At 40.2% G+C, this 117,217-nt stretch overlaps 1 protein-coding gene across 4 annotated transcripts; it reads right to left on the bottom strand.

Moving 5' to 3' along the window:
* Positions 1 to 2,547: 2,547 nt before the first annotated feature.
* Positions 2,548 to 110,893, bottom strand: AGO2 (argonaute RISC catalytic component 2). 4 transcript variants are annotated; one of them, XM_077809751.1, is made up of 19 exons: positions 110,737 to 110,893; positions 78,063 to 78,258; positions 74,240 to 74,360; positions 64,047 to 64,231; positions 48,502 to 48,638; positions 48,212 to 48,346; positions 43,708 to 43,795; positions 41,512 to 41,659; positions 41,208 to 41,327; positions 40,651 to 40,773; positions 38,518 to 38,651; positions 35,248 to 35,432; positions 33,961 to 34,120; positions 28,064 to 28,154; positions 26,732 to 26,926; positions 25,747 to 25,881; positions 19,375 to 19,476; positions 17,133 to 17,332; positions 2,548 to 16,549 (listed from the first exon to the last, which is right to left on the bottom strand). In XM_077809751.1, the coding sequence occupies exons 1-19, from the start codon at positions 110,774 to 110,776 to the stop codon at positions 16,441 to 16,443; spliced, it is 2,604 nt and encodes an 867-aa protein (XP_077665877.1). In that variant the 5' UTR covers positions 110,777 to 110,893; the 3' UTR covers positions 2,548 to 16,440. The 4 variants fall into 4 exon arrangements, with proteins under 4 accessions (XP_077665877.1, XP_077665878.1, XP_077665879.1 ...); XM_077809752.1 differs by having other exon boundaries at positions 64,047 to 64,228; XM_077809753.1 differs by lacking the exon at positions 110,737 to 110,893 and adding an exon at positions 77,488 to 77,551 and having other exon boundaries at positions 78,063 to 78,167.
* Positions 110,894 to 117,217: the final 6,324 nt, after the last annotated feature.

Here is a 117,217-nt window from a genome sequence, read left to right as displayed (position 1 = left end):
CTTTGCCTATCTATTTCTAGTTTTCTCATCCAGCCGTTTCCCCCCCATTTCTTTCCTTTCTTCACAGAATGTCACCCTGGCCTGCACTTCACTTTCCTTCATCCTTCAAAGGAGGTCTCTAGCCACTTCACCCTCCCTTTTCTTCACTTTTAAAAAAACTCTCTCTCCTTTCCTTTCTTTTCTCCTTGCTCTGTTTTGCTCCCTCCCTTCCCTGGATTACCCTCCTACCCGCTTTCCTAAGTTTCCTTTCTATGCCTCTTTCCTGTTGTGACCATACATGCCTAGAGCTGGGTACTTGGGGCCTGATTCTCTGTCACTGGAATCAAGTAACTAGGTGACCATTAATTGTGAATTAAATCCCAGTCCCAAGGTTTTACTAAAGTTCAGACAGGGTCCCCATCTGCCCGGTTAAAGAAAAAATGTCATGCGGAAGGAGAAGCAGGTGGAGAAGAGATCCTGCTCAGCCGGCTCAAGAGGGATAGGAGGCAAGCCAACAGTTAAGAGTGTTGAGGAGGGAACAAACAGTTAATGGTGGCACAATATTGTAGCACAGGCATGCGATTTTGGTATTCTTCTGGAGTGTGTTATCCTGAACAGCTGACTTCTCATACCGTACCTAGAGCTGACACTGGCTTTTAAGTTCTTTTTTCCAACAGGACCACTGCCTCATTCAGTGCATAAGATGGTCAGTGCTCATTTAATAAGCAGCTAGTCAGTATTTGATTTTATATTTTTATTATGCTTTATTTACTGCACAACATTCAGACTCTGACCATTATTAATCTCATGGGCTTTTCTATGGCATTTATCACTATAATATACCCCTGTGAGATGCAGGCTTATTATCCTCATTTTACAGATTGGGAACTGAGGCACAGAGCGATGAAAGTAAAAAGCATACAGTTATTTTGAGTGACCAATTTTAGATGTCTAGGACTTGATTTTTCAGAGTACTTAGCAATATATAGTGCTTTACATGTCAAAGCACAGCTCCCATGGAATGTGTCTAACTATAAGTACCCAAAGCCAGGGAAAAAGAGCTAAAGGCATGACTGTGGTGGGAACAGGAGCCAGGAGGAGAAAAGGAAAACCTAGCAAATCAGCACTGGGCTCCTGCCCCTGAGAGTAGCAGTTTAAGGTGATTACCTCCATCTGGACATAGTCCTCAAAACTGCCTTTTCTTCCTCCCACTAGGAGGAGATATGGAGAGATTAGGGCTATGTACACACTACAGTTTATGTCAGTATAAGTTATGTTGCTCAGGGATGTGAATAAGCCCCCCCAGGGAACGTAAATTACACCGACCTAAGCGCCAGCGTGGACAGCGCTATGGCGGTGGGGGAGTTTCTCCTACCAACATAGCTACCGCTGCTTGCGGGAGCTGCTATAATGAAGTCAAGAGGAGAGCGCTCTCCTGTCAGCTTAGCGCGTTTGCACGAGCAGCGGTCCAGCTGAGCTGCTGTAAGCTCGGTAGTGTAGCCATGGCCGGTGCTGTTCAGAAATAGCCTACAGCTCAGATCTGCGCCTGCATCTGCCAGAAGTTGCCTGGAGAGGGCACCTGGTGATTATGGGTACAGGGTCCATGACAGAAGCCAGCATAGTTTTGTTAGTGACTGGTTCCCCTCCCCAGCTTCTTTTCTATGATGCTGTACATGAAGACAAGTCTACAATGCACTAAAGCTGACATCTCAGAGAGACAAGGTGGCCTAATGGTAAAGCACAGGAATGGGCTGTCAATTATTCTGGGTTCAATTCTGAACTCTGACAATGAGAATAATATAGTACCTGTCCCACAAGATAACATGGTTTAAGGTTTAATTAATTGGTATTTGTAAAGCACTTTGATTCCTTGATTGGATTTAATGACAAAGTATATTTTTGTAAGAAGGCAATCATAAGAACGGCCATACTGGGTCAGACCAAAGGTTCGGTTAGCCCAATATCCTGTCATCTGACAGTGGCCAATGCCAGGTGCTTCAGGGAGAATGAACCAAACAGGTAGTCACCCATTCCCATCTTCTGGCAAACAGAGGCGAGGGACACCATCCTTACCCATCCTGGCTAATAGTCTTTGATGGATCTATCCTCCATGAATTTATCTAGTTCTTTTTTGAAACTTGTTATAGTCTTGGCCTTCATAACACCATCTGGCAAAGACTTCCACAGATTGACACTGCATTGTGTGAAGAAATACTTCCTTTTGTTTGTTTTAAACCTGCTGCCTATTAATTTCATTGGGTGAACCCCCCACTTCTTGTGTTATGAGGCGTAAATAACACTTCCATATTTACTTTCTCCACACCAGTCATGATTTTATAGACCTCAATCATATCCCTCCTTACTCGTCTCTTTTCCAAGCTGAAAAGTCCCACTATTATTCATCTCTCATAAACTGAAACTCAAAACCCGAACCTCCTATTATGCTAATAAAGTGCAACAAATGTGTTTGTATTAAAAAAGACTCTGAACAGACAATTGTAGAGCTGAGGAATTTTATGTTTTTTTTTTTTTTTTTTTTTTGCTGACATACTATGAGGCAAAACAAAATTGACACCATACAAAATAACTTTATAAAATATCATTCACATCATATTTTGTTAAGATTTACAGCATTTTGCGCTTGTTACAAGTCTTATGGAGGTGAAAAACACTATACTAAGTCTTTAGTATTAGTTTATATATACACAGTAAGAAACCAAAACAGAAAATAACGGTTAGTTTTTCATGAGTTTATTGCAAAAGTAGTGCAAACTATTTTACCTAGCAAGCTACAAAACAAACTTGAGAAAGGACCCACCTAAACTTAAAACATGACAATAAATGCTCAATTTCACAGCGTTAGAAGCTTCCTTCAACAGTTTCTTTTCTCAACAAAGATAATTCCCATCTGTGCACATTTTATATTTTAATTTACTTGGAAAAAGAACTAGAAAACTCATTAATCTGAATAACCAGACAGCCTACAATTTCAAGTCAGGATACATTTTGCTTTGAGTCACATGGGTGCAATTCCCTCTGAGATTTGCATTTGTGTGACAGAGTACAATTTGGCCCAGCCTTATTAATTAGGTAATACTGTTTATTCATTGGCCTGTATTTAAAGACCAAAAGGGCAGGGTTTTTTCCCCACTTAACAAGCTGCCCATCCTCTCATTCATGTTTGAGAAAAGAGTCAAGAAAGCAGCACGAGCAAAAAAAAAAACCAAAAAATAAAAACATTAAAAAAAAGGATTAAGAACATATATTGTCTGTTTTAGAAATGTAATATCTTTCCCCCGAAATCTACTATGTAAAGCCTACTTCCCCACACCCTCTATTGTTGAATGCAGGGGAAACCTTACATCAAGTACTGCATTTGAATCAAGAAAGGATACTACATCCTACAAAATGAATACAGACCAACTTTCTAAACTCTATTGGGGTCCCAAAAAGCAAAACAGGTAGCTAGTAATAATATACAAAACAAATAATAAAAAGCAAACAAAATACTACATGAAAAAAGTTAAAGGAACAAAATGCAGCATATTCAGGCTTTTTTTTTTCTTGAGGTACCTATATAAATCTTACCTTCTGCCCAAAGTACTACTGTTTTGTTAAAAAACTGAAGTCTTTATCATGAGCCAATTGCAGGGCATACATTATTACTGAGAAAGTGCAACAATTCTGATAATTTATATGCAGCATATTAAAGGATGATTACGCTTCATAAAATATAGCTTAAGTGTAGACCTGACGGAGCAATTTTATAAAAACATTTAACAGAGGCATTTTCCCATTGTTTGAGTCTCTCTGCAGCAAAAAGCCTTAGGAAACAGTTATGAAGTCCTGCCACTAAGGAATGTTGGTACTCTTACAACTTCCACATAGAACTTTTTTTTTTTCCCCCCCAATATTAAAACTAAATACAATTTACAGTAAAGATTCCCACTCTGTATTGGTTACTGGTATTAAAGTTTAATTCTTCAAACTTCAAAAATGATCGTATCACAACTTAAAATTTCTCCAAAAAGGATTTTTCTTAAGTAAAAAAGGTTTACTAATAGAAAAAATGTGTACATAATTGTAAACTGTTAAGATACAAAACTGCGCGGAAAACTCACTTTGACATTTTATTCCCTTACCTATCATACACACACACACACACACACACACACACACACCCCCTTTCATTTTCTATATATATATTCACACACAGATATACACACACAGAATCTTGTGCACAGTATGTACATACATATATAGATGGAGATGGATGCATAGAAGAGAGTTTGGGATGTATATATTTTGAAAAACATCAAGTTATTGGATTTTTATTTCTGTTCACATTACAAGAATTCTGCTGTGACACTGTACATTTTATGATTTGATACACTGAAAAATATATTTTCACTTTTTAAAAACTCTTTTCCATTTTTTTTTAATTTGCTGTTAAAATTATTTAATTTGCTATTTTTAGTTAGCAGTCTGATGTTTGATTGTTATGCATTGGGACTCAACACAAAAAGGCACAAAGAATAAAATCCAAATATTTGTTGTTTCTAAACAATAAACCACAAAGATTTGGTTTGCAGAGTACTGCCTCTTAAGAGGTTTGTCATCACTTAATGTTTGGTCACTTTTTACCCAATCTCATCGACAATTTGAGTAAATAGCACCCAACTGTTTAAATGAGGTAGATCCAAATTGTAAAGAAAGCTGGGTCCCCAACAGTTTTTTTTGCCTCTAATTAAAAATGTTGTAAGGATTAAATGTCAGTCATAAGAAGTAAAAATGATGGCATGCTCTGAAGAAACCACAGAACTTGAGAGCAGGTTTATAAACATAAATTTAAATATTGAATAATAATCCTCTTTCCGACATAAATAAATTTCAAATTGGGAAAAAAGATTATGGTCATATGAATCTCAGAAACAAAAAAGCCAAGATTTTAGGATACTTGCTTTCTGTATACTGCCATAGAAATGCACAATAACCCAGTTTCTGTAGCGCAACAGTGACAGCCAGTGCCTTGAAAGGTCAGTCACGGTATATATCAATCACTATAAGATTCCCTTTATTTCTTAGGTGAGAAACCTTTTTCTTCTTTACCATCTCCTTTACAGAACAACCTATCCTGTTAAATTAATGTTTTTGCATACTCGGACAATCAACGAATTTAACAACTTGTTAAGGCTTAAAGTGGCATCACCACATAGCATCATGCAAGCATTTAATTAAGTATTCAAGATACATACAGTGTATTTAAACTAAACAATATCTACATGAAGCCTCAATTTATATATGAATGTGTAGAATGAAGTTTACATCAGTGTTGTAAATGGAAATTATACAATGCATCTAATGTGTATAAATACGTTTTTACAAGAAGTGCCAATTTTAACAAAACAGCACCAGATGGTTTATATATATTGCAAGCACAAGACTTCTTCACACAGATGCAATACACAGGTATAAACTGGTTAATATACATTTAGTACCGCTTGAAACGAGGCCCTTAACTGCTCAACTTCTTAAAAAAATAGTAAACTTTAAATGGTCATAAAAACATTTTGATTCAAAATGTCAATTTTTTTTATAATCAAGAAATAAAAAGGGAGCATGTACAATCAAACTTTTGAGTTCTTTTTTGGTTCTTTTTCAGTTATTTTACAAAAATAAGAAAAAAACGGTTTAAAATTAAGGGTTAAAACCCTCAGTAGGTGTCAGTTAAATCTGAAGTGTACCAAAGGTAGGAAATATCTGGATTTAAACAATACATTCTCTTTTCCATACCACCTCCCTCATGATCAGTTAACCACTTTGTTGCACAGAAATTTGCAACTGGTCTCAGTTTGTGAACTTGACTTACTGTAAATTCTAAAGGCCAAATATTCTGCTTGTGTCAACTGATAAAACTCCACTGAAGTCAATAGAGCTGTGTCTATTTGCCCCAGCAGAAAATTTGTTCCTAAATCTCTTATATGGAGGCAGCCCCTTCTTTTAACCAAAAACAAACCAACAAAAACCTCAAACAAAAAAAAAGTATATTTGGATCAGAATAAGATAGCAATTTGTCCAATATGAATGGTAACATTTTTCAGAACAGAACACAGGAGAAAGTTGCCAGCTATAGTGCTTCATTATAACTAGTCTACATTTTAACAATAAAGGCCCTGATTTAGTAAAGGAAAAATATTTATTACAGATTCTTTTTAAAATGAGTTAAATATTTTCTTGCCTGTATAAGTGTACACTATCTTCCCTACAACAACTAGTTTAAAACATGGAATCAGTATCTAAAAAAGCAAAAATCAAACATACATAAACTATTTGAAGTTGCCCAAGTTCTATCACACAAAAAGAAATGCAGAAGTTGGGCTAATTTAACTGAATCTGATTTTAATAGAGGCATTCCTGGGGTTAAACATTCCTGACAAGACAATGTATGTTAGTTGGATCTATCAAAAGACTTAAGTTCGTCAGGTGGTTTAGCGACATGTTATTTTACTTTATTGCAAATAAAAACAAAATAATAAAATATACCAAAAGGGCAAAAAAAAAAAAAAAAAAAAGAGCCCAATCTTTCAATGTACATGAGTAGTCCTAAATAGTTTAATGATTGTTTGAATGTAAATATGGGGTCTCAAAAATAGGGCCAATGTTTGCTTAAAAAAAACCCAACAAAGTATTAAGGGCTTGACCCTGTGACAACTGAAGTAAATGTGAATATTGTCAACTTCAATGGGAGCTGGACATGTTAAGAATATCTTTATTGTGTGGTATATTCTCACACTAGGGGCTTCATCCTGCCATTTTTGCACACCCCAAAACTCCCACTAAGTAAATGGGAATTTTGGGTGCACAAGAAGTGTAGGAACAGACCCTCTGTAGTTAGACCTACTCACAAGTTATTAAGCCACTATAAGCCAGAATGAATGGAGAAGACGACATGGCAGCCTTAAAAAAAATAATAAAATAAAATAAAAAAAGTCCCAGACCAATGATATTCAGACATGACCAGCATTAATGTGCAATTTTACACACAGCTGCAAGATTTAGGGACAGTGGGGGCGCCAGGCCAAAGTACTGTATAATATTTCAACTTTTAACTTTGGGAGAGGAAAAGTTGGTAGGCACAGAACGAACCAAGTCCAAGTAAACATTACATACACTTTTTGAGTGGCAGCATAGCCTAATGGAACAGATATGGGCCTGGGAACCAGGATCTCCTAACTTCCTAATCTTACTCTGTGCCTCAAATCCTTCCTCTGTGTACCGAGCTGGGCTTTTGGGATGTTTAAGTAGTTAAAGCTTCAAAGCTCTCAGAAAAAATAAAGTGTGAGGTAAGTAACGGGGAAAACTGTGGTAAGGAAAATCAAATGTTTTTAAACAAACAGACTTTCTTTTAAAACGTAAGCGTACAAAGAATGCCACTTTGTTTTAATATGTCTAATTTAATTAGGCAAAACAAAAATTTAAAATACCTTTTTTAAAAAAAATGACATATAGCCATTCAATTTAAGGTCCATCAATACAATAAGCGGTCCAATTAAAGAGTAATCCCTCCTTTGAAGATATTAAGATGTGTCCTGGGAACAGATATTAACAAAAGTCTGCATCTTGTGTCATGGATCCATTTTTTGGGGGAGGGGGGTGGTAGGATTCTTGTATCCTTATAAATCTTCAAGTCCAGTTCTCCCCAAATCCCTATACTTAAGCCAGTGCCCATGCCAATGACCTTGCAATAGCAGCCATCCCAAGCCAATCAGAATAGTCTTTGGCAGTCTGGGAGGAAGCCAGATGGATAAAATTCTGACATTCTTGTGGAGTTGCCTGCCAAGCCTCCCCTTCTTGTGAAATTCATAGGGTCGATAACTCAGTAATCTGTGCCAGCAGGAGCAGTTTGAATGTTGATTTTTGCTTCCAGACTGATTTATTGCCCACCTACCCCAAGTGCTGTGTTGCTTTTGGGTTGGCACCTTGTAGCTGGTCAATAGAAGCCACAAAGGGAACCTAAAGGGAGCAATGTTAATTCTCATTTGAATAAAGGCAGGATAAGCAGCGCTCTGGAGAACAGTCTCCACAGCCAGTCTCCGCACCTATCGTCCTTGGCGAATGGGGCAGATAATGCAATAGAGGTTGCATACGCTCTCTCACACAGATCAGTCTGTAAAAGGCTCCCTCTTTTCACAGATTCCCAGGAGGATCTGGGCATGGGTTTGGGAACGACAGCCAATTATCCAAAAGGTAACACATAATGCTATTGTTGTGTTATGAAGATGGGCTCATGGTGTGTTATGCTTAATAAATCTACACGGTGGACGCTCAGTGGCACTTCTTCTAGAACCAGTATGGCATAGAGATGGCACAAAAATCCATAACACCAGATGTAGTGAACTGTCTTCTAAAAAGTAGCTATTGTACATGGGGCCAAATCCTGTGCTCCACACTCACTGGGCATTTTGCCTGAGTAAGGGCAGAGTAAAAACTGAGCAGTCTCAAGGATTCTGCCCATGAATAGCTGCTACTTGGTAAGCCTTCTTTTTGGGATGTGAATCTATGAGCAGTCAGTCAGTCTATAATTTACTAGACTATTTTTAATTTGTAGACAAATTTGTTAATTATAGGAACATCAATGAGTCTAGCTCTCCCATTCATACACATAATTTACACTAGTGTCCATGGGTGCCATGCCCAAGCATTTCAGTGAGAAGAAACAGCAAAAAAAATATAATTATTACTTCTCACTCACCAACTTCTGTGGCTTAAAGAACCAAATGATTTTTAAGCATTAAATTTAGAAAATTCCTATAATACCGAGCTAATGTACTGTGCATAAGTTGATAAAATTTCTGACAACAAAGTGGTTAAATACAAAATAAGGAAGCTTGTCTGGATTCATTGTAAACAAAATATGATGTATTAACAGAGTTTTCTACAGTTCAGTTTCAGATCATTCAAAGCACCTTTTGTGTATGTGCACTTATTTTAAGATCAGAGGTGTGGCCAAGGCCTTGCACGTTATTGAGAGAACATATTCACAATACAAACATATTCAAGACATTTTCTGTGTTTAAAATTTATATCCTTATCACTTGGAATATAGTATCTTCAAGGTTACAATCTCAAAATTACCTAAAAGGTATTTTAAAAAAATATTCTAATACATAATTTTTGTCTCAGCTTCAAAATATGTTTCAAGCACCTTCAAATGTCACCTTCAATTAAAACATGATATATTTTTCAGCAAATCATAGAGCTAATACATGAAAACAATTTTTGCTGGAAACAGCAGCGTGAAAACTACTACAAGAGCGGACTATTTTAAGGTGGTATCCCTATTAACAAAGGTAAACATGAATGAAAATGAACATGCCAGACTTGTGAAATCAGTTGCCTCACTATTTCCAAAACTTTGACAGACAGCATTCCATTAACACCATCCCAACCTGCCCTACATAAAAATAATAAGTGGCAAGCAGATATCAAGAATCACAGTATGGCACATAAGTTCTCAAGCCAGAACAAAACAATTCAGCTCATTTGGGAATATTCTGGCTGTTTACAACGAACGACAGTTGCATTTCAAAAGCAAATATTAATCTGTGGAACAGTATAGGAGGTAGCTTTTAACTGCACCTGGTTGCGAACTAAAAAATGATAGGAAATCACCTTCTGTAGTGATTTGGCCAAGCCATTACATTTACTTTAACATTTCAGACAAAGAAACATGGGGAAAAAACAGCTGAAGAACTTTAAATGTTATATTATGGATTACACTTTACACCATTAAACACAAACTTTTGGATTAAAAATGACTCACTTTGAGACTTTCCAAGGTGCTATACACTACAGCCATTAAGCCTTAGAGCTGAGAGGAGAGATTTACCAACGTACTGTGTATAAAACAGTAGCAGTGCTGTAGTTTTGGTCTCTCCAGCCTCTAAGAAGCAAACAATCAATTAATGCAAATCACTAGACTGGTGGCTTTCTAATGTGGGTGACCAAGAAGGCAACTTGGTAGCCCTGTTTCCTAAGTCACAGCTCTAAAAAATACTATGGGGAACAATTCTGCATCAGCAGAGGAATAGCCTAGATGCTACATTAGGCTTTTCCATCTCTAATTTCTATGATTCTATTAACACTGCCTCACAGACTAGTCCTTTAGAATCTGATGCCAGAATCAAGTGCTGGAAGGAGCTATGGTTATTAGCACAGATATTAGCGCTATTAATTATCTACCAGTGATATTAAAGAGAGGCATTTAAATGCTTTACAATCTGAATTTTGGTAACTTCAAAATGTTTTTACATTTTGTGCAGTGTGGTGCGGAAAACATGGGTTGAAGGGAGACGGTTAGGGAAGAATTGCTATGTAAATAAAGACGAAAAAACCTGACTCCATATTACAGAAACCAAATGAGAAACTGTACCCTTTGTGGATGTATCTACCACATGCAAAATGAGAGTGTAATAAAGTTAAAAAAAAAATATACAGCTCATATCTTAATACTGTAAAGTGGGCAGTATCTCTAAAAATGCAAGTACAACAATGAATGGTATGTAGAACATTTCAATGTTTTGCTATTCATACTACTATTTACAGTATTTTCAACCAGCTACAGCAGATGCAAAAAAGTCTGTTACAGTAAAAGGGAAGTTTTAAAAAAATCAGTGCAATTATTTTCTGTTTAAATTGAAATTTTCCTTAGAAAAGATTGTAGGTATGCATTTAGAAGCAAGTTACTAAATAGAATATAAAAATCAAAAATATACTGTCCTGTGTTAGAAACTGAGAAAGTCACACTGGGTCCAACAACCACAGTGACGATTAAAGCAAAGGAGATGTTACTTTTGGAGAAATTTTCAAAATAGAAAAAACAATTAAGAAGACTATTTATAATCTGATTACAACTGGCTTTGAGTGTGAAAACCTGGAGAGAGAACTTATTTACATTCCTTTTCTCATGTGTAAGAAATCTCATACATTATAAAAAGTCTTATGGCTTATCTATGCCACCAGAAGTGTTCTCTGGATTACATCAAATGCACCAACATTTCCATCTACATCCCCCAGTAAAGGTCCCAATTCTGCATTTATAATTTGTGCAGAACTGATGGACTTTAGTGTGAGCTTTGCATGAGTAAAAGCTGCAGGACTGGCCTATTCTAGTCTTAAAACGTCAGCATTCTTAGTCGGAAAGAAGGTAATCCATTAAACACGCACTGTAACCTACAGCATCTAACTGAAATTTTCAAGACAAAAAGGCAGATTCTAATGAAGGGCCTTTTCCTGCTCGCACGCTCATTGCGGTCAATGAGATGTTTGCTAATGACTTACTGTGAGAAGAATCGGGTCTCCAATAATGTAAGTCTGCATGCTGCAATCCATAAGTAATGCTGCAATCCATAAGTGCAAAAGAAAATCTGAGTTATCCAGCAAAGTGCAATGCACTTGTGATTACAATTTGATCCTGAGTGCACATACAAACCAGACAAAATCTGGATAAAATTTTCAAAAAAACCGGAATGTCGTCAGAGCTTAAGTTACATTTTCAAAAATGATGTAGGCACTTTGGAGCCTAACTGACTAGGTTCCTGATGTTTAAAGATATTTAGATGTTGTTGTGCTCAGCATCACAATGCCTAAATACCTTTAAAAATATGGGTTCCAGTACCATTTTCAAAAGTGATTTAAATCTTTTTGAAAATTTCACCTTTAATCTTAATAATAAAAAAGTGATTTACTAAAATATATAATTTTTTATCAAGTCTTGTTTGATAATTGTTTGTTAAATTTACTCATTTAAATCTACACAAAGGCCACAACATTTACTGAAATAAGTTAATCAAACGTAAAAACTAAACATATGTTAGACAAATTTTGGGTTAAATAATTGTGAAAGATATGTTTGAGAGTACAAGAAAGAGGGGAATGGGGTCAAGAACACCTACCACACACTTACACAATGGAAATTTCTTTCAGCATAATTACCTGTAAAATTTGCAAGCAGACTCTAGCAGATTATCACACAACACCTCCTTGTGACTTGGGCAATTGACAAAAGCCACCTGAAGGTTTTTCTCATGACAGTTCTAGAAATATGCAAGTCAATATGAAAAGATTTTGGAAAATAGATTACCAACTATTCCAATGACCTATGCAATAGTCAATAAAATATTTAATTACAGGCGTGAAAGTATTTTAGTCTGAATCAAGTCAAAATTATGCATACTAATGCGAACTGACAAATATGCACCTACACATGGGCTAGGGCAAAGCAGGAGGGGAAGGGAAGGTGCAAGGACTGCAAGGGCTACCTCAAACAGTTAACCCAAATAGGGCAGAGGGGAGAACACAGAAGCATAACTCCATCCCTCACCAGCAACTGCTAGCAGAGCACAACCTCTTAAAGGGTGATTCAACAGTTTTTCCAGGTGCTCCAGAAGGCTTTGTGACTCTGAGCAATCCCATTGGGTCAGTGTAACCCTCCATCAGCCCAAACACCAGAAGTACCTAAAAAGGCACAACAGAGCCCAATAGTAGTTTTGTATCTAACTTTTTTAAAAAATGGCTTCCATTGAATATTTTATCTTTGCTGGTTTTGTTTTGCACCTTTGAATAGCAGCATTTCTATTAGCCTCTGAAGTCTCTCTATATTTCAGTAGTGTTAATATTTAGTACAAATAAGGCAGGAAATTCAAAGTTATAGCTGACACTTAACTCATAATTGTTTAACCCTTCATCTTCCAGCACACACACACACCCCCATAATGTAAAGCCTCACATACCTATTTCTAACGTGTCCATCACTTATCAGCCTTTGTCATAAGGATCATTTTTATATAAATATAATGCTAATAAAGGATCTGAGATTGACAGTTGTAGAGCCTGGATCCCGTTTTTCCACAAAACGGTACATTGTGAACGCACAATTGTTCCATTGTTCAATCCTGACCTGGTTTTGCTAACAAGAAGGCCAATTTGCACCAATCATGAGACCAAGATACTGCAATTGGTGCAAATGTAGCTCAGAGCAGAACCACTGTAACAGAAGAGGGTCTGCTTCATGGTTCTCTAGCAACTGGAGTTAGATATCTTTTTGCACAGGCCAACGAATTGCAGATAGTAAGTACTTTTGGTTAGTGCTGACCTGAGTTGAATTTGAACCAGTGACTTAATGGTTAAAACTATCAGCCTTACGTATGAATTCAATAGCATCTGTGGGCATGTGTCACAATCCTAAACTTCGTATACACGATATTTTGCAACCACTTTTCCTTAGTTCTTAGAGAGAATATTTTGTGGGTAAATTTATACACGTTTACCCGAGATATTGCTGTCCTTGCAGGCTGGAGTAAACTGAAAAGGATAAAGGTGTATTGTTTATTTGATTGGAGCTGTTTTGGTCTATGCATGTTGTTTATATTAATCTTTACAAAAAGCAGTTATTATGCACACAGAGTGCCTACTTTTCAAAGTGCATTGCCCATTAAAAAACTTTTCCTAAAAATATTTAAATCAATTAAATTATATGATGGACTAATTCACTGTATATTTCATTAGGAAAAAATCAAAGCCATTTTAAAAATTAGAGTACTCTAGCTAATATATATATCTACAAACTGTAAACTCCCCAGTCCCACCATACTGACAATCATTCCTCAGGGGTTTGCATCCTTCATTACATTTGAGGGAACTACACACAATTCCCATTCGTGCTAACAGGACATAGGGGCAACAGACACTTTGGTGGAGTGTCTGCAGAGCCCCCACAGCAATCCTCTGCACCCATGCCTTTTGGATATCTTGGCTGCATGTTAGGGGTCTTTGGAGTGGGGGCTTCTGGATCTTTGCACAGAGCCAGTAGACCGGAACTCCCACATTGGAGAAGCACCTGGTATTCTAGCCCATAGACTAGAACAAAAGCCACAGGAGGAGGCACCATAGCCCTTTGATCTACCTTGAATTCAGGATGTGGGATTGAGGTGGATCCTTGCTGTATCTGGTTGCCCATATAAAGTAATTTACTCCAGGTTTGTGCAGCAGAGAAAGAGGAGAAGAAGATGAATATCATCCTGAGCACCTAACCATAACAAATAGCAAGAACCACCAACGGAATTTTAAAAATGGCTGACTAATTATTTTAACTTCTTAAAGAATAACTCATACACTTGTCTGATAATGTGCCAAAATTAAAGCCAGCAATGAATTTCTACACTGCTCAAAATACTGTAGAGAAAAGTGCAACACACTCATCATGGAAAAGCGCAACACACTCATCATAGAAAAGCTACTGCAAATCAGCTAAATTTGTTTTAGTGGTGGCTTTTATAACCTGCTTAGTAATTACAAAGGGCTGAATTCTATTTTCAGTTACCAGTGTAATCAGGAGTAACTGTATTTACACAACTATAACTGACAACAGATTCTGGCCCACTGATTTCAACAGCAAGACAGGAATAATAAACTAGCATGACATACATATGACTGACTCATCCATTAACAGAATTTACTTTGTTGCTTCAGCCAAACAACACGAGCAACAGCATGCTGTGCGACAAGGTGCAGACCTGAACTTGTACACAAAATTATGCACCTAAACCTTTTAGGCAGCAAAGATGGGCATTTTCTGGCTTACTCAACAGCAAACAGTTCTAGTCTATACAAAATATGGCATTGACACTAATTCTGGATGAGGCTGTTTGCCCACCTTGATGGCTAGAGGTAAATATGCTTGTCGGGGGAAGGGAAAGAGAGAACGCGCGCTGAATGAAACAAAGGAAGAGAATGCAACTTTAAAAAAATCTCCATGCTTAATATGTACTTGATTTAGCATACGAGAACATTAAACAAAATCAAGTCAGCATAAACAACTTTTGTTCCCCCCCCCCCCCCCGATCCTCTTCTAAAATTGTTTATGGTGTCACAATTAGTGCAATGGTTTATACATGTATTATGATGTATATGAACCCAGTGTGCAAACTAACAGAAGCATATATGTCTAATAATTATCAGTTTCAATTAATGCTTCTCCTAAGAGAATGGCAAAAATCTCACTCATACTATTGACCTTATGTATAACAAAGAGTTTCATTTTCTTCCACAAGTAAACTTCAAAAGTTTCCTAAGAGTTATTTTTACTGCATAGATTCTATTAAATTTGGCTAGCTAAACTATAAAGAGTGAACCATTCTCCTCAATTTGAACTGCTGCTTCACCAATAATCAACAAATAAATAAAGTAGAATTGTTTTGTGCTTGAATGGATGGAGAATGTTGGTCTCACGGTGTCTCTCTCTGAATGCACAGGTGAAACCTGCCATGTTGTATGCATGCTGAAAAAGTCTTTCCAGAAATTACAAGCTATACAATACACACTGTATGCATCTCTGACCTCTGTCATATCCAACTCAATTGCATATTCCTGCATTTGAATAATAATGTCTCCATGATACGGTTTTAATGTCTAAAATCCAAAGCTTTCTTGATATGTTAACAGAAATATGATGAGCACTCTTTAGTAAATAAAATAAATAATAGCAACTAGTCTATCACATTAATACTGTGAAACATATAAAATTTACAAAAATTCAAACATAACAGTGAAGGATTGTACTGTATTTATCACCACAGACCCGTATTCTTTTAGAAACTTTGGAAAGTAAATGTCAGAGTCCTATAGGACAAATTCTATGATTAGCTGTCAGTATGATTTTAAAAAAAGTTTAAAAAAATTTAAATGGCACATTTTCTTTTTGCCAATCTCACTGGACTTATTAAAGGTTCAGATACAAGTTAATTTTTTTCTGAAATTATTTCATAAGTCTATGAAAAAAATCTTTAAATGCAGCACAATAAAAGACATTCAAGAACAAATTTCAGAAAATACATTTGCTCTTAGACATACAGAATGATCCTGTAAGACAGTGGAGGACCAGAATTATTATCTGTTTGCACTTTGAAAATAAAACTTTTGTAAATGCATACAGAATGATCAAGGCTTCATAAATACTGAAGTAGTGCTTTTCCTTTTCTTTCTTTGTTTTAAAAGCAAGCTCACAGCATCTGAGCCCATCAAATTTGACGTGAATAAGGTATTTCCAAATTATTAACACACAAATAAATTGAATAGCAAACTACATGAAAAAGTTTTGTTTTGTTTTTAGCCCTGAGATCACAGCTTTTGATTTAACTACAAAATATGGGTTTGTTTTCTGACAAGCAGCTTAGAGATTTTGGCAAACCACATTTCCAACAACTGTGGGGTTTTGTACGGGTCTGCAGTTCATAATCAAGTCTGAAATTCCGGACGGAAGGCTTTCTTGCAAATGGAAAAACTAATAAAATAAAGATGCATCACTCATTGCTGGCTGTCACTGTAGCGTGGGCAACTGTTGGTCTAAGTGCAGCTGGTCTCACGTGAATCCAACTCTACTAAATCGCTAAACATTAAAACATGTCAAGCAAAGTACATGGTACGTAACGTGTCCTGATGAACTTGAACTGCTTTAGCAAGTGCTTGATGATCTCTGCCATTACTTTGACCAGAAGTGTGGCTTCCTTCAGCACTAAGACATGGAAAAGAAAAGAGAAGTCCTATTTAATCTACCTCTCCTAAAATACATTTTATTTTCAAATAAAGCAACTCTTCTGAACATCGCCTCGTCCTCTAAGCACCACAGATGGATCATTTGAGGAGCAAAATTGACTAGGAACTTGAAAAGGGGAATACAGTTTTGCTTTCCCTGATGGAGGTAAGGTGCTGCTGTTCAGAGCCACTGAGTAAGAGGACCAATGTAAGGACCACTTTTGCAGCATTCCAGAGTTTAGGGTCAAAGAGAATCCACCACCAAAGGGGTACAAGATTCCTTCATTCCAGAAGTTAACAACCCTTAAAGCATATTTTAATTTTTGAAAGTACATACAGGTAACACTAAAAAAGGGAAAAAAAAGGAAAAAAGAAGCAGCATCTTCCTTCTATCTCACAGAGTTTTATTATAAACCTTATTCTTCTTCTTCAGATGCTGTTATTCAGCAGAAACCAAATTTACCCATGAACTGCTCAGAGAGAATGCCACAGAACCCAGATTTAAAAAGCCGCATACCTTCTTCCTGTTAAATTTTGTAGCACCTCATAACACTGTAACTCACCTATCATGTTCTTTATCCACCAGATGATACCTGGCTCTGAAGGCAACCAGGTGTGCATAGTATGCTGGTGCGGGGATTGAGACGGAACGAGTACAGCGTACATATGTATGACACAGCTGGTAGGTAAGAATTTGCAGTTCATCTGACGAGAAACGATTGTCATCCCAGAGGACATGGTAATGAGAAGGTCTGCTTGTTCCCTAAGGGCAGATCACAGAAGTCATTAAAAAGGCTTTTCAGAAGTTCTCAGTTTCCACATCTAGTAGAAAAAGAAAATGAAAACACTATATTTTAAGTATGTTACCTCTACTAAACCACATGCTATCAATCAAACTTGATTCTCTTACCCAACATCCTCCTGCTGGATGGACAGAGGACTATGCCCCACAGTCCAAGTTCTGGGGGGCAGGTTCAAAATATAAATTAAGGACACTTAGGGGACTAAGCTATCCCTCCTGACATGTTTCATTTAGGTGTTATTCCCTTTAATGGAACATAAATCTGATGTATTTGCGTATGCATGCCCACCTGATAATGATAACGGTAATATGAAGTGCGAACTCTGTTCTGTCACACGCTGAACACATGCATTTTTTGACAGGTGTAGAGAATGTGTGAAAGGTTGGCATGTGGCTGTTTGCATCTCCAACATTCACTGTGTGTTGCCACTCTCCCTTAAACGAAGGTTCTGGAGCACAGTAGTACCTATTTAATATCTTGCATTGGAAGAATCGCAAGGATAAAGAATTTGAAGGATCTTTCGCATTAAGCCAGATATCCCTCCAGGTTTCTCTTGTGATAGGAAGGCTAAATTCTTTTCCCCATTTTCTTTGAGAATGACATTGAGAGGGTAATGCAAAGCATTAAGCCACCTATAAATAATTCCTACCAAGTGACTTTTGTTTCCATATTTCTTAATACGTTGTTCTAGAGGTGAGAGAGTAGAAAAAGACCAATTGTCGCCTATCCTGCATGAAACCTTGAGCATAGCTGCTGAAAGAAAGAACTGTGAGACAGTGGTAGCCGATATTTGTTACACACGTAATTAAAAGAAGCCAGTCTATTATTCTGTATTATATCATTAATTTTTGTTAATCCTTTTTCTATGCAAATTGTCTTAAGCATGGAGTTAACCTGTGCCTCAGGATCAAGGCAATCTCACTGTGGCATGAGAAGACAATTAGTAAAATTGCATACTGTAATCATCTTAACGTGTTGGAGGATGCCCCATGCAGATGCAAAGACTGGATTTTTCTTAAGTGCATGGGTAGCTCTTAAGGTATTTAAAAGGAAAGAGGGAACCAAATGGCATAGCTAAGCTTTTTTCAATTTCAAACCAGGCCGGTGTATATACAGAACTACTGGACAGGAACCACCTTACAATAGGATGCATTTGGAATGCTAGATAATATAGATACAAATCTGGCAACCCCCTACCTCCCATTGCCCAGGATTTTTAAAGTATCTTGTGTGACAAGCAAGGCTGTTTTTATCCCACATAAATTGCATGATAAGCCTATTTATTCAAGCAAGGAGCAACAGAGAGATCTTGAAAGGCAACAGGCTAATGATACAAGTCATTCTTCGGCAGATATTCATTCAGTCACCCACTACCTTGACTTAACTCCACCTCTGAGAGAGCTGTTGTACTTGGGCAACAGGGTTCCAGCTGTCAGTGCCCCACAATGCCTCACACAGTGGGGTCAGTGGAAGTGCTCCTGGTGAGGATGTGAACTACCGACAGAGTCTAGTGTGGAGATGAAACACCACTGTGATGGCTGGACATCGACTTAAGTAAACCTAATTTTGTAATGTAGACATGCCCCTAGTTTGTGTGTGCGCGCGCGTGTGTGTAAGTAAGAGGATCTACAAAACTGTGGCTTTGATAAAAAAAATCACTCTGTCTGCTACATCTTGCAAGTGAATTCAACGCAAGAGAAATTTTTTCCCTTAAAATGTTTATTTGTACAGGTGTAAAAGTGAGATGCTTTTCAGACAAATAAGAGAACAAGGTACCTGCCCCCCAAAATTAACAATCTAAACAGATAACAAAAACGTATGAAGCACAATAAGTACATGACCTTTGAAATATAATATATGCCTTATTGGTCCCATTGAATTTAGGGGTCGGCGTGATTTGTTTTTTGGAGCTAATTTATTAAGATTCTTCAGAGAAATGGAAAGGCATAATAGATAGCACCGACAAGAGTGAAAGGACATGATTAACACAATAAAAGCATACCTGAATACCAGCATGACTACAAAGGTAAAAGTCAAACTCTGATGGATGGGTGATTTTTGTGTCCACTGTAGTACCTGCTGGAATGTTTCCACTTTTTCCAACCTATGTAAACAAAATAAATCATAAAATACCATAAGGTATATGACAGTTTACTTAATTTTTTTCCTTCCGTTGGACAATAAAAAGTATATTCAAGGAAACAAACACCAGAACTATAATATATACAAGAATCCCAAAATATAAGTTTTTTTAAAAAAAAAACAAAAAAACAAAAAAACCCCAAAAACCCCAAACACTAGGGACTAGAAAAAGTGACAATTTATTCAACCAGGAATCCTGAAGTGGGGCTGCAGCAATTCAGATACACCAGTAAAAAACAGGAGTTACTCATTCCTTTCTTCGATCAGTCAAACTTCAATACTAATTGATAAAATTTAGAGAAAATTTCCTGCCACTGGCTGATCACCTCCCATTCTCATTTTAACATTCCAAGAGGGATTATTCCACTGTTGCCTCTCTTGATGGAGCCTGAAGAAGAGAGAAAAGGAGTATTTGTGGCACCTTAGAGACTAACAAATTTATTTGAGCATAAGCTTTTGTGAGCTAAGTGAGCTGTAGCTCACAAAAGCTTATGCTCAAATAAATCTGTTAGTCTCTAAGGTGCCACAAGTCCTCCTTTTCTTTTTGCAGATACAGACTAACACGGCTGCTACTCTGAAACTTGAAGGAGAGAGGAAGATTGGAGGCAGGCCCCTTCCCTAAACTCAAGGTGTAATATTCAGATTCGTATGCAAACAACCCTTAATTTTTTGTCAATTCCTTAACTGGGATTGTGTCATCTATCAAGAAGTACACATATATATTAGTTCTGGGAGTCATTAATCTGAACCCACTACAGACTTCAAAGCAATGTAGTTCCAATAATACATAAAAAGAGGCTGATATTAAGACATAGAGACGACTGATTTGGAGGCCTGAGTATGGGTTTAGGAGCCAGGAAGTCCTAATTTCTAATACTGACTCCCTCTGTGACCTTGGGGAAATTTTGTTCTAATTTCTTCACTCTGAAAAGGACAACACAAGTTCTTACACAGAAATGAACTTTTATACGTATCTAATAGGGGTGTAGACAGGGTTAGTTAAGATTTATAAAATATTTTGAAGAGAAGAGATATTAACATGAACGCTGTGACGCTTTGAGTACGTGTAAATGAAATTCCAGGTCTGTCATGTATAGACTTAAAAGAGGTGTCATTTCTCTGATGACAGTGGACTACAAAGGGAAATTTAGCTTATTACATGCAGACAACTACTTTGCTCTAGAAGCTCTATTTCGGCCTCCAAGCAATTTAAAGAAAAACACTAAGAAGTGATGAAAATAGCCATATTTAGGTTTTAAGCTAACACAAAGCTTGAAGGTAAGCTGCAAAGGTATTTTGAGCGTAGGGACTTTGGCTACATCTATACTACCACTTATGTCGGTATAACTTATGTCGCTCATGGGTGTGAAAAAACACCCCCCCCCAGCTACATAAATTACACCGACAGCGCTATTTTGGCAGCAAAGCTTCTCCCGTTGATGTAGCTACGGATGCTCGTTGGAGGTGGATTAGTTATGTCGATGGGAGAGGTATTTCCTGTTGGCATTGAGGGGCTACACTAGAGATTTTACAGTGGCGCAGCTGCATGGGTACAGCTGCACTGCTATAAGCTCTCTAGTACAGACATAACCTTTACAAAGATGTGTAGACACATGGTTAATGGACACTTACCACTGCAGTTTAATTTTTTTTCCAAAAACCTCACACTTTTTTTTTTTTAAAATAAAAACAGAAATGAAGGTTTCCTTCTGAAGAAAAAGCCTGAGTGAGAGCCACTACCATCCCTCTGTGCCAAAACATGGACGTGAACAACAGGGAGATCAGGAGAGGGAAAAGAACCATCGCCAATGCCAGCACAACTAGAAACTAGGGCTATCGATTAATTGCAGTTAACTCAAAAATTTAACTGCGATTAAAAAAAATGAACTGTGATTAATTGCAGTGTTAAACAACGGAATACCAACTGAAATTTATTAACTACTTTTGGATGACAGGTTTCAGAGTAGCTGCCGTGCATTCATCCGATGAAGTGAGCTGTAGCTCACGAAAGCTCATGCTCAAATAAATTGGTTAGTCTCTAAGGTGCCACAAGTACTCCTTTTCTTTTTGGATGTTTTCCTACTTTTTCAAATATATTGATTTCTATTACAACATAGAATACAAAGTGTACAGTGCTGACTTTATATTATTTCTGATTGCAAATATTTGCACTGTAAAAATGATAAACAAAAGAAATAATATTTTTCAATTCACTTCATAAAAGTACTGTGGTGCAATCTTTTTATTGTGAAAGTGTAACTTACAAATGTAGATTTTTTTTGTTACATAACTGCACTCAAAAACTAAACAATGTAAAACTTTAGCGCTTACAAGTCCACTCAGTCCTACTTCTTGTTCAGCCAATTGCTAAGACAAACAAGTTTGCTTACATTTATGGGAGATACTGCTAACTGCTTCTTATTTACAATGTCACCTGAAAGTGAGAACAGGTGTTCGCATGGCACTTTTGTAGCTAGCGTTGCACGGTATTTACGTGCCAGCTATGCAAAACATTCGTATGCCCCTTCATACTTCAGGACATGCTTCCATGCTGATGATGCTTGTTAAAAAAAATGCGTTAATTAAATTTGTGACTGAACTCCTTGGGGGAGAATTGTATGGCTCCTGTTCTGTTTTACCCACATTCTGCCATGTATTTCATGTTTTAACAATCTCTGATGACGACCCAGAACATGTTCGTTTTAAGAACATTTTCACAGCAGATTTGACAAAACTCAAATAAGGTACCAATGTCAGATTTCTAAGGATAGATACAGCACTCGATCCAAGGTTTAAGAATCTGAAGTGCCTTCCAAAATCTCAGAAGGATGAGATGTGGAGAATGCTTTCAGATGTCTTAGAAGAGCAACACCGATGCGGAAACTACAGAACCTGAACCACCAAAAAAGAAAATCAACCTTCTGCTGGTGGGATCTGACTCAGATGATGAAAATGAACATGCATCGGTCCGCTCTGCTTTTGATCATTATTGAGCAGAACCTGTCAGCAGCATGGACACATCTTCTGGAATGGTGGTTGAAACATGAAGAGACATATGACTCTGACATGTGCATCTGGCACGTAAATATCTTGCGATGCTGGCTACAACAGTGCCATGCAAATGCCTGTTCTCACTTTCAGGTGAGATTGTAAACAAGAAGCGGGTAGCATTAGCTCCTGCAAATTGTAACCAAACTAGTTTGTCTGAGCGATTGGCTGAAGTAGGACTGAGTGGACTTGTAGGTTCTAAAGTTTTACATTGCATTCAAAAATAAAACAGTTATTTTTTGTACATAATTCTACATTTGTAAGTTCAACTTTCATGATAAAGAGATTGCATTACAGTACTTGTATTAGGTTGTAATAAAAATTAATATAAAATGAGCACTGTACTTTGTATTCTGCGTTTTAACTGAAATCAGTATATTTGAAAATGTAGAAAACACCCAAAAATATTCAAATAAATGGTATTCTATTATTTTTTAAATATGCAATTAATCTTTTTAATCGTGCAATTAATTGCTTGACAGCCCTACTAGAAACAGATAGTAAAAGACCAACACAAGCAAAGAAACAAAATATACAACTCAGTACGTTCCCAGCAACTGCAGTGTGATGGATAGGGCACGGAATTGGAACATGGGAAACCTGGGTTCTACTCTCTGATCTGCCACTGACGTGCTGTGAGATTGTGGACAACTTACTTCTCTTGTAACTGTTTCTCCTCCCATCCTTTGTCTGTCTTCACTATTTCGACTGTAAGGTTTATGGGGAGGGACTGTCTCTTTCTAGGTGTTTATACAGTGACTTGTACAACAGGGCATCAGTCTTGTTAGAGCCTCTAGGTACTACTGTAATATAAATAATAATAGGCATTTTTCTTTCCAATATGCCTGGTTCAACAACTTATAAAATTTTCAATGGGATGCATGTCTATCCTGGTGCTGAATTTGCTGGTTTAGGGAGAAATGGTATATTCTATTGAGATGTTATGGGGGCCAATCCTGGGGTGACTGGATATTGGCGCTCCACAGCACTTGTTATATTACATGAGCCCCACAGGCTTCTGACAATCTGAGGGAAGCTCAACCATGTTGATAGCGGACAGTGGTAAGGCAACAGCTGGGAATGACAGTGACTGGGTTAGTTCCATGCTAAGATTTTGTTTACCTGAGCACACCCTCAACATGTCTCTCATCTCCTCTCTTCACAGAATAAATGAGGAGACTCAGCAAGCTGCTGAGGGTAAAACCACTGTTTTTTCCTCTGGCACAACAGAGGCTCAGATTCCCAGCTTTAGGGTATTGGAAGGGGGGGGGGGGGTGTCTCTGTACCCTTTTCCTGAGAGCCCAAAAGAAGAAGTTGTGATCAAAAGGTGGCTCTAGCTAGGATGGTTTTCTACTTTTCTACCTTCTTTTATCCTCTAGTACCACTCCAAGAGGCAGGGAAGGAAGTTAAGGAAACTGCACTGGACAGCAGAAGCTCAGATTGCAGTTTAGGTAGGTGTATATACTAGTGACATTACTTTACCTTGCAAATGAAGGCTCCCAAGGAATTGAGCATAAAAGGCATGTCAGAAGTGTAAGTTTCAAGGGGCAGTCAAACAATTTAAAAAGAAATATCAGGAGGACAACAACACAGATGTTGCATTTGAAGGCTGTAATGAGAACTGTTTTTCTTTAAGTGACAAAGCCAAATAAAGGAAACACTGACCTCAGTCCAATTCAAGGGACAGATAAAACTTTAGCACAGCAGCCTACAGACTGACATAGAAAGCTTTTCCCACCTTTACATATTTTTATGCAATTAATTGCTTGACAGCCCTACTAGAAACAGATAGTAGAAGACCAACACAAACAAAGAAACAAAATATACAACTCAGTACATTCCCAGCAACTGCAGTGTGATGGATAGGGCACGGAACTGGAACGTGGGAAACCTGGGTTCTATTACCTGATCTGCCATAGGGCCACTACCAATAGTGCTGTGCTACTGCCAAGCCCAGAAACGACAGCTTGGAACACAAAGTAGCTATTTCGTCTTCCCTCCATGCTGGTAAAACAGCCTCAAGAAAGAGTTGAAAAAGAAAAATTTTACTAAGGGACTGGCCTTTTCACTGTTAAAAATTCATTGTTTGAAGAATAAAAATCACCATCAGATCTCAATGGAGGAAAATGGAATAAGTAATGAGAAGTTCTTAAACACCAAAACCTATGTTTTAACACTTAAAACCTATGTTCCATGTTGGTGGCTCAGAACAGATTGTCTTTAAAAGGCTGCTGTTAGTATTTAAGAGCCCTTTACAGTGCTCCTTATGCAGAAAGGATTCCCACCAATATCAAATGGGAGTTTTGCCTCAGAAAGGAGTGCTGAATTGAGCCCAGAATAGTAAATTAGGACCAGATCTTGAAAACCCTTTCTGATATGAACAATTCTGATTAATACTGGTAATCTCACTGCAATGAATTAGGACTATTTGTGTAATGGTTGCTCACTTGGGTAGGATTATGACCTTAATGCAGACCTCCCCCATTACAATGATCCCAAGTTTTACAAGAGGTAAGGTACATGTATAATCTAGGAATTTTGGAGGAGCTGCACAACTAGGAATAGTGAAATTAAAGAAGAAAAAAAAAACGGAGTTGAGTATTAGGGAATCTTGACAATGATCTACTAGGCTGTAGAACAGTCTCCTAAGGAAAGATCATTGAGTGGGACATTTGAAACTGAGCTGGACAAAGCACCAGAAAAAAATGCATCAAAGGGAACAATTCTGCACTGATTGGGAAAGGAACTGACAGTTAACGCAACTCTCTTCCATCTCTAATTCCATAATACTGAAATGTATTTATATATACACAGTTGGAATAATGATTTTTCAGTATGCCACACAAAATGTCTTTGAAATGTATTTGACAGTCCTTTCAACTGTGTTCCAATCTAAGAAAAAACTCCTTGCATTCTAATTTGTGTGTGTCAGGAATACATTGAGATGGGAATATCCATTGATGTTGGGCAAAAATGAGTTTGCTGCTCTCCTCACCCCTAATATGCATCCCAAAGCAGATCAACTGTTAGACAAATGCAAATTTCTTCAAACACAAATATAATTTACTCATTAATCCATAGATATTTTCAAAATTACCAATACTCAAATAGAAGGCAGTTTTGATACAGTTGTGTGGGGTATTCAGGCAATATGCCAAAACTTGAGTGAATATTTAGAACATACCCGTTCATTTTTGTCTGTACAGAAGAGCCTGGTGTGATGCCTTTTCTGCACAACAATAAATGTAATTCCAGGCTGGTAGTCCTTTTCTAGTTTAATGCATGCTTCTCTGATAGCCAGCAGTTCATGGTGGAGAACCTAAGTCAGAAAGAAACACAACCGACAGAAAAATGTGATAAATAGGGTGCATACAAAGTTAATAACATCCAGCAGATTATAAAAATAATTATACTGCTACTCATTAGCTATTTAGGGCTTGTGGAGAAAGACATGGAAGTTCATACAAAGTTGAGTATTAGAAAGAGGATTTGGCATATATACAAAGACTGGGGAAAGAATGGGGTAAAGTCTAAGAACTGATTCAAATGAAGACAGCAAGCATGGAGCTTACCAAATTTTATGAACTTTTTAACGCAATAAAGTGTGAAATTATTTTAAAAATACTCAGTAAATATTTTTAAAAAATTAAAGCAGAAAAACTATGTATATATCTGAAAAAATATACTAAAATACTTCATTAAAACATGAGGCTTCTGAGAAAGAAAAATAAATACAAAAAGATGTTTGCCAATTTTGTGTGGGGCAAGTGGAAAGAGGTAATGTATCAAAGTAGGATTTAGAAAAATGGGAGAAAATCAGAAATCTTACATACTTTTTTTTTATTTTTTAAAAATCATTGTTATTAGACTGTGCACTCAAACTTCAACGGTAAACCCTTGATTTGGTCCCAGATATCAAATACACACCCAATTTTCAAAACTGAATGACATTAAAACATTTTCTTTTGTTGTGAAAGAATGTGCAATCCTTTTGTAAAAGGAGAAGTAGTAAGATCCTGAAAGCTGTGATGATACTTTTCCTACACTGCTTGGCCACTGCCTGAGACCTTTACAGAGGGGAAACCAGGTTTACTTCTTTTCATAATTCTAATTTTGCATACTGCATGACTTTTGATTATACAACAACTCATAAGTGTGAAGAATCTAACCTGTTGAAATTGCCCCTCAGAAACACCATCTCTGTAGAAAATAATGCGAGTTGGTTTAAATCTGGTTGATTTGTAGAACTGAATAAGCAGCTCCCTGACCATGGCAGCCAAGTCTTGGATGATTTCTTGACGATGCTGCTGGACACGCACAGTGGCGCAGTATCGATTAGGGTGAGCATCCATGCTTCCTACAACCTGTTTAAAACAAACACACGCACACACACACACACACACGACCCATGCTTAATACCAAGCCAATACAAAGGATCTTCTTTAAGGTTATTTTTTGAAAGAACACATTTAAAAACAAAGACTAATGATTCATTACCTCACTAAAAATGCTATAATCTATACAGTTCATAAAGAAAAGAGAAAATGCAGTCAAAATTATCGTGTGCATGGGAAAAGTTTTCAGTATTGAGCTCTGGGCTACCTGTGACTATATATAATGCTAAAACTGAAGAATTAATATTTTATTTGTGAAACAAATCTATGAACTTGTGTTCTGAAAAACTGAAGGAATTTTTAAAGCACAATCTTAACACAGACTTTAACTAGAAAAATATGTTTTCACAACTGGTTCAAAACATAGGGGTGCCCTGGATTCCCAACTGATCCTAGAGTCCCTGGTGGCCTTTGTGGCAAGGAATGCTGCCACCCCACCCCATCTGCACTTAGCTGACCAATAACAATCATTCCTCTTGGATACAGACTTCACTGTTATCCACGTCTTTGTCACTTATAAACTGGATTAATCCAGTATATTAACTCTCCATAAAACCACTTGCAAGGTTCAGATAGCACTTAATGCAGCAGCTTGTCTGAGTGCATCAGAATGATCGAGAGCTCACTACACCAACATTCTATAGACTTTATTCAGCATGGGACTACCAGTGCATTTCTGGGGATTACTGCATAGTTTGTGTTCATTATAAGACAATTCACCACAGCCTCGTAACGAACCACAAAAAGTACAAGGTCTCCAAAATACACTGTGTAGAGTGTCTCAGTACTATTATAATATACGTATTTATAATATATGTATTATATTATGTAGATATGGGGGGTTGCTACCCATGTTTTATGACATTACAGTCAAAACTCCATTTTTGTGCAATGTTTGAGTTATTGTATAAATTAGTGTTCCCTCACAAATATCTGAGTAATTATTACCACAATAAACTCTCCAAAAGAAGTTTCATTAGACTATGTAGTAAAATACTATTTAATACCATAGTGTAGGATAACAGTATCCTTCACAACCTCTGTAAAAAAAAACAAACAACTAAATTTAAACAGTAACCTCAGCAACGATTACCACTGTTTACTCACTGCAGCAATGGAAGGCTTTTTTCCGTCTCCAGCTGGTGGATGAGTTACATCTGCACCCAGGAATATGACAGGCTGCTGAAATACCGGAGGCCTAATGAAAACAAAGTGAAAGTGATAGCTAGCATTTATAGAATGCTTTTCCAATATTAACTAATTAATCCTCAATACACCTGTGACATAGACAAGTACTATCCTCTTTCACACCTAATTGTGAAGTATTTGTATTGCAGCAGCATCAAAGGTCCTGATCAGAGTTCCATTGTCCTAGGTGAGGAACACACATACTGACAGGTTTCAGAGTAACAGCTGTGTTAGTCTGTATTTGCAAAAAGAAAAGGAGTACTTGTGGCACCTTAGAGACTAACCAATTTATTTGAGTATAAGATTTCGTGAGCTACAGCTCACTTCACCGGATGCATACTGTGGAAAATACAGAAGATGTTTTTTATATATAAGCTATTACCAGCAGGAGAGTGGGGTGGGGGGAGAGAAAACCTTTTGTAGTGATAAACACCCATTTTTTCATGGTTTGTGTGTATAAAAAACATCTTCTGTATTTTCCACAGTATGCATCCGGTGAAGTGAGCTGTAGCTCACGAAAACTTATGCTCAAATAAATTGGTTAGTCTCTAGGGTGCCACAAGTACTCCTTTTCTTTTTATACATACTGAGGAAGACACAAAGAGCTTGCAATCTGCTTTAATGGGGAAACACAGAAAGTTGTAAATTGTATTTCTCACAATGTATAGCATCTGAAAAAAACGTGTCCAATTCCACAATGCATACCTTAAGTATACCAAAATATTTTTTTTAAAAAAATCTGAGTTTTCTGTCTGTTTTATAAAAAGACAACAAAGTCCCAGAGCTTTAGCTATTTCTCAGGGATGCTTCAAAGTAACTTTTATTGAAGTACCTCTCCATCAATTGTGTTGTGAGTTTTTGGCTAAATCTGGTCAGTCTGAAAGCTGACATTCTAAGAAGCGACAGAGGAAGTACACTGAAACACCAGGCTAGATGTTGTAAATTTCAACTCCCCTCTCCCAACAAGACACTTTATTTTAAAGGGAGTTTTTGTTTTTTTATCAAAAGGGTGGTGGGCGGGGGAGGGGGCGCAGAGGAGAGTCACTATGTAGACTCGGCAGCTAATTTTAAAAATTAAGTTTCTCAGTATTTCAAAGGCGAAGAGCACTTTGTGTCCATCTTTCAGAAGAAATGCTTGGACAATGTCATTTTAAAACTAATATTTCAGAATAATTTTTTCTTTTCCTGGCTGAAAGAGTAAATTACAATCAATTAAAACAATTCTATGATCAACAAAAAAATCCACTTGTTTAGAATGTCAATATCCAACACCAGTCATGTTTTGGTGTGAATGGTGTTTTGTCTGTCTACTTAGTTCTATTTTCACGAGAGAACAGTTTATGGAATGAAAAGTAGGAATCATATCTCTCTGAATGTCAGTGTTTCAAGTTGGTGGGTTTGGATGCGAGGAAAGAGCATGTCACTTAGCGAAGTTAAAATGTTGCCAGTGCTAAAGCCCAACTTTTGAGGAGAAAACTGTTACTAATCCACTGTTGTACTTTGCACATGTCCATTGCACTTCAGGTGTGCGTGCGCCCACTACACTAGTGTCAGAGATTTTTCTGTCAGCTGTACCCATTGGGATGGCATGCACATGTACTCTCTGCCACATGTACTGCTGCATGATGGCATAAAAGAGTGTAACCGCCCCAGTCCCCTGCAGTTCCTTCTGATCAGAGAGACTTTGATATAGAGGGGAGGGAGGGTGGATTGTGGACTGGATATGTGCCACACATCTCAAAGAACTACCATTACAGAATGGGTTAACAACTGTTTCTTCTTTGAATGAGTGCAAATGTCCCTTCCACTTCGGGTGACTCACAGGCAGTTCAGTCCAGGGGTGGGACTGGAGGCAGGTAAATAATGGTTCAAAGACCACATGTCCAAATCTGGCATCATCTCTAGACTTCAGGAGATGGCACAGAGAAAAGCTTAAGTACGTACTCAAGACCAGCTGCTGCTCTACAAAAGTTCAGTATAGGCACCCAAGCCAGAAAGGCTGCATGTGATCTTGCTGAATGTGCTGATCGGTGGAGTTTACAGGAGGAAATCCATAACGAGATTCCTTTCATCCTGTCTGCAACTGCCACGAACAGTTGGAAGGATGACCTAAATGGTTTCGTCCCATCCATTCTAGCGTCCATTGTGTGAAACCTCTCCTCATCTTTATGAGTATGAGGCTTAGGGCAGGACTACACTACAGCTGGGATCAGTGCTCTGAGATCAATCCACCAGCAGTCGATTTAGCGGGTCTAGTGAAGACAACAAACCTCTCTCCAGTCGACCCCTGTACTCTACCCCCAATGAGAAGAGCAAGGTAAGTCAATGGGAGAGTTTCTCCTGTTGACTACCAGCAGTAACTCAACCTAAGATATATTGACTCCAGCTACGTTATTCAGAACTGGACATAATACTCCAGTTGAGGCCTAATCAGCATGGAGTAAAGTGGAAGAATTACTTCACATGTCTTGCTAGCAACACTCCTGCTAATACAGCCAAGAATGTTTGCTTTTTTTTGGTGACAGTGTTACACTGTTGACTCATATTTAGCTTGTGATCCACTATGACCACCAGATCCCTTTCTCCAATACTCCTTCCTAGACAGTCATTTCCCATTTGTATGTGTGCAACCAATTGTTCCTTCCTAAGTGGAGCACATTGCATTTGTCCTTATTAAATTTCATCCTATTTTCTTCAGACCATTTTTCCAGTTTGTCGAGATCATTTTGAATTTTAATCCTATCCTCCAAAGCACTTGAAACCCTCCCAGCTTGGTATTGTCTGCACACTTTATAAATGTACTCTCTATGCCATTACCTAAATCACTGATGAAGATACTGAACAGAACCAGACCTGATTCCTGCGGGACCCCACTCGACATGCCCTTCCAGCTTGATTGTGAACCACTGAGAGCTACTCTCTGGGAACAGTTTTCCAACCAGTTATGCACCCACCTTATGGTAGCTCTATCTAGCCTTACTAAAGTTAAGATATACCACATATACCACTTCCCCCCATCCACAAGGCTTGTTACCCTGTCAAAGAACGCTATTAGGTTGGTTTGAAATGATTTGTTCTAGACAAATCCATGCTGACTGCTACTTACCACCTTATTATCTTCTAGGTGTTTGCAAATTGACTGCTTAATTATTTGTGTCATTATCTTTTTGGGTACTGAAGTTAAACTAGCTAGTCTGTAGGATGCATTTCATCAGGCCCTGGTCCCTTGAAGACATCTAACTTGTCTAAGTAATTTTTAATTTGTTCTTTTCCTATTTTAGTCTCAGATCCTACCCCATTTTCACTGGCATTCACTTGTTAGATGTCCAATCGCTACTAACCTTTTTGACGAAAACAAACAAAAAAGTCATTTAGCACTACTGCCATTTCCACATTTTCTGCAAACCCCGATGTAGGAGGTGGACTGAGATTACAGCCCATTCCCAACTCCGGGGCTGGAGTAGCAGCCAAGAAGAAATTGCAATGTGAATTCCTCTCCCACAAATATCCCACCTGTCATTGAGTAACGGGCGTACTCTGTTCTAGCTCTTCCCTTCCCTTCTAGATTGGTCCTGGTGTCAAGTCATAAAAAGAATGATAACAGTGGTACTGCAGTGGACAGAACTGCTTCGTCTTTGGGAGAGGAGAGTAAACATCCAACGACTAGAATCTTCAGGCTATGACATTGGTCATTAGTCTGCTGTGAAAAAACATGTCGGTCCCTCAAAAGGAAGATCTTAAATGCTGTGCTGGATCTCGAGGATGCCCTGATGACTGGAACCATGAACATCTATGTATTGCAATGGATAATGCTGTGGCTCTGGCAGCATCCAGTGCAGCCTGAACCAAGGCCCTGGCTACCAACCTTCCCTTATCCAATTCTGTGAGAAACTCTTGTCTCACCTCCTTTGGCAACTTGTCTGTAAATTGTAAAACACTGTCCCAGAGGGAGAAACGAATAGTTGCTAACTTTCCATAACTGTTGTTCTTCAAGATGTGTTGCACATGACCGTTCTACTGTACGTGTGTCTGTGCCTCAAGCACAGTCGCCGGGAATTTTTCCCCTCAGTGGTACCTGTCGGGGTGGTTCACGTGCTCATAACGCTGGTATAAAGCATCCAGCTGATCCCACTCCCTCTCAGTTCCTTCTTTCTGGCCAGCTCCGACAGAGAGAGGTAGGAGAAACAACAAGAAGTACCAGCGGCACCTTAGAGGCTAACAAATTTATCTGGGCACAAGCTTGTGTGGACTAAAACCCACTTCATCAGATGCATGGAATGGAAAATACAGTAGGTATATATATGCATATATATGAAAATACAGTAGGAAGATATTTTATATATATATATATATATTTATCTATCTTCCTACTGTATTTTAGCAGTGGCATATTCATTCTCTCTCTCTCTCTCTCTCTCTCTCGTTTTTCCCTTTGAGTGATTGTACATGTGCATTCCACCGTAGGTGACTCCCAAGCAGTTGCATAGGTGGTGGGATCGGAGATCATGGACACACTGACTGCAAAACAGCTTGACCAAATTTGGCATCATCCCTGGTCTGTTGCATTATGGCGTAAAGGGAAGCAAACATGTGCACCAATGACAGAGTTGCTGCTCTGAAAATGTCCTGAATAGGGATCTGCACTAGGAATGCCACTACTAAAGGTTGTGACCTTGTGGAATGTGCAGTCAGGTTAGCTCGTGGCGGAACACCCTCCTGACCATAACACATGAATACATGATGTGATCCAGGACAAAATTCTCTAAGTAGAGAAGGGGAGACCCTTCTGTGATGTTATCTGATTAAAATATAACCATGTAGATCATTGTTGCTACCACTGTTATATAATTGCAAAGAATCTTGTACAAAGTATGTCAAGTAAGGTGTCTATGGAAAGGTTATGATTTGCTGAATCTGATTATGCTATTTGCATGCACTTACCATTTTTGTATCTGAAGTTATGAATATTAACTATGTATCTGTATTTCAAAAGTTTGCTCCTGTGGCACTTAGCCAGCACATTGTGAAGGAACTATTCAAATTAAATGGCCCATCAAATAACACTTAACTCACAATGGAAGACTCCTATCTACACTTAATGGACTTCCCTGTGAACCTTCTAACTGGAGTATGGGTAATGGCTTCTGCTATGATTAAGTGAAATCATGCATGTAATCACATGTAGAGTCAGTGGGGGAGCAGGAAATAGAATCCAGATCCCTTGCCACCTATGCCCTGAAAGAGATGTTCTAGTTCAAACAGGAATTAATTCAGGGAAGAGCTGTGGCCTATTTTATACAGGTCAGACTAGAGATAATTACAATGGATCCTTCTGGCTTTATAATCATGGTTGTTTACTCCATAGATTACAATCAGCCTGTCAATAAGGGAATATTAATTTTCAAGATGACGTCTATTTGTCATTAGATACAATAAGTAAACAGATTGGGTAAGGGTTATTTCAAGTGGAAACTCAAACAGTATTGCAAGCTCCAATTTTCAAATAAAGCAGCAATGTTTTTTCTTTATAAACTGACAGATTCCAATGGGAATGATTTTTTTAAAAAATAAGTATTTCTTTGCAGTATCCAAATATTGCAGCAGAGTGCTAATTACATTAAAATCCAAAAGTGAAATGGACTAGAAACTGATTATAAAACCAGAGTGAAGCACCATAATTAACAAAAAGTAAATTCATTTTTAATAGTTTTAAGGTTATATAAGTAACAGGTTAAAAAAAGTAAACTATTTTAACCTGATTCATGGGTCCCTTAACATATGGAAATAAAACAAAAAAAACTTCAAAATCAACTTACCTCCCTTGTGGCAGCAAAATGTTATTTACTCCTCCTAATTTGACATTGATCTTTAAACAAAGATTGGACAGAGTTTGTGGTGTTGTTCTTTGCACATTTTTCATCTGAACACACTGCGTAGCCATCCCCAGCACAGTGTCACCAACACGCTTTACTTCCGCTGCCAAGACACAAGGAAAAATAAAAACTATTCAGATATTCTTAAATAAGAAATAAGAAAAATGGCATTCATTTAGCTATGATCACTTTCTCCCAGAATGTTATTGGTTCATTTGTTTAAACTTATTTTCTCCTCACTGATACTGAGTTTATACTACCATCCTTCTACTGAAAAGATACAAGTTTTATTGGAGTCTAGATGTACAATGATAATTGCAGATTTATCATTTCAATTGCTCCCTCCCCCCCCCTTTTTTAAAATACCGTTACATACATTTTAAAACAGTTTACGGAGGCACTGGTTGCAACTCCCTGGCTAAGGCCAAGTTTTGAAATGGACTTAAGGGTATAAATTTCTATTTTGTTCCACATGTAGGTAACTCAATTTTCCAGTGAAATTTCAGAACATTAATTTATTAGACCTTTGAATTTTTTATGCAGCCTTTTTATTTCACTCTGTCTAATAATTTACTATGAAGTGTTTGAAATTAAGCTCTGGCTGAAATCTTTCAGAGCTTTTAATATTTTATTATCAACATACCTTTAAAACAATGTTGTACATCTATACAGAAACTGATACAGGTGAATCTTGAGCAAATAAAGTACAAAAGATTGTTTAAGAGAAATTTTTAGGATCATTTTTAGGTTTTTCCCAGAGGTTGGTGGCTGGAGTAGATGGAGTTTTTTGGGGGAGTTGATTTTTGTCAGGTTTTCTTTGTTACTTGTGACTTTCCGCTGATTGCGGGTGGACCCAAAGATTACGATGGTTGTACCTTTAATTAAATTTAAAAAAGTAGCGAAAACTTGGCCTTCAGAGGTGGCCATGAGCTCAAGTTTCCAGCTTATATTATGTGCCTCATTGGTAGCCCAGGAGAAAAAGGATAGGAGGAGAAGAGGGAATTAAAATAAATAAAAAGAGCTGGTTGAGAATTAAGAAGTGGACAGTTTCAAAGGTCTGGAGCACCCTTGAAGGAAGGAAAGAAAATGTAAGGCCCCTACTATTTTCTTTGTGGAATTTTATCTAATTACTTTGAAATACGTTTTTGGTGATGGTATTCTTCATACAACTTACATACTGGTGACTCAAACACCCTCCATCTCCCATATATGTGATCCATATGCACTGACCATAAACTGGAGTCTTCCCTGGCAGAATGACTACCACAAGCTGTAGCCCAGCATAGGTGTTCTTTAGATGTCTGAACATAGGTTCCACACTATCTGCACCCTGGGCGTATTTACAGAAACATGGCTGCCCCTGGATTGGCATTCCTGCATCTCTTGATATCTTCCTCAGTTGTTCTGTGAAGGACCTAAAGAATGCAGATACATTAGATTACTATGAAGAGAGAATGAAACATTCTCCTTCTCAGTTATACTGGTACAATGCTGTTGACTTTGGACGAGGTTGCATTGGCATAAGAACAGAATCGGACCCAGTATGTGTACATTTTTTCATATCAACCAAATATCATTTAGCTTTTAATGAAGGGACAAAGGGGAGAAGGAACAGGGAGAGAAACTCTGTCAATACTCCCTAATATCGGAAGCTTCAATATGCACCAGCACTCTCATTCACTACAACAATACAGTGGGTATCAAGGTACATGTATATAAAATCACACCATAATGGCAGATATTATTTCTTTTTAACTTCTTTGTGACAACAGTGTCTGGAGGGCATTTCCTATTGGACTGAGCTTAATTAATTAATTTTACACAGGTAAGCAAAGTCAATTTCAGCGTTGGTTTACTTATAGAACCCCTATTTTTAATCTTCTGACCTAAACCCAGAAGTCCTGGTGCAGTGGTCTAAGCACAGGTCTGAAAGCCTGGTTCTAATCCTAGTTCTGAAACTGGCTCCCCACTTTTGGCTTCTACCAAGTTACAACCTCTCTACTTCAATTTCCTTATCTATAAAGTGGAAATAAGATACCCTTTGACTCCACAGTGGTTTTATGTGGACTTCAGTTATTATATGTAGTAGAATAGATAAATGCCAACTTATTTTTATTAATGCTATCATCCTCCAAAAAACAAGTCTCCAGAACTAATGCTAAATTCCTAGCAACAAAGTTTCCCTTATCTTAAAGGAAAACTCTTCAAACAGATTTAGTTGAAATTAGTCAAGTTCAAGACCTTGAAGACTCCAGCCTAATGCTTGTTACACCCAAAAACTAGCTACACTTCTACCAGCCAGCCTCCCTCCTCAAAAGAAACAGTAGCACTGAGGGAACACCATCCCTTCTCCCTGCACTCCCAACATCTGAATTCCAGAGAGAACCAACAGAGGATATCTGGGAGCGAAGAGCCCCTTCCTTCTGCCCCCCAGCCCTGTGCAGGGGTTTGGGGAGTCTTAAAAGAAAATTTCATGATCATCCCTGACAACAGCTGCTCGCCAGCTCAGAACAGGGCCCCAAACAAAAGGAGATGTCTTCCTGACTCAAAAGTCAAAAACAGCAGCAGCTCTGTGGTTGCGCTGCTGGTAACTAACTTCTTACAGGATCTGCCAAAGTGCATTCCAGCAAGCTCCTCCAACAGAGCAGCACATGAGAGGGCTACACCTGCCCACCAGCTAAGGAAGGTGTATTGTCAGTTTCAGAGTTCTGTCAAAAGTACAAAGGAAGCAAAACTAAAGAGAATTTTTTTTTTTAAATAGTTTTTCTGGGCTAGTAATCTTAGGTAACAATTTTTCTTCCTAGTTGCTGTGCAAGACACATATATACAAAAAAGGAAACTGACTATATACATAGCACTCAAATGCACAAACTAACTAATGTTTTTCATTTGGTAACTTAAAATAGTAACATTAAAAAGTTGATGTTCAAGTTTGTCATCTACTGTACAGCTTCCAGTGATGCAGAACGAATCAAGGCTGATCTCACAGAGAAGGATCTTAAGAGGGGGGCAGTTCACCGTATATTCCATTGTTTGGATGGCTTCTTCACATTCAGATATGGATTGTCCTTCATTTTCCAAGTGTGTAGGAGATAACTGCAACACCCATATGAGCTTCTGGTACAGTTCACTGTGATCCATCTTACGTGGGATACTGAAACGAGGTGGTTGGTCTGCAGGATCCATGTTCAGGTTTTGATTCATGACCCTTATGTTTACTCACAGCCTTCGCCACTTGTCTTTTGATGACAGTCCCGAGGTTTTGAGAGCTTTGGCAGCTAACCAGAAGGGGTTCCTGGACTTAAGGCAGCATAGAATCATAGAACATCAGGGTTGGAAGGGACCTCAGGAGGTCATCTAGTCCAACCCCCTGCTCAAAGCAGGACCAATCCCCAACTAAATCATCTTGGGGTACACTGGAGATCTTTATAGATGGGCAAGTCTGGATTCGTTATTGTGCAGTCATATTCACGTATTACTGCAGCTTCTCTTTGTGGGGATAGTGGTAAGATATGCATGAGGGCAGAGAGCCAGACAGCTGCTGTTGACTTCAGCACTCCTGTGACAATTCTCACAGTGTTCAACTGCACACTGACAAGTTTCATATGTACACTACCATACAGACAGGCAATACTCAGCTGCTGAGAAGACAAGGGAAAAAGTGGCTGTCTATAAGGTCCAAGCATTTGTGGATTATATTGTTCCTAGTCTTTATTTTGGCAGCATTCTCCGTCAGGTGTAGTTGCCTCACATACCACTGATCCAGCACCACTCAGAGATCTTTTGGGAAATCCTCGTGCCTAAGTTTGTTTTGCAGGAGGTGACATTCAAGCTCTTCTTTGCAGTTTACTGAAAAGTTTACTAACTGAAAAAATATTTCCCTTAATCTTTCAACTACAGTAATTTTGGGTATTGTAACAACAGTGGGTAGAAAGCTTTATGAATAAATTTGATTTGTAAGTTGACAATGTCCATTTAAATAGGTCCAATGCAGATATAGATTTTTTCAGATTAAAACAATTTATAGAGACATAATATAGAGACACATGTACATTCGACATTTCAGTGATGAAAAGTGTTCAGTAGTAGACATTTTTCTTTGCTTCGATTGCCTTCTTTCTTCCTTGCTCATCTCCATTTCTTGGAAACCCCTATCGATGGCAGGCACCTTGCCTTATCCAGTGCTGTGCACATTGCTTTAGATATTAAGGATTTTATGATACTAGCACACAGAAAAAACAAACAAGAGAGACATACTGGCTTGTACACCATTGAAAACATAGAATTCTATGTTTGTGACAGGGAAAATACAATAAATAGTTTACAGCTTCTAAAGTAAAGTAGAGATATAACAAAGGGAAAAGATTTTTTTTTTTAAATACAGCATTTAGAATATTACTGCAAAAAAGCACAAGGTACAGTAGTGCTACACAATCCACTTCTTTCAAAACCAGTAAGGAACCAAAAATCTTTCTAGGAAAAAAGAAAAAACATACTTACTTAAGATGAACTTCAGTGCACTGTCGCTGGGGAGCAAAGCAGGCAATTGCCCAGACCTTAATTTCAATTCCAGTGTGAAACTGTTTATTCCTCATATCCCAAACCCCTTGAACTGGTGTAGCAATTGCTTTATTCTAGAAAAAGAAGGAAGTGGTAGATGGCTAATACTTCCAAAAAAAATCCCCAAACCCCTGCTTTGCTATAAGTATTGGTCTATTCTATAGTGTCAAGTCTGTGCCTAAATATTAATCCAGTTATTACACAGATCACTATCCTTCCTATCATTACAGCAACATACGTTCAAGTACGTGAATCTGATAATTTGTGAAATTTAGGAAGAGATAATACAGTTTATTCAATTTTTGAATGCTTTTTAAAAAAAAATACAAATCCCTATATTTGTTACAATAAAAATCAGCAGAATATATATGGGTAGTAAATGGGAAGAGTAATGAATGGCTGATAATTAATACATACATACATACAAGCTTGCAGTTCTATAGCTACTTTCCAGGAGTTCAATACAGTTTGCAGGAATTAATTTAGCCTCACAACAGTCCAGTAAGATAGGTAAGCATCATTACCCATATTTTATAGATCAGTAAACTAAGGCACATAAAGGTCCAGGGATTCACACATGGTCACAGAGAAAAGATATGTGGAAGATCCGAGAACAGTATCCTGGTTTCTGAACTCACAGTCATATAGAACTAAGTCTTTCCCCTATCTAGTAGACAGTACTCTGAGGAATTCGCTACAAGATCACAAGTTATATAGGCAACAGAAGATGAAGACTGAAGTAAATCTCAGGATGGGAATTATCTTAATTGGTATGGATATCTAAAAGTGTGCAGCTTTTCCTCATATCTTTGACTGAAAATGCATTCTTCATGTTTTGTTTTAATTTTAAATTGTACTGCAAGGTTTCATGAAAATCCAGGATAAATTGAAAGATCAAGATATGTCCTTAAAATTATGACCCTCACTGAAATTGTAGGGCAAACATTTCAACAACAAGGGTAGACACAGAGGCAGTAGCAGGAACAGTGTGAACAAAGGAGCAACCTATACATCCACTCCAGACCCCTCAAAGCCCCAAACTCTAGCTTTTACTCTGTTTTATTTAGGTTTTTATACTGCACCCACCAGCATGGTATTTGAGTATCTTCATTACCCTTTGTGACATTAGAGACCACCCTCTATAGCAGTCTTTCCCAAATTGTGGGTCCTGCCCACCAGTGGGTCGAAGGAAGGATCTAGCTTGGTCACCTGTCACTGCCCCCCCATATCACCCCTTGCCTTACACATACCCTCAAAGAATTCCACCATCAGGGCTGTCCGGCATTTAGGGGATGGGGGAAGAGTTAGGCATAAGGGGAAGTTTGCCCCAGATGCCCAAACCAAGTGATGTTGCAACATGGTACACAGAGTTGCAGTGCCACTCACTCAAATTTTGTTGTGTGGAGGGATTGCTGGGCCAAATCCAAGTGGTGCTGCGATTCAGCGTGCCAGGTTGCAATGCCTGAAATGGGGGGACAGGAGCTGCTGATGTTGGGTGAATGTGGGGTGGGTTCCCTCTCCAACCCCTTTCTCCCCAACCCGGGGCCCCTCCAGCTAGCTGCGGCTGAAGTAGTAGGGGGCAGGGCTGGAAGAACAAGATCAAGGGCCACAGATTACTGATTGGTACCTTTTTGGTGCTACTACAATATAATAAATTTCAGAGCTGTTGAACATTCACAACTCCAGATAGAGTTTTCCTCAAGTCAAATAGAGCATTGGGTGTTTAGCACATCTGAAAATGGAGACCTTAGGTGTCCTAAGTTAGGTACCCAAGAACAGAGGAACCCAAAATTAGAGGCCACTTCTAAAAATGTTGGGCCTTAGCTTTCTTGTCTCAGTTTCCACATCTGTACTATGGGGATAGTATTTCCACATCTACCTCACAGGAGTGTTATAAAGGATTAAATTAGTTCATGTATGTAAAGTGACTTGACAATGATAAAAGTTATGTAAGTATTATGGGGGTTCCCAATGGAGTTACACCCAGGACTGAACTGAAGCACTCATATTAAAGAAGTTGTCAACTACTAAAAAGGAATCATCCCAGACACTGCAGCATCTCTGTTTACATACTCTGCCTCCATACAGGATTGAGGGAGGTTGTAGGACTCTCCCAGTCACATCAGTCATTTCATCTTTGACCATTATTCCAAATTCACGAACATAAGGATCAGTGTTAAAACTTGCACTTCGCATCTAAAAAGAGAAAACAAATGAATATTTCTAGTGGCAAAACAAAGTCCTTTTTGCATAAGTGACCCAAATTTTCAAAAGTATTTTCTAATTTTAGTGCCCACCTTGGTCACCTGGGACCTGAATTTTGGTGATGCCAAGAATTCACAGCTCCCATTATAACTCCACTTGTAGGTATGGTGCTCAGTACTACTTAAAATTTGGTTCCGGGTGTCTGAAACAGGGCACCTAAAATTAGATGACTCTTGAAAATTGAGGAGGTTATAAATATTTTTAAGCACCTCATTAACTGATGACATGAGAAAGTGTTTTACAGTTTATTACAAACTGTGTTTATTACCTGTAATAAGCACTAGATAGTAGTTCATTAACTTCAAGAGAAAAGCTTTGTTCCATACTGTACCTCTGTTCCCTCCACAGACAAACACAGCACTCACCAATTTGCTAATCTCTTCTTGACGGTCAGGTGCTGATCTGGCAGTTGCCCGTATCATAGTGGAAGTTTGATTGTCAGTTAGCTTCTTTATACACCTTTGTCCTGCCACTATGTTGCACACCTAAGGTAACCCCATACAAATTGAGTTAAAAATTCAGAAAATATCTGTTATACTTTTCTATATTTATTCCTGCAACAATTCCCTAAGCAGTAAGATAGCTGTAAGAGAAAACAAACATTTTTAGCTTGTGCTTTTTTTCCCTTTCTTCTTTCCAAGAATACAGTATTTTGATGAGTTTACTTGCCTCAAGAGGAAGGTATGTATGTTTCTGCTCCTGTCCAACTTGTAAACATGGAAGGTGAGGATAACGTAAAACCAACTTGTGTCTGTCCTTAAAATATTGAGCTACAGTGCATTCAACTGTTTGTCCACTCTCCTGCTGAAGTGGGAATCTATAGGAAACCAAATGTGAAAACCAACCATTTTACCAACAATACTTTCCCAAACTTTCTCATAATGTATTTTAGCACAATGAAAGACCCCATGACAGAGAGAGAGAGAGAGAGAGAGAAATATATTATTCTCTGTAATGGAGTGGAGCGAGCCTTCCTACATTTTCACTTTTCAGGAGAGAGAAGTCTACAGAGGGTTAAACACCTATCACAGGGGTTCTCGGACTTCATTGCACTGTGACCCTCTTCTGAGGATAAAAGTTACTACATGACCCCAGGAGGGGGACTGAAGCCTGAGCCCGCCCGAGTCCCACTGCCCCGGGTGTAGAGGGACCAGGGCCAAAGCCTGAGCCCCACTGCCTCTGGTGGGAAAGGGGTCGAAGCCAAAGCCCAAGGAATTCAGCCCCAGCCAGGGGGCTTGTAACCTGAGCCACACTGCCCAGGGCTGAATCCCTCTGGCTTTGGTCCCAGGTGGTGGAGCTCGGGCTTCGGCCCTGAGCTCCAGCAAGTCTAAGCCAACTCCGGCAACCCCATTAAGTTGGGGTCGTGACCCACTTCGGGATTCGAATCCGCAGTTTGAGAACCGCTGATCTATTAAAAAAAACAAAACAGTGCATCTTAGGGAATGGTCTACATCTACAATCTTCATCCCCCTTTTCTTGGAACCAAAACAGAGTGTATTGTTTTTGCTGCCTGAATCCCTTAAGATCTAGAGCAAATATCCAGAAAATGGGCATCCAAATGGCCTGACTGACAATCACTGTAATGGTATGTATCTCCATTCCCATGCCATGGGAAATAACAGATCTGCTATAAGATGTAGTACCGGAGGAGTTAACCGCAAGTCAGTCAGAATAAACAGCTCTTCATAAACCTATATACTGTTAAACAAAATGGTGGTGTAAGTCTCTCACATCTGTTAAACGTTTCACATGTAACCTGCCCAACACCAAGAGATTGAACTACATCTCCTAAAAACAGTTTAAGTGAGGGTCTGTCAGAAGTAAAATATTATAGGCATTTTAGCGTTGAGATATAAATGTACCAAATGCAACTTAATTCTACTTCACTAATTTAAGATATTAATATAAATTAGTGGAATCCTGACAAAGCTTTAAGGCCCATGTTGCTTTAAAATGAAAAAAGAAAGAAAAAAAAAGTGTATGTATGTATGTATATATATAAAAAACTTATCACGTTTTATTACCACTGAAAAAATACAAAGAAGCCCAGCAACAGAACAGTTAACTACCAGTAGTTGCTAATATTGTTCAGGTGTCTTATAGTAAAAAAAATATGCTGATTGCAGCCTCATTCTTTGCATTTCTTTTAATACCACTCAGCTGCAATATATATGCATATTTTGAAGTTACAAGACTTTTAAATAAAGAATTCCAAAAATAAAAGGAGAAAATTGATGAACATTAGTGCCACGAGAAGCACCAAAGTTTAGGAGAACAGCTGGCAAAAGTTTTGGCTGTTAGAGACAATGGAGTGTAATACTCATTTTTAAGTATGTAAATCAGCTGTAATTATACCAGTGTAAATGAAAAGAGAATCGGGTCTATATGTTGCAGAGGTAACATTCAGCCTACCTAAAAAAGGTATCACTTTCTTACTAGCCAATTATTAAAATGGCCAATGTCATCAATGGGCTTTCTATTCCTGCAGCAAGTGTGGAAATCCAAAGGGGGGAAAAGAAAAAATTCAGGTGTGAACAGCTGGTGGGGCCAGATTGAAGAGGGTAACTGAGCTGTCACAAAAGTCCATCTTATTAGTAAAAATATAATTAAAACATAGAAAAGGGAGAGATTAGTTTGATGTCTATTTTTAGTATAGTTTATTTTTAAGTGCTTGAGACGTGACAACTGAAAGTATCATTATACTGTGACAGCTTCCTATGTTGGTATACGTCAGTAAGGCAGGTTGATAGCTTTCCATGACAAGAACTGGACCGGATATCCACAAATTTGAAGATATTCACTGTACTACCATTTTAAAATACTATAGGAGCAAAAGGAAAAAAAAACCAAAAAACCATATTTTACGTTTGGTGACTTGCTGGTCGTCTGGTGACATTGCACACTCGGTATTTTCTCTTCATTTGCCCACAGTGTGTTATCTCCACCTTTAGACCTAACAATATGAAAACATGTATCACTACTTCATTTCTTCAAAACCATTTTCAATCATTTAAATCTTTGGTTACTTTTGTTCTCCTATTACAGTCTTGTTATAATTTGTAAGTAATTAGGAATTCTTTATTTTTTGGACTATTCAAGTACTATACTATGCATGCTCAATAAACACGAAAGTTAAAATCCTTCTCAAACCTTAAATAAAAAACCAAAAAAGGTGGGTAATGCAGCAAGTTGTCCTTTTAACTTTCCTTTCCTCTTTTTACAGGTTTCCCCCACTTACGGATACGTGCATTTGCTAGTAGAGATGGGGGGAGGGGGGTGTCTTGGCTACAAAATGTACAAAACCAGTTGATATAAATGGCTTGACTGTTGCGCTGCAATTCTAGAATTAGCATCCATTCATTTTCTCTAATTTCCCACACACGGAAATAAAATTACTATAAAGGAGCAAAATATATTTTCAGTTCAACTGTTAATGAAACACTGAAGACCAGACTGGCTAAGGAAACAAGCTGTAAAATGTCAGCTACCTCAAGGATTTTAATGTCTTGTCAGTGTTCATGGAGATGTTGGAAAAGTGTTAGTTCTTATAGAGAAATTATTTAATATGTGCCACATGTTCGGGCTTACATACAATTTCACTCAAGTAATCAACATTTTTCCACATATAAATCAATATGGTAACCCACTCAACCAGTTACTAAACAAGATCAGTCAAACTTGCAGCAATAAAAAACTTACTAACTACTAAATAACAAAAATAACGAGTAGTCCTTGTGGCACCTTAGAGACTAACAAATTTACTTGGGCACAAGAACTCACAAAAGCTTATGCCCAAATAAATTTGTTAGTCTCTAAGGTGCCACAAGGACTCCTTGTTATTTTTGCTGACACAGATTAACACAGCTACCACTCTAAAACCTGTTACTAAATAACACTGGTTAAAGATTCATAAAAGTTTTGCTTGGTAAGAATCCTGAAGGATATCCCAAACCACAAAAAACAGAACAAAACTGTCTGTCTAGAGTTAAAGAACAAGCATTACAAATCCAGGAAATTCAGAGGTAAGAAACTTAAAAGCCCAAACACTTGAATGTATGAAAATGCACAGTTAAGGACTGTAACTCTACCACCACACAAGTGTCTAAGACACAGATGGAAGGCGGCTGAGGCAGACCACCTCATTATTCATAAAAGTTTTACGTCAACCATCACTACAAATACAAACAAATGCTTTACAGGAGGTCAAACTAGATGATCACAATGGTCCCTTCTAGCCTTAGAATCTACAAATATACCCTTAATCAGACAGTGGCTGTGCAAACTCCAGCCTTTATACAGCCATACCCTGTGCACAGAAAGGAACACACTCATTTTTTATTTCAAATTATTTTTTAAAAATAATCTATCCCAGACTCTAGCACCCTTGGATACAAGGCAATTGGATTGTGTTTTTAATTAAGACAAAAATATCAGGAAAAAAAATAAATTCAAAAGCCTTCTACCACACAGAAGAAGCCAGCTAATTAACCTGAACTTTCCCCATTTAACTACAAACTTGGGTCAATGGAAGCTGCCTTACATCAACCTAATAATGCATGCATCTACACTACTAGCTCCCTTCCACCAACCTAACTCACCTGTAACGTCAACTTAATTACTCCACCTCTATGAGAGACACATTGCTTAACTCAATGCTGATGGGTTGTCAGAGAGGTAGTATAGACACACCATTGTGTAAGGCAACTGAATTGGCCTCCTGGGAAATTCCCATTTTCTGTTTGACCAGTGTGGAGAGCTTCTGGTGACAACATCTCAAACATGCTCCAGCCTGGAGTACACAGGAGGTGGTGGATCTTATTGGTCGGTGGGGGGGAAGAGTCTGTGCAGGCACAGCTCTGATCCAGCCAAAGAAACAGACATCTATGAAAAGACTGCACGGGGCAGAAGAGCTACACCAGGGACATGAAGCAGTGCCGCTTGAAAATCAAAGAATGTCAGCAGGCATACCAGAAGAGGCCCTGTTTACACACAAACCTGCATTGCATTAAACTGGTTTAGTCGAACTGGAGTAAACCCCTGTGTTGATTCTCATTTCAATGTAGCTTTAATCTGTTCCTAATTAACTTTTGCTAAACCAAATAAGCCTGGTTTAAACCAAAAGAAGAGAGTGCCCATAAAGCTTTTTGCACTGGTTTAAGTAAATCAGTTTAAAAGCACACATTTTAGTTAAAAACTCATGCAATGTTGTCTGTAGACAAGTTCTCATTGACTTCACTAAAATTATATTAAGGATAAATATGGGCACACACTCCTACAGTAGGAGGAAAAACAGGATGGTTGAGGACTGAAGTATAGACCTGACTGCTGCAATTCTTAAAGTCTTGTTAAATATTTTAGGTTATGGCTACACTATAGCTTAAGTCAACATAAGTTATGTCACTCAGGGGTGTGTGGCTAATTCACACCCGAGTGACAACTTATGCTGATTTAAGCGTTGGTGTGGACAGCACTGTCGGCTTCTTCTGCCGACATAGCTACCGCCGCTTGTAGGGGCTGGAGTAATTAAGCTGACAGGAGAACTCTCTCCTGTCGGTTTGGCACAGCTACAGTAGAGAGCTTGAAGTGGTGGAGCTGCATGGGTGCAGCTGCACTGCTGTAAATTCTCTAGTGTAGCCATAGCTTTAGGCCTTATCTACACTACAGAATTTTATCGATGCAAGTTATGCATATAGCCACTGCTGTAATTAAACCACTGTTGCATGTCCACACTATGCTTGTGTCGGTGGAGCGCATCCACAATAGCAGTTCTTGACACAGACAGCAGAGTACTGTGGGTAGCTAGCCCACTGTGCAATCGGCCACAGAGTGCTTTGGGGAGGTTACAATGGCTCACGGGGGCAGGTACAGCATCACAAGATGAAGGTTTCTCAATCCCATTGTTCCATGGGCATCCTACTGGATTGCGAGATGCTTTTCAACTGTCCTGGTAACCTGCCACTCAACCATCACTGTCAGCATGGATCCTGCACTGCTGTTCAGTATTGTGCTGTGCATTATGAACAGAAGGCTATAGAAGAGGAGCCCAAGGGGGGGGAAAAGAGGGATGGGACTATTCAGCTGGGGGATGCTTGAAGGAACATATTAACACTGAGCCACAGTACTGTATGTTGTTGTAAGTGCTGAACCTGACATGGTTTTTTGCACCGTGCTATGAACCTTGTAATGATTGCTATGTGTGCCCAAAAAGTAACACATTTTAAATCAGCTCTCAGTAATATGACAAAACTGACACTGCTGAACACTAACACAATAAGCCCACAGAAGTATGTGGCGGGGCGGGGCAGGGGAGAAGAGAGAGAGAGAGAGACACACACACACACACACACACAGTGTTGGGGGAGAGTGAGTGTGTCAGCATGCTGTCTCTTCTCTACGTTAAGACAGCAGCCAGAAGCAACCAATCCTGAGGCAGACAGCTGGTGTCCCCTGGCCGCCCCCCTCAGCTCAGCGGAGACTGGTACACCAGCAAGAGAAGGGGACACCTGAACATCAGCCTCAGCCTCCACCTCCCTCCCTGGCTCTGCACATCATGAGTCTCTTTCCCCCCCACCCTCCCACTCCCAGCAGCATCCCACCTTGCCTGCCTGCCGCAGCGTGCCTAGTGCAGATAAGAGCAGAATTCCATGTTAGTGTTTTGATTCCACGATTCCCTCCGAGTTCTCCCACAGCCTCCTCTCCCCACAGACCAAAGAGATTTACCCCCTCCCCTGTAGTCCAGGCAGGAGTGCTTTTGCTGCTCAGAGCCAGCCTGCTCAGCTGGGCAGTAGCTCTCCACACTAAGGAATTTCAAAAACTTTTTGGGGCTTTGAAAGGGGTGGGGTGAATGTCCATTTAGCTGGATGCAAGGCAGCAGAGTTCAAAACAGAGAGCAGAGCAGTTACAGCGGGCACTGAGGGATACCTTCTGTAGGCCAGTTACGGCAACGTAACAAACGCAGTGTCTACACTGACACTTTGTCGATCTAACTTTGCCACAAAAAGCTCTACACCTCCCGTTTTATTAAGTCAACATAAGTTATGTCATAAAGTTTTATTTTGTCAGCAAAGCAGGAGAATTTAGTCAGTGGGAGGAGCATTGTAGTGTGTACACCTCCACTGTTTTGTTGACAAAAGCTACCTTCTGCCGACAAAACTGTGTAGTGTAGACAAGGCCTGAGTTATAAGATGCTTCTGCTTAGAATAAGACACTTTTGTTATCCAATCTCTGTTCAAAAGCATACATATAGGATTCTACGTCTGTCAATTTCTATCAGAAATAAATCTCCCCCTGGCACCCAAACTTACCTTGGCACTTGGAAGTTCACATCACAAAGAATTAAGAAGTTTTGCTCCAATTATGTAATTCATACCTTTTATTTCTTTGGTAAACTTTACCCTTTGGGAATCCGTGAGAGGTTTCTGTTGCTCTTCAATACTCTTGAAATCCAAAACTTCACATACAAACTCAATTACTGGCTGTGCCTTATAAAATGCTGTTGCAGACACTGCAGACAAAGAGAAACACACCTGTGCAATTAATTACATTACTGGAGACTTTACAGCTCTGAAGAAATTCTTGAGAAGTCCAGCAAATGGGATTAATTTGAATCATTTCAAATGAACAGGATGGAACACAAATGGAGAGCAGCACAGTACATACCATCAATATTAAGCATCATTTTCCAGAGTGAAGGTCTGACTGATTGATGGAACCCAAACCAAACTTCTCTGCCACCACCCAGAGGGTTTGAGCACCCTTCAGATGCAGTAAAAAAAGAACGGCCAACAGGAGTATACCTGCAATCAAGAAAATAAACCCATTAACTACTGAATCAGATCTTATAATTAAAATAGAAAAAAATCCTATATTAATAAAGCTGCAACAAATACAAAAATCATTTACATTCCTTTCAATGCTTCAAGTTTGTGTGTGTGTGTGTACACATCAAATAAAAACCCTACACACACACACACACACACACACACTATTTACAATGTCAGGACTAAGTCTATGTATCTTTTAACTTTTAATGAATCATTTTAAGAGATTTGCTATTCTTCATGTTTTATATGTTATACTGATAACTGTTGACCTTACAGAAAATACAAGCCAAAGAACTTTAACATAGTTCAGTATGCCAGTGCAGCCACAATTCAGTAAGGGAAAAAACCTAAACAATTTTTATTTAAATCTTGCAGTATAACAATTGACCCCACTTAATATTTTCTAATTAATCATTATTTTTCATAGTATAAATGCATGACCACCATAAAAGAGAAACTATGGATTTATCACTTTGTTTCCTTTCTAAAATATGTATTTTTAATTTAATACCACAATTTTCAAACAAACTGAAAAGTATATTTGTTACTATTAATCTATTTCAAACTTACTTATGTTATTATTTTCAAAATTTGTATATGAAAAACAAGAATATCACCGGAATATGTAGTAATGGGTCAAATCTTGAAGTCCTTGCTCAAGAAAACTTCCAGTGAAACCAATGGAAGCTTGGTCTGAGTGAGGTCCAGCTGAGATATTTTTAAGGTGTCTATCAGATTGGTATCTCAGCGCAATACGAAATCAGAGTCTAACAAAAATCAGGTTAATCTTTTCCATTATCCCATGAAAAGAGGTATGAATGTAATTATGCAAGGGAGGGAATTTTGCGTGTTGTGACAAACTAACGAAAGTGAAAAGAAAAGGAGTACTTGTGGCACCTTAGAGACTAACCAATTTATTTGAGCATGAGCTTTCGTGAAAGTGAGTTTTCCCCCTTAATGTCAGGATTTGGCAATGATACTTGCACTTTTAACATATAACGCGACCTGTTACATTTTGGGGATCACACAGACCAGTAAGGGATTCTATCACTGCTTGCCTTGAATGGTCTTCATGCTGCGCTGCTATGGCTGAGATCCTTGACACCAGTATCAAACCCACAAGCAGAATGTCTCACCCTGGTTCTCACCAGCCTAGTCACTCCTCGCAGGGTGACACCAACATCCCTTCCAGTCTTAAGTCTCCCCAAATCCATCCTCCCCAAGTTCTTAAGTACCAGACACTTGGATTGTTTCCCTCTGGTTCATCACCTCTTCAGGAGTGAAACCTGCTCCCACTCAGTTATCAGTTCACTTTGGCGCACACACACACACTCCCCAAAGTTTGCACAACAGACACCTGCTTCATGTGAAAATAATCAAAATGTTTATTTAACAGAAAAACCACAGACACAAAGATGAAATAGTAAGGAGGAGCTAATATATAAACGTTACAGAAAGAAAGAAAGAAAGAGAAAGAAAGAAAGAGAAAGAAAGAAAGAAAGAAGCAACCTCAGGCTTTACACTTCCATATTAGATAAAATCCCTTTTCTAATACAAAAAGAAAAGGACTACTTGCGGCACCTTAGAGACTAACCAATTTATTTGAGCATAAGCTTTCGTGAGCTACAGCTCACTTCATCAGACGCATCCGATGAAGTGAGCTGTAGCTCACGAAACCTTATGCTCAAATAAATTGGTTAGTCTCTAAGGTGCCGCAAGTACTCCTTTTCTTTTTGCGAATATAGATAACACGGCTGCTACTCTGAAACTTTTCTAATACAAGTTACCCATTGCTCTTGAACAGTTTTTCTGCCTATCCCTAACTATAGTGGGGATTCCCCATTTCCTTGGCAGGTTTCTGCCCAGAGGCTGTTGCTCAGTTTCTGGATACCTTTCACTTGAAAACCCTTCCACTTCAAAGGATTTGCAGTTTTTTTCCCCCCCTTCAAATCACCATAGATATTTAAAGTGAGACAACTGGGGATTTCCCCAAATGTGTTTTTAATAACTTTAACAGCCCATCTTTGTCTTTTCTTGGGTTGCACAATGGATTGTTACCTAAGTCTGGTTTTGTGTCTTGGGAGGTGTCTCTCTCTGTCTGACTGTTCATTGTCCTGCTATAAGGTGGAGCTGAAGTTTATGAGCACAGTTCTCTATACACACAACCGCATAATCTCATAATCATAGCTTGTATAGAAATCACATAATAATTAAGTTTAGAACATTCAAGCTTTCATAAAAGATCTTACTCAACATATTTTGATAGCACAATAACACTGTGTACAGTCAGTTGATTCAACTGCTTATTCTTTGGGGTTCAAACCCCCATCCTCCCTTTGGGGTGTCTGGACCCTGATTATCACATGATTTACAGAGATTTAATTGGTTTCAGAGTAGCAGCCGTGTTAGTCTATATTCGCAAAAAGAAAAGGAGTACTAGTGGCACCTTAGAGACTAACCAATTTATTTGAATATAAGCTTTCGTGAGCTACAGCTCACTTCATGAGATGTGATGAATATCAAAATAGGATCTTCAGGTGGTTTTTAAATCTACATCTGATTGACTGCCAGGAGCCATTAGGGGGATGATGGCTGCATAGCTTTACAGCTCCTTTCCCTCCCTCCTAAAATCCCAACCATCAGCAATTTAACCATTCCCCCCTCCCCATCTAATTTTTATCAGATATTATTTTACAACTCATCTTTCAATTTAATACCCTTGTGAATGCTGCTTCATCTCCAGACTCTCCACAAAAATCCCAAAAAACAGAAGTTGTCAGACAACCCTCTTTCAGCCTGACCAGGAACAGGCTGCCCCTCTGAGACTAGATGAAATTATGGACTGGTTAACACACATCTCAAGTGAACAGACATTCTTGAGAAAAATATCTGAAGATAACCGAGATCGAAAATATTATAAGTATATTTCAAACTATTTACAAGGTTTGGCATCTAAACTAGAGGAAGCTGAGAACAGAATCGCCTCACTAGAAGACACAGTGATTACTATGAATATAACTGCAGACCAACAGGAAAGAACTATTAAAAGCACTTCAGGTTTCAGAGTAGCAGCCGTGTTAGTCAGTATCCATAAAAAGAAAAAGAGTACTCCTTTTCTTTTTATTAAAGCACTTCAGGAGATGGTTAATGATCGCAAGGGAAGATCAAGGAGAAACAAGTACTCCTTTTCTTAATGTGAGAGATGTGGGACTCCCAGATACGGGCTGGAAAAAGGCAGGACTGTTGAATTTTATCCGCCATGCTGACAGCACTTTTACCTGAAATTAGAACTTAGATATTGAGAATCCATTACTCCCTTGCAGCAAACCCTCTCCAAATGCGAAGCCTCTGGCCATAATTTTAAGATTTTAAAAATACAATATTAAGGAACTCATTCTTAGAAAAGCCCATGAACTTAAAAATCTAACACAGAAACAACACAGACTGATGATTTTCCTGGATTATACCAAGGACATTGTAGAAAAGAAGGCTAAAATCAATAGGTCAAGAGCCCTAGCCAAAGGGTAGGTGTGGACTACTTAATTTCCTTCCCTGATACTTTCAAAGTTAAAAAGGAAGGCAAGATGATTCGTTTCACGACAGCAGAAGAAGCTGAAAGGTATCCAAGCTCATAACAGCAAAAGACTTCTCAAAGATACAGACAGGATGCATTAAAACAACTCTACCAGATTTGTCACTGCAATGTGGGAATTCACTTCTCAGTCTAACAACAAACTGCACAGGGCAAATCCACCACTTCCTCTCCTCCCTTCCCTTTAGTTTTATTTCTCCGGACTTCCACAGTTTCACTAGCAGGGGGAGCAAACTGGGGAGCGAGTCGGTGGGGAGAAGGCTCTCATCTCTGACTGAATTTTGACTCTCCTGACCCTCCATCCAGACCCAGGAAGCTGCTATTGGCTCTGGCTGCTGCTGTTGGCAGGCAGTGTTACAACATGGACAGCCTGCTTTGCCTCATCTACCCCTGTCTACCTCATGATTCCAGTGCACAGGGAGCATACCCACCTTTGAAATCTTAACTCCAAGAAAATTGCTTCAGTGGACCTGGGGACTCCTTATATCTGTGGATCAGCAAGGCTCAACAGAGCAGTGTGATCGTTTTCTATATCTGCAGTGGTACCTTTTCTGACCCCTTCCCTCCTCTCTATTTTAAATCCTCTCCTTCTCCCCTGATGATTTTACTTTGTTTCATCCCCATCTCATTTCCTAGATTCTGGGTTTATAGTAAATCTGGAAATATTCAATCCATTTGCCTTAAATTTACACTTATAAGAGATACCAGATCTAAAAAATGTAATGAAGATTTCAGTTTAATGCTAAATTGTTTAATTTCCCCAACTGTCAAGAAATCTGATCTTCTAAAATCTTATCCAAGCACAATTATTTTGCTGGTTATGATTCACTTAAATTACTGAGAAAGTGTTAGTATGAGAAGGTCAGTTGTTTTTTCAGTAATATTAGTTTGTTCTTCTGTTTAGTTTTTATTTTTGTTAAATGAGCTGTAATAAATATTGTGTTGATTTATATTGCTGATAACACTATAGGGCAATGACATTCCCGCTATATTCCAATGTGGACAAGGCTCTAGGGGGCAAAATTTAGGCAGAACTGTTCTGCTAATGAACCCTTATCTGCAGATGATCCAGTTATGTTAGAATAAGGTTATTTAAACAATTTGCATAACTTTCTTATATATTTACTATAGTCTTGTTCTTAAGTTTAGATGCTAGCCTTCTCCTCTGCACACTCCCCCCCCCCCCAGCTTTGGATGATGGTGAACAGTGCAGAAACCAGGACCTCCCTTGAGATGAGAATATTTCTTCTTTATAAGGCTAAAGGGAATCCTGTTAAACCCTAGTTGGGTGTTTTAGAGAGGCTGGGGAAGTGAGTGAAGAGGTCACCCCCTTGCAAACCTCCTGGACTTAGGTCCAATTTCTTTTGAATAAGAATTATATATTTTTAAGTGATCCTTGGTCAACTTTGATCACTTAATTTATTTTTCTGTCTGTTTCCCATATTATACCTATCTTTTTACCTTTCCTGGTCTTCAGTTTACCCTTTTGCCTCCCCCTCATGTCCCCTTAGGGAACTCAGATATACTTTTCCTAGATATGAAACTAACAATGGCCCAAGCAATGACACTATTCAGGTGCCCGATAAAGAAATATCTGAGCTACACACTCCTTATGGCTAATGTTATAAATCTTGTTTCTTGGAACATCAAAGGGATAAATCACCCAATAAAAAGAAAAAGAATGATCATTCATCTAAAACACTGAAAGCAGTTATCTTCTCACAGTGAACCCACCTTAATGGCTTGGATGCAGAGAAATTTAGGAGGGACTGGGTGGGGGAGGGATGTTTAACTATTTCTCTGCAGCCCCAGGTGCAGCAATGTTGTCTCACAAAAAACTCAATTTACAAATTTTAGATGTAAGTAAATATGAGGAAGGTAGATTTTTGCTGGTGAAGGCTAAGTTTTCTAACTCTCTATATATCCTAATTAATATATATGGACCTAATAAAGACTATCCAAGGTTTTTGATTTTTTTTTTTTCCAAAAATTAATAAAAACATAAGAAAGGCCATACTGGGTCAGACCAAAGGTCCATCTAGCCCAGTGTCCTATGCCAGGTGCCCCAGAGGGAATGAACAGAACAAGTAATCATCAAGTGTTGAATCATCAACCCTCTGTTGCCCATTCCCAGCTTCTGGAAAAAATCCATGCCCGTCCTGGCTAATAGCCATTGATGGACCTATCCTCCATGAACTTATCTAGTTCTTTTTTTAACTGTTACAGTCTTGGCCTTCACAACATCCTCTGGCAAAGAGTTCCACAGACTGACTGTGTGCTGTGTGAAAAAATACTTCCTTTTGTTTGTTTTAAACCTGTTGCCTATTAATTTCATTTGGTGATCCCTAGTTCTTGTGTTATGAGTAGGAGTAAATAACACTTCCTTATTTACTTTTTCCACACCAGTCATGATTTTATAGACCTCAGTCATATCCCCACTTAGCTGTTTCTTTTGCAAATTGAAAAGTCCCAGTCTTATTAATCTTTTCTCATACGGAAGCTGTTCCATACCCCTAATAATTTTTGTTGCCCTTTTCTGAAGCTTTTCCAATTCCAATATAAATTTTTTTTATCACAAAAGAATCAATCGTCATTGCAGGATATTTTAATGAGGCACTGGACCCTCTTTTAGATAAGTCAGGCTGGCCCAAGCATACACAATCACATGCTAGAAACATTATAAAAGACTTTGTGAAAGAATTGGGATTAAAAGATGTATGGCACTTGCACAGCTCTACAGTGAAGGATTTTACTTTTTTCTCCTCCCCACGTATTCATGCACAGATTTCTTCCTGATTTCTACCAGTCTGGTGGAATCTATACTTAATAATGAAATCGAGTCTATCATGATCTTTGATCATGGACCAGTGATACGACAATTTTTTCCTCCCAAGACAGTCTGGACTTTCAAAAGAGAGTCTGCATCTTTTATAAGATACAATTTTTCAGAACCATGTCAAAAAATTTGATTTTTCTTCTATACTAATGAGACCAGAGACACCCCCATTCCACCCTGTGGGATACACTAAAAGCTATTATTAGGGGCATGATCATTTCCTACCCATCAGGTAGAAAGAGAGGTAGCCAGGCTGAACTCCTGAAATTAAGTGAATTTAAAGCTATGGATTTAGAATGCACAAATTACCCCTCCTAAGAAAATCTTAAAAAATTAATCCACCTTTGGTCTGAAGTAACTAGACTAACTTTAGCAAAAAACTGAATTTTCTCTTTTTAGACTCAAACTTACATACAGGGAGTCACGGGAGAGAGCAGGGAAAATTATTGCATATAGATTAAAAGTGAGAGGTCCTGAATAGTATCACTCAAACCAGAACAAGGCAGGTTACTACTGATCAAAAAGAGATCAGTGATCATTTTTTGAAATGTTACCACGTTCTTTAAAATAATGATTCACCACCTGACCCAGAAGAACTGAATAATTTCATTAGAACTCTTAACCTCTCACAAATCCCAGCAGAGCAACAGGCCAGAGTAGCCTCTCCCTTGTATTCAGAGGAAATAATCAAGGCCATGGAGGAAAGGAGTCCAGGAAAGACCCCCAGCCCTGATGGCTTATCGATAGAATTCTATCAAAGTTTCAAAGAAATTATGTCCCCTAAGCTATTATGCATTTACAAAGAAAGATGTCTTGAAGAAAGATAGCTTACCTCCTACTATGAGGGAAGCCCTAATTACTGTACTACTAAAACTGGGTAAGGATGTGCAAAAATCTAACAGTTATAGACCCATCTCTTTAATAAATACTGATATAAAAATATTTTCAAAAATTTTGGCTATGAGGCTTGAAAAAGTAATGAGTGATATGGTTCATCCTAATCAGGTGGGATTTTTTTAAAAAAGGCATGGTTCAGAAAACACAGCAGTTGATTAATGTTATGGCATTCCATCAACATTCTAGAAATTCCCATGGAATCATTTCACTCAATGCAGAGAAAGTCTATGACAGCAATAATTGTTTGGTACCCTGGATAAATTTGGGTAGAGAAATCCTTTATTTCATGGATAAAGCGGTTATATTCCAATCCTAACTCTCATATCTTAACTAACAGCACAATATCCCCCTCCTTTGATCCGTTTTGAGGAATTAGACAGGGATGCCCCTCCTCCCCCCTCCTGTTCAATCTAGCATTAGAACAACTTGCAGTACTAATTAGGGAACACCAGGGTATTCAAGAGATTGAGTCAGGGACTCTGGAGACAAAAATTCTTGTATACACAGACGTCATCCTCCTATTTATTAAAAATCTGGATCAATCTATTCTACAATCAATACATAACTTTGGTAAATCCTCTGGCTACAAAATAATTTGGGATAAATTGAAAGCAACAAAAATCTCATGGGATTTAGTAAGAAGTGGCTCTCCTATAGGGACATTTAGATGGCAACAAACTTCCAATATCTTGGCATCCTGTTCCTGAAGGAAATTAAAAACAGTCAAGGTTAACTCAGACCCATTAATCATGCTGTTAGCAAATGATTTAAATAAATGGCAAGCACTACCTTTCTTCCTCTGGGGAAAAAATAAACAATTAAAATGAATGTCCTTCCCAGAATCTTTTTTATTCTGAATAATTTCCTCCCTGTCCATATCCACTTTATTTTACTAAAATTGCTAACATGTTCAGGTCCTTCTTCTGATGTTCTGGTAAAAAACCCAGAATCTCCTTACACAGATTACAGCTCCCTATCGAAACAAGTAGTTTTAGATCTCCCAACTTTAAACTTTATCAGCCAATAATTCTTAGCCAAGCAGCACTGTGGCTCATTCCCTTGTGCTTTGGAGCCCCAGATGGGCTCCAGCTGGACGCAGAATTGGTTGCCCCTTTACTAAAGCCCTGAAAATCTGCAGATATCCACTTCATATCCGTGGATCATGTTTGCAGATCACATATGGATGCAGAAATTTTAGGTTTAGAGCCCCACAAATCTGTGGATGAGGATATCCGTGGACTGTGTTCGCTGATCTTGGATTGGATTTTGTATCCACGCAGGGCTCTGCCCTTTACCCCTTTCCAATGCACTGCACTCGGATTACTACCAATTCCCTCCAGAACAATTACCAACTATTGTGGTAGCCACAAATACTTGGCACAGTAGGTCTACTAAATTTAAAAACCATCCTTTCTGCATACCAAGGCCTCTTATCTGGGGTAACCTGAAACTCTGTATAGCAGGCAACTCCATCATTTAGCCAGACTGGATTAGAAAAAGGATTTTGACCATCAGTCAATTTATTGAAAACAATACTTTCCTTCCTTTTATAAAATTAAAAGAAAAGGTTCAATCTAGAGATTAAGAAGCAGTGGCAATATATCCAACTTAAACGTGCCGTCTCCCATCTGTTTGGCCACGATTCTTTTGCTTCTCCTGACCCACCTGAACTTGCATTTCTCCAAATAATACCCAGATTACCAAGACCTATGGCAACACTATATTCATACTTGACCAGCAAATCTGAACTAAAGACAGATTCCCTAAAAAAGAAATGCGAAGAGGAACTAGGCCAATTATTTTCTGCTAACTGATGGAAACAAATTTTAGCCAGTGCTCTCAACTGCTCTTTGGACCTCAATTTAAAATTAATCCAGCAGAAAATCATATGGAGGATGCAGTGGACCTCTCTCCGACTATTCAAAACAGGTGCCACTAAGTCAGTCAAAGGCTGGCACTGTGATTCAGCAGGTACTAACTTAACCCATATGCTGTGGGAAGGCTCCTATACTCGTAGGTTTTGGGCAGAACTGAATTGCAGTTAATTTTTTCTTATCAAATAACATTGTGTTACAAGCTAAATATGTAATTTAACAGCTAATGGATGTTAATGGGAAGCTCAATAAATCTGAAAAACTTGGGCTAAGCAGAGCACTAACTGGAAATCCAAAAAGCGACCAACAATTGAAGACCAGAGCATAGATATTGTAAGCTTGGCCACCATGGAAAGAATTGTATTCCGTAACAGAAATACCCTTGAAAAATTCTCAGTGATATTGGATGCTTTTCTGGAAGTATCTGAAGGATCCTATTAAACACACTCCCCACCACCTCCTGCTCCTCTCAGCTCAGTTCCTTCCCCTTCTGTCTCTATCCCCTGCTCTGGATTTTGCTTCTATTACCTTATCTTAATAATTTTTCCTTAACTAGCTGGATTTTTATATGCAAAATGTGTTTATAAATTGTGTAATACAAGTAATTGATTTATATTGTAACCATTCATATTATATATAATTAAACGTTTCAACCATAGCTAAGATTAGGCAGCAAGTGGTTAATACATTATGAGAAGATTATGTTTATGTATCTTTTGTTATTCTTTATATATATATATATATATATATATATATATATATATATATATATATATATATATATGGCTGAACTTTTCAGTTTTAAAGAGCTAAGTAATCAAATGTAGATTTTTTCTACATTTGATTACTTAGGGCTTTAAAACTGCAAAGTTCAGCCATTCTAATAAATGTTATTCTCTGCTTCCTAATCAGTTTTGGTTTCTATTCTAGTTTTGAGTAGCAGCCATAAAATATTCACACATATCAGTGTCCCAATTAGCATCTGTATTTTCGACGCCGATACTTTTACTAAATCAAGTAAATGTCATTGCTCAGAAAAATTAGTCTTTGGCGTTTTAAAAAAAAGTCACATAGAATTTGGGTACAAGATTCCAATTTCCATATTTTCACTGACAGGGTTATTTAGGTCCTTCCGGTTCCCTCCTGCAGGCCTATACTGAAGTGCTCAGGTCAGGAAAAACAGCTATTCTGCTGCTTTTGTAATTTAAGTATCTGTTTATTTGAGCACCTAAAGAATTCCTTCGGTCACATAAATTGAAGATCGTAGCTCATTCCTGATCTCTGTTCGCAATTTCCTTTTTGAAAATCAAATAGCTTAGTCTGAATTTACACCAGTGTAACTGAGATCAGAATCTGGCCTTAGAGCTGCCATTTTATTCATTAGCAAATGTCAACACAAAGAAACAGGTTATTTAAATAAATCCTAGGTGATAAAAACATTTAAGTAAATTAGATTAATTAAAATTTGAAAAAGGCCCATGAAGATAACTAAAATAAACTGTTTGCTGATAATCATCCATAAGTAGTCATCCTCTCTGATTTAGTCTCTTAACTCTCTCTCTTCCTGTCTTCACACTATCCCACACCCATCCTCAGTGACTTCATTTTCCAGGCTGATGACCCATCCAACCCCTTAGCTCTAGTTTCATTGCCTTCACCTCTTCTTCAATTCTCCACTCACCAAAAGAGCCGTTCATTTCACTTGTCATGCTGTCTGAAGTGGAACATGAACATGAGTACCAGCCTCAGGGCAGACTATTACAAACACCACCACAAACCCCAAACTGATGGTGAAATCTAAGTGTAGAATTCACAAATAAAGTATCAAGTGTGAACTCCTAAAGCACTTTAACTACCTTAACATGGAGTCCTGGACAGTCCCCTAGGTCCTCTGATCTATCTTGCCACCCAAGCAAACCTGCCTTTGTGACAGATGGTCCCTTAGACCAAAAAAAATCACAACAATATTCAGGTTATCCCAAAGAACCAGTCATTTACTCCAGGTCAGTTGTATCTGAGATCTCTCACCAAAAACAATGCTTGAAGCCAATCCGATAATAAATGATCTAAAGATTTATTGACGAAGAAAAGAAATGAGGAGTTATTTACAAGATTAAAGCAGGTAAACATACAAACAAACGAGTTATCGTCTTAGGTTTCAAAAAATAATAGCTGTTGTAATGTGCAAGTTCCATAGGTCCTTTAGAGCTAACCCAAGCTACACAGCTGGGGATCCCTCACTTATGCTTAGAAGTCTTGCCCCCTCCTTGAAGTCCACACAGCACAGGGATAACAATTTCTTCTTGATGGGGATTTTTATTCCCTTCCGCCAGAGCTCAAGCTGATGGGACAAATCTTTCTGCACATCTCCTCTACTTGGGTATGGAGGGAGCAAACAACAAATGGTCTGTCCACCGATATTCCACAATGGCTTGTCTGGTGTCTATCGGCCTTTTATTGGAAAGGAGACGACATCTCTTGGGGTAAACTAGTATTTCACACTTGGCAATGCTTCCCTCCTGACTGGGGGAGGGTCTACATTTTAGAGCAAACATTTTTATGTGGTTACAGAGCAAACAGCACCAAGGCTTAATGATTACAAGTAGTATGAACAGAGGACCAAGGTGCCACTCTACAGACATCTGCAACCGGCATATCCTTAAGTAATGCTATAGAAGTATATAGTGCTTGTGTGGAATGTGCGATCACTCAAAGGGGACTGAACATCAGATCTTAATACAACTGGAGATCCACTTAGATAAACTCTGTTTCAAATTTACTGAACACTTCTTTCTGTCTGCAAGAGATACCAATGGTCTGGGAGATTTTCTAAATGGTTTGTTTCTTTCTATCTAGGTAAAAGGCTAATACCCTCCTGACATCTATGGAATATGGCTTCTTGACTAGCCCATTGTGGTTCTCAGGAAAAAAACCAGGAGATTAATGGTTTGATTAATATGAAATTCTGAGAGCATTTTAGATAAAAATTTTGGATGAGCCTATAGCAACACTTTCTCTCTGGTGAATACTGTAAAAGTGGGGGGTTTGCCATTAAAGCCCCCAATTCTCCAACCCTTTGAAACATCCTTTTGAGACTCTAGCTAGGTGTTCTTTATTGGATTTATAAATGAGACAGCCTTTCTGGTAGCCATAATTTCTGCCCAAAGGGTTGGAGAATTTGGGGCTTTAATGGCAAACCCCGACTTTTACAGTATTCACCAGAAAGTGTTGCTATAGGCTAGTCCAAAATTTTTATCTAAAATACTCTCCTTGGGGTACCTTAATTCTTGTGGTACCAATGGTATAAAGATGGGAGCAAGTGAGAACCTGTGGAAGACGGCTTTGGTCCCAATGCAGTTAGTACCAAGCGCTTGGCATGAAAGTAAGTTGGCTCAGATTTCATCAGTACTGTAGGTAGCTGAGCAGTTTTGGTGTTTGCATGTTACCGGTTTGCATGTTACCGGTATCAAGTGTTGTTCCGCAGCAGGCTTAGAACTCTTCTCAATAGCATTTCTGACATTCTGACAGGTTTCAGAGTAACAGCTGTGTTAGTCTGTATTCGCAAAAAGAAACAGAGTACTTGTGGCACCTTAGAGACTAACCAATTTATTTGAGCATAAGCTTTCGTGAGCTACAGCTCACTTCATCGGATGCATACTGTGGAAAGTGTAGAAGATCTTTTTATACACACAAAGCATGAAAAAAATACCTCCCCCCACCCCACTCTCCTGCTGGTAATAGCTTATCTAAAGTGATCACTCTCCTTATAATGTGTTTGATAATCAAGTTGGGCCATTTCTAGCACAAATCCATGTTTCCCCCCCACACACACACATACAAACCCACTCTCCTGCTGGTAATAGCTTATCTAAAGTGACCACCATCCTGGCCACTATGGATGTAGAAGCCCTCTACACCAACATTCCACACTGCAAATCCAGACTCCAGCGAGAGACTGTTGAATTGGAATTCATTTGCAAATTGGATACAATTAACTTAGGCTTGAATAGAGACTGGGAGTGGCTAAGTTATTATGCAAGATAACCTATTTCCCCTTGTTTTTTCCTACTCCTCCCCCCAAGACGTTCTTGTTAAACCCTGGATTTGTGCTGGAAATGGCCCACCTTGATTATCATACACATTGTAAGGAGAGTGGTCACTTTAGATAAGCTATTACCAGCAGGAGAGTGGGGTGTGGGGGGGGGGAGGTATTTTTTCATGCTTTGTGTGTATAAAAAGATCTACACTTTCCACAGTATGTATCCGATGAAGTGAGCTGTAGCTCACGAAAGCCTATGCTCAAATGCTCAAATAAATTGGTTAGTCTCTAAGGTGCCACAAGTACTCCTTTTCTTTCTGCCATTCTGGGAAGGAGTATCCAAACTTGGTTCCAAGCCTGTCTTAGATGACAAACTCCTCTACACCTCTGTGGTACCAGCATCACTTAGAGCCCATACGGATCTCCCCTTAGGATCCGAGATCTCTATACCCTTCTCGTGCATTGGTGACCAAGATTTGAAGGTGTACTCCTTATCTCCTTCTGCTTAGCAGGGGTCAATGAGGACTTTGGTAGCATAGATGTACTCGGTGCCGCAGTACCATCTATATCTCTAATGGTTTTTGGTGACAGAAATATTGATTTTGATAGGGCACTAGTGGTACTGGGAGGTCTATGTACAGGCGGTATCGAAAGCTGGTCATAATCATTAGTTTGAACTTGATATCCCTATTTCCCACCCCCTGAGAGCTACCCTTGAAGGAAGTGCAGACCTTGCACTTACAGGGGATACGAGTAACACCCAAACAGTGGATGCACTGGGAATGTCGATCACTGATCAGAATAGTCTCACGGTAGGAGAGGCACCTCTTGAATCCCGGGGAGCCTGGCATTACCAAGTAAAATATTGAAAAGTAACTCCTAAAAGGGGAAACTATTAACTAACTAGATCTATGAAAAAAAAATTGTATTTTATGATTTTTTTAAAAGGGAACAACCGTTTCAACAACAATAAATGCTAGAAGGTAACTAAGGTTGGTTCACCCATGCAGTCCCGTATAGCCTTGGCACAGGGCATGAGGATGTGCGAGGTACATGCGCAAGCTGAATAGGCACCGCTACCAAAAATCTCCAATCAAAGGCACAGACTTACCTCCAGTGCAGTACTCACAGGGACACTACTTGAAGAAGAAAAAAGAAGTTTCTCATCCTCTAATCCAGCCACTTGCCCCAATGGCTCCACCCCATCCCTGCCAGCTTCCACCCCACACTTGTTATATTTTCAAACAAGCACCTTTGTGCTTCCTGTCATACTGCTCTTCAAGCTGGGGCGGAGCACCTCGTAAATATCCACAAAGCTACCTCATTATCCTCCTTAAAACTCTCCTTTGCCATGATACCCATAAAAAAAATACTTGACAACAGTTGGGCTGCTGGTGCACTGATACCACTGCCTATCACACTGACCCATATCATTTCACTGTACTCCCTCAGTCTGCATCCATTATCTCATCTGATACTTAGCTGTAAGCTGTTTAGGGAAGGGACCATCTTTTTGTTCTCTGTTTGTATAGCACCTAGCAGAATGGGACCCTGGTCCATGACTAGGGCTGCTAGGTGTTATGGTAACACAAAATAAAATAAAATAAAAAAATAATAAAAAAACCCCTGGCAACATACACATATAGGGAGACTGCCAAAAAATCAGTAGTGCCATCGTGCTGGTAGACCTGGACCTCTCCTCATTCCACAATCCCTTTCCTGCCCCCTCCAGGCCAAGGACCTGTGATAGGGCAAGAACATTCAGACAGTGGTGTGGTAAAAGACTTTATAGCACTGCTATGACTGCAAATGCTCTGGGCTCAAAGCTTGCTGGAAGGGAAGTTTTAAATTTTGCACAAGCCAAAGCACCATATGAAAATGCAAGGAAAGCGGGGGGGTGGGGATATTCTCTGTACAGAATATGGGGAAGCAGGCTTGTAGTCTTAGGTACTGGGGACTAGAAGTTGACCAGGCCAGTCCAAAAGCAGCGGTACTGCTACTTTCCCAGTTAGCTCCCTGCACATGAAGAGACCTGCTGCAACAGAAACAGAGTTGCTGCTGTCATGAAAATACACATTAAATTAGAATGACCATTTAAACAATTCAAATAATTTTATAAAGACCTTCAAGGTGTTTCCCTCACCTCATGGAAGGCAAATGCCTCATCACTACATCCAGAGCCTGGATAGTTTCAAAAGGAACACTTGGCAGCCGACCAGAAAGAGCATCATGTAAAGCCTGCAGACTCACACAGGACATCCATTTTATAGCCACCTTAAATATTCTGTCCTTCCCTTCTCCTGGAAGCGTGACCTCCAACTCCACCTGCAACAATTGGAAAACAAAACAAGATGATTCTTTCCATTTAAAGACACAAAAAAGCAGGGGAGATGGAAGGGGCATAGAGTTGCTTTGCGTAGCAATCTAACACTTTGAAGAGAGCACAAAAAGAAAAAGATGTAAGGGGGAAGTGTGGAGAAACACCATCTATTAGTTTAGATCTTCTTACTACAATTATTATTTCCATGAATGTGCTTTCCACGTCCCACCCCTTTAAGGCAATACTGTAGGTTGGCAGTGCTCTTATATTAAGTGGACAGTCCCACTGGGAATATGATGGTCTGATTGCAGATATAAAGACACATATTGATGTAATACATGCAGGAGTCAGCTATTGTATAAGCAGAATTGAGCCTGGTCTGTTGTCATCGTCTGCTTAGGATTCATGACTCTCCGTTCAGACTTTCCCTTCCAACGTACTGCTTATATTGTTACTGCTAATCCATTGTAAATGATGTGAAAAAGAATTCAGAAACAGTCTTCCAGAACATTATTCTTAATAAGATTTGTAAATTAGTAAAGGATAAAGCCAACTTGAGTGCTAGGGAAATTAATATGTACAAAGAGGGGGAAAGGATATTTCTTTCACATATTATGATTAACTTTGGACTCATGAAGTAAGCTGTAGCTCACAAAAGCTTATGCCCAAATAAATGTGTTAGTCGCTAAGGTGCCACAAGTACTCCTTTTCTTTTTGCAAATACAGACTAACACGGCTGCTACTCTGAAACCTGTTTAGAGCCTGCCACTCCCATGTCAAGTTTAAAAAAGGAATGTGAGGATGTTTTGTCACACCCCCACACAATTTTTTCCTAACTAAATTTAAGAGTCAGGATTGTTCTTTATTTTTCTATTCTTTATTATACATTGCAAAGACATCTGATGAGAGAGAGGTTCTTAACCTTTATAACTATAATTAGGGCTTCTTGAAAATATGCTTTTGTTTCCATTTTAGTAGCTCCCAGAAGTCCCAATTAAGTTCCCACTGTGGTGGGATGCTAAACATTAGAAGATGGACCCTGCCTTAAGGAGCTTACAATTTCAACATAAACAAAAGGCATCCAGTGGATGTAACAGACAACTGGAAGGAATGGCAAAGAGAAGATAAGGTTAACAGTGATAGAACCAGATGGTTGCATAAATAAATTTGTTAGTCTCTAAGGTGCCACAAGACCTCTTTTTCTTTTTATATTAGCTGTGACGATTAGCTTGTTTCAGTCAAAAAATTGTAAGTAAAAATAAAGCAGAAATGTCAGTAATTCTTACTGGACAGCTCCCTAGCCATTATCAGTTGCGAACGTACAACAGGCAATTTGAAACTATACTATCTACTGCCTCTGCACTCCTCCCAGAATAACATTATACATTAGATAATGTGTCTTGTGGAGCGAATTGTATTACTCAGAAGAGGACAATAGGAAATGGAGCCTTTCATCTCTAGGTCACCAGTTTGAAACAAACCCAGACTGGGAATTCTCTACTGATAAAATATGCACATAAAAATTTAAGTTTCCAACAGCCATAGGCTGAGAGTTTATGAGTTTTTTTTTTTTCCCACTTTAAACTTCCATCAGAATGTCTCCTCCTTACATGCAAAGTACAAAGGCTTAAAGGGGAAGAGAGTTAGAGTATGTCTATACTGCAAATTAAACACCTGCAGCTGGCCCACATCAGCTGACTTGAACTCACAGGACTCAGCTACAGGGTTGTTTAATTGCAGTGTAGATGTTTGGACTTGGGCTAGACCCCAGGCTTTTGGAGCCCACAAGTGGTAAGGATCCCAGAACATGGGCTTCAGTCCAAGCCCAAACATCTACACCACACTTAAACAGCAAGCTTAAGTCCCGCAAGCTCAAGTCATCTGACACTGGGCAGCTATGGGTGTTTAATTTGCAGTGTAGCATACCCCTAGTGTTGTGTAGCTGACCCTAACTGTACATTTCCACACTTTTTTCACCCTTTTACTGTAACCTTGACTTAACAGATACCAGAAACAATGAAAATGATAAACATAACAAATCTTCTGTTAAAAGAATAGTATAAAAATAATCCATGGTCAGATAAGTTATGTCCATTTCTTTTTATCAGTTTTCAATTTACAAAGCCCCTCATTTGTGATTGGTTCTTTATCTTTTTACAAACTTGACTACTTGTCTGGCAGTAACTTTGCATCCCTGATGGAAATAAAAAGACACGTGATTCAAGTGTTTGTATTCCAATAACCACAAAGTGAACTTTTGCTTAACCCATTCCGTGATACAGCCTAATTTAGGTAGCTACCTTACAACCTTTATTTCTTTAGGTCACGTATTTGATTCTTTCTGTATGTTATTAAAAAACATGAACCCCAAAATCCTAACATGTACAGAAACACCTATTTTAAAAGACTACTATAAAGGTAAGCCTTGTAAGAGAGGATGTGATGGATGAATAGAAGTTAAAGGGCCAAACTCATACCTAATATAAGTAAGCACAGGTGCAATGAGTTGCTGATTTAAACCAGATTTGGATCAAAGTTTTTACTACTGAATCCAGACCCATTTGAAAAAGATCAAAGCACAGTCATCCCTAAAATATGTAGGGTTTTAAATCCAACATTCTCAGGTTATTTTCTTCACAGATGGTCTTGTCTGAATCAGATGTTACAAAAAGTTTTATGTTTTACAGAGTTCTCTATAAAAATGCACTTGGTCCAAAGGGTAGCCCATAATCCATGGCTGTAAGAAGCTCTTATAAACTTTTAAAGTAAGAGCTGCAAATCACAATTTTAATTTGGTAATGACCAACACGCATTATCCAATGATAAACATTTTTAAAGATCTCATTTACACATTCTAGTTTGACAGAATAAGCAGAATATGATGAAGTAAGAGATTTCAGTGAGACTTTTTCCATATGTTATACTAGCAGGAATAAGAGAACTACGGAGGGCCAAATTCATCCCTGGTATAACTCTACTGACTTCACTGGAATTGTACCAGGGATTAATTGGCCCAAAGAAAAAAGTTTAGTCTTGGCCAGTACTGTCTCTCTACTGATCCATCACCAGAGTCTAAGTGCAATTACGCCCACTATACAGATAGTGAACTGAGGAACACAGGAATATTATGTGAGTTGCCGAAGGTTATACAGGAAGCCAATGGGAGAATTGAACTTTGTTCTTCTGAAACCCAGTCCAGCATATTAACCTCTATAATGTACTCCTGGGGGCATTCTGCGTGACCTCACACCCACAGAAAACGCCCCCCACAGAATTCCTGTTTCCCTGGGGGAAAAAAACAAAAAACAAAAAACAGCAGGGAAGCTGCACAGAGGGGAGGGGGAAAGGTGGGGGCAACCATGGGTGCAGTTTTTTGGGGGGGACTGCCCTCCTCCAAACAGAGGTGAGGCATCGGGGCGGACACGGGATTACATGGCACTGCCCTCCCTCATTCTGCAAGCGCCCAGCTGAAGGAAGCTGTGTCTGGGCTCCGCTGACTCTGCAGCCAAATGCTGCCTCCTGGATCCTAGTGCCAGCCTTGCTCCCCCTCTGTGTGCTGGGAGCCTTCCTGTTTTTCTATTCTGTGCAACAGTGAGTGCCCACGGTGGGGCTGGGTAAGGAGAGGGTGGGGGAAACGAGGGAAGGGGGAGTGGAATAGGGTGGGGGATGGGAATGTGGGAGTGAGGGGAAGGGTTGGAGAAGAAAAGGGAAGAGGGGAATCACAGGAAGAAGCAGGAGCCTGGCATGTAGCGTCCACTTGGCAGCAGCTGGGGCTCCCCCCGGTAAGCTGGCCCATCCAACTGTCAACCTCACAGACTCTACCCCCCTACACCTGGGCCCCTCCAATGAGCCTTCCACATCCAGACCCCCACCCCAGTAATCCCCAACCAGCTGCATCTGCACCCCCACCCCATAAAGCCCCACTTCCCCAGCACCCAGCCCCCCCCCCCCCCCCGAGCCTCCTCCCTCACCCACCTTCACCTGAATCCTCTGCAGAGTCCTATTGCCCCCGCACCTGGAACCACCCAATGAGCCTCCGTGCATCCAGATCCCCCACCGAGCAGCCCACATCCAGATTGCGCAACACACAAACCTCTCACCCCACACCAAGTCCCTCCACACTGGGATCCTGCCGGGCTGAGCCTGCCCACTCATACCTGGTGTATCTGGTGCAGAGCCCCGGGGTGTTTCTGGGGCAGGCCCAGACTTTGCACTGTGTCAGGATCAGGTGCAGCCTCACTGCCGAGTCCCTGTACAGGGGGAGGAGGGGACTTCAGGGTGATCTCCCACCTCAATGCAGTCAGTGGCCTGTACTCCCCACTGCCATTGTGGAGCCAAATTTATTTATTGACAAATAAAATTTTCAGAATTTTAAAATATTGTGTGCATAATTTTTTTTTTTTTTTTGCATACAATTTTAAATTTTTTGGTGCAGAATTCCCTTTGGAGTAATAATGAAAGGCAGTATATCAAGTGTTAGAGAACAGTAGCCGGAGACAGGAACTCCTGACTTCTGATCCCAGCTCTACCAATGAATCAGTGTAAGATTCCAGGGAAGTTGCTTTCTCTGTGGCTTGGTTTCTCCATTTACAAAATACATATTAAATAAGAATGGAGTAATAAGAATAATTTGACCATATATAGGTCCTTTCATTCAAGAACCTAAAATGCTTCAGGTTGGATTTTCAAACAAGCCTTAGGGAGATAGGTGCTCTACTTCCATTGAGCTTTGAGTGCCTAACTCCCTTAAATTCCTTTGAAAATCACAACAGCAGGCCATGTCAACACTGTGGGGACTATAGCAGCATAGCTACAGCACCATAGCTGTGCTGGCATAATCCCTTAGCGGAGACACAGTCTGCAGCAACGAAAAGCGGTTTTTCCATCACTATACAAACACCACCTCCCTGAGCAACGGTAGCGAGGGCAACAGAAGCATTCTTCTATCTGGCTACCTACATTTACATCAGGGGCTAGGTCAGCATACCTATGGTGCTCATGGGTGTGCACTGTTCACACCCGAGTGCCATACCTATGCTGACTTAAATTTTAAGAGTAGGCCAGGCGTTAGACATTAATGAAATAAGCCTCATGGTGCCCCATTGTAGTCGGTATTGTTATTCTAATTTTTAGAGATGAAAAAAGTGAGGCAGAGAAAGGTTAAGTAACTTGGCATTTGTGGCATTAACAGAGGAGAAGGTTACTAACCCTGTGCAGTAACTGAGGTTCTTCGAGATGTGTCCCTGTGGGTTTTCCACTGTGGGTGCGGTAGTGCCCCCTGTCCCTGGGATTGGAGATCTTTGGTAGCAGAGCCTATTGGACAGCATGTACACACCTCTCCGTCTTGCGCCATGAGCAGCATCTATATATATCGGTGTGTGGTTCAACCGCCCACACAGTTCCTTCTCTGCTGGAGAGCTTATCTTTCAGCTCCAAAGCAGAGAAGATGAGGGCAGGTAGTGCACCCATAGGGACACACATCTCAAAGAACCTCAGTTACTGCACAGGGTGAGTAACCTCTTCTTCTTCTAGTGAGGTGTCTATGGGTGCTTCACTGTAGGTGACTATAAAGCAGCCCCTAATTGGAGGGCTGTGGCTTAATTAATACAGATGATAGAACAGTGTGTCTTAGTAGGGCATCTGATGCTATGTCATGACTAATCACGCAGAGATGGCTAAAAGTGTCTGCAGATGCCCATGTGGCTGCTTTGAAAACGTTGAGAAAGGCAATCGACGTGGCAAGAGACCAAGTGGAATGTGCTTGAGTTCCAAGAGGAGGCTGTCTATTGTGTAGGTGCTGGGAGAGGTGTATACTCTGCAACATCCACTTGGAAAGACATTGTTTACAAACAGCCGTGCCTTTCAATCTTTCCACTGTTGACAGGAATAAGAGTGGTGACTGTCTGAAAGGTTTAGTTCTGTCCTGATAAAATGCAATGTCACCTCCTGCTGGTTGCTGTTTGGTTTTGAAAGAAGCAGGGAAGGTGGATTGATTGATTTAGATGGAAGGAAGATGGTATTTTGGGTATGGACATAAGGTAACCTTATCTTTATTAAAAATTGTGTACAAGAGTTATGCCATGAGCACGCCAATTTCTCTTACCCATCGAGCAGAGGTAATAATGACAAGAAATGCTGTTTTCATGGATAAATGAATACCAGAGCACATTGCCATTTGAACCAATGGCAGTCTAGTAAGGGAGCGAAGTACCAGGCTGGGGTCCCAAGCTGGAGTGGGATCCCGTATGTGAGGGTAAAGATTTTGGAGGCCTTTCAGAAATCTTTTCATGAATGGGTGGGTGAAAACAGAGTGGCTGTCCATACCAGGGTGAAAGGCCATGATGGTGGCTAAGTGTACATGAAGGGAGCGGGTGGATAATCCCAATCCTTTAAGATGTAAAACATAACCTAGGATGAGCGGTAAGGGGGCGTTCATTGCATTGACATGGTTGGTGGAAAATGCCCTATGAGAAGCTAAAACTAGAAAATTGTAACAAACCTCTCTCTGTCATACATGTCTTGCCATACTACAGTAAAAGCCTCCAGTCCTTAACTTTTCACACACACACACACACACACACACACACACACACACACACTAATTATCCTGAAGCAAAAAACACTTAATATATATACCAACAGGTTTCAACTGAACTTGGATCAAATTAGCTTCATGTGATAATTTACTTCAGACTAAATCTGTTTAAGCATGATTTAAACTGGTGTATGTTTGTTTATATTAGATGTTTCTTCCAGGGTAATTGAATCAATTTATTAACCTCCGTGCAATTTTATTTTACAGACAAAATTTTACATATGTTAGCAGAAACATTAAGGAAAAAAGTCCCTAAACTCTGTCTTGGTCCACATCTTTGTTTTTATTGGGAAGAAGAGGAAAGTTAATTTAAGGTTTTTGTCTAATTGTGAGCCAATTATATATACATAAAAACTATGCTCAGAACACACACGCTGCATGAGATTAAAACATTCTGCCATTAGCCCTTTGTAAACTGTCACAGAGGTCGCAGAAGTCACGGAACCCGTGACTTCCGCAGACCTCCATGGACTTCAGTCCACAGTGGCTGGGAGCTTCAGGGTACCCCCATCTCCCCTGGTGGCCGGGAGCTGCGGGGTACTCCTGCCGCCAAAAGTGGCAGGGATCCCCAGAGCTGGCAGGGGATCCCCAGCAGCTCCTCAGCTGCCACCGCTGTCCTGTAGTATCACACCCAGCCTCTAAGAGGCACTTACAAGAGGTGAGTGTCCCCCGTTATACCAGGGTTCTACCCAACAGCTAACTTATTTAAAAAAGTTTTGTTAGATAACACAGGAGGGAGTTATTTCTGTAAATCGAACAGCTGGAGTTAGTTTAACCTCAGCAACTGATAGCTAAAGCTACGATTTTCTCATAGACATTTTTAGCAAAAGTCATGGACACGTCACGGGCAATTATTAAAAATGTCCATGACAAAACAGGGAGGGAGGAGGGTTGAGCACCCTGCCCTACTGTGGCTGGGAGCTGTGGCTCCTGCCCTGTGGCTGGGAGGGACACCCGCCTGTGGTGGCTGGGGAGCTGCGGGGGATCCCCAGGAGCTCCTCAGCTCTTCAGTGTCTTTTCCCTCCAGCCAATTCACAGAATCAAAATGAATGAACCCATTCCGGTGTAGCCAAGAGTTCAACAAACTGTTGGTCCTCACCAGAGTCTTCAGCCCCATCTCTGGGCTCTTTAAATCCCACCCTTCACTCAGGCTTCTAAACAAGCTTTGTCCCCTTTTCAGGGCTTAGGTCACTTCCCCAGTGACTGGTGGAGGAACCCAGGCCCACCCACTATTACAGTTCCCAACCCAGGGACCCTATAAACAGCAGCCATGTACAGTATTGCTTCCTTTAAGCCCATCAATGAGCTGCTGCTGCCTTCTTTGGGCCTCTTCCCATCTAGTCCCTTTAATCCTAAGGGAGGTAGAAATTTCAGGTCCTCTCTCTTTTAGGTCCAGTAAAGGCAGCCAGTCAAGCTCCTGTGGCCAGAGCAGCACACCCTTCCTCACCCTTCTTGTCCCAGCCAGGAACTGATCACCTCAGGCCCTGCAGCTCCTTTTATCTCAGCATATTGGGCTCTGATTTTATGCTTCCGTGCAGCCTTTCTAGGTAGGCCTGGAGGACCCACCTTTGCTGCTCCTTCCTGGGGGGAAGAGGAGGATATAGTAGGATTGATGGGCCTCCAATAGAGGACCACAAAGGGCCAGGTACACCCCACACACCTGAATACTTCTTCCAAATTATAATTACAGTATTCACTTTGAAGCAAAACACTGGAATTACAGTTCCAAAACTATTTCCTCTATACCCCCCATTTTCATTCTCACAACTTTTGAGGCATTTTTAATTTTTTAACTAAAACCAAAGTTTTTGAGTGCAGGAATTTGAGGTCAGTTTTTGCAAATGTGTGCTCTGGGGAAAGGTAGAGCAAGAATTCTGAGGATCTGCCTGTTGTGTCTTCCCCTGCCAGCTGCAATTGAGGCTTTCCCCATTTTGAGAGGAATATCATCTCTACCCAGAATGCCAGGTCTGACCTCAACTCCATACAGTTGAACAGAAGGAAACCCATAGGAATGGCAAATCTAGATGAGAGATAAATATGTTTCCTGCTGAGAAGTTGTTGCCACACTTAATTCCCTCCACATATCATTTAATACAGACAGACTTTTGAATTTAAAGCATCAAGAGTAGGGCGCCCTTTCACAAACATGTTTGATGACAGTCCCTGCCCTGAAGAGCTTACTCAAGATATAAAATGTAATTAGGACCATTTAAATGCTACCATTAAGCACAAGCAATTTCTCTTAAAAAAAAAAAAACACAAACACACACACACACACACACACACCTAGGTTAATTCAATACTGAGGTTACAGTAAAATAAAAAGTAAGGAACTCAGAGATTCAACACCAGCATTAGCTTATCCACCAGACATATATATGGTATTTTCTATTTGTTTTTTTGGTTAAATGCATATAGTTTAAAATATTTCTATTTGTCACAGAATGGACACTAGAAAATACACAAGCTGGGCAATACCGCTGTTGCCAATTAACTTTTGCAGTATGGGCTTCAATAGGACTTGCCAAACTCATGAAGACAGCTTTAGAAGTTAGAAGTACATTTGCTGAGAATACTTTAGATTAGAGATTCTTGCTTGAGTTAAATTCTGTAGCAACACAGAAGAAGAAATCTTCTTAGAAGTAAACAGATATAAATTTTAAGTGAAGAATTTGATAAAGAGTCTTTTGGTCGCTAAGAATCTTAAATCCTCAATTCATAGTTTTCTTAGATATTAGTTTGTGCTTAAGTAATAATTGTTCGATAAGATGGGGCATAATCCAATTTTTTCTGTAGCACACCTATTTGATATCATAAAATAGTAGACATTTGTATAATCGTAATGACTAGAGGTCTGGTTGAGTTAGGTACTGTACAAACACATTGTAAGGGACAGTTGGAGACAGCGTGGTTTAGCATATGGAACACTGGACTGGTGCTTAGGAAGCCCCAAGGTCTATTCCTAACTCTGCCACTGATCTGCAGTGTGACCTTGAGCAACTCACTTCATCTCTCCAAATCTGTTTCCCTTCTCACCCTTTGTCTATCTTGTCTATTTAAACTGTAAGAAACCTCTTAAGGGTCTCTCACTGAGAATTTGTACAGTATCTAGCACAATGAAGCCCTAATATTAGTTTGAGCCTCTGAGCACTACTATAATGCAAGTCATTAATAATAAACTTGTCCCAACCCTAAAGAGCTTGCATTCTAAATGGACAAGTATTATAATATGAACTCAGACCACAGACACGGTGTGAGTTATTTTATCTGGAATTTGTGTCAGAATGCCATAATAAGACTGGTCTTTGTCTAGGGATTCACTCTAAGTATAAAATCACCTGGTACCTAAAAGGCTTGAAGTCACAATGTGAGAAGCCATTATATTAAAACCTCTGGCTAGAAATTTATTTTTAAAACTTACTTTATCCCTCCCAATAGGAAGTGGCATAGCTGTATAAAGGTTTTTTCTTCCATCAAATACTGGTTTACGATCCCCAAAGATCTGTGTTTTAAAGTGCTGGACCATATGCTCAACTATTTCTCTGAAAATATAAAGAAAATTAAGTTATCACAATTTGAACAGAGTACCAAAAGAACCCCAATATGTTTATGTAATCAAGAGGAAACAAAAAACAATGGCTGTTACATGAAGGGTTATCAACAACTCAGCATGAAAGATCATATTCATTTTATTCATCTGAAGAGTCAACGGAAGTTGATTTTGTTCTATGAAATTTTCTTTGCATAAACTGTTTGTTTCTTGGGACTACTAAATTTGATCCTGATTTCTCATTGGAAAGTTTATAGCCCCAGTGTTTTACCTAGTTTATTCTAGGAGACAGAACACGTACGTAATATAAGCTGCTCTTCTCCATGGCTCTCATCTGCAGAACACAACTGATGGGCTAGGCAGCAGGACAGCATTGGGAAAGGAAGAATTAAGGCGAGGGAATGATTTGGGTCTGTGCACAATGTATACACCAAATTCCTCTGCATCACACTCAAATAACAATCTTGACTCTGACCTCTACTCCTGGTAGAATTCTGCACCACTGGGCATGCGGAGAATTTATGTCCCCCGTAGATTTCTTTGCTTCCCCACAGAAAAAATAAACTTTCTGATGGGAAAGCAAAGGGAAGTCACAAAAGCAGTCATGCAACCCTCCTCAGCAGTATATTTTGGGTGCCCAGGGCAGCCGGCAGAGAGGTAAATCACTGTGGGGCAGAGAGCAGGACTGGGGAAGACCCAGCTGGTGGCTCCTAGCCTGTGCCGGGCTTAGCTGCTAGTCCCTGCTGGGCTGGGGAGGACGGGACTTCCTCTTCCCCTGCACGGCATCTGGGGCTGTGTTAGACCCACCCCTAGATTTCTCCCCCAGCTGTAGGAAGCTCTGCAAACTCTTCCCCCTCCTTCCCTGCACCCAATCGCTCCTCAGCTGCAGGGGGAGGGATCACTGTACAGGGAGCTGCTCTCCCATCCGCCCAACCCCCAAGCATCCGGATCCCCTCATACCCAGACCCTCCCGATGAGCCTCCCTGCAACACCCAGACACCCCACGCCCCCTGCTGAGCTCCAACCACCTTCACCTGGACCCCCCTGCAGAGTCCCATTACCACTGCACCCAGAACCCCCCCACCCCAACAAGCCCCTATGCATCCAGATCCCGCCCCGCACCTGGATCCCTCACTGGGCCACCCGCACCCAGACTGCCCCACACATAACCTTCTCAATCTACACCTGGATCCCCCCACACTAAGCCTCTCCACATTTGGATCCTGCCTTGCTGAGCCTGCCTGCCCACACTGCTACACTTGGCACAGAAGGGCATGGCTCTGGGGCAAGCCGGACCTTGTGCGGTGTCAGGGTTGGGTGCAGCATCACTGCTGGGTCCACGTCCTGGGGGAAGCTGCACAGAGATCTCCCACCTCTTTGCAGTCAGTGGCCTGTGCTCCCCAATACCATGATGGAGCCTCCACATTTATTTGACAAATAAAATTTGCAGAATTTTAAAATATTTTGCACAGAATTTTTTGGCACAGAATGCCCTCAGGAGTAGGTGGGCTCGTACTTTTTCATGTAACAACAACAGCATTTACCAGTACATATAACTATTAAGACTACAAATTAAAAAGTGTGATTGGAATTATAGGTTGTGCATTAGAGTATGATGCAGAGGAATTTGGAATGTGTATTGTAGCTGGTTATATGTCAGATATGCAAATGAGTTTGTAGTGGAATTTGTAGTCTACTGGAATTATTTTATTCCAGACATCTGGGTTTAAATCTCTTGAAGGACATCACTGAGACTATAAGTACATTTAAGTTGAAATCCATGAGGCACTTCATCTTGAAAATCTAGTTAACATGGGAGGTACACAGTAGAGTGGTATGTGCCAGTACAAAACCCTAAGACAGAAGTCTGAGTGCGTTTAAGTAGTGTGAAGAATGAATATTGCCTTAATTGGTGATTTCCTTGACATTTCATAAATTTAGATTTTTTTTAAGGCAAGAAGGGACCATTTTTATTATCAAGTCTGCCCTCCATAACATAGACAATAAAACTGCACTCAGTAATTTCAGCATCAAACCTGTAACTTCTGATTTCGCTATGACATACTGTTTTAGAAAGATAACCACTTTGATTCCTCTTATCTCCTCCAAAGAGATCCTCTTAGATTTAAATACTTCAATAGAGAATCCACTACATTACTAGGTAAATTGTTCTGATGGTTAATAACACTCACTATTACAATTTTATGCCTTATGAATTTCTCCAACTTTGTCTTCCAACCATCTTTCGTAGTGGTGTCCATGGGATTTGGGGTTGAGCAATATTAACTGTAAGCAAATTAAGTTTTCTGTTTGAGTCTGAAGCAAAAAATTCAGACTTCACTAGGTTTGTAAATAAATTCTTTTTTCTTCCCACGCTGCATTGGGAAAACAGACATAGCGTGGAATTATGAAAAGTGCAAATAGGATCTTCATTTCCAGTAAACGGTATCTCTTCATCCAGGTTCTTACAACGGCCTTCATCACCGTATCATGATGGCTACTGATGAGTAAAGGCAGATCTGAGCAAACAGTTATATGTATTCAACATTATACTGGTAAGCAACTACCTGTTGTGAACATGATTTTCCCTGATCTGCACTGACGTGGTCACTATTACGTCAGTTGCCAAGATTCTTCATAATTTTTAAACAACCTCCACTTAGATTTTTTTCAAGTACTCTCTTACACTGATGCAACTCCACTGAAATCAATAGAGTTGCACTGGTGGAAGAAGAGAAATTGGTCCAATGAAGTTACTACACAGTGTAGATCTTAGCCCATTATGTTTGTTTTTAAGTTTTTAAAATATTACATTTAAAAATACTCCAACAGAGCAGGAAGATGCAGTATAGAACAGCTATTTGTATTCCATGCATGTTAAATATTGTCTAATAAGAGTGCAGTTAGGTTAAAAAAAATTCTACATTTGTAAGTTGCACTTTCATGACAAAGAGATTGCACTACAATACTTTTAACAGGTGAATTGAAAAATACAATTTTTTTTGCTTCCCTGGCCATCAGTAATTTGCAAAATTGATCCATACCTTTTTGGCCTCGCTATCTGTATTCACTTGCATATCTTCCATTAATACAGAAGATGATGGAGGGTAATTTCTTACCTGTTATAATTTAGTTTCTCCAAAGTCCTCTTATACCAGCACAGACAAATGGGTTTACTTCCCCCTGTCAGTAGGTGAAGACAGGAAAACAAGTTGTTGGTAATATCACCTCCCCTTTTAAGGGGCTTGCTAGCTGACTCCACTTAGTTATGAACTAAGCAGTAAACAACAATGGTCAAATTCACAGCTTGTACAAACTGGAATAACTCCACTCAAGCTAATGGAGTTTTGCCTGCTTATGCCACCAGTAATTTTGGATCAAAAGCTGAAAACTTCACTCAAAATAAGCTACAACCACCGCAAAAGTCAGGTGGGATTTCTAGGTTGGTACAGGAAGACTTGGAGAAACCAAACTAACAGAAATAATGCTTGCTGATAGATATCACAAAGCAGGATGTATTCAAATGGGAAGATACTACCACATCTGATGAACAACAAGGATATCCATGTCCCCAGGTGCCCTAAGTGAAAGCCTGTACAGGACCCTAGCTTCTTAAAAGTTCCTCTTTTTTAAAAGTGTAAATGGAGGGAAAACATAAATAAAACTGGGGGAATGCAAAGTATAACGATATTACCGGTTAACTCTTCTTGGGCATTTCTCTGGCTTTATATCCAATTCATAATGGTAGATATCAATTTTAGGAATGTCCATTTCAAAGAAGTTGGCCTGTAGTTTGATTGTTCTTCCAGAAGTACCAAAATCTGGTCGAGGAGGAGGTTTAAAGGCATATCCCTGTATTGGTGGTGGCAATGGTGGAGGAGGTGCAAGCACTGAAAGGGGGGGGGGGGGGAGGGGAAAAAAAAAAGCACAAATTAAAATATCCATCACAAAAATTATCCACATTAGGTACATGCAGTGAGAAGAGTAACACACACACACACACACACACACACACACGTTCAATACCATTTTAAAAATGCATTTTTAAACCTAGTCTTCATCCCTTGCTTTTTTTAAAATAGTGAATTAACAGATGAAAACCTGTATCCTGGGCTGGAAGCCAGCAAACCTGGACTCACCTGTTCCCCAACTGATGTTAACTACTCTGTATATTTCACAACCCTTTTTACTGAACAAGGCCACAGGAGGTAGGTTAGCATTCTGTCCTTTTACAGGTGAGTTAACGGAGCACCTGGGAAGCTAAACAAGAACTTCTTTAAGGGCTGGAACTAGGACCCAGTTGTCTAATATGGAGAACCTAAAGCTCATTACTTAGTCACAGTGCTCCTCACAAAATTAGTATGCTAAATCTTTTGTGCTTGGCTTCAGTATTTGCTAAACGGAGCTATGCCCAAATACTCAAGCCAAGCACAAAGACCTCGCATTCTAAACTACATTAAAAATAGTAGTTAAGGTTGCAAACCTAAGGGTTAAAAAATGCCAGGAAATGCCAGAATTCAGGTTTTCTGTACAGACTTCTAATGTGACATTGGACAAGTCACTTAAACCTAAACCTTTAAAAGGAGATTTAGGCACCTAAATCAGGCAGAGTGCTGAGCGCAGCAATGCCTAAATACCTTTAAGGCCCAGATTTTTAAAGCAAAAGTTTCTGGAGGTAGCCACTGTGTGCGCCTCATTTTCTGGATGAGGATTTGAGACTCAAAAGACCTAATTTTCAGAAGCAGAGAACACAACTCCTACTCTTACTGGGAGTTAGTGTAAACTGAGGTTACTCAGCACCTCTGAGAAACAATTAGGCCACAGGTGTCGCTGTCACTGAGGACCCAACATTAGCAAATTTTGGCCTTAATCTGTCTCTCAGCTCCTCAGTTGTAAAAGGGGAATAACTTCCTACTTCACAGGAGTGTTATGAAGATAAATTAATTAATGTTTGAGACACCAGATACTATGGTGATGAGCACAATACAAAAGTACAAGAGGATTTTTTTTTTAAAATGTATTCAGGTGCAGCTTTTGAGGCCACATATTCAGTGATGAGGATAAGAAGAAATATTGAATAGATGCCTGTTGCAGTGAATGAAGCAGAGGTTCCTGTGAAAAAGATATGTGGTTGTGTAATCAAAGTGTTATAATTAATATACATGAGGGGGCATAATTAAGGTTACCCAGGCACAGAGAACATAATCCCTCACCCTACGTTTTTATAAATTATTGTTTAATGAATTAGAAATGGCTTCCCTTTTTACTGTAGCATAAAAATGAAGACTGAAGAAAAAATAAGACAGGTCATTGCTCAAAGGAGATAAGTAATGTTTATTAAACAGCAGTTTTAGCCTGGGAAGCAGCTAACCTATATGAAAATAGATACACATGGTTTAGCTTTACCACCAACAGATGGGAATTGACTTTTCTTTTGGGGAAAAAAGATTGAAAACAGTGATTTAAAGAAATTTTTTAGATTACTGCTTTAAATGAAGAATTTAAAACCAAGATATCCTGTGCAAAATGCACTACAATAATCCAGTCTGGAGCCGACAGGAAATCCAGCCATAAAAGAGCCCTAATTTAAATACTAAAGTAAGCCAACTTTGATTAATAAGGTGCTAGTATACTGTCCCCAGTAAAAAGAGGAGTTTATTATGAAAAAACACAGAAAACAAATTTGACCTTTCTACAATAGTTCATCTAGTCTCTGGAAACCAAAAGATTCACATCACAAATGTCCCAGTACAAATGTCTAAGTGCTGTAGTTTCTGTGGAAAAGGGAAGCGACAGACACTAGAATAGTGTTAGCTACATGGCCCATTTTAAAAGCCATAGGAAACTTCAGATTACATTATTCCACAAAAAACTGCTATAATAAAATTGAGCAGCACACAAATTACAATCAACATTTAGGAATCCTACTCTAACCCAAAAGACAGACTTGAGGTAGATTTTCTTCCACCCCAATTAAAATGGAAACCCTGGTGCAACCCTAACTGTGGTGGCACCACCACTCCATCAGAATCTTGCTGCACAACACGAGAGCCAGGAGTAGAGTTAGGGGAACACACTGGACTCATGTGTTGGCCAAGAGGTTCCCAGTATACAGTGCCCCACGACATGAGCTGCTTTTACATATTCAAAATGCTCTAAAATCCACAGGTATACGGAGATTAGTACATCCTGACAACAGTTTTCAGAGGTGTGAACTCATCCATTCATCTTATAAGGTGTTCTCCTCCCCATTCCAAAAAGTCTACCTTAGTCCCTGGTGTTGAATACTCATTTTCGAGATAATCTCGTACCTTAAATTTGTGTCTTTAAACCCAGGAAGTACAGAGTTATTTCACCTTAATTAGTTATTTCCTGGTTTCCAGATGTTTAAATACTGGTGCCTTCGAGGTCTGAGGAACTGCTGGTCAACCATAACTCTGCATTAAATGTGGTTTTTGGCAATAAATTACTCCAATTTCTGTGTTTAGACATGACCTTAGTTCAGATAGAAAGGTTCCAAACTAGTTATGCCTAAGGGCTTGTCTACACAATGAAATTTATCTGAATAGTTATTGTGTCAGATATGGCAATTTCCTCTAACATCCTGGGCAAATCTTATTAAGTTAAGCATTATTCTATTAATTATAAGTATTTTAGTTCAATATATTAAAAATGCAAATGCTGATGTATTATGGTGGAATCATATGCAACTTCTTCATACGCAGGACTAATGTAAACCCTGGCAAGTGTTATGAGTTTCAGAGAACTCTCTTAAGGCAAGATCAAATTTTCAGTTGAGTAAATTTACTAGGAAATACTTGGGAGGACGGGAATGCAAATTACCCATCTCTGGACCCATCCTTTTGAAGCTGAAGGAAGTGCCCTGTGGAAAAACCCATTGTCTGCTAGCATCTGTTAGGTGAGAAAAGATCAAAGGCCTGATCTACATTAGGAAATTAGGTCAATATAACTATGTTGCTCGGGCATGTGAAAAATCCACACCCCTGAGCGATGCAGTTAAACCAGCCTAACCCCAGGTGTAGACAGTGCTAGGACGATGGGAGAATTCTCCTGTTGACCTAGCTGCCACCTCTTGGAGAGGCTGAGTACCTACACTGATGGGAGAAACCCTCCTGTCAACATAGATAGTGTCTTCACTGTAGCTATGCAGCTGTGCTGCCGTAGCAGTTTATGTGCAGACAAGCCCCAAGACTTGAATGAGAAACAGAAGGAAATCTCAGATTCATGGGCATACTTGTTCTGAGCTAACAGCTATTCTGAATTTGTGACAACAGAAAAACCCCTAGGTGGGGTCTGAAGGACTTTTCACCAGCCAGAGCCCTTATTGGAGTCAGGGAGTGATATCTGGTAACCTTATTAAAAGTGTGTGTAGATTCTTTTATTGTTTTTAATATGTTTTCTCTAATGCTTTTACCTTAAGAATATGTAATATAATTTATGGAGAAGATAGTATGATGGGATAACATGATTTTGGCAATTAATTGATCTTTAACTATTCATGATAAATAGGCCCAATGGCCTGTGATGGGATGTTAGATGGGGTGGGATCTGAGTTACTACAGAGAATTCTTTCCTGGGTGTCTGGCTAAGGAGTCTTGCCCACATGATCAGGGTTCAGCTGATAGCCATATTTGGGGTTTGGAAGGAATTTTCCTCCAGGGCACATTGGAAGAGGCCTTGGGGTTTTTTTTGTTTCCTTCCTCTGCAGCACGGGGCGTGGGTCACTTGCTGGAGGATTCTCTGCACCTTGAAGTCTTTAAACCATGATTTGAGGACTTCAATAGCTCAGACGTAGGTGAGAGGTTTATCGCAGGAGTGGGTGGGTGAGATTCTGTGGTCTGCATTGTGCAGCAGGTCAGACTAGACGATCATAATGGTCCCTTCTGACCTTCATATCTATGAATCTATAAGAATGGCCATACTGTGTCAAGGATCCCCCTAGCCCAGTATCTAGTGCTCCAGAGAGAATGAACATAACAGGTCAGTTATCAAGTGATCCATCCCTTGTCATCCAGTCCCATCTTCTGGCAGTCAGAGGTTAAGGAACACCCAAAGCATAGGTGGCATCCTGACCATCTTGATTGACCAGCCATTGATTGACCTATCCTCTGTGAACTTCTCTAATTAGTTTTTGAACCCACTCACACTCTTGGCCTTCACAACATACCCTGGCAACATGTTCCACAGGTTGACTCACTGCGTTCTATTTGTTTTAAACCTGATGCCTATTAATTTCATAGGGTGACCTCCGGTTCTTGTGTTATGTGAAGAGGCAAATAACACAACCTTATTCAGTTTCTCCACACTATTCATGATTGTATAGACCTCTATCATATCCCCTCTTAGTCATCTCTTTTCCAAGCTGAATATTCGCAGTCTTTTTAATCTCTCCTCATATGGAGGCTGTTCCACATCCCTAATCATTTTTGTTGCCATTCTCTGTATCTTTTCCAATTCTATTATATCATTTTTAGATGGAATGACCAGAACTACATACAATATTCAGGGTGTGGACATATATAGTGGTATTATATTTTCTGTTTTATTATCTAGCCCCTTCCTAATTGTTCCTAACAGTGTTAGCTTTTTTGACTGCTGCTGCACATGGAGCAGATGTTTTCGGAAAGCCATCCATGACTCTAACCCTTCTTTCTTGAGTGGTAACAGCTAATTTAGACCCCATCATTTTGTGTATATATAGTTGGGATTAAGTTTTCCAATGTGCATTACTTTGCCTTTATCAACACTAATTTTCATGTGCCATTTTTGATGCCCAGCCGCTCAGTTTTTTAAGATTCCTTTGTAACTTCGCAGGCAGCTTTGGACTAACTATCTTGGGTAATTTTGTATTGTCTGCGAACTTTACCACCTCAATATTTACCCTTTTTCCAGATTATTCATGAATATGTTGAACAGCACTGGTCCCAGTACAAATCCTTGAGAGAGCCCACTATTTATCACTCTTCACTGTGACAACTGACCATTTTTTCCTACTCTTTTTTTCTATCTTTCAAGCAGTTACTGATCCATAAGAGGAACTTCCCTCTTATCCCAATTAGAAAAGGAATACTTGTGGCACTTTAGAGACTAACCAATTTATTTGAGCATAAGTGTTCGTGAGCTACAGCTCACTTCATCAGATACATAGTGTGGAAAGCGTAGAAGATCTTTTTATACACACAAAGCATGAAAAAAAACCTCCCCCCACCCCACTCTCCTGCTGGTAATAGCTTATCTAAAGTGTCCATTCTCCTTACACTGTGTATGATAATCAAGGTGGGCCATTTCCAGCACAAATCCAGGGTTTAACAAGAACATCTGGGGGGGGGGGGGGGGGGGGGAGAAAAAACAAGGGGAAATAGGTTACCTTGCATAATGACTTAGCCACTCCCAGTCTCTATTCAAGCCTAAGTTAATTGTATCCAATTTGCAAATGAATTCCAATTCAGCAGTCTCTCGCTGGAGTCTGGATTTGAAGTTTTTTTTGTTGTAGGAAACTACAATCCATCGGTGATCTTCCTGATAACACCATCCTGGCCACTATGGATGTAGAAGCCCTCTACACCAACATTCCACACAAAGATGGACTACAAGCTATCAAGAACACTATCCCCGATAATGTCACGGCTAACCTGGTGGCTGAACTTTTTGACTTTGTCCTTACCCATAACTATTTTACATTTGGGGACAATGTATACCTTCAAATCAGCAGCACTGCTATGGGTACCCGCATGGCCCCACAGTATGCCAACATTTTTATGGCTGACTTAGGGGATGAGAGCTGAGGAAGCGTTGTTCTAACGCCCCTACTCTACTTGCGCTATATTGATGACATCTTCATCATCTGGACCCATAGAAAAGAAGTCCTTGAGGAATTCCACCATGATTTCAACAATTTCCATCCCACCATCAACCTCAGCCTGGTCCAGTCCACACAAGAGATCCACTTCCTGGACACTACAGTGCTAATAACGATGGTCACATAAACACCACCCTATACCGGAAACCTACTGACAGCTATTCCTACCTACATGCCTCCAGCTTTCACCCTGACCACACCACACGATCCATCGTCTACAGCCAAGCTCTGCGATACAACTGCATTTGCTCCAACCCCTCAGACAGAGACAAACACCTACAAGATCTCTATCAAGCATTCTTACAACTACAATACCCACCTGCGGAAGTGAAGAAACAGACTGATAGAGCCAGAAGAGTTCCCAGAAGTCACCTACTACAGGACAGGCCTAACAAAGAAAATAACAGAACGCCACTAGCCGTCACCTTCAGCCCCCAACTAAAACCCCTCCAACGCATTATTAAGGATCTACAACCTATCCTGAAGGATGACCCAACACTCTCACAAATCTTGGGAGACAGGCCAGTCCTTGCTTACAGACAGCCCCCCAACCTGAAGCAAATACTCACCAGCAACCACACACCACACAACAGAACCACTAACCCAGGAACCTATCCTTGCAACAAAGCCCGTTGCCAACTGTGCCCACATATCTATTCAGGGGACACCATCACAGGGCCTAATAACATCAGCCACACTATCAGAGGCTCGTTCACCTACTCATCCACCAATGTGATATATGCCATCATGTGCCAGCAATGCCCCTCTGCCATGTACATTGGTTGAACTGGACAGTCTCTACGTAAAAGAATAAATGGACACAAATCAGATGTCAAGAATTATAACATTCATAAACCAGTCGGAGAACACTTCAATCTCTCTGGTCACGCGATTACAGACATGAAAGTTGCGATATTACAACAAAAAAACTTCAAATCCAGACTCCAGCGAGAGACTGCTGAATTGGAATTCATTTGCAAATTGGATACAATTAACTTAGGCTTGAATAGAGACTGGGAGTGGCTAAGTCATTATGCAAGGTAACCTATTTCTCCTTGTTTTTTCCTACCACCCCCCCCCCAGACGTTCTTGTTAAACTCTGGATTTGTGCTGGAAATGGCCCGCCTTGATTATCATACACATTGTAAGGAGAGTGGTCACTTTAGATAAGCTATTACCAGCAAGAGAGTGGGGTAGGGGAAGGTATTTTTTCATGCTTTGTGTGTATAAAAAGATCTTCTACACTTTCCACAGTATGCATCCAATGAAGTGAGCTGTAGCTCATGAAAGCTTATGCTCAAATAAATTGGTTAGTCTCTAAGGTGCCACAAGTACTCCTTTTCTTTTTGCGAATACAGACTAACATGGCTGTTACTCTGAAACTTATCCCAATTGCCTGCCTTCGATGAGGGACATTGTCAAAAGCTTTCTTGAGTCCAGTACACTATCCACTGGATCACTCTTGTCTAAAGTTTGCTGACCTCCTTAAAGAATTCTCAGAGATTCGTAAAAGGAAGACATGCCTCAAAGCTGCGTTGACTCTTCCCCAACGTACCATGTCCATCTATGAAGCTGATAATTCTTTACTATAGTTTCAGCCAATTAGCCTAGTACTGAAGGTAGGCTTAGCAGCCTATAATTTGCCAAGTTTGCCTCTGAAGCCTTTTTTAAAAATTGGCATATTAGCTATCTGACAGTCATCTGGTAAAGACACTTATTTTAAGTGATAGGTCACATACCACACTTCTTTCAAAACTGATGGGTGAATACCATCTGGCCCTGGTGACTTATCATGGTTTAATTTATCAATTGGTTCTATCGGCTCCTCTATAGGCAACTCAGTCTGGGACAGTTCCTCATATTTGTCACCTAAAAAGAACGGCTCAGGTGTGGGAATCTCCCTCATATCCACTGCAGTGAAGATGCACGCAAAGAATTAATTTAGCTTCTTCACAACAGCCTTGTCTTCCTTGAGTATCTCAATTCACTAGTGGCTGTTTCGCAGGCTTCCTGCTTCTGATGTACTTTAAAAAAAATAAAAGCAAAAAAAAAAACAAACAAAAAAACCCCCCGCTGTTAAATTAAGTCTTTTGCTAGCTACTCTTCAAATTCTTTTGGGCCTGCTTAACTGCACTTACACACTTGACTTGCCAGAATTTAAATTCCTTTCTATTTTCCCCACTAGGATTTAACTTCCAATTTTTAAAATGTTGTTTTGCCTTTAAGTGCCTTTTACTTTGTTGTTTAGCCATGATGGCATTTTTTGGTTCTCATACTGCGTTTATTTTGTTTATTGTATACATATAGCTTAAGGTTTAGCGGTATTAAAGTGCTTCCCAAACTGGAGTCAACCCCTGGGAGTTCGCGAAATGTTACAGGGGGTTCTCGGGAAAAAATTCCCTAATGGCGGACAGAGCTGTCCCTACAGGCCCCGGGCAGCATGGGGCCAGCAGCATGGAGCCCCTGGACTTCCAAGAGCTAAGCAGATCAAAGCAAGCATATCTATCGCACTGAGGAGATTTAAACTTCAAAACTCCTTATAAGAAGTGGAAAGGGAGGTGGATATTTTTTGCTGTTTTTAAAATTAAACAGGCAGCTAGTATTGTTTTTAAAATTATTATGAACAAGTTTAAGCTTTGTTGTAATGTGCATTGTTTGCCTGGACTGCTCAAGACCTGAATGCTTGTGTAAGAGAAACTCTGAATTGGCTTCTTAAATACCTTCATGCTGTTTCACATCTGATACTCCTTGATGAAACCTAGGAGCCTTGTCTTATAACAGGCTTATTCAAAGTGATACAAGCTACAAAAGTGAGATCTTGGAAGAGTGTTGCCGTTTTCATAATGTAATAAAAATACTATAATGATAAATAGTGTGTAATAAACCTGTCATAAAAACAAATTTTACAGTTCCAAGATCACTGTTTTTATAATTTATACTCAGGTAAAGGAGAAAATCCCTGTAAATATTCATTTTTAGGAGTGGGTTCGTGAGACTTGACATTTTAGCGAAAGGGGTTCACAGGTTGCTAAAAGTTTGGGAACCACTGCTCTATTACGATTTTAAAAAGTTTCCATGCAACTTGCAGGCAGTTCACTCTTGTAACTGTTCCTTTTCATTTCCATTTAACTAGTCTCCTCATTTTTGTGTAGGCTCCCCTTTTTTAAGTTAAATGCTCCTGCGGTGGATGTCCTTGGCATTCCCCACACCCCAATAAGGATGTTAAATTTAATTACATTATGGTCACTATTACCGGCTCCTCCCCAGCACCTCACCCAAATCTGTCTAGATGTCATGAGAGGTCTACAACCTTCAAACCCGTAGCCAATTCACCATGTGGTTCTCCCAGTCATCACAAACCCAGCTATCTACATTTCTAATAATTGACTCTCACATTACTATTACTTGTCTCTTCCTAATAACAGGGGTCCCCTCCCCTGGATAGGTATCCTCAGTGTGAGAGGACACCATGACATCATCTGGAAGGAGGGTCCAACTATGGAATTGTTTCCCTCCACTGCAGCTTGATGCTCTCATTCCTCGAGACTTCCATCCTCCTCAACAGCACAGATGCTGTCAGACTGAGGATAGGACCGCTGTACTATGTCCTGGAAAGTCTCGGTTATGTACCTCCCTGTCTCCCTTACTTCCTCCAGTTCAGCCACTGTGGTCTCAAGAGCCCGTATTTAGACTCTGAGGGCCATGAGCTGCTTGCACCAAATGCACACATATGCCACTGGCCCACAAGGCAGGCAATGATTCATGTGCTGGCTTAGAAAGAGTTGTGTGGTAACTCATAGCTGTGGCATTTACCCTTGAAGAGAAAGCAAAGCAGCGGAGCTGGCCTGTTTAGGCAGTCTGACTTTGCTGGGGAATTCACAGTGAAGACAGGGAACTGTGCAATCTGGGAATACCGGTCAGGAAGGAGAGAGGGTGCATGTCTCCACACAAGAGAGAGGTGATGGCTAGGGAGCCAGAAAATTAAGAGTGGGTGCCCTTGCCGTTGAGGGTGCCTTTCCCCTCGGGGGGAAAATACAGATGCAGTTGCCTTCCACTGTCAAAGTTTTACCAGGATAATTATGCCTGTAAATTTCCAAGTATAGACATGCCCTAACTTGTATTTAATAGTCAGATGTTTTCTTAGCGTGTAAAGGAAATTTTAGAGTTTGGTTAGCAAGATCTGGGTGAGTAGGCTGGGTTACTTAGTGACCTTGTTTTTAATATTTTAATGTCCAAATTTTCTATCAAGGGAAGAAAATTTTAGGAACCTTCAAAATAAACTTTCTTTATGCAGTGAGAGATCTTGATAGCTGGACTGTATTAATTCTCTCAGCCAATAGAGCAGACACCTCCTCTGGAGGAGCAGTGCAGATGTCTCCATATGCATGCAGCAATATCCGGGGTGTGGCAACTACCTTTAGTGTCATTTCAACAAAGGAGTCTTTTAAGCTGCTGCAGCTGCAAAATTTCTCTAGCAGTGTTCTTTTCATATTTAATTCTGCAGTTTAATTTTTGCTTATTTGAGATCATAAAAGTGAACTGAACAAGTTGCCTGTGTTGCTATAGGAGAACTTACAGAAACCAAGCTAAGGGCATGTCCAGTCTAGAATAAGAAGATGTAGGTAACAAAGACAGGCCCAATTTCATTCCAGTAAGTGCATCTTTATCTTGCTAACCTTTCTAGAATATTTGAAACAGATGTTTCCTTACTCCCAACTTGCTGCCAGATAAGACTCATAGTACATCCTCTCATTTGCTAATCAAGGCAGGATGACAGCCAACAAGAATCTTATTTTAGCACCTTCAGCCAGTGAGGTTCTCCCTTCTCTCTCTTCGCAGTCTTCCTTCCTCCTTAGCTGTCTTCCCCTGCCTAGCAAAATTTCCTGTCCACTCCACTAGCGCAATCACCTCCTTCTGGACTAAAGTGGGAGGAGAGCAAGACTTAGAGGGCAAACTGTGCAAAGCAGTCAACTGGCTCATTCCAGTCACACCCTGAGCGTACTATCTGGACAGGACTGCATAAGATAAGCTTTCAGATGGCAAGTGCTTAAGGGAGTTCTTTCTGTGCAGTCTTAGGTCTATTTTGTCTGAGCAGAAGAATAGAGAGAATTGTTCTACCTCTTTTATTGTTCAGATTGATCAGTTTTCTCCCCACCCATACCCACTCTCCTTCCTAACTGCCAATGATGTCCAAACCTTGTCAGTTCATTTGCTGTGTTGGGTTGGGTCACTGCTAGATGACCATTTCTGTGCAGTGGTGAGCCACACAACAAAAACAGTCCTCTTATCTATTAATTGTGCTCTGTGGTGTGATGAAACCTGGGCAGACACCCTGGATTGGTCACTACCTGCTTGAGTGACAGATGTGGACAACATACCAATGTTCTCCAGTGGTGAGAAACCAGTGATCACTTGAAGTAATATATGGAAAATGCACTCCAATTCAAACTGAACTAGTTTGTCGAAAACAGATGAGTCTAGCACAGCAGTTCTCTAGCTCTCATTCTGTGGAATGCTTCATAAGGGTCTGTGAGACTGCATGTTCATCTCTCCTCTCAGCACCTCACCCCCTCACAGACTCGTTCTCAAAAATGTTTCATTAACTAAAAGGAAAGGCTCCATGATGGACCTTTTTTAAGATTCATTGGCCAACTCAGTAACACCACCAGACATCTGACAGTGATTTTTGATATCAACACCTCCAAGACCATTAAAAAAACACAGTTGCTAAAAAGTCATCCTCCTGCTCATTTTTCTCACTGGTTTAATCTCTCCATTGGCTTCTCATTTTCCACTCATCAAGTTTAAGCTTAACCTCCCCTTTAAGACATCTTACAATTTTGGTCTTCTCTAGTTATCTGCTCTTGCGTCTTAAATTTCACCCCTTCACTGCACCAGTGATGCAAGCTACAACCACCACTTGTTCACATCTCCCACAAGAGTCTCTGTGCATTCTTCCACCTTGCCCTTCATGCATGGAACACCTTTCCCATAAAGCTACTATACCCTCCTCCTTCAAAACTTTCCTCATTTCTACCATGATACCTACAGGAAATCATACAATAGACAAAGAGCCAGTGGGAATTACTGACATTTATACAGAGATCGTTTAAATGTTAAATGATTCAGACCATCAAGTTATGAACATAGTGATTCTATGTTGTCTTTTTTCTTTTTACCCAGCACTTCTCTCCTATTGGTTTGCTTGCTGGATCTTGTTTCAAGCCCAATGGTAAACTCTTTTGGGACAGGGAGTGTCCCTTACTTTGTACAGTGCCTAGCCTAAAGGAGCATCAATTTTGATTGGGGCCTTTGAATGCTAATACAAAACAAAAACAAAAAAAAACGTGTCTGGGTAACTCCACAATCCCACAGAATGTGCATAAGTGAACACAAGATAAAGATGTATACATTAAGACAGGTTCAAATTGATGTCTGTCTTACACAGCACTGCGAGTCTTAGTAGCTGCTGCTTAGCAGAGCTCTCCTTATCTTTAATAAAATGTTGCAGGTCTTTTTTCCTATCTTTCTCTAACAGTCCTTAACAGAAGACCAATGCTACAAAACACCAGGCTGTACTTCTTAGAGAACAGTTTTAAAATACCCAGGCTCTTGAAGACTATTTCTAATAAAGAAAAGGGTTTTGTTAAATGCCATTTTCTTGTGAAAAATATTTGACTGACTTTTTATACAAGCAGTATTTGACTAACTAAGAAGACTTATTATATTCCTGTTTTCAAAGTAGTTAAGAGAGAGCTTTCCACTGTTTTTCGTGTGAATTTCTCTTTCTGAAGTGAACTTTTACATTTTAAATCTTATAATTTCCCCTTAATGGTGCCAGAAAGATCAATCAACTCTCCACATCTACCTATGCTTGCATCCACCCGTGGGATAGAACTGAAAGAGGAAAATAAACCCTTTCAAGTTTCTCACTTTTGAGCTATCTTAATTTTTCCATCTCCATATGAGAAATTCATTACTTTGCAGGATTCCAGTATTTCACCCATTGCAATGGTGTTGTTTGGTAGCATATACCCAATTTTATAAACTGAAGTTAGATAAACTAAGCTCTCTTCTATCACTTGGTAAAAATTTCTCTAACATTTCATTAGCACACATCCTCATTCCTAAAAAAAATGGAGTTTGGAGGAATGTTGAGAAGGCAGCAGCTGTTCTGACACCCAGAACATTCTGGGTAATTTTCAGTCTTCCTCTAGAGTCCAGAATGCATTGCACAGGGTAAAGAGCATTCTGCTGTTTTTTAAATTTGCATCAGTTGGCCATTTTGGACCTCTCAGAAGTCTTTCATATAATAAACTGTAAATTGTTGCTTCATTAACCAGTAGATTATTTTAATTTGGGAAACTGTTCCCTCCTGTAGTTCCAGTACATACAACAGAAGAGGTCTATAAAATCATGAAATATGGGGAGAAAGTTAATAAGGAAGTGATATTTACCCCTTCACATAACACAGGAACCAGAGGTCACCCAATGAAATTAATAGGCAGCAGGTTTAAACCAAAGTACTTCTTCACACAATACAGTCAACCTGTGGAACTCATTGCCAGAGGCTGCTGTGAAGGCCAAAAGTATAAATTGTTTTATAAAAGAATCAGATAAGTTCATAAAGGATAGTCTATTAGCCAAAATAGTCAGGGATGCAACATAGGCTATTAGCCAAAATAGTCAGGGATGTAAACCCATGCTCTGGATGTCCCTAAGCCTCTGACTTCCATCCTCTGTCGTCCAGTCCCAGCATCTGGATCACTCAATTTAAAATTTTTATTAAAGCTAATGTTAAAGAGTATATAATACACAGGTTAAGAAAAGAGTGTCTGTACATCTGGGTGTAGTGCTTAGATTATCCACAATACAAAGTTTTAAGAAGTCATAAGATACATATAGTGCATAATCAGCAATAACCGAAATTCAGGTGAATAAATTTAACAATACAGTTTAGATATTAGAATTTGAATACTCGGGTACATCACTCATGAAAAGTTATTCAGAGAGTTGGTTGTAGAAAGCAAATATAGGAATGAGTGTAGATTGTCCCTCAGTAGACTGTCCATTCGGAAAATACAATCCATGAGAAAAGTATTTCAGTTACTTTCCAACTACCCTCTGATCATTCCAACTGAAGCATCTGGCATTGGCTACTGTCAGAAGAGAGGATACTGGGCAAGATGAACCTTCCCCCCAAAAATGATCACAGCAGGTCTCTTAAAATAATTTCCAATCTTGATCTAAAAATTGCCAGTGTGACAAAGTTCCTCTTCTATCTTGGTGGGTCTTGCACTTATTAGCAGATCTGCTCGCCTCGGAGATTCACGGCAGCCCTCAGTTTGGCTGTTTTCATGAACCCACAGTCCAGGTCAACACCTTCTGTGTCTGACCAGGAGTTGGGACGTTTGGGGGGAACCTGGGCCTGCCCTCTACTCCGGGTTCCAGCCCAGGGTCCTGTGTAATGCAGCTGTCTAGAGTGCCTCCTGGAACAGCTGTGCGACAGCTACAGCTCCCTGGGCTACTTCCCCATGGCCTCCTCCCAACACCTTCTTTATCCTCACCATAGGACCTTCCTCCTGGTGTCTGATAATGCTTGTACACCTCAGTCCTCCAACAGTCCGCATTCTCACTCTCAGCTCCTAGTGCCTTTTGCTCCCAGCTCCTCACACGCACGCCACACACTGAAGTGAGGTCCTTTTTAAACTCAGGTGCCCTGATTAGCCAGCCTTAATTGATTCTTGCAGCTTCTTGATTGGCTTCAGGTGTTCTAATCTGCCTGTCTGTCTTAATTGTTTCCAGAAAGTTCCTGATTGTTCTGGAACCTTCCCTGTTGCCTTACCCAGGGAAAGGGGACCTACTCAACCTGGGGCTAATATATCTGCCTTCTATCATTCTCCTGTAGCCATCTGGCCCGACCCTATCACACCAGTGATGGAGAATCCATCCACTGGTAAATTGTTCCAATGGTTAATTACTCGCATGGTTAAAAAAATATGCCTCATTTTGTTTGAATTTGTCTATTTTCAACTTCCAGCCATTCGATCACATTAATACCTTTCTCTGCTAGACTTAAGAGCCAATCATCAAATATTTGCTCCCCATGTAGTTAAGATCAAGTCACTCCTTAACCTTTTCTATGTTAAGCTAAATAGATTGAACTCCTTGATTCTATACTATATGGCAGGTTTTCTACCCTTTAATCATTCTTGTGGCTTTTCTCTGAACCATCTCCAATTTATCAACATCATTCTTGAATAGTGGACATCAGAACTGGACACAGTATTCCAGCAGAAGTCACGCCAGCGTGAAATACAGAGGTAAAATAACTTCTCTACTCCTACTCGAGATTGCCCTGTTTATAAAGCCCAATACTACATTAGCCCTTTTGGCTACAGCATCAAACTGGGAGTTCATGTTCAGATGATTATCCAACATGACTTCCAAATCTGCTTTCCAGATGTGAGAAATGAAAGGGGGAGGGAGGCTCCCTTTTATGGGCACCCAGCCAGCCAGCTAGCTATAAAATCCTCTTAGTAGCTGTTCTCCACTTGCTTTACCTGTAAAGGGTTTAAAAAGTCCATAGGTAAAAGGAAGGGAGTGGGCACCTGACCAAAAGAGCCAATGGGAAGGCTAGAACTTTTTAAAATGGGCGGGGGGGGGGAAAAGAGAGATGACTTTCCCTTTGTCTGTGTTGTTGTCCAGAGAGAGGGGACAGAGCAAAGTCAGGGCTGAAACTACGCTGTAAATGATTGGGCCAGGTATGAAAATCATCAGATGATACCTAGAAACTACTCATTTGAAACCCCAGATATGTAAGTAGATCAGGAAATGTCTAGGAAGACGCGATTAGGTTTCTCTCTTTTATTTCTTTATGGCTTGTGCCCTCTTCTGTGCTAACTCCAGGTGCTTTTGTTTTGATTGTAACCTTTAACCTGGATCTCAAGAAGCTATCTTGATGCTAAATCCTTGTAATTGTTTTTTTAAAACCTAGCAAAAAGCCTGAATTCCAGATGTATTTTCTTTTTGTTCTTAATAAAATTTACCTTTTTTTAAGAACAGGACTGGATTTGTGTGTTCCTACAAGGTTTGTGCATAAGTTGTTGGCAACAGCTGGTTTTGTTTTCTTTCTAAGCTCTTCCCCAAAGGGTACCCTCAAGCCCTTTCACGTCCCCTATAGGAAGGAATTCCCAAGTGCGCCTTCCTGGGTTCCAAAAGTGGTTTTTGCACTTGGGTGGCGGCAGCATCTACCCATCCAAGGTCAGAGAAAAGCTGTAATCTTGGGAGTTTAATATAATCCTGAAATGGCCAGTATTAATTTTTAGAATCCTTGAGGGCCCCAACCTTCTGCACTCAAAGTGCCAGAGTGGGGAATCAGCCTTGAGACCAGAATAGAGTCTGCCATCTTGTACATATAGCCTACACTCTTTATTCCTAGATTAACTCATTTATATGTAGCTGTATGACAATGCAGTTTGCTTGTGCCCAGCTTATCAAGTGATCCAGATTGCGCCGTAGTAGTGACCTGTTCTCTTCATGATTTACCACTGTCATAGTTTGTGCATCATTTCTATGGTCCCCTATTTACAATAATATTTTTAGACCTGTCAGTTTTTAATCCACGTAATGTGTACCATTTGTATCACTTTGGTTTCTGAATCAAAATATCATGCAGTACTCAGTCAAATGCCTTCCAGAGCTGTAAATATAGAACATCAACACTATTACCTTTATCAACCAAACTTGTAGTCTCACCAAAAAAGATAAAATTAGACAAAAGCTATTTTCCATAAACCCATGTTGATTGGCATTAATTACCGTCCTTTAATTCCTTATTGAATAAGTCCTGTATCAGTAGTTCCATTATTTTATCCAGGATAGATTGATTGCAGGCTGACTAGCCTATAGTTATCCAGGTCATTTACTTGCCCTTTTTAAATATTAGCTTTGCAGGCAGGGAATGGAAAGCAGGATTTGATTGGCAATAGAGATCATGATGGATTGTAGCTGGAGGACATAAGGATGGCCAGAGAGGGGAACTGATGAGGAGGACGGGGCTAGGATCATAGTAGGGAGCAAGGAAGTATGATAGGCTGTAAGGAGAAGAGGAGGCCAGGCAGAGAGTCTAGGAGACAGAGATCACTGTTTCAGGAGAAAGTAGAAAAATTAGCAATCCTTTGCCATTCCCAGCCTACAAATCTTTTGTGGCTTGTTAGAAGGTACGTCTACACTACAAGGGCTACAGTGGCACAGCTACGGCATTGCAGCTAAGCCGTTGTGGCATAAACACTCTCTACAGTGACAGAAGGGTTTCTTCCATTGCTGTTGTAAATAAACCCCTTTGATAGGCAGTAGCTAGGGCAAAATAAGAACTCTGACAGCCTAGCTGCATGTACAATGGGGGTTAGGTTGACTTAACTACATTGCACAAAGCATGAAAATGTTCACGGGCCTGTAGCTAGATTGACCTACGTTTTAGGTGTAGAGCAGACTTCAGAGCTATTGCAAGTAGCAAAATACCAGTGCTTCCCCATGCCCTTCCCTCCCGAAAGTTTGATCTCTTCCTCAACACCCCACATGAACACTCTGCTCCCAGCACACTGATCCATTCACCCTGGGTAGGCATGTCACTTACGTGCTTATCTCCCTGCCAGTGCTGCTAAAGGGGGGTTAGATTGGCTAAAGAACGGCACTGCAGTACAGGAAGAGGTGGTAGGGGGAGAACTTATTTCCCTACTTTCAAAAGTTAGCTAAAGAAGGGGTTATTGTGTTAAAATATAGAGAGATTAATTCAATCATGGAAGTGAGAAATAAAAGGAATTTTAATCTTGTTTTAAATGCAATTCTCAATGCCACCTTAATTATGAAATTACTACATTGCTAGATTAAATTGAATCACTGATTGAAGTTCCAAATCTCACCAAAACAAGAGGTGGGTGCTTATTAGATCCCCCATACACTCTTTATTCATCTGCTACTTTGTTTGAGAAGGGGAAGAAAATGTTCTTTAGCTTGTTTATCATCTCTGGCCATGATACTTTTTTCTATATCTTAAAAATAAAGCTTTTTGGGGAGTTAAGGCCCAGTTTTTTAAAGGTATAAGTGTTGGTGCACTCAATGTAGCAATGCTTAGCTGACTTTGGAGCCTACGTCACTTCTGAAAATGAGACTTAAGCACTGCAACGCTGAGTGCAGGAGTGCCCAAAAACCTGAAACTAGGCCTAAAACAAGCAGCAAATTAGCCACCTGTGACAGATTTGATTTTGTGGGAACCAATAAATAAATAAATAAATAAAAAACTAAAAAAATCAAGATTAAAGCAGAATTTTCTATATCTATAAAGGACTAACTGTTTCCTTCTCTGTTCAGAATCTGCTACTCCACCATTCTATAAAAACGGAAGAATCAGGTATATTATGTTAGTTTTTCTAGAATAAAATCCCAATTTCTGCCTCCTCAAGACCTTTTTCCTCATCAATGGGAGGGACAGGGCCTCTGATGGGTTTGTTTTGTTTACTGAAATGCTGGCATTATGGCAGAAGAGAAAAATATTCCCACCAAAAAATCTTCCTCTGCACTTGAGTTCTTAAAACTTCTATTCTTGGCACTGAGGACTAAACGCTCAACAACTATGGCAATAAGCACAATGTGAAAACCTAGAGAGGATTACATAGGTGTAACTTTTCTTAATCTTGTGAATCACTACTGAGAAATTCACACATGGCTGTTTAGAGGATTGTTAACTTCTCCTTCAGGGCTTTTTGCTCCACTTCAGGAACATGATGAATAGTAAGGGGTCCTGGGGAGAACTATAGTCAAGGTCATCATCGCTCCTAAGGAAGCCTTGGGTAAGAGGAGGACACCCCCAATCTTGAGCTCAGTACAGAAGGGAAGGCCATTCCTGGCAATGGTCTAAGGGCATGGCTACACTGGAAACTTCAAAAAGCGCTGTCATGGGAGCACTCCCACGGCAGCACTTTGAAGTGCGAGTGTGGTCGCATGAGCACGCCGGGAGAGAGCTCTCCCAGCATGCCTGGTAATCCACCTCCACGAGGAGATTAGCTCCCAGCGCTGGGAACCTGTTTACACTAGTGCTTTAAAGTGCTCCGACTTGCTGCACTCAGGGGGGTGATTTTTCACCCCACTGAGCCAGCAAGTTAGAGCGCTATAAAAAAAGTGTAGCCAAGCCCTAAGACTCCTCAAGTTGAGCTCTGTTTTTCTTATGCCCTCTCTATGTGAAAAGGGCCACTGACAACACTGAATTTCTATTCTGAGTTTATCATTAGTTAGTACTTATATGTCACTATAGTACCTGAGCCCTTACAGTCATTAAGAGATTTTACCCTCAACACTCCTCTGAGGTAAAAGTCTATCTTCATCTTACAGGTTATGAACCGAGACAGGATAAATCAGTGGTTCTCAACCAGGGGTACATGTACCCCTGGGGGTACACAGAGGCCTTCCAGGGGGAACATCAACTCATCTAGATATTTGCCTATTTTTACAACAGGCAACATAAAAAGTCACTACAAACTAAAATTTCATACAATGATTTGTTTATACTCGTCTATATACCATACACTGAAAAGTACGTACAATATTTATATATTCCAATTGATTTATTTTGTAAGGATATGGCAAAATGAGAAAGTAAGTAATTTTTCCAGTAATAGCATGCTGTGACACTTTTGCATTTTTATGTCTGATTTTATAAGGAAGTAGTTTTTAAAGTGAGGTGTAACATAGGGGTACGCAAGACAAAATCAGACTCCTGAAAGGGGTACAGTTGTCTGGAAAGGTTGAGAACCTCTGGGATAGAGTAAGTGACTTGATCAAGGTTCTATAGGAGAGTCCCTGTATGGTGCCCTGTCCACTAGGACATCTTTCCTAACCTATAAACGCCAACCAAGATCAGAACCCTATTGTGCTAAGCACTGTACAAACACAATAAGGCCCTGCCCCAAACAACAAATTATTGCACCTTCCTGTGGAATAAGACCAGGAGAGCAGGCTTTTCAGAGTTTTTAAGCTTAGTTTCCACTCTCTGTGATTGCCTTTTCTACATTATAGAAAAATAGGGTCCAGAAGAATGCTGAGTTTCTAGGTCTTCCCCACTCACATAATGTCAAACACTTAAAATTACTTTAGGTGGTGATTCAATCCACGAAAGGATCCCTTTATAAGAGATGCATCAAAAGTAATACCTGCCTTCCTAATTGAAAAAGCCTTGTGCAAGGGCAAGGTGACTTATAGCTAAAATATACTCAGTTTTTAACTCTGAATTTCCTAACTTCAAAAATAAAGCTCTACAATTTTAATATGTTGTATTTAATCTATTTAGATAGTGAAAGCAGATGTGGGCATGTCTTTAGTTTACAGGAAACCCACTCATGTGTAACCCTGTTTTCAAGAGATAATGTTGTGGTTTTCTACATCACTATATAGAGGCAGTAAAAAAGAACCTTCTATAATAGAATATTTTCAGTACAGGATAAAACTGTATTCTTTATTGTGATAATTATTTTATAATAAATTTTCCCCTTTTTTCCACTATGATTTATTTTCTTGTTCTCTACCTCCTGAATTTCTCTGGGACCTAGCCAGAGCTCTAGGCACTACAATAATACTATTTGGTATCAAGTGAGCTCCAGTTCATGCATCTCCACTGATCTCAATTGTGACAATATAGCAAGAGGACTCAAGTGGCCAAATCATTTAGGGCTTTATGGGCTAAAGACCAGCACCTTGAAGTCCCCCTTAAACTTAACAGAAGTCAGCACAACTCTGAGCACTGGTAGTGTGAACTCCTTACAGGACATACTACTCAGCAAGCAAGCAGCTGCATTAGTCTGATCTTCTGAATTGTCCCAGTATGTAGCCCCCTCATACAACATATTACAGAAACCTAATCTCGAGATGAACACATGAAAGATTTAAATTGGCCACTCATAGAGCCACACATAGGAGAACATGGCCAGATATGGTCACAGCTGCTATCTAATCTCCTAAAAAGTAGCCACGAGTCAAGCAAAACTCCAAGATTGTAAATCTGAGTCAGAAATGGTGGATGTGCTCCCTCAGCTACAGATTTAAAAAAAATTAAAGCTAATGTACAAAAAATTATATAATACATAGGTTGAGAAAAGAGTGTCTGTACATCTGAGTGTAGTGCTTAGATTATCCACAAATACAAAGTTTGTTTTTAAAAGTCATGATACACAGAGTACATAATCAGCAATAACCCAAATTTAGGTGAATAGATTTAACAGTAGAGTTTATATATTAGAATCCAAATACTCGGGTACATCGCTCATGAAAAGTTGTACAGCGATTTGGTTGTGGAAAGCAATGAATGGAGACTGTCTCTCAGTAATTGAGAATTAGGTTGGTTGTCCATTTGCTACACTTTCAAGCTCCTGCAGTTGGTGCCCCCGACATCACTTCAGTCTTATCTGGATTTAGTCTCAGACAGCTCACTATCATCCACACTCCAATTTCATAAAACACTGGAATACTTGTTCCTCTTTACCATCCAGGTCAGTTGTAACCCAAGTGTGGAGCTGGGTTTCATCAACATACTGAATACACCGCAGGCCAGGCGTGCAAGTCACTTCCTGTATAGCCCCAAGATACAGCACTTGAAAACTTCAGTATGCAGACAGACATCGACGAGATTCCGCTCAAGATTCCATCACCAGTTTTACTATTACTTTTTTTTATATCAATGTAGCAACTGAAGGCCCCGATCAGGACTGGTCCCCATTATACTAGACAATGCACAGACTAAATAGGACAGTATTTTCTGCAATTTAATTTACCACAGGAAACAATGATGGCTAGAAGAAACAATAGGGAAAAGGGAAGGACAGGGTAGTAGCTTTAGGGACTAGTATGGGGAAGGCAACCCACATGTGAGTAGCAGCATGGAAGAAAGAATAAATTGCTTGCAGGAAAAGCAAGCAAACAAGAGAAAAGCCCTGGCACAATCGGCAGAATGAGAGGGGCAGCTGATGCAATAAGTTAAGAGAATAGATGGGTTGGGGATAGGGTGGAGAGGTTATGAATTCCCTTACCAAAAAAAAAAAAAGACTGGACAAGGAGCTTGTAGTCAGTGGAGGGATTTCGAGGAGGGTGAAATGGTAAGAGCAATAGCCTACAAGATGATTGCTGCAGCATTCTGAATGGAAACTAGGGAAGCTAAGTGGTTGTTTACACTGCTAGAGAAGAAGTTGCAGTAATCAAAATGAGAGGTCAGGGTCTGGATTACCTTTTAATTTTGTTGTCCAAGATAAAAAGGTATGATCTTAGAAGTGTTATGCCAGAGGAAGTGGCAAGACTTGAACATGGCCTGGATGCGAGTGTCTAGAAAGAGAGCAGAATCAAACAGGACACCGAGGTTGTGTATATTAACACTTTAGAAGATGGTGGTGCCATCGATGGTGAGGGAGAAGCTTGTGAAGGAAAAAGAAGAGCCCAGTTTTGACCATGTTAAGTTTAAGTTGAATGCAAACCATTTTAGCCATTCTGCCTCTCACTCAGTCACCACCCACCTGTAAACCATGGTAAACTATGAGAACAAAGCCAGCAGAGAGGCTGCTTTGAAGCCACTATAATCAGAGGAGATCAAAATAATGTTAACACAATTCTCCCAAACCACTAATGGACTGTTCCAACAGCTCAATGGTCTTCCTCCGAGTTGTCTGGAAACTCATGTTTCATCAACCTCCAAGAGTTTAAACGTATACATAACAATAAGTGGTAAACATTAGCTTCTATATCCTGTCTCATGATAGAAGAACAAGGGAGCATTCACCAGAACTGAAAAGCAACAAATTCAGAATTGAGAAACAAAAATTTATTTTCACACAACACATAATGAGACTGTGGAATTCAATACCAGAGGATATCAGTGAGGCCAAAAATTTAGCAAGATTCATACAGAGACTGAGCATTGATACAGGTAACAAAAATACCCAGAGTTATAATAGATTTCAGAGTGGCAGCCGTGTTAGTCTGTATTCGCAAAAAGAAAAGGAGTACTTGTGGCACCTTAGAGACTAACCAATTTATTCGAGCATAAGCTTTCGTGAGCTACAGCTCACTTCATTGGATGCATTCAGTGGAAAATACAGTGGGGAGATTTATATACACAGAGAACATGAAACAATGGGTGTTACCATACAGTCTGTAACCAGAGTGATCACTTAAGGTTATAATAGTAACTGCTAACACCAAAACAAAGGTTTTGAAGGGATACAAGGACAAGTTATCCCACGTCCACCACCAGCACAGTTTCTTGCACCTTCCCGAGTCTTCTGCTGCTGGTCATTGTTAGAGAGAGAATATTGATCCAGTATAGCAATTCCTACATTCTTAAGACCTCATTTATCTAAGTGATAAAGTTGCATCAGTTTAATTTAAATTGTTTTTTAAACTGATTTAGTTAAGACATGGAACCCTATGTAAACTCTTATTTCAGTTTAGCTTAATCAGATTCCTTCAAGTTTATGTTTGTTTTCTATTTGAACCCATGCTTGCTTGCGTGGCTAGAGGCACGGGTTAAAGCTCAAGCTGTGCCTTAGTTCAGGCTGCAACCCATTTGCGGCGAGGATGCAGGCAAGATCACTCAAGTGCTCATAGTATTCCAATGTCCTTTCCACAATTCCTTCTCCCTCCTCTGTCACCCACCCCCCACAAGGGGCAGACAAGCTCTCCAGAAATTGACATAACTGACTGGGAAAAAAATCCCAGAGCATCTCAACACAAAGAACCGCACACACTGGTGAGGGTAGACACAGTGAAGGCAAATAAATGGGGAAGGGCTTTGCTGCGGGAACACTCGTACTCAGGCTGGATGAATCCAAGTGCTCAGACCTAGGTCTTAATCACCCAGTTAAGCGTAGACATACCCTTACTAATATCCTATCTGTGACATTACCAGCTATAATGGCACTTCTTGCTCTCACCTCACAACACTAAGCACTGCATCCTTATAAACCAGTTTATAAACACATGTAGCATTCTAGTTTGTGACTCTTGCTCTAGTCTAAGTACATGGCTTAGGCCTGGTCTACACTGGGGGGAGAAGAGGGGGGAAAAGAAATAGATCTAAGTTACGCAACTTCAGCTACATGAATAATGTAGCTGAAGTTGATGTACTTAGATCTACTTACCACAGTGTCTTCACCGCAGTAAGTCGATGGCTGACACTCTCCCATTGACTCTGCCTGCGCCTCGCACCCCGGTGGAGTACCAGAGCCGACGGGAGAGCGCTCGGCAGTCGATTTATCGCGTCTAGACTAGATGCGATAAATCGACCCCCGCTGGATTGATCGCTGCCCATCGAGCCAGCAGGTAATTTAGACAAGCCCTCAGAGACAAATTTAAGATTTTGGCCCTGTCCAAATCAGGCAGCCAAAACCGTGTTCTACACCAATGTAAAACTGTAGAAGTTTACACTGGTCTCATAGCCATCTTCTCAAGTATAACACTTTTAAACATGGCTCTACCCGGCAACAGCAGGAACTACTAACTATTTCTGTTAAAAACAATATTGGTAGATACCACGCATGTGTAGTTTCAGCTACGTGACACTGAAATTTGTAAATATAGAAGACAGGTACTTGTATTAATCCACCCCCACTGCATGAATGTACCTTCGGAATAATTTTACTTTCATTCTTCCTTCCAAACCCATCCCACCTATCACAATTTGGAGGACAGGACAAATTATCTACAAACTAAAACATTGTTTTATTCCTTTTATAGCATATCTAGCACACAAAAGCATATGTCCTTGTATTTGTTTTAGATGCATATTGAAAAGGCTCCTGTTAATTATTTCACCACTATGTTTGCAGAGATTACATGTCTGACATAAATTTAGTCAAAGAACTTCCTGCTGTACAAAGCAGATAGAAGTTATTGAAGCCAGAGACCAATCAAGTTTCTATTTACAATACTGTACTTTTGGCACAAAAATGTCCTCAGTTAATTACTAAATCAAAGCTCAATCACAAGTATTGGTCAACATCTGGCCCCTGTAGCGTTTCATGTATCATCCAGCCATTGCAGCCATGGGCTATTCGTGGGGCTGCAGGGCTCAGAGTGAACTGACCCTATAAGGGCAGCTCAGTGCTCGCAGAAATCTGGAGGGGTAGGGGCAAGTGACTCCGCATTACCTCTGCTCAGGGTGTGGATTTTTCACACTCCTAAGAGAGACAACTATGCAGACGTAACTTTTCAGTGTAGACCAACCTATGTTTTGTTTTAAATCAAAGCTTAGACTCTGGAGCAAGGGGTGGATTCTATGGCAAAATTATGTACCTGCAAAAAAACAACAAACAAAAAAATAAAACACAAAAATCACAGGGCCTTCACAATGGTCAAAGTTAGAGGATAAAAAACAACCACCACCACATATACTTATAAGTACATAAGTTATCATGTGTAAGAACCTGAGGAACATATGCTTAACTGCTGTACGGAATTTGTAGGCTATTTAATAATGAGGGTCTGAACTAGGCTACACAAGTGAAAAGCTAATGTATTAAACTTACCCTCAAAAGATAAGAGGGTAAGTTTAACTAAGGGCAACCAAGTTGTTACCAGTATTACTGTCAAGAAAGTGAAACACCTGAGACCTAATTATGTACTATTCTGCATTTTGTATACTCATTTCACCTGTGAGAAGTGACATACTCTACCATCTCTCTCATTCCCATCATCTAGGGACAGGGGCTGTTGGGCTCTTCCCCTGGAACCTGCTAACCATAGACCTCACTAGTAGGAGTCCCATCCATTTTTCATATCTGCCTCTAGCTAGATTGAGTCATTTTAAATATTTCAAGCCCTAGTTTAGTCAAGTCTACAAAAGACTGAGGAACTTCAAAAATAACTGAGCAGTGCTATGACAGATTAAATTTGATGTATCCAAGTGCAAGCGAATGCACATTAGAATCCATCATTATTTGCATACTTCAGGTTATTCTTTCTAAACTAATTATACTGACTCAGGAAAGAGACCTAGGCAGCACTGTGGACAGCTCAATGAAAAACAGCTGCTCAAAATGTAGCAGCAGTGAAAAAAGCAAAGATGTTGGACTGTATTAGGAGGACAGCACTTCTGATGTTATACTGATACTGTCTAAATCAATTGTTTACTTTCATCTTGATTACTGTGCTCAGATTTGATCACTCCATTTCAAAAGGGATACAGCAAAAATAGAAAAGAAAAATTAGAGGCATGAAACTACTTCCCTCTGAGGAAATACTAGAAAGACTGCCTGTTAGAAAGCATGTGTTTTTCTCACTGCCAAGTATATGGGGAGAAGGGAGAGGGCTGGTATTTGGGGCTGATAGGTGTTTTTTGTTTTGTTGATGTTCTGGTTAATTATTCTCTTTGGGCTATGGTGAAGAAAGGTAACTGGAGAGGTTTAATACGAATGTCTAGTATTTCAGTTATGTCCAAGATGACTATTAGAAATATTGAGAGGTGACAACTAAGAGACAAGATAGAGGTATATAAAATAATGAATGGTATAGAGAAGCTCAGTCTGATAATTTTACTGATTGCACAACTATCAAAGAGGAAAAATACAACAGATGTTAAATTCAAATGAAAAAAGTGTGTTTTACACAAAGTATAACCTGTGATGCTCACTAACAAAGATGTTGAGAGAAACAGACTACTGGGTTGAAAACAGCCATTTATATGAACATTCAAAATTACACTAGGTAGATTAAAACCACAGTCAGTATTATCCCTCTTGCTTCAGGATATAAGCCAACCATTACATGCCCCTGGTTAGAGAAACTTATGGGAAATTTACATCTTCCTTTGAAGCACCAGTTAGTGGCCCCTACTGGAATCAGGATACCAGACTAGAGAGACCAGTATAGCAACTACAATATTCCTGTGATGAATCCAGAGTAAAAGCCGCAAAAAGGTTTCTAACTCCAACCCTTTTTGTTCTGAGGGGTTCATAACTTTCTAAAACTTTTCACTTTTCAGGCTGACATTTTCTAGGTCTGGCCTCTAGTCCAAGAAAATTAATTTGAAAATTTAAGCAGAAAATCTTCAGCTATTTTTGAATGAAGAGAAGAAGAAATGCTTCCTAGTACTAAAAAAAGGAGAACGTGCTCAAGTTCTACAGTTTACTGGATAGAGGTTGAAACTTGGAATGCAGAGAGCTTTCATTGTCAGTTATCTTTGAGTGCTGTAGAAAAAAAAAAAAAATTATTTTGGACTAGTCATGAACTTTTGAAAAATCGCTTACTGTACATGTTCAGGTCATCTGAACAAATTTTTCACCAAGCATAGGAAATGCACAGATAAGGAGGGCTGCATGTGTGCATGACTAATTTAAAATGCACTGAACACCCATATGGACTCAGTCCCTGCAAAACTTGTAAGGAGCAACAGGATTAGGAAGAGCTAGTATATACTTAAAGTGCCTGGGAGGGAGCTGTGCTCATATGCACCTGCAGAACCTGTGGAGGCAAGGGTTCCCTTCTGCAGTCCTAAGTTGTGTGGGACAAAGCTGCCTGTGATGTTCAACTAACTAGTTCTCTATAACGGAATTTATACACATTGTCAATTTTTTTGCAAGCCAGCAGAGCTTCAAAATCCTGAATAGTTACGTTTCTCTTGCTTTCCTTTTTTTCTATCCTCTTGCTCAAAAAGTCCTACGGAATTCCACATAAAAGCTGTTCTAAAAGAACATTAAGGTTGCACAGTTAAGCATTCACAAGTCAGGAAAGTTCAACCTTAACTCTTCCTTCCTTTATGTATACATTACAATAATCTCTGACTGTATATTAAGTGTACTGTACGCCAGAAGCTACATGTCATTTATATGAAAAATGAAGTAGTAACATACTACCTTTGAAGTTTACAAGAATACAGTGTTTTTGCATATATAGGCCACCTTAATTTGCACTGCCGTAGTTACCTCATCTCTTCAGGCTGTACAGCTGGTTGATAAGCCATACTATTAGTGCTGACAATTATTAAAATATACACCTTAAAAGTTTGAGAAATCTAAATCAAAGGTGTATTAACCATGATGGCTGTGAGCTTAGAGTATAAACAATTACAATGTGCTGTGCATGTAACTAAGACTGTAGAAAGAAATTTAAGTTGGAGAAACAATCAGTGTATTCACACAAACGGACAGAGTAAAGTTAAGTTTAATGCACATTTTGTTATCTGTGCACTTAACCTTGCAATACTAAATTTCTCAACACAGGTTTTGGGTTTTTTCTTTGTATTATTTTTGTTTTGTAGAATTAAACCAAGGAAAGCTTTGCAGTTGATATTAAAGGACAAGACAGTTGAAGTCACTTAGTTTAAAGTACAATACTGATCCTCATAGCATGGTCCAATGCCAACTCAAGTACGTGTCCCTAATGGTCTTTCAGAACAGACAACAACCAGCATCTTCCCATAGTAGATCATCAAGACAAAAAACCCAAGTATAAAAAATGTCACACAATGGCAAAATAGACATCCTAATCGCCTCAAATTCCAAAAACCAGGTAAAGCATTTGTACATTTCTACATACAATCTCTTCCCCCCTCCCTGCCCCCCCCAAAAAACACCTAGTTTTAAGAGGCTACAGAATCCATTAGTGGCAACTCCACCAAAACAGACACGAGCTCCTGATTTTTAAGCATATTTGGAGTCCTGTTACACTAAAATGGATATGAAAAAAGAAAAAAAAAAAAATCAATGCATGCTATTTTCACTCAATTTCTCAACAAAATTATTTCAAACCTGTCATTTGCCAGCTTTTAAAATAAAACCTTCTGAATTAGAGTACAAGAATAGCTTCTGACCAATGACACAAACAGACAAGCAGTTTTAAAAGCAATTTACATGAGTAGAAACCATACAAGACAGATCTCAAAGTTAATTTCGATGTTGACAGAGGAAAAACAGAAACTTAAAGTGACACAACCCTCCCAAGTATTACTATAGTGGTGTTATTTATCAAATGAAAAGCCACAACTTTGTCTTTGTTGATAGACTTAGAGAACCAATGACACATTAAAGAGAACTTAGAAAACTTGTTTCTCAAACTTTTAGAATGCATTTTCAAATATATCTGTTTTTTCTTATTCTAAATGTGAAGCAATACTCATGTTTATGAAATCTACTCCAAACATCAGATTTAAAGCAAAAGCAAGTGTCCTTTAAAAAAAAAAAAAAAAGAGCGAGAGAGAAAAAAATATATTTAAGATGTGAACTTTACAGAAATTGTTTCTGTACAGAATTTTCTTTGAAGAATTCTAGGAGGTATCAGGGCACCCTAAATATTGTAATTTAAAAGTTTAGAGATTAAATGTACTACTTCTTTTATTACTAGTTACTCAAAATATAAAGATTCATTAGTTTAATGAATAGTACTATATTCTCTTGACTTGCTCTGGCCTTCTAGAATGCAGAATTTAAAGATCGTGCAATCAAACTCCCCCCCCCCCTTTTTTTTTTTTTTTTTTTTTTTTTAAAGACAGGGTTTTCCTATGGTGTTCTAGAAACTCATTTTTGAATAATGTTTTTGTGAGAAAACTAAGTAGTAAAGCACCAGGCTTTGTATCCTCACATGAAGTGTCACAGCCAAGTTGTGAATCCAAAACAAACACTTTGGGAAAGAGGACAGAAGGAGAAGCCCCTCATCAAGGCACCTTCTCTAATCCCCTTTTCAAAGAACATTTAGATGAAAGCTAGGATTGGTGCAAACAAATTTTCTCTCTTCCAAAATCCCTTTTAAGCACAATCCCCCTCACACAACAGCCTGTTAGAATTAAGTTGCCATATTTAGTACCAATAAAAGAAGCAGCAACACAGGAGTCAATTTTTTTTTTTTTTTAAATGCTCAGTCTAGGAGGGGACTGGAGATTTAACACCAAATGCTATGGCAAATGAATGACTGGATTGGCAAAAGGGACAAGAGACCCTAATGACAAGATCTGAGTGGACTGTGGAGACCAGTTTGGTGATGGAATCTGAATAAGGAGGTGGCTACTTGCGTGTGTATACTGCAGCAGCACTGTTTGAGAACTCTGACGGCAGTGAGGTTTAAGTGCACAGTATTTAAGTGGTGATAGACATGTATACGGGCAGTTCTACGGACACCTATCAACTCTGATCCAGCTGTATGTGTAGTGAGTACTCAAACCATATACTAACTCACTCAAAGGGGTGAATGTAACACCAGCATACATTCATTTAAAAAAATAGCAAGATAGCGTAGAGAACTGTGATGGAGGTGTGTCAAATAGGAAGTGGATAGCGTAGTCCTGGCAGCAATGGCAGATTCTGAGCCATGACCCTTGAACGTTTATTGAGGGTGAATGAGATGAACCTGGCAGCAGTAGTGGGATGCATGCAGAGGCCCCAGTGTGCGTAAGTGGGAGGATGAAAATAATAGCACTAGTGTCTGCACTAGCAGGGCACGAGCACAGGTGCATAGCAATAGCAGAATCTGAGTTTGATGCTGCTGCTACACAGCATAATCAATTTCCCCAGTATGTCTAGCAGCAGGCCTGAGCTCCAGGGGTTAAAAGAAAGAAAAGCACAGCTCCCATTCCCTTGCTAAAAGAGAGCTTCGTTTCATCTCACTGATTGGGAAAGCCCTGCCCCCTAGATCTTCACTCTCCTCCTCTGCTAGGAGATGAAATTTAGAGCTAGGTGCAATTTATTTTGCTAAACGTCCCCCCACCTCCCTACCACAAATGCAGATCTGAGTTGACTGAAACATTTAGTGAATTTATATCCATTCTGCCATACTGTTTGTCCAAAAAAAGGAAAAAAGTTTCAGAAGTGTCACAACAGAACATTTTGCTTTTTTAGACAAGATTCATAAGGGGACTTAGGAGCCAGTCACAAAACCGAAGTGAAGGTGCCCCCCTTACACCCAATAGCCTAGTGCTTCGGGCATTCATCTAGGATGTGGGAGACCCAGGTTTGAATTCTCACTCTGGAACAGCGACATCAACTCAGGTCTCCCCCTTCCCAAGGGAGTGCCCCAACCACCAGGTTATTAGCTATTCTGAGGTGGATCTTTTTCAATCTCTCCTGCTGAAACTGTTCCATTCTGTATTAGTAACTAAATATTCACTGGCCCAGAGAGAGTGCGAGATTGACCTTATAGCCTGGTGGTGAGGGCACACATTTGGGAAGGAGAACACCTGGGCTCCAGTCCCTGCTCCGATCAATATTTACTCTTCATTGTTTTTATGATCCGGGTACACAAACTCACACTTTCACTTGCTAGTTACAAGCTTGTTTGGGGACATGAACTTGTTTTGGATAAATTTCTTCTCTAGTCCCTAAGTCTTCTCCTTGATGAGTTCCAGCTCTCCAGAAAGATTATTCGTCACCACATGGTCTAGTATGACAACACCCACCAGAACTGGTGAATTCCTCCTCACTTTCAGCACTCCAGAACAAACCCAACTGCCACAGCAGTGGTGGCAGGGCTTCACACTAATGTTATAAACCCAATCGGCGCTGCAAAACCCCGAATGGCAATACCAGCACGTCTAATGGTTGTGCCCTCAGTGGTGATCACAGCATGTCCAATATTGGCAGCGGTGCAGCCACAAGTAGCGAGTGTGTGCAACAATGATCCTGATGGTCCATAGGACGGCCAGGGCATGCTCCTGGGCAGTAACCCCAGCACATATAGTACTGGCAGAAGCAGCAGCAGGGTATACTGGAATTAGCAGCAGGGTCCTGACTGGCGACACCAGTACACAGTGCGGGTAGCAACAGGCCATCCCAGTGCATGCAATGACGACCGCGGTGGTTACAACGGCCCCGCTGTTGCCATGCACTGCGCCCCCAGCACGTCCAGTGGCCTCTCCGGCTGGCGTAAGAGGTCCTGAGCAGGGGCAGCAACGGGGCACTGTGCCAGTGTCTGCGTGCGAGGCTCTAGGGTGAAGGAGGCGAGCAGGCCCCCCGAGTTCCTGCGGCTGCTTTGCAGCCGGGCAGCCCCTCCCCGCGTCCGCAGGCTTCCCGCAGGGCCTACACCCGAAGCCTTCCCTACCTCCGGGGACAGCCCCCACCGCGGCAAAGAGAGGAAGGGACCCCTGCCCACAAAGAGGCCTCAGGATACGCACGCTCGCTCGATCCCTCCCTGAGGAGGAGGGGACGGCAGCGGCCTGACCCCTCCTTCCCCGCCCGCTTCTACAGCACACAGCCGGGCCGCGCGGCCATTCCGAGAGACTCCATAAGGCCCGGCCAGGGGTGGGGAGCCGACGCGCGCGCTGAGGCTCGCGAGTGCTTCACGCCCCCCTTCCCCCAGGGCTGGGCGGTTGGCACCTCGCGCACTCTCCCCAGACAGTCCCCCCACCCCCAGCCCCGTCTCGCGGGGGACTCGCGCTGCGTCTCGCGCTGCCGGAGTGGCTCACGCACCAACGGTCCCACGCGTTCAAACCCAGCTCGAGCCGGGGAGCAGCGGGTGGCTGGGGACTCACCGGGTCCGGGGGAGGCGGCGGCGGCAGCTCCCGGATACATGTCTCCGTGTGAAGAGGCGGCGGCGCCTCTCTCCAGGGCAGGCGGTTCCTACTTCAGCAGCGGCTCTGGGGAGCTAGCCCGAGCCCCGGCTGCACTGACGCTCAGGGAAGGGAGGAGGAGGGCCGACTCCGAGCCGGGAAACCAGGTTACTCAGCGGCACTGGGCGAGGAGGAGCCGGGTGGTCACGGGGGAGGCGGACGCTCCTCCCTCCGGCTTCCTTCTCGTCCCTCCCTCTACTGGCGGGAAGCGGGGACAGCCACCTCAGCGTCCCTGATCTGCCGCCCCCAGAGCGGAGCGACTGACCGACCTTCCGCGACTCCCCGAGGCGGCGGCCCACCCCATCCTTCCCTCTGTGCGGGCCGGCGGGCCAATGACACATCCCCGCTGACACTGGCATCCTCCTTCCCCGCTACCATAGCTGCCGGACCCAGGGGCGCTGGAATAATTTTATAGTGGGGAAGCGGGATGCTGAGAGCCATTGAATCAAACTGTAAACGACTGAACAGGACTGAAACTCCTTCAGGCTAAGGGGTACACTAGCACCAGCTGACCCAATGTCCGGCTATTTGGGGCTTTTTCTTACATAGGGGCCAATTACCCCCACTCCCATCCCGATTTTTCACGCTTGCTATTTGGTCACTCTAACCCCACTCCCCTAGTTCCAGCACCCAAGCCCACCCCAACTGCTCCTACCCCAGGCACTCGCAATGCTGATCCTTGTAGTTCCCCCCACATCCCAAAATCCTGTTGCATCTGTTCTCAGCATGCCTGCAGCTCCTGTCCCACCTTTGCCCTAGCTCATGCTCTCATTTGCCCCCACTGGCTCCAGTTCTTCCCCCCACACACACTTCATGTTTTCTATGTGCAGACAATAGGGGCCTTTCCTGCCTTCCTAGCTACTAGTTTTGGGGGCGACCAGAAGCTATCAGCCCATTTCATAGACTTTAACATCAAAGGGGCCTCATCAGATCATGTAGTCTGAGCCCAAAGATTTTCATTAGCGGAAAGTATTTCAGTCCTTAAGAAAATAAATCACTGTGTGCGAAGCGAAAAAGAACAGGAGAAGGGTCAAAGGGTGGAGTATTGTCCTGCCTACTTGGCAGCTGTTCTTCAGGGGCCTCTGTCCCTACTTCTGCTAGGTTACTCTAAAATGGTTGACTGATACTCTTGCCTTTAGGGCAGGATTGGAGGAAGCTCCTTCCCCAGCTGAGTGGGAATTCCCTCTGCTGAGGTAGGCGCAGTTGTAGGAAACCCATGGCCAATAGGGATAAGGCCAGGACACAGTTCACCCCTGCCTATTTTGGGGATTCCTCAGAGGAAATCTCACCCCCGGGGATTAGACTTCCTCAGACCCCACATATAAACCAGGCAGACCCAATCCCTGTATTTGTTTACCGTGGAGAGGAGAAGAGCCGGGGCGGGGGGAAGAGGCGAGAAGAAGACAGAATAACAGTCTTCAAATACATAAAAAGCTGTTATAAAAGAGGAGAGTGATACATTGTTTTTGGTAACATGAGAGAATTATAAATAGTCATATTGCAGATTATCAGTATTAATCAATCATGTCAATCTTCCTAATGGTCACTTTCCGCAGTATATTTCTTTCTATATATAAACTTATATTATACATTTAATAAAGGAACAAAATCCTAAAATAGAACATTAAGAAGAACAGGATACAATATATACTGCATAGAAGCATAATTAAATTCAAGCGGTTAACTACTCTGACATGTAATTGCATGAGTTCTTAGCTTGGTGCATGTCCTGGTTCTATGGAAGAATAGACCCACTGCTGGAGCACCTCTTTGTGACCGGGTGAGGTGTAAAACCTCCCTCCCCAACTGGCATACCCTGCCAACAGCACTCTGCTTACCCATCTCTTCCTGTGACTCAGACCTCCATTCAGGTCACAATTTAAGTACACCCAAAAGGGATGGAACAGATCTCAATAAATAGAAGTCCAAATATCATCACAGAAGGTTAACTCTGAGCTCTGTCCTTATCCCCTTATATCAGGGAGGCTTCATGCCAACTTCTCTGGGTTCCAGTCCAGGGTCTCTGTAGCTAGGAGGCAGTATCTGTCTGTATCAGACCCACCCCTGCTATATCCCTGGGCTTCTACATGAGCCTATCAGCAGGGCCTCTCCATAGCCCCTCTATGATCCCTCTTCTTTCAGGATCGGGATTCATAGGATTCTGCCCTAGAATCCCATAACAAAATCCCAAACAGAAAGTACCAACTTAAGCCAACTTCTGCCCTCACCAAGCTTGATTTTTTTAACCCCTCTTCTTCATTTTCCCTGCCTTGGTCCTTAAAAGAACACTTCCTAGAAGACCAGATCCTACTCCTCTGTCAGAGCTTCCCACCAGAGACAGCTTCACTCCAGGGGCTGTTTCATGTCTCCTCTGGCCTCTTATCATAGAATATTAGAGTTGGAAGAGACCTCAGGAGATCATCTACTCCAATCCCCTCCTCAAAGCAGAACCAACCCCAACTAAATCATCCCAGCCAGGGCTTTGTCAAGCTGGGCCTTAAAAACCTCTAAGGATAGAGATTCCACCACCTCCTTAGGTAACGCATTCCAGTGCTTCAATACCCTCCTAGTGAAATAGTGTTTCCTAATATCCAACCTACACCTCCCCCACTCCAACTTGAGACCACTGCTTCTTGTTCTGTCATCTGCCACCCTTGAGAACAGCTGAGCTCCATCCTCTTTGAAACCCCCCCCCCTTCAGGTAGTTGAAGGCTGCTATCAAATCCCCCCTCACTCTTCTCTTCTGCAGACTAAATAACCCTCAGTTCCCTCAGCCTCTCCTCATAAGTCACGTGCCCCAGCCCCCAATCATGTTCGTTGCCCTCCGCTGGACTCTCTCCAATTTGTCTACATCCCTTCTGCAGTGGGGGGACCAAAACTGGATGCAATACTCCAGGTGTGGCCTCACCAGAGGGGAATAATCACTTCCCTTGATCTGCTGGCAATGATCCTACTAATACAGCCCAATATGCCATTGGCCTTCTTGGCAATGAGGGCACACTGTTGACTCATATCCAGCCTCTCATCCACTATAATCTCCAGGTCCTTTTCTGCAACTGTTGCTTAGCCAGTTGGTCCTCAGCCTGTAGCGATGCATGGGATTCTTCCTTCCTAAGTGCAGGACTCTGCACTTGTCCTTGTTGAACCTCATCAGATTTCTTTTGGCCCAATCCTCCAATTTGTCTAGGTCACTCTGGACCCTATCCTTACCCTCCATCATATCTACCTCTCCCCCACAGCTTAGTTTCATCTGCAAACTTGTGAGGGTGCAAATAATCCCATCATGAAGATCATTAATAAAGAGTTGAACAAAACCAGCCCCAGGACCGACCCCTGGGCCACTCTGCTTGATACCATACTTCTCTACTCAGGAGAGGACCCCAGGGGCTTCTTCATCTTCAGGGAATTTTCCTTGACTATCTCCCCACAGGCTAATCCCAGAGAGTTATCCAACCAGCGGACCAAATTCAGTGATGAATCCTGGTCATGTGCCACCTGAGGCATGTTGCACATACGCTAAGACAACGATTGCAAGCTTCCTCTCCTCCCTGCAGCCCCATCCATTCATTTTCCCTCTTTTTTAATAGCGAAGCAGACTTGACTGGATATTCTATAGCCACCACCAACTATAAACCTTCAGTACTTAGTGGTTTACATTGTCTTGGTCTGTCATGTATCTTTTAGGTAATGTAAGAGTGCCTTTTTTAATAATACTCCATTTTCCCAATGTTTTTACTAAACAATGTAACTTTTTTACATTTACAATACATTTGAATTCCTCAAAAAATTCTCCTTTTTTTTAAGATCAGAACCCTTACATATCTATAAAAAGGTGAGTAAATGTTTCTTCCACCTAACTGCACATCGTCCATCTGTGTCTAATTATTTGACAAATATTTTTGTTTAAGCCACAGTGGCCAATTAGTACTCTAAACAAAATCACTCCATTAATTCTATTCAGGCTCTGAAGTATGTCATAGTCCTCTACTCAAGGGCACAATTAAAAAAAAACTTCCTCTTTTTCCATTCATCCAAATCTTTTGCCATTTCTTTTACATTAATTCCTGTTTACTCAATGGTATTTCTGTGTCAATCCTTCCATTTCTTACAGCATTTTTAGCTGCTTTGTCTGCCATTTTATTCCCTGTTTTCCCCCCCCCCAAATATGTGACGGGATCTAAGGTAATGCTCCATGTATCCCCATCTGAACTAACTCAGTTAATAGAAATATAATTTCACTGATTAAGTCACTTCTACATATTGAAGCACCCTTTAAAAAAAAAACAAACAAACAAACACCACCATAAAGCCTGAGGTGGAATCAGAAAAAGGGACTGCTGCTGCTGGGGATACATCCCAGATCCAATTTAATATTAGCATTATTGCTACTACCTCAGCTGTCAGACATATGCACTATCAGATATCCTTTTAGATTAGCTAATTCCAAGTTTTGGTATACAATGTGCTGCCCCTACTTCCTTGGACCCATCTGTATATATATTTGAGGAAACCTACTGTACTTTTCATCTATATACTGATGCACTTCATTTTAAATATTTAGTATCTTTTTTACCCTTAAGTTTATCAAATAAATCTAATACCACATTTGGACATGCGACTTGCCATCCATAACTAATTCTCCATTGACTAAAAGTTTTGACTTCATTCAGTTTTTCCTTGTTTCTCCTGCATCCACTCTTAAACTCAAACGGCATATGGAGTTCTAACATCATGTGCTATAGTTCACGTATTGAATTCTCAACAATCCTCATATGTTTGGTACTTTCATCATTGCAGATTCCATTAACTTTAGCCCAGAAAGTTAGGTCCAGTGGTTTCATTCATACTGTAACAGGTATTTCACTAGAAGCTCTGTAGTTCTCATATAGTATTGTAATAAATCTAGAGCACACAATTCGTAGTGCCTGGGCTTGTATTAAATCTAATTTGTTAAATTCTGATGCTGACAGAAAGCCATAGTCAAAAGCTAGTCTGATTAAGACTCTGTATAGCATCAGCAGTGTTTTCTTATCCATCTCTCCCTCCCCCCATTAGTCCCAGGCCCAGCAAGACTTTTAAGCAGATTAATCCTTCTTGTACATTTATCTTTAGCCTAGTTAATATGATCTTTTCAACATAATTTAGTACTAATTACTCCTTAGAATTTGAACTCTTAATTATATCTATTTGTTCTCCATAGAGACACAGTTTATGTTCTTTTGTAACTTTCCTTTTTGTAAAGATCAATCCTTTGGAGTTAGCAATGGAGATCTTGAAACCCCATGCATTTCCTCAGAGGTCTCTCATAATGCTTTGTTGATTCTCTTTTCTGCCACCTCAGTATTCCTGTTCCTAACCCACAGAGCACAATTATCTGCAAATATAGTGATACCTATTGCACTACTTGTTTTGGGAGATCATTTATCATATTAAATAAGGTTGGGCTGAACTTCAGTACCCAGAAAGATAATGGAGCAAATAATTAAGCAATCAATTTGCAAACACCTACAAGATAATAAGGTGATAAGTAACAGTCAGCTGGGCTTAAATTCAGCAGGAGCCCACCAGAGCAGAGCTCCAGTAAATATTTTCAAATCCGTGGGAGGTGCCAGGGCTCAAGGCTTCAGCCTTATGGGAGGGGTCCGGAGCAACAAAAATGATTAAAGGTCTCAAAATTACAGGACCTATGAGGGAAGATTGTAAAAAATTGGGTTTGTTTAGTCTGGAGAAGAGAAGACTAAGAAGGGACATAACAGTTTAAGTACATAAAAGGTAGTTACAAAGAGGAGGGAGAAAATGCGTTCTCCTTAACCTCTGAAGATAGGACAAGAAGCAATGAGCTTAAATTGCAGCAAAGGTGGTTTAGGTTGGACATTAGGAAAAGCTTCCTAACTGTCAGGGTAGTTAAGTACTGGAATAAATTGCCTAGGGATGTTGTGGAATCTCCATCATTGGGGATTTTTAAGATTAGGTTAGACAAACACCTGCCAGGGATGGTCTAGATCAGTGGTTCTCAAACCGTGGGTTGAGACCCCAAAGTGGGTTGGGACCCCATTTGAACGGGATTGCCAGGGCTGGCTTAGACTTGCTGGGGCCCAGGGCCAAAGCCTGAGCCTGAGCCTGAGCCCCATCGCCTGAGGCCAAAGGCGAAACTTTGACCCTGGGTGGCAGGGCTCAGGTTACAGGCCCCCTGCCTGGGGGTTATAGGTATTGAGTTTTGGGGATAGTTTGTCTGTTTTTTGTATGGGAATTACTGCTGCATATTTCTACTTTACCAGTATCACTCCTTTTCTCCCATATAGTGTTAAATAATTTCAAGATAATACCTCTCTGAAAGTAGTTTGAGGATTAAGCACTATGTTACATATATTATCTTTACCTGGGGATGTAATCTTTCTTATAT

Source organism: Eretmochelys imbricata, chromosome 2 (genome assembly GCF_965152235.1).
Source record: "Eretmochelys imbricata isolate rEreImb1 chromosome 2, rEreImb1.hap1, whole genome shotgun sequence".
NCBI classification, from domain to species: domain Eukaryota; kingdom Metazoa; phylum Chordata; order Testudines; family Cheloniidae; genus Eretmochelys; species Eretmochelys imbricata.
Note: the sequence above shows the minus strand (reverse complement) of the source record. Positions and strands in the feature narration are given on the sequence as shown.

Excerpts from the sequence above, each read along its gene's own strand:
- AGO2 (XM_077809751.1), bottom strand. The coding sequence starts at position 110,776 with ATGTATCCGGGAGCTGCCGCCGCCGCCTCCCCCGGACCCG. Across the intron at positions 48,347-48,501 it reads AATGATGCTTAATATTGATG|TGTCTGCAACAGCATTTTAT; the intron begins GTATGTACTGTG and ends CTTTGTCTGCAG. Across the intron at positions 41,660-43,707 it reads CGACCAGCAAGTCACCAAAC|ATTCCCACTTCAGCAGGAGA; the intron begins GTAAAATATGGT and ends GGTTTCCTATAG.